General features: G+C 35.7%; 1 protein-coding gene and 1 long non-coding RNA gene across 4 annotated transcripts; both read left to right on the plus strand.

Moving 5' to 3' along the window:
- Window positions 1-10,120: 10,120 nt before the first annotated feature.
- LOC145674411 (uncharacterized) lies at window positions 10,121-78,346 on the plus strand. Of its 2 annotated transcripts, XR_014128923.1 has the most exons (5): window positions 10,121-10,241; window positions 11,896-12,166; window positions 29,972-30,248; window positions 58,098-58,449; window positions 77,674-78,346. It is a non-coding gene; the product is annotated as an uncharacterized LOC145674411 (long non-coding RNA). The 2 variants fall into 2 exon arrangements; XR_014128922.1 differs by lacking the exon at window positions 29,972-30,248 and having other exon boundaries at window positions 77,674-78,342.
- Window positions 78,347-93,603: 15,257 nt separating this feature from the next.
- Window positions 93,604-124,131, plus strand: LOC145674410 (uncharacterized). 2 transcript variants are annotated; one of them, XM_081744439.1, is made up of 2 exons: window positions 93,604-99,578; window positions 123,759-124,131. In XM_081744439.1, the coding sequence occupies exons 1-2, from the start codon at window positions 97,853-97,855 to the stop codon at window positions 123,767-123,769; spliced, it is 1,737 nt and encodes a 578-aa protein (XP_081600565.1). In that variant the 5' UTR covers window positions 93,604-97,852; the 3' UTR covers window positions 123,770-124,131. The 2 variants fall into 2 exon arrangements, with proteins under 2 accessions (XP_081600565.1, XP_081600564.1); XM_081744438.1 differs by lacking the exon at window positions 123,759-124,131 and adding an exon at window positions 117,587-123,733.
- Window positions 124,132-144,179: the final 20,048 nt, after the last annotated feature.

Consider the following 144,179-nt stretch of genomic DNA (forward strand, 5'->3'; position numbering starts at 1 on the left):
TTTTGTCTACGTGCTTGCTTGTGTCAGTGAGTTTTCTCGGGGTTCTTCGTTTCCATCCCACATTTTCATTTTACCGATTACTCTAAAATCATTTACTTGTATGAATCATCTTTCTTCTTTAACCTAAATGCAATGAAGGTGGCTCAGTGGTAGGGCGCTGGCCTCTGGTTCAATTCCCAGCCAAGTAAGTTTGTGGTGGACAACATCTTGTCCGTGGGTTCTCTCGGGGTACTCCCGTTTCCTCCCACATTCCCATTCCACCAATTCTTCTATCATCATTCACTAGCTTTAATCATCCTCTCCTTTAGCCTAATGGGCACAATGCGAGACATTAAACCGAAATAAAGATTTTCCTTTAGCTTAAAGGGTTTAAACGTTTAACATAAAACTACAAATGTCATTCTATTCATGTGTTATGCACTTGTCTCTCTATTTTCATTTTTGTAAGTCATATTATTTCATGAACAGTGGCTACATAAGGTGTCTGGGAGTTTTAATCCCATCTTGTGCAAGCTATTATAGGAAAATAAACATTTACTCTATTAAGATTTGTAAACAAAAATTTCTTTCTGAAGATATATTAAATTGATTACTTGAATGCCCTTTGATGAAATTCTGCGTACGCCGCTGCTTATGCTTATGCACTCTGACCTGTTTAAGCGTTTCCAACACTTGAAAGGTAAACTTTCAGGATCTTAATTAGCATTCGTAAAAAAATGTTCCACTGCATGAGGAGCGTAACTAATTTACTTATAAGCTCTTGTGGAATAACCCTTTTTAGGATTTATGTACTTTGGTTACCATAACGTAGTGTTGTCTTTGATCACATAAACCATAACAGGCATTTAAGGCGTTCTTTTATTGGCCAAGTCAAGCATAGACCAAAGAACACCCCAGATGCATTTTGGGACCGGATGGTTAACTTGGGAGCGCCAAGTGGGGCGGAAGGGTGTGACAATGCTTTTTTTTCTTAAGGCAAATTTCAAAAAATGTTTCACGCCCTTAGTTTTCAAGATATCAGATTGAAATTTTACATACAGATTTTGTAAATTTGGGGGTATTTCTTATTTTTTTGGAGATCCCTACGTGAACTCGGGCCTGGGCCCAAGGGGCGAAAATATTCCAAGGGGGTGATTTTTTCAGAAAAATTCCGGTTCTTCCCGAATTTCCCGGTTCAGGATTTATGATACGGACATACGGACATCTGAGTGGTACTGTTGGAAAGGATGCTTTATACTGAAGAAAATGACTTTGAATCATGACTCTATATATATAATCCAGGAATATATATAATGAGTCACCTTCAGATTTTCAAAAAAAAAAAAAAAAATCCGACCTTTGTTTTCAAGATACAAGACTGAAATTCTACACATGCATTCTGAACACAACTACGTATTTTTGAAGAGAGTTTCAGATCCCTACGTGAACCCAGGTCCGGGCCAGAGGGGCGCAAAAATTTCGAAATTTCTTTTTCGAAAAAAATCCCGTTTCTGGTGTATGATACGGGGAAACGTGTGATACCATTGGAAAAGATGCTCTATTCTGCAGAAAACGAGATATGGACCTTGATTCTCCGATAAATAATAAGGAAGCAGCAGCTGTTAGACTGAAAGTCTAAAATTTACTTCAAAAAGTGGAAATCCTAAAAGGGATAATCAATTATTGTAACTCTGAGTTCAGTTTAGCGTCCCTTTCAGAAGCGAGACTATATGACACGTGGACCAACAGCGTAACGTGGGATCCGAACCATATAAGCACCCGCCGGGAATCGAACCCGAGTCTTCGACGCCAAAGGCCCGTACGCTACGGTTACTGTTTAGCCACGAGGGAGCTCTGAAAATCAATTAATAATCTACACCATTGCATTGAGACAATATTGTTTGAATTCCGGTATTAGCTCATATAGTTCTGATTTCACGTTAAGCGGTAGCTCTATGTTTCGTATCGGCTCGCTGCTATCTACCAACCCAAAATTGTTTTGAAAAGCCGCTAAGGAACAGTAGCTGAAGAAGCGTATAATACAGTCCCGTACTGATCAACCCATTGCTTTTTATATAATTTCTTATTGTTATCCATCAGGTAGGCTTAGTTTATTATTTGTTCTTAATATATTTTTACTTATACTGTATCAGTAGTAGAAAAACCAGAGTTCTGCGCCACTGACCTTCTACCCACTTTCTCAGTCCCGCCTGAAGCAGACAACGAATTTCCCAGTGCCGCCTGACACACTATGCCGGGGGACATATGGGGGATACGAGAAATCGAGCATCGTGAACCGTCAACCCACGGTCTTTTACGACCTCCATTTTAGGGGTGAATTTGTTCCCTTTTATGAGCACCTTTTTAGGGGGTGTACTCGTTCCCTTTTATGAGCATATTTTTCCAACCCCTACGTAACATCAGACTACGTAACACATCGAAGATCAGATAACAAATAAGAATATGAAACATAGAAGGGGTGTATTCATTCTCTTTTATGACCTCCATTTTAGGGGTGAACTCGTTTCCTTTTATGAGCATATTTTTCAACCCCTATTTTAACATAGCAGATAACACATAAGATTACGAACACAGAAGAGCAGATAACACATAAGAATACATAACATAACAAGGGTGAACTCGTTCCCTTTTATGAGCATATTTTCCAACCGCTATTTTAACATAGCAGATAACACATAAGAATACATAACATAGCAAGGGTGTATTCGTTTCCAACCCCTATTGGAACATAGCAGATAACACATAGCAGAGACTTTGTAACATAGTAAGGGTGAACTCGTTCCCTTTTATGAGCATATTTTCCAACCCCTATTTTAACATAGCAGAGCTAATAAAAGTGTATGGCTTATTTTCCAACCCTTATTTTAACATAGCAGAGAATGCATAAGATTCGTTCCAGCCCTATTGGAACATAGCAGAGAATACATACGTCTACGTAACATAGCAGGGTGAACTCGTTCTCTTTTATGACCTCCATTTTAGGGGTGAACTCGTTTCCTTTTATGAACATGTTTTTCAACCCCTATTTTAACACATCAGAAATGACATAAGAATACGTAACAAGACTATGTAACATAGCAGGGGTGTACTCATTCCAACCCTTATTTTAACATAACAGAAATAGCAGAGAATGAGCAAAGATAGTCATTTTAGAGGGTGTATTCATTCATTCTCTTTGATGACCATTTTTTTCCACCCCTAATTGAAATTACATAGCAGAGCAGGTAACACATAAGATTCGTTTCCTTTTATGAGCACTTTTAGGGGTGTATTCATTCCCTTTTATGATTACTTTTTCAACCTCTATTTGAACATTTTAACAAAGCAAAAATTTATGAACACATTCTCCACCCCTATTTTAACGTAGCACTGATTTCGTTCCCAACCCTTAATTTAACATAACAGAAATGACATAAGCATGTCTCCAAACTACTGACCATCGTGAACAAAGGTCAAACTCAAAAAAAAACGAAACAACATATCGAGGTGCTGTTTCCACATTTAGTAATTGGTCATCAACTACTGACCATCGAGGTTAAAGATCAAAACTTGAAAATGGATCCACATACTGAGATGGTGTTTCCACATTTAGTAACTGGTCATCAACTACTACAAGTTCCAAAAATAATGATCATCGAGGTCAAAGGCCAACATACTTAAAACCTAATAACTCATAAACGGAGCCACATATTGAGGTCGTGTTTCCAAATCTAGTAATTGGTCATCAACTACTACAAGTTCCAAAATAATGATCATCGAGGTCAAAGGTCAACATACTTAAAACCTAATAACACGAAAACTGAGCCACATATTGAGGTGCTGTTTCCACATTTAGTAATCGGCAACCAACTACTACAAGTTCCAAAATACTGATCATCGAGGTCAAAGGTCAAAATACTTAAAACCTAATAACACGAAAACTGAGCAAAATATTGAGGTGCTGTTTCCACATTTAGTAATCGGCCACCAACTACTACAAGTTCCAAAATACTGATCATCGAGGTCAAAGGTCAACATACTTAAAACCTAATAACTCGAAAACTGAGCCAAATATTGAGTTGGTGTTTCCACATTTAGTAATAGTTCATCAATCACTGCAAGTTCCAAAATAATGACCATCGAGTTCAAAGGTCAAAATTTAAAACCTAATAAGTCGAAAATGGATCCACATATTGAGGTCCTGTTGCCACATTTAGTAATTGGTCATCAGGCACTACAAGTTTCAAAATAATGACCATCGAGTTCCAAGGTCAAAATTTAAAACCTAATAACTCCATTATGTAACTTTTGAACTACTGAAATGTTCTATTTTTGTATCAATCAGAAAAACCCGAAGAAGGATCATTTTAACAAGTTCATAATTTCGATGTTCTACTTTTATACCAACGAGAAAAAAATGAACTAGCTGAATATACGAAATAATAAATTTAAGTGACCTATTCAATTTTGTACCAATGAGAAATGGCATTTTAACTGGCTCAGAATTTTACTACTCAAATAAACAATGAAGTATTTACTTTTGTACCACCGAGAATTAACAGTATAGGTTTTTCGTTTTCACGTTGAATTTCTTTTTCTCTAGGTGAAACATAAACAATTTCTATGCTAGTCATTTTTCTGCTCTTCAGCAAAAACCAATCAAATAAATAATTATATATATCTACAATAAAAACATTCTATGCATTCTCCGTGTTTAATGATATGTTTTCAAGGCAATATAACATCATGATGTATGTTCTATTATTTTCCAAATATACTCCATAAACTTATATTCCATTATAATAAAATACATAAATGCAAAAATATATATTTGTCTTTTTGAACTTAGACGAGGAAGGAAAGTCTAAAAAATAATTGAATCGTTGAGCAATAGGCAGTACCGTAGGACCCACACTATACTAGCAATACAACTGTTAGGTAACGAAATCGTAACGTTGTTTAAATATCTGCAGCACTCTTTATAGATGGTTAAAATGGCATTTCACGCTGGTACAAAAAGTAGGACACCTAAACAAAACGTATATAAATTCTGAGCTAGTTAAATTGGTCTTTTTTCGTTTTTTCTTTCGTTTATTTGAGTAGTATAAAATGGTTCTTCTTTGTTTGGTATAAAAAGTAGAACACTCAAATTTGCTCTTTCGTTCATTGGGCTAGTACAAAGGTACATAAATTCTGAGTTAGCTAAATTGGACCTTCTTCGATTTTTCTGGTTAGTACAAAAAACAGGCCACTCAAATTTATCTCATCGTTTGTTTAAATAGTACAAAAAGGTATGGAAATTCTCAGTTAGTTAAAATGGGTCTTCTTCGCTTTTTCTGATTAGTACAATTTTGTTCTTTCATGAAAATACTCAGCTAGTTAAAATGATCCTTTGGTTGCTACAAAATTAAATAGCTCACTCATATTTATGCCTTCGTTTATTAGACTAGTTTAAAATGATATAAAATGATCCTTTTTTGCTTATTCCTTTGTTTGTTGAAATAATACAAAATGGTATAAAATACTCAACTTCGGTTTTTCAAATTAAATAGCTCACTCAAATGCATTACTTCGTTTGATTTTAGAGTTGACACAAGTTATAATTCCTTTGTTTATTTGAATACTCCAAAATGGTGCAATTTCTTTTTTTCTCGGTGGTACAAAAGTAAATACTTCATTGTTTATTTGAGTAGTAAAATTCTAAGCCAGTTAAAATGCCATTTCTCATTGGTACACAATTGAATAGGTCACTTAAATTTATTATTTCGTATATTCAGCTAGTTCATTTTTTTTCTCGTTGGTATAAAAGTAGAACATCGAAATTATGAACTTGTTAAAATGATCCTTCTTTGGGTTTTTCTGATTGATACAAAAATAGAACATTTCAGTAGTTCAAAAGTTACATAATGGTCAATTTTCGTTTGTTTAAACAGTACATAATGAGCTAGTTAAAATAGCTCTTCTTCTCTTTTTCAGTTGGTAGAAAAGAAAATAATCCACCTAAATTTTATTCATTCTTCACTTATTTTTTTCGGGTATTCCTTCGTTTATTGGAGTAATACAAAATGGTATAAAATGGCATTTCTCGTTGGTATAAAATTTATCCTTTCGTTTGTTTAAATAGTACAAGATGATTTAAAATTCTCAGCTAGTTAAAATGAAAATCTTTGCTTTCTTTCTCGAAGTAAGCCAGTCATATTTATTTATTCTTCACTTTTCTCTGCTTGATACAAAATTGAATAGGTCACACAGGTTTTGTTTAAAGTTATTAAGGCTTAAATATTTGATCATTGACCTCGATAGTCAGTACTTTTGGAACATGTAATAATTGATGACGTATTACTAGATTTGGAAACGCACCTCAATACGTTGCTCTGTTTAAGAGTTATTCGCGTTTTTAAAATTTTTGACCTCGATGGTCATTATTTTTGGAACTTGCAGTGGTTGATGACCAATTACTAAATGTGGCAACAGGACCTCAATATGTGGATCCATTTTCGACTTATTAGGTTTTAAATTTTGACCTTGGAACTCGATGGTCATTATTTTGAAGCTTGTAGTACCTGATGAGCAATTACTAAATGTGGCAACAGCACCTCAATATGTGGATCCATTTTCGACTTATTAGGTTTTAAATTTTGACCTTTGAACTCGATGGTCATTATTTTGAAACTTGTAGTACCTGATGACCAATTACTAAATGTGGCAACAGGACCTCAATATGTGGATCCATTTTCGACTTATTAGGTTTTAAATTTTGACCTTTGAACTCGATGGTCATTATTTTGAAACTTGTTGTACCTGATGACCAATTACTAAATGTGGCAACAACACCTGAATATGTGGCTCCGTTTACGAGTTATTAGGTTTTAAGTATGTTGACCTTTGACCTCGATGATCAGTATTTTGGAACTTGGTGGTAGTTGGTGGCCGATTACTAAATGTGGAAACAGCACCTCAATATGTGGCTCAGTTTTCGTGTTATTAGGTTTTAAGTATGTTGACCTTTGACCTCGATGATCATTATTTTGGAACTTGTAGTAGTTGATGTCCAGTTACTATATTTGGAAACAACACTTCAATATGTGTCTCAGTTGTCGAATTATTAGGTTTTAAGTATGTTGACCTTTGACCTTGATGATCATTATTTTGGAACTTGCAGTAGTTGATGACCAATTACTAGATTTGGAAACAGCACCTCAATATGAGGATCCGTTTTCGAGCTATTAGGTTTTAAGTATTTTGACCTTTGACCTCGATGGTAATTATTTTTGGAACTTGTAGTAGTTGATGACCAATTGCTAAATGTGGAAACACCACATCAATATGTTGCTTCGTTTACGAGTGATTGGGCTTTAAGTGTCATACAAAGAGTGTATCCCACATAAACTATCAGACCTAGATAAAAAATAGGTATGATATTTGTAATCAGCATGTCCGAAAACCCTCATATACCGAGTTTCATCCAAATCGGTTAAAATTGTCATACAAAGGGCGTATCCCACATAAACTATAAGACCCAGATAAAAATAAATATGATATTTGTAATCAGCATATCCGAAAACCCCTATATACTGAGTTTCACCCAAATCGGTTAAAATTGTCATAGAAAGGGCGTATGCCACAAAAACTATAAGACCCAGGTAAAAATAAGTATGATATTCGTACTCAGCATGGTCGAAAACCCCCATATGCCGAGTTTCATCCAAATCGGTTCAAGGAGCGTATCGAATCGCTATGTTACATAGGTATTCATTGTCTTAAAATAGGGGTTGAAAAAAAAATCTTATGTAATTTCTGCTATGGTAAAATAGGGGTTGGAAAAGTAATTATAAAAGAGAACGAGTACACCCCTTAAAATGCACTCATAAAAGGGAATGAATCTTATGTATTCTCTGGTCTGCTGTGTGTTCGTAGTGTCAGTGTAATTTCTGCTATGTTCAATTAGGGGTTGGAAAATAAGCCGTATTAGATCTGCTATGTAATCTGTGCTAGGTTATAATAGGGGGTTGGAAAATATGCTCATAAAAGGGAATGAATACACCCTTGTTATGTTAGGTACTCTTATGCGTTATCTGCTCTGCTATGTGTTCGTAACTGCTATGTTACATAGTCTTATGCTAAGGGGTTGAAAACGAATACACCTCTGCTATGTGTTCGTAGTCTTATGCTATGTTAAAATAAGAGTTGGAAAATATGCTCATAAAAGAGAACGAGTCCACCCCTAAAATGGAGGTTGTTGTGTGTTGCGTATCTTATGCTCTGCTATGTATTCATAGTCTCAGTGTAATTTCTGCTATGTTAAAATAGGGGTTGGAAAATAAGCCATACTCTTGTATTAGCTCTTCTATGTGTTCGTAGTCTTATGCTATGTTAAAATAAGGGTTGGAAAATATGCTCATAAAAGAGAACGAATACACCCTTGCTATGTTACGTACTCTTATGTGCTCTTCTATGTGTTCGTAATCTTATGTTAAAATAGGGGTTGAAAACGAGTACACCCTTGTTATGTTACGTACTCTTATGTGTTATCTGCTCTGCTGTGTGTTACGTAGTCTTGTGTATTATCTGCTTTGCTATGTGTTCGTAATCTTATGTGTTATCTCCTATGTTAAAATAGGGGTTGAAGAATATGCTCATAAAAGAGAACGAGTACACCCTTGTTATGTTATGTGTTATCTGCTCTGCTGTGTGTTACGTACTCTTATGTGTTATCTGCTTTGCTATGTGTTCGTAATCTTATGTGTTAAAATAGGGGGTGGAAAATATGCTCATAAAAGGGAACGAGTTCACCCCTAAAATGGAGGTCATAAAAGGGAACGAGTACACCCCCTAAAAAGTGCTCATAAAAGGGAACAAATTCACCCCTAAAATGGAGGTCGTAAAAGACCGTGGGTTGACGGTTCACGATGCTCGATTTCTCGTATCCCCCATATGTCCCCCGGCATAGTGTGTCAGGCGGCACTGGGAAATTCGTTGTCTGCTTCAGGCGGGACTGAGAAAGTGGGTAGAGGGTCAGTGGCGCAGAACTCTGGTTTTTCTACTACTACTTGTATCTTAAGCTCAGAATAGCCTAAGCAAATAAACATATAAACTATACTGGGTGGAATATTATATACTTGACCAACTATATACCGTATCTACGCGTATATGCCGCACCCCCGTGTAAGCCGCGCACCCCCAATTTCTGGAACGTTAAAATTGAAAAAAAAAACTCGTGTAAGCAGCGCACACCAATTTTCTAAAAAAAAAAAAAAAAGAAACGGTACAATGTATTTTTGATCCTACTTTTAATTATTAAAATCGTTATACACAGAGACAATCGAACAATACTGTGATTATTAACAGAAATCACTCCCGTGCCTAGCTTTCTTCGTCGTCGTCGTCTCCCGAGGAGCTGGAGCACGTATCACCATCGGACTGAATAAAGTCTTCGCTCCCATCGCTGGCATTGGAAATGTAGCATTTTTTAAAGCTGCGGACGACAAGATCCTCTGGAATTGAAATCCATGCTTTAATAATCCATTCACACAAAAGGCGAAGTGCAGGTTTGTTAATTCTGCTAGTTGGCGTAGTTTCGTGTACTGCAGTCGCCGCAAGTGGTTCTTGAAAGGCCGGTTGGTGCAAAGAGGAAAGATGAGCTGTAACTTGTCATTTTATATTAAAACTTTTCTACTCTTGTAAAATTACCCACAATATTCCAGTATTAGGTTAATAAAAACTCCCCGTGATTTTAAATGGTTGGTGGCTCAGTCAATTCTACATTTCCTCGTGTATGCCGCGCACCCTGTTTTTTGACTTCGTTTTTGTAGAGAAAAGGTGCGCGGCACACACGGATAAATACGGTACTTGATCAGGTAGGGCGTATACTTACTTTTGGGCCACCCTGTATTAAAAATGAAAGCAGAGTGGGGAATCCCCAACAGTGATAATTCAGCATATTAAAAGCGTTTAAACAAGAATTTACTGAGATAATTTAACATCTCACTGTAATCAATCAACATTAAATTCTCATTTTCATAAGTAATAAAAACATAAGCTACAATCTGCTATTATTTGAAATTTCTATTTTAGTTTCTTACATTTTGTAGCTGAGATCCTCTAACACAGCTGGTTTGTAACCTAAATAACGAATTGGCCTGCCATCTAGTGGTAAATCTAGGCAGTGTGAACGCCAAAGAGAAAGCGTGGTTTGTATGAACTTGTGTTAAAAATTATTTCTATTACGAAAGTAAATTCATTGGATTCATCTATCATAAGAGGTACGTATACATTTATGAATTAAACCATTTGTGCTTCCCGTTAGTTTGAGAGTGTTCAAGAAAATACAACATACAGATGTTTTTTTTTTTTCACAAACATTTTTACTTTTCACCCTTTGCACTTTTCGTGGACAATTTTCTGTTTTCACATTAATTCTAAGAAAATGGAATTAACTTCGGTTTTTATTGCATTTGACAGTCGCTGTACAAGTTCTTGCGTCTTAGTGAGAAATAATAATGATAAGAGAAAGAAGAAAATTAAAAATTGCAATGCCAAAAATATTACTTGCACATCGAAAGTGTGAAATGTTGAAAAAAAAATTTAAAGCCGTTTATCGTAACGAGTTTGCAGAATTTTACGCGTTAAGGGAACGAAAATAAATAACTAAGTAAGTATCTTGTTTATGTATTAAACGGTTGAATTTCCGGTAGCTTGTACTATTACCATTTGTTCGATAAGGTGGTGTGGAAGGGGTGTACTTTGGGTAGCTTGAAAAAATTTGTGAAGGATGAACTATTATTGAGTTTATCATTTAACATCATACGTCCTTGAAACTTTTAAGCTAATAGATAAATATTTTTGAAACAAAATATAGAAAAATCATACTTTCCTTCATGAATAAAATTTAAAAAAATGAAATCTTTCTTTTACGTCTCATGGTTTTGCCGGCTACGCAAAAGGAGACATTGATGATGATAAATGAAGGAAGTGGAATGAAAAGTGTGGGAGGAAACTGGAGAACCCCAAGAAAACCCACATACACGGTGTTTGTCCACCACAAATTTCCCTTGGCGCGAAGTGGGATCGAAACACGGACTCCCAAGTACCAGACGTGAACGCTCTACCACTAAGCCACCGCGGCCCAAGAATATGCATTTGTGCTGTATCGCAGGACCACTTTCAAAATCAAAAAAATGTACCAAATTGTTGCATTCCGTTATATTTGGTTGGATTAGTTTAAGTTACGTTAGATTACGTTACATTAGGTGTGCAGTTTTACTATACGTATCCATAGTATAAATAGAAGTAGTAGTAGTAATAATAGTAGGAACGGGTTAGAAGCCCCGCAGGGCTAGTTAGGTTCTGTTCTCGATATGAAATGGGCAAATTAAAGACTTGCTCAAATTTTTGTGTACATTTTAGAATCTATTTCACAGCCTTGACATACACGAGCCATTTCGACACTGCCTTTTCCGCCACTATATCATAACAAGTGTAGCTCTCCGCGAAATAATCCATCGGCATCGACATACAGTGTCGCTCACAGCATCAGAAACAACCAACAAATACAACCACTTTCTTTACTTTTACTGTTCCTCGTACTTGACTTTCACTCGTTCTTCCTGACAAACTTAAACAAATTGTCCAATTTAGCTTGTAAATTTCCTAAAATTGGTCCGGCGATACAGCACTAAACCCCAAGAAAATTACTTTTTTACTTTTAAAAATATTCCTGCATGACTAAGAAGAAAAGCTTCTGAGCTGCTTTCATCTACAATCGATTTAGATTACAACTAATATATGAAAGCCTTCCTCATGTTTTTTTTTTTTTTTCTGAGCTATGCATAAATAGATTTGTAAGAGTAATTCTATTATAAAAAGAATTATTTTTTATATTTTTTGTGCGAATGATTTTTTTTCTTTTTCTTTTAGAAAATTACTGTTATCGAATGGTGCTTGCAACCTTCGGGTACGTAAATGGCGTTCTTCCTGATTTTCTTATTGACGTACTGCAGGAACTAGGACCGCTCAAAAGGAACCCTGTTGCTGAAAGGAAAATACGAGCTCTCTATCAGTACTGGGACGACGAGATGGAAGGGAAAACATGGAGAAGTAAATACTTCTCCTTTGATCTCACAATTGGTTGTGTCACCGATCTCAATGGCATACCGAAGAGACGACCAGAGAACTCTTAATTTAAGAAGTAAGTAAAAATACATATTCTTTCTCTTCTTCCTATATTCTTACCTAATGTTAAGCATTACAATTCGCATGCAAATTACCAGCAAGTGAAAGTAAACAAGAAAAAAACAAACTTCGCGTTTCGTTCAGCTCACAAAAACCACTACGGAATGACCCCAAGCCTTAACGCAAACCTCTACGGAGTAACCCCCAAACCTTCTCTTTTCTCCACAAAAACTGCTAAGCAATCACGCTAGACCTGCTATTACTGCAGACACCTCTCAAACATTTAAAGAGCGTTCGCCGTGAAAAAAAAAAAAAAAAAAAAAAAAAAAAAAAAAAAAGAGTACGAGCAGAAAGTTGAATACACGTATGTTCTTTTTTATATTCGTATCACTATCAAAGTGAATGACACTCGCTTTGTTACCCCATTTTCAAGTTCCTAGATCCTCAATGAATAACCCATAAAAGACTGCACTTCTTGCGTCCTCGGTAAATGATGAACACTGTCGTGTACTATATCCTTATATTTTTACGTTGTTACTGCGCACCTGGAAAACCTGGAAATTCATGGAATTTGAAATCGACTGGAAAAGTCAGGGAATTCTTAAAATTTTGTAAAAAAATATAAGGTTATATGTTTGCTTTTGTATATTGTATTAGCATCCGGCCCAGATCTCGTTTTTATTTGGTTTACGACTTAGCACCTCACGAAGCTGCAACCATAACGAATTCTAGTTCAAATACCAAGTTTCATGTCTCTTATCTTCCTGATTCCCAGATGTGAACATTTTATGACAACAATTGTTCTCTCCACCCGGCTAACATAGGGCCCCGCACCTAATAAACCTGCAAACTTACAGGATTTCAGTTCAAACATCAAGTTTCCTTTCCCGTTCAATTTCCAAAATTCCTTCCTTAGTGATACCCTACCGTACGTTACAAATCCTATGAGCTTTCCAAATCTCAATTTTAACTTGTGGCTTGAGCGTCAGTTATTAATCATTATTGACAGTATTTCAGGGTTTGCCCAAGTGGGCCCAGCCCGAAAAAAAAATCACCGGTTTTTTCCGTGTTGAACCCATCTGAAAATCCACTTTATAACCCACCTGAGTTTTTGAGTTTTTTTTTTTTTTTAAGTATTTTATTGAAACAATTAAGGTGATTTTTATCAGATTTTGGACTTTCCTCGGGCGAATTAGATGCATTCATCTTAAGGTTACAACATTCAACATAAGAGCTTTATAAAGTTCTGAATGCACTGAATGGATTAAAAAAAAAAAAAAAAGCTTGAGATTATTATAGAGCACATTAATGTATGGATTATGCTTATAGCCTTTTTGAAATAAAATATGCATTTTTATATTTTAGAAAATACTTTCCGAAAATAGTGTGCTCGACGACGCCGAGGGACGTTATCCCTCATACATTTGATGGGTTTAAGGCCATGGGTGCCGGTACTACCAGTAAATATGTAGTGCATTAGTAAAACTATTAGTATTATTTTTTATTATCTTTGATGGTAACACAAGTATTCTTCAGTAAAATTTGATTTTCCAACAACAGTAGTTTATTCCAGCCATTTGTTGCTACTCTTGAAATAAGCATTTTGTAGAATCAACAGCAGCAATAGCGTAAAAATTCGTGTCAAATTTAAGAAGCTTAATGCTCAGAGTTACGAAAACCATGTAACGCTTACTATTTCAAGTTCTGAATTCAAACTTAAGTACTAGTAGAAATTTCGATGTATAGTGAAGAAAGCTTGCATTAAAAAAAACAACGTCGCGAAAGAAGTGCTCGGGAAATTCCCGCAATTGAACGCATAAAGCATCGGAACTGAATAGTTCAATAATAAAATTATTTATTTTACGCTGGAAAATATTTAATTTCAATTAAGACATTTTGAAACATTTACGTATTTTATAAAACATGAGTTATATATTTGTTTTAAATTAATATATTTGGTGTTCATATTTGGCGAACGTCACTGTCACTGAGGTTTCTGGGATGATTCGATCTACATTTGTTCGTTCGTCTGTCTGTAACACACATACTACAGTATACCACTTTCAGTCTTTTAAGTTTAAATTTTCAGGGTACAAGCACGAGACACACTAAATTTCCTGTACAGATTTTGGCGGCATACCAACGTAAAATTTCAAAATGGCGGCCTTTTTTTTTTTTTTTTTTTTTTTTGTTTTTCAAAAATAGCAAATATCCACACTACAAAACGCAATTATCTGCCTTTTAAGTTGAAATTTTCAGAGTAGAAGCACGAGACACTCTAAATTAGCTGTATATAATTTGGCGGCGATCGAACGTTAAATTTCAAAATGGCAGCCATTTTTTCAAAACAGTAGTGAATAGAAAATTGTTGCAAGTTGTGGCAATGATAATCTTGAAATATAAATCACATTGTAACACTTTTACCCCAAAGACACTGAAATATTTCGAAAAAACCCAATTATACCCGAAAAACCCCATATGGGCCCCGGTGCGTTGGGCTTTTAAAAAACCGGGTTTTTTCAAACCCTGCGGTATTTATTTATTTTTGAAATTATATTGCGTTATCAGTTAGCAAAAAATTTTTCATATTATTTGAAAAGACAATGGAAATCATAATTAATTATGTTATGGCAAAGCCAGGGCGTCATTTCCTATCGATTGAGTAGACGCAACGGAATGATTGCATTTTAGTCTCAAATAACATTACATCTGGTTACTACATATTCCAAATCTACATGAAAACTAAAACATAATTTCACATTTATTATTCAGCGTTGGGGTTACGGTCGCTCAGCGGTAGAGCATCTTAACCTCTGTTGTGTGGGGTCCCTGGTTCAATCTCCGGCCAAGTAATTTTGTGCTGGACAATATTGTGTTTGTTGGGTTTTCTCGGGGTACTCCCCTTTCCTCCCACTTTCTCATTCCACCAATTCTTCCATTATTATTCACTTGCCTTAATCATCATTAAACTCAAAGATTTCTCTTTTTTTTTTTAATTCAGCGTTGCAAACTAAACACGCTAGTGTATCACAGATATCCAAATTTCGAAGGCCTCTAGAACAGTAATAAACGCAACTGAGACGGTTTGGGTAATGCACATTCAAAGTACACTATGATTATGATATGTCGATACTATGATCATGGTATGTCGTACCGGTACTTAAAATCAGTAGGAAAAATGATATAAAATTGAAAATTTGATTGTCTTTTTAAAAAAGCATTATTCCGGAAAGCAGCCTAGATAAGCATTACATCCAAGAATTACATAGTTTCCAGTAGCCAAAAATAAATAAATAAAAATAAAAATAAAATAATAATTAAAAAAATCATAATGCCGTTTACAGCAACTTGATATCTGAATGTGTCCCGGAAGCATGAAAAAAAAACAAAAACGAAGAAAGCGACGCTGCATAAAATTACGAAATACGAGAACTTGTAATTACAACTACCACAATCTGTGGCTGTAATATTATTGGAACAAAGAGAAGCAACTTTGATTTTAAGCTTTTCCCACAATATAAATATTCTAAGCAGTATAAAAATGTATATCCATTTCCTCATGCCGCTGGAACAATTTCAGATATTAAATTCCTAACGAGATTATGATCTTCACTCCTGTGGAAAACCATGTATGTAATTGGGTGTCATACTTAGCTAATTAATTATCTACAGATGCAAAAAAGCTGGCTTTTTTTTTTTTTTTGGGAAAAAGACGAGAATTTTGGAAATTTTGGCTTTTTCATTTTCATGATTTTTCTATTTAAATAGTTTTCTTATTGTATACTCTAAAGTTAAATAAGATTTCACGACCTAAATGCTATATTTCGCTCTGGAATTCACCATCATGATGGATAGAGCATATGTTTTATGAATTAAAGTAAACACAAAGTACGTAGTATTTGAGGGCAACTGTAGAAGATACTTAACTTTATTTTAACTTCTGAGTTATCGACATTTTTTTCTTTTCTACATCATTTCTTTTTAGACATCCGTGTTTCATTTCCTAGAGATTAGTAGGCCTACTCTAGCTTCTAGCACATAAGTTAAACTTTTGATTTTCAATATATCCGTCAGAGCGTACGTTTGTCAATATATCTGTCAAAGCGTACTTCCACATTCTTGTTATACTGTAGCTGTGCAGTGATTTAGCAATAATCTTCCGGATACAAACTTGAATACCATTTTATACAAATAATCAGTAGCGAATTCAGAAAAGTATTTTGGGAGGTGTTTCTCTGCTTAATGTTTGTTTTTTTCTAAAATTCCCTAATCTTGATTTGGGAGTTTATGAGTACAAGCATAACTAATATTTCGTTCTGTTTGTATATTCAGCAATAACCATCCGGTCCGGATACAACCTTGAAGATACGCTACGCTACTGATAATCAGTGGCGTATTTAGAAAAGTGGTTTGGGAGCGGTTTTTCTTATTAATGTTTAGTTTTTCTAAAAATACCTAATTTTTATTTGAGAAGAGCTTGAAGTTTATGACTAAAGGCATAACAAATATTTCGTTTGTTTTAGAAATTCTGTAATTTCGGGGTACATGCTTCACCCGTAAAACATCCCCACCCTAACTCCCTTCACAAATTCGTCACTGCTGGTAATTAGTAATAACAACGATTTAAAAACGATAAGAAAGGAAGTCGGCCAGAACTCACAATACGCGCATTATCTCTACATTCACAGAGGGGCCACGGTGGCTCAGTGGTAGAGCGCTCACCTCTGGTGCTTGGGGTCCCGGATTCGATCCCAGCCCCCGCCAAGTGGACTTTGTGGTGGACAAACACTGTGTGTGTGGGTTTTCTCGGGGTTCTCCCGTTTCCTCCCACTTTCTTCATTCCACCATTTCATTCATTACTCATCATCACCGTCTCCTTTAGCCTAACCGGCATAACCGTGGGACGTAAAACTCAAAGATTTCATTTCATTTTTTTCTACATTCACAGATACAATTAAGAAATACTTTTGTCAAAATGGTCGAATGCGGGGTTGAATCTCGGACTTCCCGATAGAAGCGCAAAACCTAACCACTCACTCATGGTTGTTGTGCAGTTGTGCTTAACTTAAATATATTCGCTCTCTCTATGGCCTATGGAATCCGAAGGTTCAATGCCGCGTTCACAAAAGCTCACTACTGACTTCAATCCTTAGCCAACTGGATCCAGTTTTTACTTTGTATTCCTATTTCTGCGAGATCCATTTTAATATTGACATCCCATCTGCCCCTGGGTTTTCCTAATGGACGTTTTCCGATTGGATTTCCAGTTAAAACTTTGAAAGCGTTCCTACCTCCTTCCATTCTGGCTGCATGACCTGCCTACCTGAGCCTCCTAGACTTGATGACCGTAATGATGTTTGGTAAACCGTATAAATTATGCAGTTCTTCGTTATGAAGTTTCCCTCATTCCCGTTCCTCTTGGGCCCGAATATTCGTCTCAGGATTTTATTTTCAAATACTCTCAGTCTGCGTTCTTTCCTCAAGCGACCCTGTTTCACAACCATAAAACACAACAGGCATGATTATCGTTTTATATATTTTAAGCTTTAAATTCCTCGACAGACTTCGCGACGACAAAATACTTTGAACTGAATAATAATACGAATTTCCTGATTTCAGTCGATATTTAATTTCTTTGTGGATATGATTTTAGTCTGATGATATTGATCCCAGATATTTGAAAGTATCCACTTTGTGGAAAGTATTATTTGATATTTTAACGCATCCATAATTTGCCATATTACGATCCCGGTGAACTTCCATGTATTTTAGTTTTCTCTGCATTTACTTCTAAACCAGTGTCGCTGCAAGCATTTAATAAGGACTCTGCATTTCTTTCTATTGTTCTTCTATCATTCCCTATTAAATTTACAACATCAGCATACGCCGTAACCTGGTGAATACAATTCATCTCTAGAGCCTGGTTGCTATCTTTAATTTTCCTTATAGCGTACTCCGGAACAACGCTAAACAATAATGGCGATAACGCCTCTCCTTGTTTCTGGCCATTCTCGATGTGTAAGCTCATGGACAAGAATTTTTCTGCTTGGACTTTACTCTGGGATTCATTTAAACACATTTTAATTAATCAAACTAGCTTTTTCAGTATTACGAATTCTGTAAGAATGTTGTACAATGTTTCCCTCCTATCCGAGTCGTAAGCCTTTTTAAAACCAATAAGCAGCTGATGTACTAGGTAATATATTCCCATTTTTTTTTCGAGTATTTATTGAATAACAAATATCTGGTCGATAGTTGATTGATTTCCCTTAAATCCACACTGATAATCTCCAATAATTTCATCTGCGTATGGAATCAATCTTGTTAATAGAATGTTAAGAGAGATGCCTCGATAATTATTACATTCAGTTTTGTCGCCTTTCTTGTGAATTGGAACAGAGATTGATTTTTTCCACTCTTCTTAAATGTATTCCATAGTTTTTCTCTTTTTTTTTTAAAAAAAAAAGTTTCGTAATGATATGTGGAATTCCTATCGCTAAACATTCAGAAACCTTCAGGACTGGGTACACCGTGATGGTGGTTATAAGTCTAGGAAATCGCACGATCAGATGAACAGTCTACTACGCATATGATCTATTAACAGAAAACTTGGTACTTTCCCGATTTTGAACAAGCTTAAGGAACAGTCAGTGCATTATAGAATTCGGAATTTTACCGATTTTACAGATTCCAAGCACCTGATAGGTGGTAACATTATTACGTATGTGATCAATGAATGAAAAATTTGTTCGAAATATTCATACAATGTATATGAAAGTTAAAACTTAAAAAATTCAAAAATGTACAGAACCACCCGAAACCAAGCTCTTGATATGCAGCTTTTAAGATTATCTTATAAATGTATTTCTCTCATGTTTTATTTTTGGTTTCAAAAAGAGGGTGTGTGATATTTTGAAGTAAAAATACTACATACAATTTTGCTAGTTATTTGTGTATCTTTTTTTTAAAAAAAATACTTATTTTTGTGTATAAGAAGTTAAAAAATTATTATATATATATATATATATATATATATATATATATATATTGGTTAATCCTTTGGAATTCATAATGTAAATATGTTAAGAATTTTTAAAAAAATCCTTTCGAAATTCGTTTTAATTTCTTAAAACAAGTAAGATAAGGACGCTATTCACCACGAGGGGGTGGTTGCACTTGGAGTTCCACTACCCAACCAGCCATCCAATGATTAGGGTGTATTATTTGCAATTGTATTTACAAATTTATTTTCACATGATTCGTCTCCTACAAATTTCAATTTTGCCCTTTATTTTTGTCCATTACTAATGACTTTAAACGCTGATTTATGCGAGGGGCAGAGCGTTAACCACTTGTGCATGCTGTTGTTGGTTCGATCCCAGCTCGCACCAAGTGAGTTTTATGATGGACAAACACTGTGTGTGTGGCTTTTCTCGGGATTCTCCCGTTTCCTCCCACTTTCTTCATCCCACCATTTCATTCATCATTCCACCATTTCATTCATTTCTAATCATCGCCTTCTACCTAAGCTCTCGAATGTGGTTTCTGTCATCATTGACCATCACTAAAAGCAAATTTTCGGGATGAGCAACATAAGCATTTCGTTCTATAACGGGGTCTACAACTTATTTCAGCTCTTCTGGCAAAATACCTCGTTTTCTGGATGGTCTCGTAAGCATGATGTGGACTTTCGGTCAAATTGTTGCTCAACTTAATGACAAACCACATAGACATATATAACTTTAAGATAAAGATGACAATTTGACTCATTATCTGAAGGACTTTCCACACTAATGTATAGCCGCAGGACTCGATTAGCTGTTGTGAGCCATCTTGAATGTGACAAAGGGTCACGAACTGAAAAGTCTTCAGAGCAGTGCGCTAACTGGATGACTTTTAATATGTCCAGTAAATACAATTGTTCTTTGCTGAGTATCTGTCTGTCTACTTCAGGAATCAAACAATTGATAGGTTCAAATTCAGTAACTGGTAGAGTGTGTGGACACAGTGCTAAAGACGTGTTCATGAGAGCTACATTGTTTTCAAGATCATCCATGTCTACATTTTCTTATAGAATCAGAAAAAATAAAAAATGAAATCTTTAACTTTTACGTCTCACGATTAAGCCGGCTAGGCTAAAGTAGACGGTGATGATGAGAAATGAATGAAATGATGGAATGAAGAAAGTAGGGGGGAAACGGGAGAATCCCGAGAAAACCTACGCACACGATGTTTGCCCACCACAAAGCTAACTTAGTGCGAGCTGGGATTGACCCAAGGACCTCATGCAACAGAAGTGAACGCTTTATCACTGAGCCCCCACTGGCCCCGCATAAATCAGAGTTTAAAATCATTAGTCATGGACAAAAATAAAGGGGAAAATGGAAATTTGTAGGGGGCGAATTATGTAAAATTATAAACTTCTTAATAAAATAGTGAATAATACACCCTAATCATTGGATGGCTGGTTGGGTAGTGGAACTCCCAAGTGCAACCACCCCTCGTGGTGAATAGCGTCCTTATCTTACTTGTTTTAAGAAATAAAAAAACATGTTAAGCTTACAAATTTTGCTCAATTCGCAAATTTTGCAAATTTTTGACAGCGATTCGCTACCAGAATATATCATATAAATATAGTTTATTTATTTTAAAGTTGTTTTCACATACTTGAAGAAACTTTTAGGCTATATAGGGTCATCATCCTATATTATTCAGTCCGTTTAGGAAAATACTGAAAATTTATTGTTTTTACCGGATTTTTCAAGTTTCAACGGCGATGCGGGACCGGAAGATATATAAATAAAAGTCTTTCTTTTTGATTTTTTTCTTGTCTATACCAATGGCAACTTTTGCACACTATAGCGTTCCGGAAATTGATAAATGATTTTTTTTCGAACCACTCTACTTCAGATGCACCTCCTCGCGGATAAATTCTAATTACGGGGAGGGGAAGAATTTTTTCCTAAAAATTAACACCTTTTTTGTAACTACAGCGTAATTTTGGTTAGGTTACGTTACATTACGTTCTACTTACCTTCATGGTTTATAGATCTGCAATGGCTTTCAAAAAGGTGTGCACTATATTCTCTTGTTTCACTGTTGATCTCAAAATGAATCCAGCAGGGTGGATTGATTTAAATCAGTCTGATTTAAATCACGATTTAAATCAAGATTTAAATCACTTGATTTTTTTAATAAAAATCGTTGATTTAAATCGAATTCCTAAATAAATTAATTTAAAATGAAAATAAGTAAAATCCCGTTTCTGTTCTGTTATTTCGATTATGGAAGTTAATAATCATAATACAATGAGACTCAAATATACAGTATAGTATGAAAACAAGTGTCATGCAGAGGATGATTAGGGAAAATCCCGTTTTGAACAGGTAACGGAGCAATCCTTCCTTCTTCTTTTCGTAAAATTGGGTTTGGGTTTTAAAATCGTTAACTATTCCAACGGGGAAATCACCATTGACATTTAAGACGAAAATTCTTTTTTGTGCGTGTCTGTTTGTTTGTCCTCAGATAATAGGGCGTATTTAGAGGGTCCTATCCCCCCTTCTTTGTGTTAATTTGATAACTTTAGGCGAAATTTATGTGTTTCATGCCGCAAGCTGGTTCTGAGTTTTAAAAATAGGCCCCTGCCAAATATAAGTAACTTTTGTGAAAAAAATAAAGTGTCTTTTTGATAAACGTTGCTGTACTTTTTCCTTAATGCTTGACATTTTAAATTATATCACCTATTTTTAGGTGATATGGTAGAATCTTCATTATTCAATTTAAAAAGTACCAATAAGGCATTTTACTTCGTTTTCTGTAAGGCTGGAGGCATTTTAGAACACGTTACATATGCTTTAACGCAGGGTTGGCTAGTTTAAACCATGCAAAAAACGAAAAATGTTTGTAAAAGTATAAGTTTTCGTATAATCTTCAACACACATATTAGTGGGTTATCGCATGTCACTCCCGCATATTATTCCTATTATATTCAAATTTAAATTCCCCATTCATTACTCAAAGAAATTAGCTCTATGCTACAAAAGCAACTTTTTTGTAAGGTTATGAATGTTTCTTTTGTGATTTTTTTAAATAGTTTGTTGTTATTGTTATGCAATTGCAATCAAAAGAAAATTCTAAATATTGTATCGTTTTAGTAATGTTTACTATTGATAATATACATCAAAATATCGTACTTTGGGGAAGGGGGGTCATACAAACCTCCCGAGAGGCATTTACTGAAATCAGAAATATCGTTGGTATCTATTTATGTATAAATGGGTCAGAGCCAAAGTCGACTCAAATAATTCTTATTTTTATTCACTTTTCCTACTGATATGAAAATTACGTCGTTGTATTTCTTTAACTTGGACTAATCAAAGTCGTAGTGAACTAATTTGGACTTAATCAGTTATTCTGTACTCTGCAGTATTTTGAAACTGTCCATATGTAATTCTGTATAATGGTTTCAATTGTACAACTGTTTATCTTTTTGTCCTTCTGAAATGACTCTTGACAATTAGACAATTATATTAAAAGTATGTAAAGATCAGTACAACGTATCAGGAGTCCTTCGTGAGTGAGTCGGCACACGTATCGCATTTGTGGCCAATTAGTCCAGTTTTCAAGTTCAAATGGAGGACAATTTGTTTCGGATGTAAGAGACGATAAACGGTTTGGACTCCGCTTTAAGCTTATGTGATCCGTTCCAGCATAATAACACCAAAGTGAAACAAACTTATTTCTGTTCATATGTGATATAAATACATAGAGTAAATTATTTAATTAAAAAAAAAACTGGTTTAAACCAAAAAACCAGGTTTAAACAAAAAAACTGATTTTTTGGTTGTTTTTTTTTTTCAATAAAAACCATGGTTTTGCCTACCCTGCCACGCCTTTCTGTGTTGAGGCATAGTGTGTGATGACGTCATAAATTTAAAAATATATTTTTTGTTATGGGTATTATTATTATTATTATTTGGCGGGTTACATTTTGCATTCAGAAGACTGAAATTTTGCATACTCGTTCAGTGCACCCCTTAATAATTTTCAGATGTTTTCAGATCTCTGCGTGGAAACAGCGGGGTCCAGAGAGGCAAAAATGTTTAAAAAAGGATATTTTTAACAAAAAATAGCTTGTTTAGTGGTTTTTCCGTCTCAGATGAAGACATATGAATGGTACCGTTTGAAAGGCTGTTCTGTTCTGAAGAAAATGATGTACGTACTATGCTCCTAGGATAAATTGGGATGTCTCAGGAAACTGTTACCTGATATCCTGTTTTATACGGGAATCTGGGGTATTTGGGGAATATTATTTTTCACGGGCTTACTTTTGCACCTACAAGATTGAAATTTTGCACATTTACTCAGTGCATCCCTCAGCATTTTTCAGATTTGTTTCAGATCTCTGCCTTAAAACAGGGGAAATGGTCCACAGAGGTATTTTTTTTTAAAGACATTTTTAACAGAAAATTCTTTTTTTCGTGATTTACCCGCCCCAGATACATGATGGAGACATTTGAAGGGTACTGTTTGAAAATTTGTTTTATTCTGAAGAGAATAATGTACAAATCATGATCTTAGAATAAATAGGGATGTCTGAGGAATTTTTTATATTAAATCCGGGTCATCTGGGGCATTGTGGGAATGTTCTTAGCTCATTGTTAAATAGTTTCTTCACTCTTACTACTCAAAAGAGAAGCTTGAAATTTTGTACACATATTTAGTACACCCCTTAGCATTTCCCAGTTGATTTTGAGATCCGTGCTGCAGGGTTTGCCCAAGTGGGCCCAGCCCGAAAAAACCCACCGGGTTTTTTCGGGTTGGACCCACCTGAAAAAACCCATCTTAAAACCCACCTGGGTTTTTGACTTTTTTGTTAGTGTATTATTGGTACAACTAAGGTGATCGCATTGAAAGTTATTTTTATCAGATTTTAAACTTTCTTTGGGCGAATTATATGCTTTCATGTTAAGATAGACAATATTCAACATAAGACCTTTATAAAGCTTTAAATGCACTGAATGAATGAATAAATAAATAAAACCCTCACCTTAACTTGAGATAATTGTAGAACAAATTAATGTGTGGATTATGCTTATAGCCTATTTGAAGTAAAGTAAGCGATTGTATATTTTAGAAAATACTTTCCATGAATAGTATGTTTCCTGACTCGGCACCCCGAGGGACGTTATCCCTCATACGTTGACGGGTTTAAGGTCATAGGTGCCGGTACTAACAGTAAATATGTAAATACATTAGTAAAACTATTAGTATTGTTTCTTACCTTTGATGGTAACAAAAGTATTCAGTAAAATTTGGTTTTCCAACAACAACAGTTAAGTTCAGTCATTTGTTGCTAGCCTTCAAATAAGCATTCTGTGGAATCAACACTAGCAATAACGTAAAAATTCTTGTCAAAATTAAGAAGCTTAATGCTCGGAGCTCCGAAGACTACGTAACGCTTACTATTTTAAGTGCTGCAGTCAAACTTCAGTATTAATGGAAGTTTCGATGTACAGTAAAGCAAGCTGCATTTTGAGGGAAAACCCGTCGTGAAAAAAGTGTTCGCGAAATTCCCGCAATTGAACCCACAAAGCATCGAAAGTGAATACTTCAACAATAAAACTATTTATTTTACGCTGGAGGATATTTCATTTCATTTTAGACATTTTGAAACATTTACTTTATAAAATATGAATTATAGGCCTATCTTTGTTAATTGTTTTAAATTAATTTTCGGAAAAGAACGGTCTTGCAACAAGTGCTCGGGTAATTTCCGTAATTGAATGCACAAAGCATCGAAAGTGAACTTCAACAATAAGACCATTTATTTTACGTTGAAAAATATTTAAGACTTTTTGATGAATTATGTCTTTGTTTTAAATTAGTATAGCTATTTGGTATTCATATTTGGCGAACGTCACTGAGGCTCCTAGGATGACTCGATCTACATTTGTTCGTTTGTCTGCCTTTACCACACAGTGTTCAACTTTCGGTCTTTTACATTTTCAGGATACAAACCAGAGACACTCTAAATTTTCTGTTTAGATTTTGGAAGCATACCAACGTAAAATTACAAAATGGCGCGTTTAAAAAAAATAGCTGATATCCACTGGCGAAAATCCCGGGAGGATGATGGGGACATATCTCTTACAATCCTGAAACTGTCCCCCTCAATAATCCGATTGGAAATGTGTCTTTTAGGAAGAAATGTGATGATTTGTGTCCAACTGTCACAAAGGAAAGTGAGATGAAATTAATACCTCCCAGAATAAGCCTCAAATCTGACCGTCTCCCAATGTTGAAGACAACTCTGCTCCCCTACCCATGTTGTCCCTGAGTCCCACACAGGGGACATAAAATATGACGATATTATTATTACTTGACAACTTTAAAATCAGACTGGCAACATTGAAAACTGTTTACAGGGATCTTAGAATAAATAGGGATGTCTGAGGAATTTTTTATATTAAATCCGGGTCATCTGGGGCATTGTGGGAATGTTCTTAGCTCATTGTTAAATAGTTTCTTCACTCTTACTACTCAAAAGAGAAGCTTGAAATTTTGTACACATATTTAGTACACCCCTTAGCATTTCCCAGTTGATTTTGAGATCCGTGCTGCAGGGTTTGCCCAAGTGGGCCCAGCCCGAAAAAACCCACCGGGTTTTTTCGGGTTGGACCCACCTGAAAAAACCCATCTTAAAACCCACCTGGGTTTTTGACTTTTTTGTTAGTGTATTATTGGTACAACTAAGGTGATCGCATTGAAAGTTATTTTTATCAGATTTTAAACTTTCTTTGGGCGAATTATATGCTTTCATGTTAAGATAGACAATATTCAACATAAGACCTTTATAAAGCTTTAAATGCACTGAATGAATGAATAAATAAATAAAACCCTCACCTTAACTTGAGATAATTGTAGAACAAATTAATGTGTGGATTATGCTTATAGCCTATTTGAAGTAAAGTAAGCGATTGTATATTTTAGAAAATACTTTCCATGAATAGTATGTTTCCTGACTCGGCACCCCGAGGGACGTTATCCCTCATACGTTGACGGGTTTAAGGTCATAGGTGCCGGTACTAACAGTAAATATGTAAATACATTAGTAAAACTATTAGTATTGTTTCTTACCTTTGATGGTAACAAAAGTATTCAGTAAAATTTGGTTTTCCAACAACAACAGTTAAGTTCAGTCATTTGTTGCTAGCCTTCAAATAAGCATTCTGTGGAATCAACACTAGCAATAACGTAAAAATTCTTGTCAAAATTAAGAAGCTTAATGCTCGGAGCTCCGAAGACTACGTAACGCTTACTATTTTAAGTGCTGCAGTCAAACTTCAGTATTAATGGAAGTTTCGATGTACAGTAAAGCAAGCTGCATTTTGAGGGAAAACCCGTCGTGAAAAAAGTGTTCGCGAAATTCCCGCAATTGAACCCACAAAGCATCGAAAGTGAATACTTCAACAATAAAACTATTTATTTTACGCTGGAGGATATTTCATTTCATTTTAGACATTTTGAAACATTTACTTTATAAAATATGAATTATAGGCCTATCTTTGTTAATTGTTTTAAATTAATTTTCGGAAAAGAACGGTCTTGCAACAAGTGCTCGGGTAATTTCCGTAATTGAATGCACAAAGCATCGAAAGTGAACTTCAACAATAAGACCATTTATTTTACGTTGAAAAATATTTAAGACTTTTTGATGAATTATGTCTTTGTTTTAAATTAGTATAGCTATTTGGTATTCATATTTGGCGAACGTCACTGAGGCTCCTAGGATGACTCGATCTACATTTGTTCGTTTGTCTGCCTTTACCACACAGTGTTCAACTTTCGGTCTTTTACATTTTCAGGATACAAACCAGAGACACTCTAAATTTTCTGTTTAGATTTTGGAAGCATACCAACGTAAAATTACAAAATGGCGCGTTTAAAAAAAATAGCTGATATCCACTGGCGAAAATCCCGGGAGGATGATGGGGACATATCTCTTACAATCCTGAAACTGTCCCCCTCAATAATCCGATTGGAAATGTGTCTTTTAGGAAGAAATGTGATGATTTGTGTCCAACTGTCACAAAGGAAAGTGAGATGAAATTAATACCTCCCAGAATAAGCCTCAAATCTGACCGTCTCCCAATGTTGAAGACAACTCTGCTCCCCTACCCATGTTGTCCCTGAGTCCCACACAGGGGACATAAAATATGACGATATTATTATTACTTGACAACTTTAAAATCAGACTGGCAACATTGAAAACTGTTTACAGGGAATGATCATATTTGGATCATCCCTTGTAAACAGTTTTCAATGTTGCCAGTCGGATTTTAAAGTTATAAAGCAATAATAATGTCGTCATATTTTATGTCCCCTGTGGAGGACGCCGGGACCGACATAGGTAATCGTCCCCAGCATTGTTTTTCTCCTTCATAAATATTTTGTACATCACATATATATATATATCGCATTTATATACACCGTCTTACCCGTCCCCCCAATGTTGAAGACAAATTTGCGCCGCTGCTGATATCCACGCTACAAAGCGCAATTTTAGGTCTTTCAAATTGAAATTTTCAAAGTAGAAGCACGAGAAACTAAATTAACTGTATATATTTTGGCGGCGTAAAATTTCAAAATGGCGGCCATTTTTCAAAATAGCGGGTATCCATGCTACAAGGTGCAATTTTCGGACTTTTTAAGTTGATATTTTGAGGGTAGAAGCACAAGACCTTCTAGAGTTGCTGTATAGATTTTTTCGGTGATCCAATATACAGCAGTGAATAGAAAGTTGTTGCAAGTTGTGACAATGACACTTTTAAAATGTAAATCTTATTTTAACATTTTTACCCCAAAGAGATTGAAATATTTCGAAAAAAAAAAAACAATTAAACCCGAAAAAAACCAATAAAACCCGAAAATACCCGAAAAAACCCACATGGGCCCAGGTGGGTTGGGTTTTTTCAAAAATACCCGGGTTTTTTCAAACCCTGCCGTGCTGTAACACAGGGGTATCCAGAGGGGACCAAATTAAAAAAAAGTTTAAAAAAATGCCGATTACTCTCAAAATTTCCCGCTTCAGGGACATGATAAGGAAATGTGAATGTTACCGTTTCAAAAGCTGTTCTATTCTAAAGAGAGTGATGCATGTACCATGATCCCAGGATAAATAGGGATGGTGATGTAGCTGCTTGACTGAAAGTCTATAATTTACCTTTAAAAAGAGCCGTAATTTAAAAGGGTTAAGAAACATTGTTTGGGATTGATATAGGTTAACGATTGGGGATAATTCAAAATTCAACCCCAATACTTTCACTTAAATGGCATAATTAGCATTTAATACTAATTCCTAATGCTTTATCTTCAATTCCCGACCAGGAGAAAGATTTGATTTAAATCAAAAAAATCGATTTAAATCAAAAAAATCAACAAAAATGATTTTTATTAAAAAAATCATGTTTTTTTCCACCCTGGAATCCAGCCAAATACTTGTAGCATTCTTCTTAACACAGGCATAGTGTACTTTGCCCAACGCTACTTACTCCCTAGTGTTTGCGTGTGTCCGCTAAATTAAAATAGAGTTGCCGGCAACTCTTCCTTTTTCTCCATTGTACTTACTGTATTTTCATTCCATTTACTTCACATATAACTCACATGTTAATTGACTCACTACCAACAACTCATTTCTCCTATAAACTTTGTTTTTTATATACTTTTGACCCCCTCAGTTATAATTAGCTCTCCTCGCTAATACTCGGGTCCCCCTGCTGCAACCCTGCCCCGCCTCAGTTACGTTATATTCGTGCCTTTTTAGTGGCCACCTCTAAGACAAGTTGGTTCGTGTTTTATGTACAGCAGTATTTTATGTCATATGTGTAGCACAGTTTGGAAGTCTAATACCATAAAATGATAAAATTTAGGACTTATCCCCCCTTTCACAGGTGAAGGCGTTTAATGCGCACACTGTAGATACTACCAGTTCATAATTATTAGACTTTCGAATTATGCTATGCATAAGTATGGGAAGTCTAATTGACCGTCCAACCTATGGTGTTCATAAGTATCGGAAGTCTTATAAGAACGGCTATATTCGTCCGTCTCTTAAAAAAAAAAAAAAAAAAAAAAAAAGTATTATGCAAAAATGGCAAGAGATACCGACAAGCTGTTTTCAGGAGTCGATTCACCGTCTCAAGAATAGGTTCCATCGCCTCCGGCAAGTTCCTATCTAAAACGGAAGTGTTAGATCTCTTCTGGTTTCGACATTCTTAGCCATAAATCAAAAACGGTAATACCTATCGACAAGTGTTTTCCGGGAATCGATTTGGCGTGTTAGGGTAACATATCGTCTCCACCGCTATCTCTCTACTAAAGCTGGTTGTGGTAGAAATTTACTACTACTTCTGGTTTCAATATTGTTTACATGGAGCACAAACGGAAAGAAATATCAGGAAACTACTTTTTGATATCGATTTATTGTCCCAAAGTAAGTTTTATCTCTGTCCTTATCGCTCTATTACAACCGAAAGTTGTAGATCTACTAGTATTTCCGGTTTTAGTTTCGAATTTGTATAATTTGGAAATCTACTGTAGTTTCAGTGTGAAACGAAACTCAGTTGTTCGGTTACTATAGAGACGGCAACGTCCTTCTTGTTCATCCTTCGGTCGTCAGGAATGTTTAAACAACATGCGACACACAAACACATGTTGGCGCGAAGGCTAGATTATTTCTTGTAGAAAGATCTCAACAATATGCACTACAAGTGGCTGCCAATGTAACTGCTATAAATGTTCATTTCTTTCTTAATTTCAGGGGGCATATGGAAGGAAGTTTCAAATAGCTCACAATTTAAAACAGATATTATAACAGAAGAATCAAGCCAAAGATCACTTCTAGTCCTCAAATTTTAGAGGCAGCATTTATCAAGCAAGAAGCGAAGAACCTATGCAAAGCTGTGGTAACGGCCAATATTACTTTAAATAAAGTTAATAATTCTCAGTTTCGAAGATACCTCTCCAAGTATTGCTAGAAAAGAGTCCCCGATGAGTTGACTGTAAGGAAAAATTATCTGGACGAAATTTGTTATGAGGTAAATTCTAATTGTAAGTCTAAAGTTGTACACAAATGTCGCGGCTAATATTAACGCATCTGCATTAAATAAACAAAATTGGGTGCAGGCACCCAATTTCATTCCAATAAATGAACATAATTAATTAATATGAAAGATGTGTTCATGTCAGAGCCTCCCTTATGAGTGGGCTATAGGGACAACTGCTCACGGTAATTCTTTAGAAACCTGGTGTGGCTATTCTGGCATACGTGGAGGTCCCATATCATTGTGTCATATGTATTATTGGTATCTTATTATGAAGAAGTGGTAACATGATATGTTGACCACCAATTATGTACAATGTTACCCTCTACCCTATATAAGAACGAACCAAGAATACATATATACATCTCCACGCATGCAGAAATTGATATTGGAAGTAAATTTTTGTAAACGCCCATGCCCACCGTCACTAACGTGTCTGCTCCCTACGGACGCACTCCCTCGCTGCCGCTCTGGTTCTCTTGCTGCGCTCCTGTCCCGACTCGGTTAGATAGGATTTGTGCTTTTAGTAGCCACCTAGCACAAGTTGGTTTGCAAGTTAAATCGTGTTTTTGCATTGGAGTTCTTACGTCACACTGGTCCAGTCAGATTAGGTCAAAAATTAGCAAAACCCGGACGAAATTAGTAACTTTTTGTAATTCGGGGGATAAGTTCCTCTAATTCTAAGGAGCCATATCCCAAAAGTCCCCGCACCTGGGGCCTGTGCTTCATTCAATATGGCGGACGCCATGTGTACGCCAAACATGTTTCCCATCTTCATCACATTATAACAATTCGATCTGAACTATACTTGGGTATATCATACATGAATGCTTGGCACCATGCATTGATGTAACATGATACCAGTAGGATATATGACAGTGTTGCCATCTCAAATTATTTGTAAAGATTTTTTAAAAAGAATGTCAATCAGTTTTGTTTTCTGAACAAAGGGATACATGTGACATACCCATAGAACCTGGAATTCATAAGCTATGAAACCAGTTATAATTCATTGTCCTCTGATGAACAGAAACTTCACATTGGTCGTGCAAACTAAGGGTTGCAGAAGTCTTATTTTTAGGGGCGTCAAAAGATTAATGGCTCGACTTCTGCCATCAGTGTTGTATTTTGTAATCTGATGACATGTTTTTGTTGTAACTTTTTGATGCACGTGGGATAAGTAGGTGTCTTTGTAATTTGTATGCCAGAAGATTCGTACCTAAGGCATTGTATCATTCAATACGGCCACCGTCAACTGTATGCCAAGTACGTTTCCTATTCTCGTCTTAACGTTAATAATTGAGTCTTAATCCATTTAGTTGAACATTTTCCAAGTGAAATATAACTATATTTAATGTACAGTAGAGCTCCCTCGTGGCTAAGCGGTTAGCGTACGCGCCTTTGGCGTGGGAGACCCGGGTTCGATTCCCGGCGGGAGCTCATGTGGTTCGGATTCCACGTTAATCAGTAGGTCCACGTCTCATATAGCCTCGCTGCTGAACGGGACGTTAAACCCAAAATCAACTCAACTCATTAATGTACAGTAACTTTCCTATGCGCATATAGTACTATACAACAACATTTCTCACCTGAGGATTATACATATCCCGGACACAAAACTTTTTTTCTCTTTTTATATTATAAAACAGATTAGAACGTAATTATAATTAACACTTTTATCACTGAATTGTTACATAAACAAAACGTAAAACATTATTGAAAAGATGCAGGCACATATATATTAATAGCTCAGAGCAACGAATAAATCTAATTTTCCATAACAATACAAGCCATATGTTGCTTTGAATTTGAAGATAAGATGCGAATGTGATATCAAAAAAGAAACAAGATAAAAAAAAAAAGGTAAAATATGCTCAACTTATACTAGTGTTCCACTCTCTCCAGCATCGTCGTTGCCACTATCAATCTCTGTCTTACAGTTTCTACATGATTCTCCTCTGAAGTTGACACACATGTCACTACAGAACAGTCCAGCTCTTCGACAACTGCATCTTTTGGTGCCCATGAGAGTTTTACAGGAGCAGGATATCAGCTTTGTAAGGCTGTTTGGTGATAGCGGATCTAAAGTAGGAATGGAATATAATTGTCCATTTCCGTCCTTCCGTCCCCATTCAGTTGCTGGGAGATAATTTCCGTGCCAGGCTTGGATTTGGTGATAGACTGTAACATATGCTGCTTACTCGAACCTGCTGTCGGAGGTAAAGCTGTAAGATTAAAACCAATAGTCAATGACTGATACCCCAAAATTCTTCTGTACGTATATTATCGACAGAAAGCCAGAGTGCCACCATGACGTGCCCCATATAGCCGTAAGAAAAATTGCTCTCCTGTTTTAACAAACTAGTCAGGATCTGCATCAGGGTCATTGAATATACTGTACTTTCCATCAGTTATAATTCATGGTATTTCTTCAATAATCTGTAACAAGTTTTCTTTCTTTTTGGAATATGGAAGATGTAGTGTCACATCCTGAAACTGCGTGTATAAACAATAACACTTCGCACATACTGCCGATACAATCCTGTATGTTAAATACGTTCAATGGTTGATGGAGTTTTCCATCTTTGTGAAAGAATATGTTGAAGTAGTTGGAAGCAAGAGCAACCAGCAAGATCAGAACATCAGTGTCTTCAGCTAAAATGGCAGTATGGTTGTATGACGTTGTCATATTGATTGCTGTTATGACAATCATACGATCAGCATCAGACTAAGCAATAAGTACTTCAATTCCAGAAGATCTTAAATGTTTACTTATGCTTCAATGAAGCGAGACTTGTTCGACTTGTTTCTTAGAAATAATGACTGTGTCACAGGAGGAACCATACTTTCGTGGAACATAATTTCTGCCGATGAAGTATACATACTTCTCTGCTCTTCATCCTTTGTACTCGAAGCTGCTGTATATCCATCAAAAACTATTACAACTCTGGTACCTAGATGCTTACGAATGTATGATGAGTATACAGAATACAGTTTGCTGTATTAGTATTTAGAGGCCACATAATCTTTATGCAGTAAGTATCCTCCATCAATCACAGTAATACCATACCTTACTCGTTCTCGGAGATTTTCTTCAACAGAGGGACAACACTAGACTTGTTACTCTTTCTCATTAAGCCATTTACAAACAAACATGGTAGGTAAGGTGCGAGTTCATACTCAAGGCTGTTCGCAACATCTTCATCCGAACGCATAACACACAATATTCTGTTAAACAATTGCATGGAATTTAAAGGAATCTTCTCGCCATCTATAGTAATGGTTCGATTCACAAAAGAGGGAAGTTTTTCTTTTTGATTTCGCGTAAGTTTCGCAGTAAATATATTCTTACCTACCATTGCTGATATTGCTTTAAGTCCATACTCATTGGCAGAATTGCAGTTAACCTCATGATCCCCTAACTCTTCCTGTTGATATGGAAGCTAACTTATCACCGATATTGGTGAAAAACGAATGTTGTTGAAACCATCCATCAAATCTTCCAATTACTTTTGCCTAATGACCTCTCCGTGAGTGACGCATCTCAATGTGTTGCTCTGATCGTGCTCTTCGAATCCCAGTATATTCCTCGATGACATTTACAACTTCTGTACTCGATGGCATACAAAGGGCCCATGTTGCTAGAGAACTATTAGTTACACCTCTGCCATGAGTTACACCAGCGGTTGTTTTCATTACCCTCATTAACACCTGCCCTATTACCATATCACTCCAAACACCCGACCACAGCTTCTTTGTTCGATGAATGGCAAAGTTTCCGGATGTGGTAAACAGCTCATATGCATCTCGAGAAATCATATGAAGGGTAAGGGGAAAAAACTAGGAATGTCCATGTATGTGCTTTTTCGGGTGCTTTGTCCTATCTGTTGGTGACCCTTGGTACTATTCGACTGTATATGCCATGCATGCGTAGATGTAGAAATGTCCATGTAAAAACGGGCAAAAGATTTAACTAACCCTATTTTTTTTACGCCGTTTTCAATATTAAAACGCCGGTTTTCTCGGAAATGCAGTTTTGTTACTTTCCTCTTTTTTTTTCCCTTACCCTTCATATTTGGAAGGTCCATCATTTTCTGTAAATATAGATGTTAAGTTCTGGCATAATTCAGATCATCACTTTGCATGGAAACAGGGCAGCAGTCTCTGAATGCAGAATGATGTTCCCAATCTCCTAACTTTTCAGCACGAACATAAAGTCTCATGAAGTTCACTTGTTCGATGTAAAATGAATATAATTTACTGGTTCTACTTCTGTTTTTACTTGCTTATTGCTTACATCATGTACTACAGCCATTGCCTCGTTTAGAGTTGAGGACGAAATGATAGATTCGATTGTTTCTTCGCGAGAGAAGAGACAGCAGGAAAGCTTCTGAAGTTCTATTATTATTTCTTCGGTTAAATTGGGCTATTTTCCTGCAGAAATCAAAATAGACAACTGAATTAAGAAGTGTGCACGAAGAGCTCTTGAGTCGCTACGTCCGATGATCATTTTTGGAATAGAACCGTGGGCATACACAGTTTGCAACAGCTCCACCAAACTACTACCAAACATAATGTATGCAACAACACCCACGAATGGCATGAAGAGGTGAAATCCGCGAAGTCTTAGAACTACATTTGACAAATCCTCATTTTGCTCAACAGTCTGGACTATTTCTGATACCTTGAGGTACAAGGGCTTATCAAGTGTCCTGAAACAAGGAGAGTTTCCATACAGTCCTGAAACAAATGAAGGGCACTGTATATAGCTGTTGGGTCAGATAGGTTCAGGTTTATAAACGGCAACACTCTTACTGTACTTACCAAGTACGTTTTAGTACTTTCAAAGACTGTTTCCATTTATCCACTCTAACCAACTTGATAATAATCTCCACCCATATACTTAACTGCCCATAAGAAATCCAAGATCATTCCAATACTAGTAGACGTAGGATAGTTTTCGTAGCATTTAGATCCAGTGTAATAACTGTGGGCTTAGCTGGCATGGTGTATATGGTTTTATTGGAACATTTCCAAACTTTCCCAATTCCTCAGTTGTTGGTCTATTCTTCAGACAAGGTATCTCTCTAGGAACAGCGCACTATTAGGTGCAATACGTTGTATTCATCCCAAGCTGTGAAACGTGTTGTATCCATCAATGGTTGTAAGGTTGAAGTCTGTATTATCAAAAGAAAATTGCATAACAGCACTCTCCCCGATTCCATATCATTAGAAACAGACAAGACAGATGATTCGTACTGTTGTACTTCTGTGTAATCCTCTCCAAATCCTAAACTGTGAACGAAATCAACAAGTTTCCTTGAACCAAATCATCTAAGAAAACTCCCACAGCAAGTTGAATAGAAGATACAAATGATCGTGATCGTGTGGCTTTCATAATGGAGTGTTCAATTGAATAGCACAACTTCTTCCAGCGTAATTCCTTTTTTTTTTTTTTTTTTTTTTTTTATGATAATACTTTCTAAAAGAATATTCAGCATTTCTGGAATTATGGTGCTATCAGCCAGTGTGTCTTCTGCAATAACACTATATATATATATATTTGCCTGGTAAACTCCGGCTTAAATATCTTTACGAATAATATCTCCCGCTGCTTCCACTATTCGCGGCCTTTCGTCGGCTGGACCTGATTTACGTTCATCATACCACTTTGTATTCAAAATTTGAAATGTTGTATCTCTTAGAATAATTATATTGTAATGTCCCACGTGGTGGTGTATACAAACAACTTCACTCTTATGTTTACAAATACCACCACATAGCTTTTAAGAGGATTCTACACACCAGATGGATCCACTATCACATGCAGACGGCGGACTTCTGGCTTCTCCCACGAAACAGACGAAAACAACGGAGCAGCAGCGTCACCGCGGTCCAAGGACCCCTGTAAATTTGATGGCCGACAGCGGACCTGTACCAGTTCTCTGGTGCCCCTCCGTCTGTTTGCAGGCCTCTAGTCTGCTACGGGACTCTTGTCTTATCCTCTCTCCTGGCTTAGCCTGCTACGGGGCTCAGTGGTCACCTAACCAACCCCCTGCTTGCCATGGAGCATTGTGTTCCCTAACACCATTCTGCTTAGCCTGTTACAGAGCTCTGTGGAGATCCTGTCTGCGATCTTTCAGTCAAAGACTACCTATATCTAACCTTACAAACTTCATCTTTGTAGTATTTTTATAAAATGCTGTTTATAGTGCAATTTTATAATAAAAGCCGGTAGTGGGAGTCGATTCCGGACGCTCTTTTTATTAACGCTCTACCTACAACCTATATGAGACAGAGTTTTACAATATTTTTTCTTCCGGAAATGTCTGCAATGATGAAACTGTCACCTGAACTATAGTTATTGCCCTTGATACTCATCAGGAATTTTACGACTTCTGGAGACCTTATTTTATCGGGCTATTGTGAACCTTCTAATTATAGGAGAACAACGTATAATACATCATTGAAAAGCATATAAAATGTACGTTTTAAAGATATACTTTATATATATTGTAGTGTTATCATGCAATCAGAAAACAAAAATATTTGTGTTTCTTTTAAAATGTATATTTTTTTACAAATAATTTGAGATGGAAACACTGTCGCTTGCTCTACTGCTGCCAAACTACACTAACGCATGCGCCAGGCATTTATGTGCAACATACCCATGAATTGTTGAGGTTGGTGTAAAACAACATATGAACAAAAACACCAGAGGTGCAAAAAGTGCAGCCAAGTTCGTCAGACTCAAAAAGTGTTGAGATGAGGATGGATGAGCCAAGTTCCTTGGCCACTGCATCTGAAACGAACACTGGAACTTGGCGCGAGGTGTCTAACATATCCGAATACATTAAGATGTCTGTTCCTAGTTTCACGGCCGGGACATTTCAGCCCTGAGGCTAGTGGTGGCCCACCAAATCCACCACGCTCACAAACACCATTCCTAAAGCTCGTTAACATCATTTACTTTGACACTTCGTGGAGGAATATAAGTTTTCCTTGTCTGGGTTTCGAACCACCAATCTTACTGCATTATACTGTATATGTGCCTTAGCAAAGTTGATATTCCTAAGGTTGATGGTGATCGCAAACCTACCACGCCCACCACCACTATCCCTTAGGTTCCTTAACATCATTTTCCTTGACACCTCGCGCCAAGTTCCAGTGTTCCTTTCAGATGCAGTGGCCAAGGAACTTGGCTCATCCATCCTCATCTCAACACTTTTTGAGGCTGACGAACTTGGCTGCACTTTTTGCACCTCTGGTGTTTTTGTTCATATTTCACTTCTTTTTGTAGTTCACCATGTCAATATCGTATATTGGGATTCTCAATTGTGACATATTGCTGAATTTAAATTTAAAATTGTACGTTTTGAAAGGAGTCATAATGTGTCACATACAACATTAGTTCCCAAGGGCTCTCCCACCGGGAATCGAACCTAAGACCCTGTACAAGAAAGGCGCACATGCTAGCCAGTAGAACAGCGGGGAGGATTTATTCAATATGTCCAAACGAGATTTCAATTCATTTACCCGAATTACAAAATCACGATCGCTAACATCTCATTTTTCATTAACTAAATACGAAGAGTATCAACAGGGCCCAAAACGCTTGAAGCTGAATCCTCGCTGCTACATCACTAGACATAGCTGGTGTTTAAATATAGTTAGTTGTTCTCTACCTTTTCACATTACGAAATTACGGAGTTCATTACATGACGCGCATGTTGCGCAGTTTCATACTTCCTCGGGTTTTCCTTCCAATGATATACACCTTTCAAATAGCTTGTAAACTTAATAATATTTGCCACCAACATATGCTAACTGTATATAAAACTACATGAACTGACATAAACTAAAGGGGTGCTTCCGGTTGACGTGGAAAGTTGAAATGATGAAGGGGGATGAAGAATTTTCCCATGTTATTTAAATGGTTTTTTTTTTTTTTCTTTTTTTTTTTTTTGACATATAATCTCATGTTTTAGGAACTTGGAATTGGAATAAAAAATTGAAATTCGGTATGCTTGTACGTTTTCATTAGTGTTACCTAAGTAAATCAGTAAAAATAAACAATTCCAACTTTAGAGTGGTTTTATGAGGAACTGAAAAGTCTTTCTCATGGTACGTATTTATATGGGACACCTTTTACACCCCAAATTATACGGCACTTCCTGTAGGGCTGCAATGATTAAATTTGACGTGATTGTAGTTTTTCGGAACTAACCGACAGAAAAATTGCCAAAGTGAATATTTTTAATTTTTAGGGAGTCTAAAGGGGAGATGAAGAAATTCCCCATGCTATTTAAATAGGCCTTTTTTTGACTTATAATCTCATATTTTAGGTACTTGAAATTGGAATACAAACGTGAAATTCGGTATGCTGCAACGTTTTCGTTAGTATTACCTAAGTAAGTCAGTAAAAATGAAAATTTCCAAATTTAGAGTAGTTTTATGGGGAACAGAAAAACCTTTTCCATGTTATTTATATTGGACGTCTTCTACACCCCAAAATGTTTAGGCACTTCCGGCAGGGTTAGAATGATGAAATTTGGCACGATTGTAGCCTCCCGGGACTAACCAACAGGAAAATTGCTAAAAGTGAATATTTTTAATTTTTAAGGAGTTTAAAGGGAGATGAAGAGATCACCGTGTTATTTAAATAGGCGTTTTCCTGGAATACAAAATCATATCTTTTAGATAGTTGAAATACGAAAAGAAACTTGAAATTCGGGAATTGTAAGCTTAAGAGGTGTGAGGAAGTAGGCCGAGCAAAGGCGAGGGTGTGGGGGTAAACCCCCGGAGGGTAAATTCAGGAAATATGAAGAGCAAAGGCACGAAATTCACTGTTGATGAAAAGGCTTATACGTAAGAGATTCTCACACTGTTCACAGATAGAGACACGAAGTATCAAGAACATTTTTACATAACGACTGTGGTAATTATAATATAACTCTGCTACCAATATATTTACGAAATCGGTTACATTTTGTTGCTAGTCTCACATAAATTCAAACAATTGGATTTCTCATTTCTTCGAAAACTTCATTAATTTTAAACATTCTCACCTCTACATTATCTTACGTATCAAATTAATGTCAATATCTATTTAATACCAATGACTGCAATAAAGGAAAAATATTCACCGAAAAAAGACAAAATATTGACTTTCCTTGTGTGGGTTTCCAACCACGAAATTTACGGCAGTATGTACGTGTCTTAGCACACGGTTTTGAAAGTTAACTGATTCACAGAACGTGCCTCTTAACTTGCTTAACTACTTATTACTAGCTTTCACTTATTTTACTCGCACACTGAGAAAAACTGTATGTGGCGTACGCAAAAACGTTTGTTACATGTGTAAATCCTGTAGTTTTTGGACTTAACGTACACTAAACATATAACTGAAAAAGTATATTTGAACGTACTTTCCGTATAAGTGTTCCGAATAAACGTACTTTGCACACGAACGAAAATACTGTATGTAGGCGGTCAGGATCTCACATACAAATGGCCGTATGTAACTTATAGCTGACGTACGTAATGTACGGAAAACTGTTAAATGTCAAACATCCTGCAACGACATTGTGTAACATCTAAGCGGGAAAGAGGGCAGTATGGATGTAGCATATAGATAAGTATTGATTTCTGTAGTAAACATAAGGATCCCATATATTTGTACACTATACCGCTATCCGGATAACGAATTTTTCTCAGTGACCTCAGCTAATTTTTCTATTAACTTAGAACGACAGGGACACGAACACAGAAACATCGAGGAGAGTTAAGATTCCAAAGGCTCTTCCACCGGTAATCGAATCTAGGACCCCATACACCAAAGGCGCACGTGGTAGCCAATAGACCAGCGAAGAGGGCACCAACACGACCACTCAGATGATTGACAACATTATCACTATGCACATGATGTGTTCAATAACGGAATCGTTCCCGATTTCTGATTGTAAGGGCAGTTTTTTTGCTAATGAAAAAATTTCCATAGCAAATTCCTCAAATTTCATTTTCAAGCCGTTATAGTGTACCTTTATGGAGAGTTTCGCATCTTTATCTCATTAAGAAGTGCCTAATGGCTATGGACAGTTTTTCGCTCATAAAAATTCCCAAAGCACATTCCTTAAATTTGGAACCTTTACTTACACAGGTCATTAAGTAAGGTAGGTACCATTATGCAGAGTTTCAATTCTCTATTTCATTTGGAAGCACCTAATCAATGATGAGTGAGTAAATGAACCGATCTCTGTTTGAGTAAGGACAATTTTTCGCCCATTGAAAATTCCATAGCACATTCCTTAAATTTCGGATATTTTTCATATTCAAGCCATTATAAGCTACCTTCGTGTAGACATTCACATCTTCATCTCATTGGGAAGTACCTAATGGCTACGGACAATTTTTCGTCTATAAAAAAATTTCATTCATCACATTTCGGACTTTTTCCATACTCAGGTCATTATAAGATACCTTTATGCAGAGTTTCACGTCTCTATCTCATTGAAAACTAGCAAATCAATGTGATGAATGAATGAATGAACCTTGCTTTGCTAAGGACAGTTTTTCGCCCATGAAAAATTTCCAGTAGCACATTCCTCACATTTCGGAATTTTTTCATACTGAAGCCATTATAAGGTACCTTTATGAAGAATCTCACGTTTCTATCTCATTGGGAAGTACCTAATCAGTCGGATGAGTGAGAGGACGAACATATTTATGTTCGGCTAAGGACAGTTTCTCGCCCATAAATATTCCCATAGCACATTAATCACATTTCGAACTTTTTCTGTGCTCTAGTGATTATAGGGTGCTTCTATGCAAAGTTTCACGTCTATACCTCATTGGGAAGTACCTAATCAATTTGATGATCGAGAGAACGAAACGATTTCTAATTGGCTAAGAACAGTTTTTCGCCAATAAAAAATTTCTCATAACACATGCCACACATTTCGGAACTTTTCTATGCTTAAGTCATCATAAGGTACCTTTATGCAGAGTTTCACGTCTCTCTCTCATTGGGAAGTACCTAATCAATTTGATGAGTGAGTGAGTGAAACTATTTTTTTTCCTGGCTAAGGTCAGTTTTTTTGCCCATAAAAATTTCCATAGGACATTCCTCAGATTTCGGACTTTTTCCATACTCAAGTTATTGCAGGGTACCTTTATGCAAAGTTTCACGTTTCTATCTCATTGGGAAGTACCTAATCAATTTGATGAGTGAGTGAGTGAAACGATTTTTTCCTGGCTAAGGACAGTTTTTTGCCCATAAAAAGTTTCCCATAAGACATTCCTGAGATTTCGAACTTTTTCCATACTCAGGTCGTTATAGGACACCTTTATGCAAAGTTTCACGTTTCTATCTCATTGGGAAGTACCTAATCAATCTGTTGAGTGAGTGAGTGAATCGATTTCTTGCTTGGCTAAGGACAGTTTTTTGCTTATAAAAACTTTCCCATAGGACATTCCTCAGATTTCGGACTTTTTCCATACTCAAGTTGTTATAGGGTACCTTTATGCAAAGTTTCACGTTTCTATCTCATTGGGAAGTACCTAATCAATTTGATGAGTGAAACGATTTTTTCCTGGCTAAGGACAGTTTTTTGCCCATAAAAAGTTTCCCATAAGACATTCCTGAGATTTCGAACTTTTTCCATACTCAGGTCGTTATAGGACACCTTTATGCAAAGTTTCACGTTTCTATCTCATTGGGAAGTACCTAATCAATTTGTTGAGTGAGTGAGTGAATCGATTTCTTGCTTGGCTAAGGACAGTTTTTTCCTTATAAAAACTTTCCCATAGGACATTCCTCAAATTTCGGACTTTTTCCATATTCAAGTCATTATAAGGTACCTTTGTGCAGAGTTTCACGTCTCTGTCTCATTGGGAAGTACCTAATCAATTTGATGAGTGAGTGAGTGAAACGATTTTTTTCCTTGCTAAGGACAGTTTTTTGCCCATAAAAAATTTCCCATAGGACATTCCTCAGATTTCGGACCTTTTCCATACTCAAGTTGTTATAGGGTACCTTTATGCAAAGTTTCACGTTTCTATCTCATTGGGAAGTACCTAATCAATTTGATGAGTGAGTCAGTGAGCCTGAAAACTGCATATTTTGGGGGTCTAGTACTCGAATATGATTGAAGTTAGGAATGTGAGATTTGGCATATGAGTACATCTTTGGGATATCTCCTTACATTCTAAATTTCATGTTTCTACTCTTAATATATATATATATATATATATATATATATATATATATATATATATATATATATATATTTACAAAGCCTCGAAATCGGCGATTTTACCCAAAACTCTTGTTCGTGTATAATATGCTTACGGCAGTGCAGGCCAGTCTTCATTTTCTGCGCGGAAGTTGGCTGCCATGCACTGCCGTGCATGTTGATGTAAAAGGTGGGATAACAATTTTGGAATACAAGTGGCAGTAGCCATGTTGAATATGGCGGCCATTTTGAATGACGCACAACTCCTAGGTATGGGGTCTTTTGGGGTGTGATAAAAGGAACTTATCCCCCACGTTTCAAAAAGTTACTAACTTTGGCCTGGTTCCGACCCCTACAGACTGGAATACACACTCTCAATTCTTCTAAGGTTGATGTGCATCCATTAATGCAATTCCTCTTTAGAGAAACACATTCTAAGGCAGTAACAGTGCATTTCTTGCTAAGAGAAGTTTATATTTCATGAATATAAATATTCTCTTGTGTGTCAATCTATTCTAATTTACGCTACTTTATTCTACCTTTAATCTACACTTCTCCATTCTCTGCTCTTTTCTTTATCTTAAAAATAAATAAAGTAATTAATTAAGATTTTAAAAAAAGAGAGTGTACTACTGTTGCTCGTATTACATGGTTCACATTGACCTTGGAAGTTAGAGAAATTGAAATGAATCAGAAAAATTCTTTAAAATATGCCGAGTCAAGGAAACCCGCTGTATTTCATAGAAGAGTCATGGAGTATTTTTTTTTTTTAGCTGCCCACAGAAGGTACGATGATACTCAAAAAATTAAGGCAGTTTGAAAAAAAAAAAGTTACGGGCCACCGCACAAAACTTTTTCGCTCCAATTCCTTAAACTAAATCATGTACTGCAGTTATTATTGAGATTTATACCACAGTGTGTGGTTGTTATTGAGAAATTGATTTATGAAATATAAACAAAATCGTCAGAGTCGTCTTTGAGAAAACTGCAAAATTTCATTTGCACCCGTAAGTAAACTACTCTTATTTTTGGGGGGATAGGGAAAAAAGTCGAAAAATCCCTCTGGAGAATCACATAAAAACCTTAAGTGTAAAATTTGGTTGAGATACATACAACGCTGTGGCCTCTAGTCGAGTGTGAGTTAGGACGAACAGATAGCTAGATGTTGAAAAATAACTTTTTCAGTATCTATGTCCCATGAAGCGTCTAAATTCGGTGAAATATTGAATTTGATTTTTTTTTCACGATCACCATACTTTTTCCCCTCCTATTGTTTCTCCAATGTTTAAATGACAAGGAAAAGACTGAAGAAAGAAAATGATCTTTAGAAATGAAGATTCTTGAGGAGAGACGAAAGATGTTAAAACTTCAGACTTTAAAAGTAGCAAGACTTCCACAGTAGCAAGAATTTGTGGAACAGGCCATCTTTGAAAGATGGTAGCAAATAATCCTGTAGCAGTTACGAAGTAGTAAAAGACTGTCTTGAATACCCAATGTTAGGCCCCAAACTAGCTTTCTTTAAAACCATAGCTAGTGATATTGAACAATTTCTCACATATTTTCAGAGTGACAGACCTTTAGCTCCCTTTCTATAAACAGCTGCACAGGAGTATGCGTGCAGTTATGCAAAGATATGTGAAACCAGAATACATTGAAAAATTTAAGCTTAATGTACAGAAAGAAGAAAACTTGTTGAATTCAGCAAATGTTGATATAGGATTTGCTACAAAAAAGGAAATAAAGAGATATCGGAAAAAGGTTCAGGATGTATGACTAGCCAGGTTCTACAGCGATTGTCGAAGAATATTGCAGAAAATGGTCATAAAAATGCAGGAACAATTACCACTGATATTTTAAGTTGACAAAATCCATAATTGCCGCATGTGATGAAGGGATGGTCCGCTTCAAGGAACATTTAATCATATTGGTTGAAACCAATTGACTTGACGGCCACACAGCTGATTCGCTGCTCGACAGTATTGTTCTGTAATCAGGGATCCAAATACCAGAACGCATCTTGAATCTTTTGATAAAAAGTGTCAAAGAAGTTGTTAATCAAAGAGCTAGAAAGTAAAAAGGCTAAGATAGAAGAAGACGCAAGGAAAGCTAAAAGTAATATATTGGCGGTGAACTTGAAAAGGCCTATTCAAAACTCATGTAATATGATTTTTTCGTGTGTGGATCAAAGAAGCTTCAGTGGCATTTATAATTTTCTAGAGTTCTTCCTTTTATTAGGAGATATATATATATATATATATATATATATATATATATATGTGTGTGTGAGAGAGAGAGAGAGAGTGAGTGAGTGAGTGAGAACAGAAAATTCTAGTAGTTACTTGACTTGTTGAATCTGTGAATATTCATTTGGTAATAAATTTAGGTATACATGGAACACTCAAAGCAATCTATTCACTATTTATTTGTTTCGTTTTGTTTAAATTGTGGAAAATGAAACATTAATTTTCTTTTTTTGGTTTAACTATGAGCATATCATCAAACTATGAATGGACATGATATATCGGATGTCAAGAAAAGCAGCCGTCAAACTTCGGGAGTTAAGTCTTCCCATGAAAAAAAGCAGAAAAGTTTTCATAATACTGCCCTTAAGGTATATAGAAATAAATGGTGCATTTTTATTTATTTATTTTTTATTTATTTATTTATTTATTTATTTATTTATTTACCTGTTGAGACATTATAGTAATGTGGAACTTACGAAATAACTTTCTCTGTGTGTGTGACAGTATTCTAGTAGCTGCTTGATTTGTTGAATTTGTTAATATTTGTTTGATGTAATATATATATAAATGACAAGCCTTCGGCTAACTGGGAGCTCCGCTCCCAGGCACCCGCGTTTGCTCGGCCTACGGCCTCGCATGTCTTATGTATCAACCCATTGCATTTACAGTGAATTTCATGCATTTACTCTTCATATTTCATGAATTTGCCCAGCTGGGGGCTTCGCTCCTACACCCTTGGCCTTTGCTCCGCCTACGACATCGCACCTCTTAAACCCACAATTCTACCGAATTTCAAGTTTCTTTACGTATTTCAGCTACCTAAAAGATAATATTTTCTATCCCAAGAAAATGCCTATTTAAATAACATGGGAATTTCTTCACCCCTTTAGACTCCTTAAAAATTAAAAATATTCACTTTCGGCATTTTTCTTGTCGCTTAGTCCCGGAAGGCTACAATCATGCCAAATTTCATCATTCTAATCTTGCCGGAAGTACCTAAATATTTTGGGGTCTAGAAAATATTCCATATAAATAACATGGGAAAGATTTTTCAGTTCTCCATAAAACCATTCTGAAGATGGAAATTTTTGTTTTTACTGATTTACTTAGGTAGTGCTAACAAAAACGTGCAAGCATTACCGAATTTCAAGTTTTTATTCCAATTCTAAGTACCTAAAACATGATATTATAGGTCCAAAAAAAGGCCCATTTAAGTAACATGGGAAAATTCTTCATCCCCTCTTTAGACTCCCTAAAAATTAAAAATATTCAATCTGTCAGTTTTCCTGTGAGTTAGTTCTGGAATGCTACAATCATGCCAAATTTAATCATTGTAGCCCTACAGAAAGTGCTCAATAATTTATGTCAGCTCTTGTAGTTTTATATATATAGTTAAGATATAAATGATGTATTACCATATATACTCACCTGTTCAGACCCTAGAGTAATGTGGAATTTATGAAATAATTTCCATACAAAAGCGCTTGAAAAATATTATGATGATGCTGGGAAACCTGGAAATATGCGTGAATTTTATTTTGCCGTTTGAGTGGCCACCCTGCTCCTTGAAGGAAATAGTACTTCGGTATCACACTTCAGTGATACCGGTAACCTATAGTGCATCAAATGAAATTTAGAACAGTGTCTAATTAGCAATAGTGAGGGGATCTATTAAAGATAAGTTTGGCACCTTTTTTGAATTCATTTTTTTTTTCAATAAATAGATTGAGCAATTATCTCAGCCAATTTCGTTAATAGATTCAATCCCTTAATATCTCGGATGATTAAGGTGACTTTAACGGTAGTTATCCATATGCTATACATGGAAATATTTCGCGTGATCCTTTATACTGTCTTCACCACAGTTTATTTTAATAATTATTTTGTGCTATTAGTATATTTTTACTAATTGAGGGTAATTATTTCAAAATGTTCAATTTTTTCTGCAATAATACTTTCGAAAATAATAAAATGTTCGATAATTTAACTTTTGAATATTTCTAGCTATTTAAACAGATGGTTGCCACAGACCTAGAAACGCAGGGAAATTGATCGACATTGAGGAGCAAGAGTGAAAAAATTCTTACGTATTCTTATAATGTTGTAAGAGTAATTATAATCTCGATAATTCTGCACAGACTTGCCTTTTAGAGCCTCAGATAACTGCACGGGTAAAAAGGTAGATAGGCTGGAGCGATGATGGCAAATTTAAGTTTTCGAGCAATTCTGCAACAGTATTCGCTAACATATCTCCATACGTATCCATATCTTCTCCATCTTCCTCCAACACCATATTTCGAAGCTCTCGAAATATTTCTTCTCTAACTTCCTTAATATCCAATTCTATGAACCATACAGTCCAATACTCCATATATAGTACCGACCAACGTCTTCCTTAGTCCAATATTAAAGCTGCTACTTAAGAGTGACCTTTTCATGTTGAATGCTTGTTTGGCTATGGAAATTCTTGACCTGATCGCTTTCATGCAGTACGCATCTCTCGTCAAAATACTTCCCAGATACCTGAAGTAATTGATCTCTTCAGGTTGTCTACTTAAGTACCAAGTGAAAAGGATCAATATTTTATTACTTAATATGTAACCTGTTAGTCCATTAACTAACTAACTAACTAACTCTATGGCCTATGGAACCCGGAGGTTCAATGCCGCGTTCACAAAAGCTCTCCACTGACTTCTATCCTTAGCTAACTGCATCCAGTTTGTACTTTGTATTCCAATCTCTGCGAGATCCATCTTAATATTGTCCTCCCATCTGCGCCTAGGTCTTCCTAATGATCGTTTTCCGATTGGTCTTCCAGTCAAGACTTTGAAACCGTTTCTACTTTCTTCCATTCTAGCTACATGACCCGCCCTCCTAAGCCTCCTAGAATTGACGACCCTAACAATGTTGGGTAAACCGTATAAATTATGTAGTTCCTCGTTATGAAGTTTCCGCCATTCCCCATTCCCGTTCCTCTTGGGTCCGAATATTCGTCTCAGGATCTTGTTCTCAAATACTTTCAGTCTATGTTCTTCCCTCAGAGTAAGTGACCATGTTTCGCAACTATACAAAACAACAGGCATGATTATCGTTTTGTATATTTTAAGCTTCAAATTCCGACGACAAGAGATTTTGAACCGAATAGTAACACGAATTGCCTGCTTTTACGGCCGTGTGCACCAACGAAGTTCAACTGTTGAACGAGGATCATAACCAAGATCGGTGTAAATGTCTGTTGCACCAACAACGTTCATGGCTAAGTCTCGGTCAAATGGTGGATAAACTTGGTTTTAGCTTGAACGGCCGAATTTGGGGGTTTAAACTTCTTTGATCCAAGTCAGTCCGTTGACATCCAATAGTGTCCTTGTATTTTTCCACTAATGAAATTACAATACATTTCTCGTGTTCGGAAATTTTTTTTGCTCGTGGTTTCATTATTTTTTCCTAGATACAATGTATTTCGTATCAATAAAATGAAATAAATGTTCTGAAATTCGTTCTTGAAATACAAAAGCAAAAATAAAATAAAATAAAACAAAATAAAATAAAATAAACTGTGTAGATTAGGAATACAGTTCTTTTTTAATTTTCAGGTAAAGTCTGTTAATTCGCAAAAAGAAATAAGGAGGATATGTAGATAGAAAACCTGCGAGGCTGTAGCTTTACAATAGAAAACCCACTAGCAATAAACTACATATAATGGGCGTTTTTTTTTTTTTTTTTTTTTTTTTTGACAAAATCAGCTCATAGCATTTTCGATAATGTATTTTCTAAACAATTTTCCAGTAAAGGTTAACCTTAGGAGGGCATAAAAGCTATGTCTATAAATACAGTGTTTTCTTGTCAAAATTCCATGCAAACAGCGTAAGACTTATTATCCAGTTATTCATTGTAAAACTTAATATCTAGTCACCCCTCGAGTCTTATCAACCAATTGCCTACAATTGTATAAGACACATACAAACTTAGCTGCATATAGTGAAAGCCACATGTCTCAAAACCACGCACCAAACTTTGCAATCTGCTCGTTACGTGCTATTTTTGAACCTATTAAGGTTTACGCCAAGGTGAAGCTGGAGGGGTTATAGTCGAGGTGCGTCCGTAGGGAACAGGCGAATTTGCGATGGTGGATATACGTGTAACCAAATTAAGGGTTCACTCGAGCAGACCGTTTTACCAAATAGAAAATTCATAGGTAAAATACGACGTGCAATATTTTTCATGAAGCAATGAAAGTGTGAATATAAGTAATTACCATCTATCACAGCATATTGAAATGAATTATTACTGATAAAGAAATTATTGTATGAGTAAGTGTGCTCTTCCACTGTCCTCGTTTATGCATATACCCCGTTGTTGACGCCCTATGGACGCAACCGCTCGCTATCGCTCGGGCCTCCCTACTGCACTCATACTCTAACTCTGTTAGATAGCACTCGTGCTTTTTGGTGGCCACGTAGCACAAGTTATGGTTCGTGTTTTATACACAGTAGTTTTTATGCTGTACGTCCACACTTTATTTATACGGTACTGAGCCATCCTGAAGTCAATCCGCAAGTAGTAATGGAGCACTTCATTTAGTGCATACTCTGCTAAAAGAAATTACAAACCTAACCTGAAAATGTAAAAAAGTGTCAACATTTGGTAGAATCGTCTGCTCGATTAATAAACAAATTAGTTCAAAAAATACGTACCAATCTGTAGTAGGTGATCCCTACAAGCTAGTTTTGCATTATAATTGTATAATTATGAACTATACATTTTAATGCTGTTCCTATAATCACATATTACTTACATGTGTGACAAATGTATTTTGAGAAATTGCACCGGAAAAGAGGAGGTTGATATTTTCCACACTTTTCTTTCCTTATGCACACACCACCATGGCTAATGTGCCTGCTTTCTCGAACAAAATCACGAGCGATCTCTTAAATTGTGCCCTGCTTGGAATCGGAATAAATACAAACTCATGTTGTGTTGGCCACTTAGCACACATTCGTGCGTGGTTTTTGCACTTATTGTATTTATAACATAAGTTTGCAAGCATATTATAAATGTGTATGCAGCTGGTGGACAGGTGATAAACTAAGAATACAGAAGACGTTAGATCATAAGTGGAAAGAATAAATGGTAGCGTTCCTCACCTTTACCTATGCTAACTGGAAATTGTAGGCAATCGCCAATAAGGAAATGGATGTAAAACATTAGAATAACATTTTCACGATGAAATATGTATAACTGTTGAATCAATTTTCCCCATCAGTGGATTCCAGAAGTTTTTTTTATTATTATTATTTATTTTCTAATGGTGTCGAATTTCAGTTACTGGGGATGAAATGTATTAGTAACGAAAATACTGGGAATCCACATTGAACATAGGATATATGGTTCCGAGGGAATTTCATGGTTCTCGGGGAGAAGTTCCCCCCGGCCGATTCCTGAAATCAACACTGGTCCACATAGATCCACATTATATTTGTTCTTTGTTGTAATTTTAGTGTAATCTTAATGCTGCAGTTCTACTCTACGTAGCCATAGTATTAGTATTAGTAGTAGTAGTAGGAACGGGTTAAAAGCCCCGCAGGAGTCAGTTGGGTTCTGTTCTGGACATAAAATGAGGAAATTAAAGACTTGCCCATATTTTTTTATACATTTTACAATCTGTGTATCCGTATAGTAAAACTGCACCGAGAACAAAACCCAACAAACCTCTGCGGGACTTCTAACCCTTTCCTACTACTACTACGGTACTTATACTATGGATCCGTATAGTAAAACTACAGGCTACAATCTAATCTAAAATCTACTATCAATATTGCAACACCAAGTATCACTCATTTATTTTATTACGGGTAGAATTTATTAGACTATTCTTAGTTGTTGTATTCAGTCGAGATGCACACAATCGCGAAAGTCGAAAACCCTGGCACGCGGTATGCTTTCTTCATTTGTTACTTCGTTAAACGAAGGTTAGAGACAAAAGACGACAACCAATCAGAGTCTATTTTACAAATTGACCGAAGTGCAACAAAAGTCCGGGAACCAAGTTTAAACTTGGAAGTTTAATGTTGAACGCGTTTAAGTGAACGCTCGTTTAAACTTCGTTGGTGCACACGGCTGTTAGTCGACATTTAGTAGTGTAAAATTAGTTTAGTAGTTAGTCCATTAAGTAGTGTAAAATGATATTCAAGTCTATTCGAAAATTGGTTTAAAAAATGAAGCATTTCTTAGTTTGGTCAAATTAGTATCACAAGACCCAAAAATGGCCATGTACAAGACGTTAACAAGATCAATTACTATAGTGGAGAAGGTACGCCGGTTAGCGATAGGGCGACGCGGCGCGCTGTCCACGTATTCGTCGCTAGGCTGGACGTTGTTTAACCCTTTTAAGTTTTTTCGGTCGTATTCGACCGATATTGTAGTGTCTTAAAGATTCGATTAAAAGAGAACCAAGAATGCTATTTAGTTCCGGTTTTTTTTTTTTAATTTTCCAAGAGAGGAGACATTCAAGAAAGCCTTGAAAGGGTCTATACGCTTCCAAGCGTCAGAACATAGGGGGGTATGACGTCATCATTTTACAAATTCCCTTTTTTTACTGAGGTCTAACTTCAACATTTTTTGGTGAGCTTCTCTTGAATCCTAGAATCCTAACATTTTCCCTAAACAATCAGTGGACCAATTGGTTTTTATGAGAATTTTTTCGGATCTCTTCGTCAACATAGAAGGGGGGTTCAGAGGGACAAAAGGTAAAAAAGGGATTTTTTGACCAAAAATCCCATTTTCGTGATTCTTGCTCCGCTCGGCTACATGATAGGGACATTTCAGTAGTACTTTATGAAAGCCTACTCGATTCTGAAGAGAACGACGTATGAATCACCATCCTACGATAATTAGGGACGTGTCAGGAAATTTTTGAAGTTTGTATAGTATCCTTGGGAAATTTCGGAAATATTCGCAGAAGAGGAAAATATTTTTCCCGCCCTTAGTATTGAAGATAGGAGATTGGTATGTAGCACAAGTAATTAGTACCATAACTAATATTTTTGAAAGTGATTTCCAGATCTCTATGTTAACCCTGGGCCGCGCCAGAGGGCCCCAAAACGGGGAAAAGGGATTTTTTCTGCAAAAGTCCCTATTTTCTTCACTCGTAACCTCCTTAGGAACGTCCTAGGGACATGCGGGTGATACCATCTATAAGCTTACTCTATTCTAAAGAGAACGACGTATGTATCATCATCCTACGATAATTAGGGACGTGTCAGGAAATTTTTGAAGTTTGTATAGTATCCTTGGGAAATTTCGGAAATATTCGCAGAAGAGGAAAATATTTTTCCCGCCCTTAGTATTGAAGATAGGAGATTGGTATTTGGCACAAGTAATCTATTATATAAAAGAGAACGCACAAATCCTTTGTTAGCTCATCACGCTAATACGGCTGAACCAATTTCTTTCATTTTTGGGGGGTTATTAGGATTTGGACCCTAGATGGTTTTTATCATATCACTTTAATTTTTAATTACCAGTGTCTTGAGATAATTGACCATTCAAGTGTCCATAACGTACAAATCCTTTGTTAGTTCATCATAGGTATAAAAATAAACGTATTTATATGCAACCCGCATGACCGTGTCACTCGGCGGGTTAACATAAATGACAGGCGCTATAATGTTAACATTTACTGCAATTTGAAAGCGAAAAAGTAAAAATTATCTAAGTAACAAAGTTTGTTGCGTTCCGGGGTGACCGCAGCGAAGCGGGGTGAACGCTGCTAGTTAGTACATAAGTAATATTTTCAAAAGTGATTTTTAGATCTCTAGGTTTACCCAGGGCTGTACCAGAGGGCCCCAAAACGGGAAAAAAGGGGTTTTTCAGCAAAAATCCCTATTTACTCAATTTTTCTCTCCTTAGGGACGTCCGAGGGACATGAGGGTAATACAATCTGGAACCCAGCTCTATTCTGAAGAGAATGGTGTATGAATCGTGATCCTACGATAATTAGGGACGTGTCAAGAAATTTTTGAAATTTATATAGGGTATTCTGGGACATTCTGGGAATATTCCCAGAAGAGGAAAATATTTTTCCCTTCCTTAGTGTTGAAGATACGAGATTGGTATTTGGCACAAGCAATTAGTACACTACGTAGTATTTTTGAAAGTGATTTCTGGATCTCTATGTTTACCCAGGGCCGCGTCAGAGGGCTCCAAACCGAAAAAAAGGGATTTTTTCAGCAAAAATCCCTATTTTCATCAATTTTTTTCTCCTTAGGGATATTCGAGGGACATGCGGGTGATACCATCTGAAAGGCTACTCCATTCTGAACAAAACGACGTATGAACCATAATTTTACGATTATTAGGGGCGTGTCAGAAATTTTTTAAATTTGTAGGGTGCATGTTAGGGAAATTTTGGGCGTTTTTTTTATGCTCTCTCAACATGGGTAAAAAAATTTCCCGCCCTTACTATTCAAGACAGGAAATTCGAATTTGTCACAAGTAATTAGTACACTACGTAGTATTTTTCCAAATTTTTGGAGGTTTGTGCGCAGACCCGGTAGAGCCTCAGGGGACCCCAAACTTTGAAGATTTTTTTTTTTTGGTAAAAAAAATCCCGATTTTCCCTCAAATAATTCTCTTCTGGCATATTATAGGGACATGTAAGTAATACTGTTTGAAAGGCTGTTCTATTCTGAGAAAAACGAGGTATAAACCATGATCCTAGGATAAATAGGGATGACGCTGTTGCTGATTATCTGAGACTCAAGAAAAACGCCTAAAAAGGCGAGAATTTAAGAGGGTTAACCAACTGCTAATAGATGGCGTGGAGCGGCTCAGGCCCACAAGTCGGGCCGTTACGCCAAGTATTTGGTGGTACTATAGTTGAGAAATCTGGACGTTAACAGACAGCGAAGGGAATGCACTTAGAATATTCGAAAGGAACATCTTAAGAAAAATATACAGACCAGTAGTACAAGATAGGGTGACCATACGTACCAAATAATTGGGATCTTCGCGTTATGAGAACAAAAATATTGTCCCATTTGATTTTTTTTTAATACAATAAAGACCAATGAGCAGTCGTGCTCAATTGATGAACAATTCAGAGAATAACTTAATATAGTACAGTACCTCTTGTCACTGCCAACACCCAATATAGAAAAAAAAGAAAACAGTTGAGAATGCTCCAAGAGCATTGCCAGAACGAACTTAAAAAGAATGGAGAGATGGAGCGGGAAGGATAACTGTCATTGTTCCTAAATGTAAAAGTAAATCTTTTTATCCGCACCTTCTTCTCTTTCTCTCAAAAATTAGCAAAATATCATCTCTCTATGACTCAGATTCTCGAGATATGAAATCAACTCTTAAATATCTAGAAATTCGAACTTGTTTTGCCAATATCTGGGGAACGGTGGCCAATTGGCCAGTAGACAGTTTATCAGTGCCCACTGGTTACTATTTGGTACCAAGATGTTCACCATCCTCTTAGGTATTGGTCTCACACCAATATGATCTCTGTGTGACTTACGGTTGTCGATTTGGCTCCCTAAATCGGAATGATCTTTTGCCAATATCAAGGTAACCGTAAATCATAGAGAGACGATATTGGTGTTAATATATCCCTAATAGAGTGTTAAACATTTTCGTACTGATATTAATCGGTGGCTACTATCCAAATAGCAACTGGTCAAGCCAGTGGCCAGTTGGAAAGTGGCCACCGGTTACTATTTAGTACCAAAATATTTACCATCCTCTTAGGTATTGAACAACATCAATATTATCTCTCTACAACTTATGTTTCCCGAGCTATGGCTCCTTAAATATTTAGAAATTGGCCTTTTTGGCCAATATCACGGGAACGAAAGTCACTGAGTGATGATATTGGTGTTAATCAATCCCTAAGAGAATGCTAAACATTTTCTTAACGACATTAATTGATGGCCACTATCCAACTGGCAACTGGATTGGCCGTGGCCATCGGTTACTATTTGATCAACATCAATATCCTCTTTCTACAACTAATGTTTCCCGAGCTATGGCTCCTCAAATATCTAGAAATTGGACATTTTTAGCCAATATCACGGGAATGGTAAGTCATAGAGAGATGATATTGGTGTTAGTCAATACCTAAGAGGAAGGTAAACATTTTGGTACTGATATTAATTGGTGGCAACTGGCTATTGGCCAAACCAGTGGCCAGTTGGACAGTGGCCATCGGTTATTATTTGATACCAAAATATTTACCATGCTGTTAGATATTGATCAACATCAATATAATCTCTCTGCCTTATTGTCCCCGAGCTATCTATCTATTAAAATGCTACAACAGGAGTTAAAAGCGCCTGAGCTCCAACCTATAACTTTAGCTTTCAAATATTTCAGTTACGGTTATGTGTGATTTCACGTTTAACAGAGACAAACATTTTAAGTATTTGTACTTTAAATAGTCTAAATTAATAAACTATATCTTTTTCATAAAGTTTATGATATAAAATTATTGTTCAAAGCCTTTGTATTTTAAAAGCCGTCTCTAAAATCAATGCATGTGAATTGTGCTTCCATCTTCCGAGTTCTTTTAAATTATGTTTATATGTTTGTGGTCAATCATTTCGACAATGAAATCTCGGAAACTACAGGCTCTAGAAAGATGACGTTTTCACTGATCGTTTGGAAATTTTGCGTAGATTGTACAGTTCTAATTGAATATTAAAAAAAAACATGTCCATTATTTCTTTATTACATTTTTAGGGTACACTGGAAGCGTTGGAATTAAAAAAAAACTAAAGAATCATATCCTACGCGTTATACATTCCAACAGCACAATGTTGTATATTGGGGTTGTATATGTCTCAGGCGTATGTTTCATGGCCAAATAATAATGAAAAAGGAAGGATAACCATTTCTCGAGTCTAAGATAAATCTTTATTTTTCGTTTTGGCGATTGGACACCATATATAACTGACATTATAATTAATTGTATATGTAATGTATTTGCTTATTACATATTGCATGCAAGAAGAAAGAAAACACTGGTCATACATGAATTAGAAATTTCAACCGGAAGTAGGCTCAAATCTTGCAAACGGTGCGATATATTGAGAAAAAATAATCGAAAAAATAATCGAAAAAATCTCCCCTTTATGGTACCCCTTGCCGATTTTTTAAAATCAAGACGTCTTTCACTTGTGTGTGTAAAGGAACATGTACATATGTTGTGGGGTATGAGAAGGAGATTTATGCTCATATGCGAATGATGCGCTGTGTAGAGAGCGCAGGTTCAGCTAGTGGCTCCTTAAATATCTAGAAATGGGCCATTTTTTGGTCACTATCACGGGAACGGTAAATTACAGAGAGATAACATTGGTGTTAATCAATCCCTGATAGAATATTAAACATTCTGGTATCGATATTAATTGATGGCCACTAGATCGGACAGTGGCCACCGGTTATTATTTGGTACCAAAATATTTACCATTCTGTTATTGATCAACATCAATATCATCTCTCTACAACTTATGGTTCCCAAGCTCTCATATAACCTCGCTGCTGAAAAGGGACGTTAAACTCAAAATCAACTCAACTGAGTTGTGGCTTCTTAAATATCCAGAAATTAGCCATTTTTGGCCAATATCGCGGGAACGGTAAGCCATAGAGAGATGGTATTTGTGTTAATCAATACCTAAGAGGATGGTAACAATTTTGGTACCGATATTAATTGGTGGCCACTGGCCAACTGGGCATTGGCCAAACCAGTGGCAACCGGCTACTGTTTGGTACGAAAATATCTACCATCCTTTCAGATATTGATCAACACCAATATGATCTCTCTATGACTTACGGTTCTGGAGATATGGCTCCTTAAATCTCTAGAAATCGGCCATTTTTTGGCCAATATCTCGGGAACGGTAAGAGTGACGTGAAAAATTTAATCACTTTCTCAGATAGTTTTAGATGCTCTATCGAATGAAGGGCTCAAAATTTAAAAAATCCCAAATAACAGATAGACAAACAGACAAACACAGACATAAAGAATTCAGTAACGAACTTTTTAAGTTCGTTGAAAATCAGTGTTAAGTCTTCACAGTGAAGAGATGATAGGAACAACTTCATTACTGGAAGAATTAAGTGTCTTGTACTCATCTTCTTCAAATTAGGAAGTACAAGGTGTGATCAAAAAATGCGGTGAATAATTTTATTAGACACAAAGTAATAAGCTTACATGGAATTTGATTTAATCTCCTTCAAAGTACTGTCCTTGGCTAGCAATGCAGTGATCCGAACGTTGAAATCATTACTGGAAGGCTTCTTTTGGAATGGCGTTCAGCTGTTCCCTCGTAGCCATTTCAATGTGATGAATGGTGTAAAAGAGTTTTCCTTTAAGCACGGTTAACGTTTGGGAACAGCCAGAAGTCGCATGGTGCTATGTGTGGAGAGCACAGCAACCATAGACAGACAGGAATAGTTTTTGGGCGAAAAGTTCGGGGATCGAAAGCAAGGTGTGGCACGGCGCCGTTTCATGGTGAAGAAGGAAGCCGTTTGCCCATTTAATCAGAGATTAAAATGCTTTTCACGGACTTATACGAGATGTTTAGTTCTTCGGAAAGCTCTCGAATAGTCATTCGCATGTTTAAACAAATGGTTTGTTCCACTTTTTGCACGTTCTCACTTGTTTTTGATGTCAAAGGACGCCTCGATCGTTGCTCGTTTTCAACCGACTCCTTGCCGCTTTTAAATCGTCCATACCACTTATAAACAGTCGTTAATGCCACTGCTTCATCGCCATACACTGATTTAGACGTTTTGTGAGTTTCTTTGGCATTTTTTGTAGCTTAGAACAAAACTTAATGTTGGCGCGTGACACACACTCTTAACACGTCCTCACTGTTCTGCCTCTGGAAGCCAACTAACATGTCACAACTCGTTCAAACTCGACACTGACTGTACCAAAGATTTAGGCTACCGGGCTTACAAGTTGAAATGGATTCAACCTCGATAGATGGCACTGTGCAACTACATTCGCCGTAATTTTTGATCATACCTTGTACAGTTATAGCGACTTTAATAGTTAGTAAACCTGAGTTATTGAATAACCTAGGGACTTTAAGCTAGTATGATTAGAGTAATCAATGCAAGTAAATCGCTTTCAGTAATCAGTGAGCTAATGACATAATTTTAGCAAATATTTTCTTGTCACTACAGAATACCTTAATTTAGTTTTATTGTAATGTATGCCCATATGTAACACTACTTTGTTATGTTTTCCACGTACACAATAAGTGAACAATATACACTGTTTTGTTTCACATTTTTATTTCGTAACAATATTTTATCCTAAAATTTTTAATTTACCATTTTTTCTCTTTTTTTTTTAGCTGTTGAAATTATGGACACACTAGCAGAAGAGGACATGGTGAAAGTCGATATAACTGTAACTTCGGTTAAATGATTTTGAGAGCAAAATTTTATAACATTTGTAAAAGTACCACCACATGTGGTAGGACATGTGGAAAGGTGGAAAGAATGCAGGATGAAGGCGAGCCGAGAAAGATAGAGGAAACCTTAGTAAGAAGTAAAGAAAGACCCAGAAAGAAATGTTTGGAAGATGTGAACGCAGATTTGGAAAATATAAAGATAATTGACAGTTGAAGCATAATGATAGGTGGAGAGAAATGGAGGCTGGTAACAGAAGAGGCTAAGATTTATTCCGGGCTGCAGTATCGAGTGGTATGTAGATAGATATTTGTGAGTTTGGTGGATTTTGTAAGTGCATGTGTATATATTCAGTATTCAAGAGGGTAGAATGGTTAGGTGTATACGATTTTCACATGATATGGTGCTTGTTGCGGAATCAAAAAAAAAAATCAATATTATTATTCAACTTTGCCCTGAAATACGCTATAAGGAAAATCAAAAATAGCAACCAGGGCCGAGAGTTGAATGGTATTAATCAGCTTATGGCGTATGCTCATGATGTACATTTAACAGGGGATGATAGGATAATAATAGAAAGAAATGCAGAGGTCTTATTAAATACTTGCAGGGACATGGGTTTAAAAGTAAACGCAGAGAAAACCAAATACATGAAAGTTTGTCGGGATCGTAATATGGCAAATTGTGGATGCGTTAAAATATCAAATAATACTTTTGATAAAGTGGATACTTTCAAATATCTAGGATCAATATTAACGGGCAAAAGCCATATTTACGAAGAAATTAAATGTCGACTAAAAATAGAGAATTCGTGTTATTACTTAGTTCAAAATCTCTTGTTGTGGCGAATCAAATCTAGCAGGCTCAGGTGGGCAGGTCATGTAGCCAGGGTGGAAGAAAGTAGGAACGCTTTCAAAGTCTTAACTGGAAGACCAATCAGGGAACGACCATTAAGAAGACCTAGTCGAAGATGGGAGGACAATATTAAGATGGGTCTCACAGAAATAGGAATACAAAGTAGAAACTGGATCCAGTTGGCCGGGTCCGTATCTCGAATCTGGGTCCGGGCCTTGGATCTGGATCCGAAATCCTGATCTCAGATCTTGATTCGTATGCAAAGCTACATCTCAAATTGTGATAAACTTGAATATCTAAAACTCATCAAAAGTAATTTCACGAAGTCCTGACTGAAGAAGAAAACAGAAAATTAAGACGAATATTGACTATTCTATTTGTTTCCCTCAGTCTACTCAAAAGATCAAATGCATGCCTTAGTATATATATATATATATATATATATATATATATATACAGGGTGGGCCATTTTAATTAATCCACGGAAATATCTGAAAAATGATAAAACATAGAAGAAATGTTTCAAGTACACGTTATATATTGCTAAGGGGGAAAACCAATTCCGCCAAAAGTACCCCTCCTCGCCCCCCCTAAATGGGGGTAACGGGGGGTAACTTTGAAATGTCAAATAGGAACATGGGTCGAGTAATACTTCGTTCGAAAGGTCTTGAAAAACTAAGTAACGCTGTACCAAAAGATGTTCCATATTGTGCACCGGTTTCAAAATGGCCGCCATAATATGGTTCGGAAACTCCAGTACCCGTAGTGTGAAAACCATGGAAGGTAAATGAATGGAACAAAATTGAAATACGTAAATATCATAGGGCATATCGAATGATGTAATCCCTGTGATTCCAGTGGCCTCTCTGAAGGGGTCTTGTGGGCTAACTTCAAAATTTCAATGTCCGACCGGACAGCGGTTCGGGCGTACGCTTGACCTACCCAATGCTGTTTGGAAGGCAGACTTCATGCATAGAGAATTGGTGCACTAAGTTAACGCAGATGGCCACAGTTACATTTTGATTAACTATTAGCATTCATGTCATATTGTGAGCTTGAGGGACGAAACGGTGTGTACGTGTATCCCCGAAATGCTTTCTGAATAACCAGCATGCATTGCGTAAAAATTTCTATTTTTTTAGTCACTACAGCGTCATCCTTTCAAACAAATGTTTCAACCACACCATACCTATTTGTAAGGTTAGAGTTAATTTACGAATTAAAGTAGAGTCCTCGTTTGAACTTTCACTTTACTTTCCACCCCCTCACATACAGAGCGCAGCGAGAGATTATTTTGCAGGACTTGGATTTCTCTCTATACATTATGGCAACTTTACTCTAATATTTTTATCTCTGTTGTATTATTCTCGAGCCTTGGAACGCCTCCGTGGTTTTCCTATTTAATTTTCGTTATTTTCATTTATGTCTAACCGTATTCATACTATGGGCACTAGACGTTTTCTTAGACACAGTCACCATGTCTTTGCGATCATTTTGAAAACGGTGTCTCAGGTCGAAAACTTTCTTACAGAAGCTGTTTGATATTAATTTGTCTACGTAACGTGATGTTACTCGCTTCAAGCTGCTATTTGAAATTTTCAAGTTGGCCCCGGATACCTTTCAGTTGGACCTTAGAGTCACTCCGACAACACCTCTCGATGTGCCTTACGTCAGTTAGCTACTCCAGTTTTTCTTTTGTTGATTTATCTCCAATCGCTTTCATACTACGGGTACTAAACCTTTTCTCTGACACGGATATTATGTTTCGGCGGCCTTTTCAGAACACTGCCATTTCACATCAATCGTTTTCTCCTGCAATATGTTAGATTTTGCAAGATTTATCGAATGAGGTACCACTCGACTCATGTTACTATTTGAAATTTTGAAGTTAGCCCCCAAGACCCCTTTAGGGAGGCCACTGGGATCACAGGGACCACACCGTTCGATATGCCCTATGATATTTACGTATTTCAATTTTGTTCCATTCATTTACCTTCCATGGTTTTCACACTGGGTACTGGAGTTTCCGAACCATATTATGGCGGCCATTTTGAAACCGGTGCACAATATGGAACATCTTTTGGTACAGCGTTACTTAGTTTTTCAAGACCTTTCGAACGAGGTATTACTCGATCCATGTTCCCATTTGACATTTCAAAGTTACCCCCCGTTACCCCCATTTAGGGGGGGCGAGGAGGGGTACTTTTGGCGGAATTGGTTTCCCCCCTTAGCAATATATAACGTGTACTTGAAACATTTCTTCTATGTTTTATCATTTTTCAGATATTTCCGTGGATTAATTAAAATGGCCCACCCTGTATATATATATATATATAAAATAAATAAAAAAAAAAACTGATTTGATGTAGATGAGTTCGAATGTCGAATCTAGATCTGTACCTGGTTCCAGGTCCGAGCTACATACCTAGAATTTGAAACATCTGCAAGCAGAATACATTTGAAACCGGAATACAAAACTCGAATATTTAAATTCTCCGAGAGAGCTATTTCATTGACAGTAAGAAAACATACAGTTAACACAACTATTGACTAGTTTTCACGTCTATATATCTTACTCAGTCTGCTCAAAATATCAAATGTATACCTTACAAAAAGATTTAATAATTATTGACTAAGTCTCAATATGAGCACCGAGAATAAAGCATGAATTTTGGTACCTGTTATCTAGATTTGAAATTTCGGATTTGTACATAGAATCGGTATGAATACAAGATAAATATTTGAGATCTGGAAACCGAAAGATGTGCTAGTACCAAGATCATAGCCGATATAATGCGAACGGAAGGCTCTTGCACTAATTTCGCACGTACTTCGGGAAGTTTTAGAAACTAAAACAGATATATATATATTTTAGGGGTAAGTCGCGCTTTAGCATGACTTTTCATGAGTGCTGTGTTCACATACGAAAACTGTAGTTGCTATTTGTTTGAAATAAAAGCTTTTTCATTTTTAACAATGAATTTAAAGTTAGGTACTTTCACATTGGAAAAAAAAAAAAAAATAGCAAGGCGCATTCCACTGATTGGGGTGCTAGTTCTTATGGGAGCTTTCTCATTGAACCGGAAGATTTTCTCATGTGGTTATCTTATTATGGTTATCAGATTACCACAGATCACCTTGCGGAAAGGCGTGGTTTATTAGGAGGTCAGCCAAGACTCTTTTCGACTTCGCGTGTAGACTGCTTCTGGTCTCAATTATTCCCAAATAAACATGACTAACCATATATATAGTTAGTTCGAAATGAGTTAAAATATCACTAATTGACCTTAAGGGGATAATCGTGATTTAAATATTCGTAAATCAGAAGAGATGTGAAAGTTAAGCATTAAAATAAATCCGATAATTCTGGAATGAAGAGATTTATGTGCAACCTAAAGATAACAATAAAATTTCTTATGTAACATTTTCAAAGCTAAGATTATCAGTTATTCTTCTTGAGGAGGTTTCCGACAGCGCAGAAAATTATAAATTTAATTTTTATAAGTAATACCTCTGACAGCCGTGCATTTCACATCATCAGCGCCCTTCATCCTGACAAGTGAGCAATTCACTTACCCACGATGACCTGTCAGCCGTTCCAGTAACATCAATATCTCAGTTTGAGTCTGGGAGACCATGGTTCGGTGAACCTTGACTATCACTATCAGCAACTATTAGAGAATCAGAACTTATCTCTGTACTAGATAATGTGGGTAACTATAGGTTTTCGTCTGTAGAAGAGAGCTCTCTCGTGGCTAAGCGGTTAGCGTACGCGCCTTAGGCGGGGGAGACCCGGGTTCGATTCCCGGCGGGAGCTCATGTGGTTCGGATTCCAGGTTAATCAGTAGGTCCACGTCTCATATAGCCTCGCTGCTGAACTGGACGCTAAACTAAAATCAAATCAAAATCAAAAATCGTCTGTAGAAGATTGAGAGTGTATGGTATTACCACAGGAAATACTTGATACATGAGACTTAGATTGTCAGTATTTAGGAGCAACATTTAAGATAGTCAGTTACCTTAAATGTGCTCCCGCTTAGTCGAGAAAACCCGGCAGGCATAGTAGAATGGTCTGCGGCAGTAGACGGTTGATTGTTTGCTGTGAGTGTCGTATTCGAATCCCGCTTCGGTCATGGGTGTTTCAAACTGTCCTCGTTTACTTCTATGTCTGAGTGGTGTCGTAATGGTTACGGTATAAAATTTCGGTGTTTACCTAGTATCGTGAGAATAATTGGGGAGTTATTTGAAGTAAGAGGTAACGGGCTCCAGTCTAGAAAACCGACATTAGGGACTTTGGGTGTCGCTGCGCTGATCACACATCCCCACTTTGAACGTAAGTCCGCTGGCAGGTCCAGATTCCCAGAGACTGTCGCGCCAGGAGTTTAGTTTGTTTTAATTATCTTAACTGCTTTTTTTATTATTAAATTTTATCCAATATTTTCTTTTCAGCTGGCTTGCGAAACTCAACGCTACTTGTTTTCTTTTTAATTCATGTTCATAGTTAGCACATCAGCAATAAAGGAAGTAGGGTTTAATTTCCACTAATTTTTAGAACATTACGTTAATTATTAGCTAAATACGAATAATAATACCGAACGAGCTTAGGCTAGTTGGTAGGAATCTTGCTTCGCAATTGGGTGATACCGGGCTCGAATTTGAAGACTGAGGATTTTCCAGGGTTGTTCCTCAGTTACCCTAGGCAAATGCTAGGTTAGTACCTTAATCTAAGGCTCTAGAGACCTTCCTTCTGCTTCCTTTTCCATTGTTGTTTTCATCTGTTGATTACTACAGTGTAAAGTGGCCTCTAAGGATGTATCTGGTAGCTTATAGTAAATAAAGAATAATGACGTAATATATCTTAATGAAACGTGTGGCTTGATTTAACTGTAGCCTTAGAGTCCGAACAGATAGCTTAAGTTTTAATATCATTTTTCTGACTTTTAAATACTATTTTCATATTGTTTTAGCTTCCAGTTGTCTCATATATGTTCCAACTGGGAATTAAACCTGAGATCACATGAATAAATGCGAATATGTTAAAGATTTTTGAACACTAGTATACAAAATACAAAACACTTCAATGATACGATGCATGAATAAGTTTTGGTTACGTCCTACAATGTATTATTTAAAGAAATCTGGAGGGTGAAGGAAAATAACAGAAATCTCTTTTTTATTTACTCTTTCAACAAACCCCCGACCTCAGAAGGGCAAACCATAAGTTAGGTGATAAAGTCATAATACAACGAACACTTTTATTAATACTAATAATACTACATAACCATATCGCTCTCCTGAAATTCTCGTGTGTACGTAAGTCTTATGTTTTTTGTTGTACCTTCGAAGTGAAAGACATTCATTATTACATTTGTTGATGGTTGGACTCCAGTGAGTCAGAAACTACAATTAATAAAGAGTTTGTTTTGTCTAGTATTCCTGCGATTGGATGACCCTTATCTAAAAAAATCTTTCATTTGTATATGAGAAAATAGTAAAGTTTTATTTTCTAAGAATAAAATATTTTTTTTTTTTTTTTAATGTGAAGCTAATATTAAGTTTTGAAGAGGAACTGAATAGAAGAATTCGTTAACATTTACATCAGTTCTTTCAGATGGTTAAGTTCGATAGACTCTGAAATAGGAAGAAGCATTTTACTGAAGAGATTTCCACAGAAAGTGCAACATGTAAATATTGCAAGGTTAAAATAAAATAAAGAACGAAGGTAGCACAAATGTATTATGGAAACATTTAAAATCATCATCCTACTATAGAACGAAATGAATCGCATATATTAGTGAATCCGAAAAAAGTTTTGAGGAATTTTAGATATTCAAATTTGTTATCACCACAATTTCAGATGAGGCTTGGATACGAATCAAGATCCGAGATTCGAATTTCGGATCTACATCGTAGATCCGGACCCAGATCCGAAATCCGGATCTAAATCCGAGGTCCCAATTTTGGATCCAGAACCGAGATCCGGATCCGAAAATCTTTGGCCATCCCTTTTGTAAACCTGAATCGAAAATAATTATTTCCATCTTAGGTACAAATCTAGATCTTTTGAGGATAATACTAAGTGACTCATGTAAATTCTACCCTTGTAAATTATTCATTGTAGCTTTGGAAAATTCAAGATTACTAATACAATTCCAACTAACCAAAGCAGTATATATATATATTTTAAGATTATATATTTGTGTTACATAGCCGAAACTGTAACACAAATATATAATCTTAAAATATATATACTGCTTTGGTTACTTGGAGTTTCATTAGTAAAATTCTACCCGTTTTTATATTCGATTCCTTGATATTGGTTTGTACATCGAAAATCGTCCAGAAAATTGAAATTTCCCACTCGAAAAAAGGGGAAAGCCCTCCCAGAAGAATTTTAGCTTTTTCTAATTTCGAAACCTTTCTCGTTTCGGTTCGAAAGAAGTGTCGGAAAGGAGCTTTTGTCATTTTCGGTTTTTTCATTGTTTTAAATTATTCCGGTTCAAACTTTCATAAACAAATTCCGAAGGACCCAAAATTCAAATCAACTTTTAGATGAGGTAGAGACTTGTGATCTTTTTTATTCACTTCCTCAAGGTCGGTTTATATGGAACCCCTGAGTTCTGCGGAATACACTTTGAAAAATACTGCTCTAAAGGAAAATGAAACAAATCGTTTTAAATATGTTAGAGTTTTGAAAAGAACAAGTTTGAAAAAGCAATGGAAATGCGCATGAGTGTGTCACCCGGATGCGAATCTATAACTTAAAGAAAACAGCAGGTCATGGTGTTTTAGATGAATGGTTATTGTAAGGGACTTCTACGTGGATGGTCGTAGGTTCGAATCCCGGCCGTTCTTATCTATTTCTTTTAGGTACGCTTATACTGTGCATTCCAGAAGTTCAATTTTGAATTGAATGTAGTCGCAGCTAATATAAGTCGAAATTGTTTTCAAATATATTTGTTATTACATGTTTTTTTTTTTTTTTTTTTTTTTTTTTTTTTTTTTTTTTTTTTTTAACTTGCGATGCTTCAACTTTGATATTAAATCTGAATACCTTAATTTAAGTCATTTCCCTACGTCGTATCATGATAAAGTTTTACACAACGACGACAGTCGGGCGGTAATACAATATTCCAGTGTTACTGTAATATGTTTATAAATCTTTAGGAATTTTTGATTCAGAAAAAAGGTACAGTGAACCGTACTATGCAACATGGACTCCTGGAAGAATTTCAAACGAATTTAGCATACGTATAAATTACCATCTGAAAAATATACTGAGTGGGGCTAGGAAACTGAAACCATTCCTAGGAGGGGAAGGTGTGACATGTAAAAGTAATAGAACACGGAAAGATATTAGTGTCGAATTCATATTTTTCAGGTTCGAAGAGATTAATAGTGACATTGCCTATCTATCTCCGATCTATTTTTGGTGGTTCTTATCACTACCACTAGAAGTGCAAGGCACATGTTTCCAGCGCTGTTATGCTTTCAGGTTCCGTAGTAGGTTTCTACGTTCCTATACCTAGGTAGTACACAATGGAGGCTCGTAGAGTTTAAAATGGGTAGGGAACGTCCAAAGGATCTGCATTTTGGGTTAATGGTAGAGGTCATTTAAGGGAATGTCTACCCATCATCAGAGCCTTCAGAACCTCCATAAGATAACGTGTAAAATTTAATTCATAAATATCTTACAAAATACTGAACTTACAAACTTGCAAGTTTGTACACGAATGCCAATAATCAATACAAGTTAGATGGTTATCTCAATTTTAATGAGTTGGAGTAATTGTAATGCTTACTTCCGTAATGAGGTAATTACTACGGGTGATATTCTTTGAGGAACACATGCTGGGGAGGGATTCATTGTGGAGAGATGCAGAGAAACAAAACTCGTGTCCGCCACCTCCATTTTCATAATCACTTACGCCTTGAGCAACTTCCCTTCCCTCTCCCACCATCCACTTCCCTACTGAGTTTCCACAACTTTACGACGCGTCTACAGATAGCGACGGCAACTAGGCTGTCTGAATTTGGTTTTTCGGCGGAAGCTAATGTGACTCACGTGTCAACAAAATACTCCGTAGAACAAAGATAATGATTTTTGAAACCTCGGTATCGAACGTATGTTTCCGATTGCTTTTTATCTTTTGTTTCTTGGGCGCTAAAAGCACTGTGAACGAAGCAGAGGAGCAGTTTGACCCCTACATTTTCAGACCAATCTTGGAACATTGTATAGTTGGGATTCCGTGCTATATGCTTATCTGTGTTGTGAACAATTCAGGAGATTGGGAGTCTCAAAGAGGGAGAAGATATGGTACTCTCGTCTTAAAAAAAAAAAAAAAAAAAGTATGATGTTTCTATCGTTAGAATGGAAGGTGTGGAGTGCAGGGGAAGAAGAGAGAAATCTCCGTATTGAACTCATATGTAAATCTCTCTCTTACTACCTCTTTACTTACAGGAATGTTGTATCATCCAAATTTAAAGAAAATCTAATGAGATGCCAAATAAAATAATAGAAATTACTGAAATTTAGATAAAAGTCGGTAGAGCTAAGATAAAAAAAAAAATATTTTATATAATTTCTATAATGCCATTCCTGTAAGTGTGAGTTCCTTATTTAAAGTCCTATAGCCCCTTTCGGACTTTCTTTGATATGTGGACTTATGCATGAATTATCTGCCACCTTGGTTTATCAAAGAATAGGTGTGTGATTACCTTACTAGTTTCGAACATCTGAAATTAAAGAGCATGGAACCCAGCAAGCCTGCAAGAAACAAACAAATTATTCTGATACTTACCATACCAGCCGAAATTCTGTTAGGGAAAGTGATAACTCCATGTAGTTTAATAAACAATTTTATTTTTAACACAACACTTAATCACTTAAACCACAGCACTTAATTTATATCGATATACTATATGCTCACAGTTGAAATAAAATAAATAAAAAAAAAACTATCTTATGATTTTTTTATCACTAGTTCATAGTTAATAACATGTATTTGATTGTATCCACTGCACAGTTCATCTTCTGTAATTCCCAGGTAGGTATGTCCGTTACTTCACAGCGTTAATCCCAATTTTAGTGTCTATTCTTTCTTGTTGATAATTTTCTTTTAGGACGGTTTCCATAGCATCCTAACGTAGATTAAGTCCTTGGTGCCTGATTATAACTTTAAGGCCACTACTTTTTAACCACTTCAAACTTGGTTTTAGTTGCACTTCTATACATACATACATACATACATACATATATATATATATTAGTGGTTTGTTGCTGCATACGCAAGATGCGTGAATTTGTTTCCAGTATTGTCAGATTGGATCTCAAAATGCATATAGTCTAGAACATTGAAACAGTTCATTTAACTTATTTTGACCACCAATGATGCAACTTATCGCCCTTAATTAAACTCAACTTGAGTATAGATATATTCACCTATCTTCCATTGCAACTAACTCTGTTGAATATCGTCACACCAGCAGCCACTGCACAGCCCCGATCTAACCGTCAACTCCCCTGTTCTTCCTCAGATTTTCGGTTTTGTAAAAGGGGTTTGACGCACAAGAGTCGTGTCTCGCATCAAAGCTACTGGCTTTTCAATAGAGATAACCTTTTCTATTATCTATCTACCTGCTAACGGAACTTTGCAAGGAAGTATGCCGATTTTTATTTACATTGACTTTATACTCAAATAATTCACTTCTTATAGATTGTCACCTCGTTTCAAATCAAGCACTAAAATCTGCATGCTTTGGCCTTTCGTTAGATACCAAATATGTTATAGTCCCCTTCTGATATAACCTTAAAATTTTGCATTTAAAATAGGCCGGTTAATATGTTTTTCACCACCTGACATTTTCTTTTCTTATGTTTGTCTAGTCACTGGTGCCCTCTAGCGGAAAGAATTCAAAATGTCGCTGACAACCATAAGACTTCGGAGTTTTCTGCTTCCGGGTGACAATTTTACAAATTGTTAACTATAGAATGAAATTAAACATACATCTACTTTACTTACAAGTATATACATATCTTTGCTACTATATATATATATGTGGTATGGAGTTGTCATCCTCTATTAACTTTGAGTCAATTTCTTAGGGTAAGGTTTCCCAGTCTCCGTCTGTCCCCAGCAGAAAGCCAAAACTCCACCCTCCAATACCAGATAGTACTTGTTTTTTTTTTTTGTTTTTTTTTTCTCACGGCTGAAAGAAAGTTTTATGATACGATATACGGAAGGACGGAAAAGGTAAACAAACAATAAGGGTACGCGTAGCTTTCCAAGACATAATTGCCTCTTAAACACAATAATTCGTACATATTTTAATTATTATTATTATTATTTGATATTACAAACTGCTTCATCTGGTAACCCTGGAACGAATTCACAGCCTGTTTTGCTAGATTCGCTACGCCAGCTAGAATTCTTGTGAAATCGGTGGTTATCCCATGATTTTCACACATCTTTGTCCTTCTGTTTTTATATCTATGTGTTAACTTTTGACAATAGACAAATATCCGTCTTTCTGTCGCCTTTTCGGTAGTATTACAACTCAGGGTGTCTTATGGTTTTTTAGTTCTATATAGTATTCTTATAGCTGCTTAACAAAAATAAAACAGTAATTTTTAGTTTCAACTCACAATATAGTTGGGCGCAAGGCTGACCAAGCATAGGTGACTGACCTTGTGGAGCTTAGTTGTCTTCTACAAGTTTGCCTTAAAAATATATCTAACTCACTAGAGTCTATCTTTTTATATACGAAATCCAATATGTATCGTTACATTCTCGATATAAACTTGAATATTACCAATACTTAGGAAATAAAAGTAGATACGATTCTAAGTTAATTAATAATATAAATAATATATGAATATAAAGAAAACCATTTCCATTTTGATATGCAAATTAATAAAAAAGGGCTAAATATACTACTATATAAAATTTATTAATAAAAATAATAAAGACTGCATCTTACATTCCTCCCTTTGAGTTATATATTAATGGAGAGGACAATTAATATATTACTCACAGATACAATACTTAAGAAAGATAATAACTATGTAATGACTAATTGACAAATTAATATTCCTAACTTACTTTCAATAATGGAATTGACAATACATATATATAGCCTACTGACGATACGGAATTCTTGATACATACGATAGTTTTAAGATATGTACATTGATATGGTTATTTCTCTCTCTCTCTCTCTCTCTCTTTTTTTTTTTTTTTTTTTTTTTGTTTTTTTGTTTTTTTAACGGGACAAGAATATCTTATGTCTGTTGCTCGGATGTGTTATCTTCCTTTTTTTGTCTTCTCTCAGATGGTATTTCTTTAAGAGAAATGTATTTCCGGATGTAGCACCCTTTGAATGTGTGAGACGCAAACATCTTTATAACCCTGTATCTCTTAATTGTTTGTCTCAACTTGGTTACGTTGTGCTCCCATTTTTTTAAAAAAATTCTGATTCTTTTTACACTCTTGTATCATTCACGAAAAACTCAATTATATCAAATTTAGAAATGAAAGGTTTATCACTTAGAGACTGTAAGACTTCCAGTGTGGTAGAGGCTTGTTTCTTTGATTTTTCTTTAATTTATTCCACCTATGCTCAACTGAATCTCCCCATTTGGTTACTCAACAACCACCAACGGATGATTATACTCACTAGGCGCTTTCTTGATAATATTAAAAGCTAACCAACGATGAATTTCATTTTGTATCTGATTTTTGTACGTAAGAGGAAATGGATACATGTTTGATTTTATTGGTGTAGAATCTGTAAGTTCTATCTTATGTTCATAATTTTTAATTGTTCCTGGCTTTTCGTCAAAAATGTCTATGTGTTTTATTAACACGGACGCTAATTTACCCCTTTGTTCATCAGTGAGATCTTTATAGCTGTTTACATGTTCATAAATGTCTTTCTTAGTGGCCTTTGTGTTGATTTTCTCCCATTCTTCGGGAGGCAACACTCTTTCTTTCAGTTCTGTGGGATTTGGGAATACTCTTTTACCCAACTGCAGTGTGGGGTCATTATCAAATAGCCTCGCCTTTGAATTCCCCAATCCTACCTTAGGAAACTGTATACTTTCTACATTCTCTCCTATCTTACATTTCTCACTTAACTCACTAATAATGCCACTTTGTAATGATTCCTCTAATTGTCTAAGAACTAAATCATCACTCGATATTTCTTGATCTCTAAAGTTAACTTCAATATAGTGGGGTTTTTGTAATATCAACAGCGCTCTTGAATAATCTAGAATAGCAGCGGATTCTACGAAAAATTGGGATCCTAATATCACATCTTTATTTAATCCTTCTACAATGATGCCAACTATATAATAAGTTTTCCCCTGTAAAATAACCTCAAGAAGAGTTTGACCTTTGACCGTGGCTATTTTCTTACCGAAGGCTGAAGTAACTTTTATGTTATTTGCTTTTAAAAATGGTGGTTGTGTTTGGCTACCTAGTATCGTTTCAAATAAATTGTGATTTATTGCGGATATACTTGCTCCAGAATCTAACAATGCATTTACAGATTGAGCATAAATATTTACATTTATCCCTGGTAAAACTACTACATTGCTTCTCACAACTGGGTCGTCTTTTGTATCTAACAGATTATCAAAAATTCCATTTGCCTCATTAAATGTTTCCCTTTCTAATTCTACCTTTCTACCGTCTTTCAATAACAATGAAATAGTGTCTTTAGTATTACTTTCAAAATTTTGAGTACTATTTATTTCTTCACATTTTACACATTTATTTTCATTATCCTGAATACTTCTAACATATGTTTTATTATCATCTGCCAAGGCAGAACTATTGTTTGCGAGCACACACGGGGTTTTATTCGTCTGTTGGATATCAGATGTTTTATTCACAAGTACTACATCCAACTTTCCCGCTGTATGTGCTGGAAAGCATCAGTTGTTATAGTGAGGACCACCTGTCACATTGGGTGCATTTTGGTTAGTTTGGTAACCTTGTCCTTCACTATTATGATAGGTTTCTAGCAGTTGTATTTTTGCTCCGGAATGTAATTGTTTTGATTTGTACTTCCATTCCGTGTACTGTTATTTCCCCTTCTCGAACCTCGCTGTCCCCTGTGGTTTTGTCTATTTTCAGGTGAAGGGTAGCGCTCATTACGGGGTGATTAACCTCCTTCCCTTCTCCCGTTATGACCTGAATTTGGGCTCTCATTACTATTGCCTCTATTGTCTCTCTGTTGCTGTCCTCGTGTGTGAGGGACATTCCTTCTATTATTCCTACGAGGATGTGTGTCTACCCTTTCAGAGGATATTTGCAACATATTCATATTTCTACGAGGAAATCTATCTCGGTCGTAATGTGTTGCCTGTACTTCGCTCACAATCGCGAGTAAATCTGTAAGAGATTGTGGTTTCGAAGCCACTAAGGTCCTAAATATATATACCGGAAGTTTTCTCGGTAAGAGTTTCAATAAGCAAGATTCGTCTACAGGAGGATCCAATATTGAATTTTGATGTAGAATGTTCAACAGAAAATCAGAAGGATTTTTATGAACCTTCTTGTCGAATTCCTAATGTCAATGAAAATACTAAGTCAACTTGTCGGTAGTAGTAACAAATAATATTTACTACTTTATAAAAATTGCTAAAGCACTAGAATTTAATTTTAACTTTTCGTATTCCGCCGACGTTTTTCTAGGTAAATAGGACTCTACCTTAAACAAATATTTCACTACTTTGCAAGCGAACAAACGAGACTTCTACCTATTTCCTTTCAGGTGCCTTTTCTTTCTTGTCGCCGAAGACTTGTGTGATTGAAATAATAATAATAAAAAAAAAAATATTCTCAACGAAGTATGGTTTTACACCAGTTGAATTTCCTGAGAATGTGACTTCCTGTCTACCTAGGGAACTTATCTTAGGAAAGGTTTATCTAAACTTTATTTGTTCAATTTGCCGATATTTCTAAATTTTAACTTAATCTGAGGATTAGCTTTTATTACTACTTCATTGCATTCCGGAATAGTATGATCTTAAATCACCTAACATATCTATCTTCCAGTTCTTAATTATATCTTATTCAAATATTAAGTTAATAATAAGTCTCATATTTAGTCTTCTTCTTTCTGATATGTCTTAGTTCTATTAAAAAAATTTATTTCGTCCTTCTATCATGCCTTAAAGACATGTTTCGTCGTTATTATTATTAATCCACATCTTCAGATATTTTTTTTTCAATACATCTTTGTTCGTCACTTCATCTAACTCGCATGTACATTTTACTTCCTATATAACTAACAACGATAAAATATAATAATACCCTGAACCTAACCATTAAAAATACTCCCTTAACCTAAAACTATTCTTACCAATAAACAATAACCTATTTACAGCTCTCTTAATCTTATATACTAAACTAGAAAATACTAATAACTAGAAAAAATACCAATAATCACACCTACATACTAATAACTAACTACTACATGCTGAAAACTTTAACTGAATAACCATGCGTTGCGCTTCATAAACAACTCTGCAAAAGCAGCTAAATCTAAGTGCGTCTCTTCGCTAGATACTACTATACGTGCTTGTTTTTCAAATCTAGCGAACGTTTGAACTAGACTTGCAATTTGAATGGCTGGACTACATTTGAAATTATTTCGAAATTTTTCTAACCATGTGTCCATCTTTAGTTGATTGACACTGGCTTTAAAGATGGCACAAATCGTGTAATTAGATTCCGATGACTTCAATGCGGAAAATGTTGCATTCCGTAGTGTCAAAGAAGTTTCAACCACTCCTGATACTGTTGATAGAAAATGTCTTCGGAATCCTAACTCGATTAATTCATTCAAATCAAAAATTTTCTTTGAAAATTGCACTAGGAACCATTTCTTGTATCTTAATGATAAGATATTATCCCTAAAAATTGTTTCCTCTCTTTCACTATAGGTAGGACTGTACTACTTAAAATTTCGCAGTACCCCTAAATCTAAATAATAATACTTAGACGACGAAAACATTGTCGCCGGTTTCCCATCGTCTTGCACCACAGGGTAATGAACCTTGTGTTTGTTACTTAGGAATAACATTTTTTTTCTTTAACAAACTCACTTCTTACTACAAAAATACTTCTAAAATGGGTGATGGACGGGGTTAATTTGGAATGTTTCGATGGGTCAGTTAACTTAAATTAACAACTAAGTACAACTAACTGTCCTGGGAATCAAACCAACGGTCGCCTCCACCATGTGAATGGTGGGTTGATTAATAATATAACACAGCAGAATATTACTTCACAATCGCCCGGGAATCGAACCTAAGGCTGCGGGCCTATTTAACTTAAATTTTACAACTAACCGTCCCGGGAATCGAACCAAAGAACGCCTCCACCATGTCAATGGTGGTTAATTCAAAGTTTAAATGACCAGGATCGAAAACCTCCGGCACTCCACCATGTCAACCCCCCTATTGTGCCTTTATAGCAATAGCGTAGCTCTGAAATTCGGGAGATTGTCCTCTGAACATTCTCTAAAATGTCCAGGAAATATTTAGTAAACTTGTTTCAAGGAAAACAAATGCAATGCCAAATTTCATTATTAAAAATCTGTAGTTTCATTAAAATGATTGTCATTGATGTGTAATTGTATGATGTGTACGGGATAGGAAAAACCTTACCAGATCACAACTCACAAAGCCTGATTATTTCCTCTATTTGATAACGATGATCAGATAGCAAACACATACCTCTTACATTGAAGATGTTGGTCGTCTTCTTCAAACAAGGTGCAGCTTAGTAATACTCCTATGACTTGTATCGATGAAACTACTTGGAGTGAGAACTTTAAACGATTGTAAAACTTGATAACTGATAATAGTCCACCATGACTCGTAAATTACTCGCTGTCTAGCTTCTTCTCTGATCCTCTCTCTGATCTGAACTGATCTCCTCTCTGATCCCAATTCCATCCTTGGTAGAGTATTTATTTGGACAATGTTGATTTCTAAACTGCTACCTCGACTCACGTCACTACACGTGTTTGCTTATCCCATTGCCGAAATTCACATTTCTGCAATGATAATCAAATAGACAAAATCTCCAGACGTCTATCTCTGTAATCTGACAGTTTTGTCATATCTCAAAAATTCAGTTGATGTTAATAAACAAATCTTACAACAAATCTTACAATAGCTCTTACACTGCAATTTGATTGTTTGTTGTCCTTCGTCATCACAACATTACAAGTCCACATGTCTGTGTTTACTATCTTACATAAAACAAAAACAATGACTTGGACAACATTACGATCTCATCACAATCTTGAAATAACTTATTAATGTCTTTCTTTTACCTAATATTAATGTTGTAATTTCTTGTCTTTAATTCTGTAATATCTTCTTGTCTGTATTTTAATCAATTTTAATCAATTTTTGAATTATAATTTTATTTTAACCTAACTCCTCATCAATAAATAGTAACTATTGACTGGAAAAGAAATGTATTATAATAGACGCACTCTTTAATTTTGGTAAACACAAAACTCTATTGTGTAAATCAGATTGAATACAATTGCGTGTAATATAGTGCTGTTACTTTGAAGTTTGAGTATTTTATTGAAATTATTTGGAAGTTTTTGTAGTTACTTGTGTTAATTTGATGTAGAAGCGTAACGAGCTGATTTACGAAGGGAACATTTAAATTATATTTATTGTTGGAGTATATGATATAATGACTTGTATGGGGGTAACACTAGTGTAATACCCTAACAGTAATTGCATGTTTTAAACTCATTATGGATTTAGTAGTTAATAAAAATATCATCTGTTCATTTAAAACCTACGTAGGCAATTTGTAGGACAAAGGTAATATTTAATTAATAATTATTATTATCCCTTGCTAACCTCTTGTATATACATTAACAGTTTAATGCTTTTCTTTTAAAAAGGAGATTTGGAAATAACAGAAAAAGGGAAATATACCTTACCTACTTTGTTTTGATTAACCATAAGTAAGCCCCATAGTAAGTTTGATAACACCCGGACACGAGAATATTGCTGCGTTGTGGTAGGAAGTGGAATGTATTTTGCTTGTTTTTAGAAGTTAATATGGAGGGTAGGCTAAAGCAAATGGTTATGTAGCTTTGCTTTTGAACAAAGTGCAGAGAAAACCACGCACATACTGTTTGTTTACCTACTAAGAATTGAACTAGGGACTCATACATTAGAGCAAAATAAATAGTAATTTTATGTAGAAGTAATGTATTATTGTGAAGTAACCTCCCTGTCTACTAGTTAATTAGTATGGAATTTAGAACCTAGGATTTATATTTGGTCGCGCTTTATATAGGACAACCTTGGCATTTACCTGATGTGAACGAAGAAAAGTTTACGTAGGTTTTTTGGAAAATGAACTTAAAATTGCTTACACCAATTTTAGGAAAATCCCTTGTATGAGAAATAGAAGTAGTAACTTTGAAGTGTTGTGTTTTGAATGGAGATGTGTTTAAATAAGTAAATATGTGGAAGTTGAGAGAGAGAAGACTATATACTATTTTAAAAATAATAATAATAAAAGTGGAAAAACTTAAAAGAAAACTGCTAAAATGGAAAATATGATTTAGTTTAGTAATGCTAGATGGTAAATTGAATAATAGTAGGCAAAGGGAATTGGAAAAGTCATATAAATTAGTATGTAGAGTTTTTTAATTATGGTCACTAAGGTTAAAATGAACGAAAAGCGGGACTTAGAATATTTCGGCGTTTACCTAGTGTTGATGAGGAAAACCTCATTTAGGATGAGTGGTTTGCAAAAAGCTTTTAAATGTTTTTAAGCGCACTGGGAGTTGAATTAAAGCCCGATTTTACTAAAAGGCAATAGCGGTACACGGGAGCATAAAATAAAGGAAGGAAGGTGTTGCCGGCTAAAATACTTTAATTGTAATAATAATAATAATAATAATATCCTTGAAATTTCACATACTTTTCTATAACTTGAAGAAAATCCACAGGTTTGTTCACGGCATAAAATTTGTCAGTATTTAAGTGGGTTGGCATCCATGTGTTAGTTCATTTATCATTTAGAAATATCACTAAATTCAGAGAGAAGGTAGCAACATATTAAAATAAACGAACAAGATTAGAAAACTACTATTGTTACGTAATGCGCTTACGGTGCTTTTTATCGATTACTTTACCTCGAGGAGTCGCGCATGGTTAAAAAGAGCAGTTAGTGAACAAAAAGTTTTATTGCGTGGACTTAAAGGAAAACAGTAAGATTATATATGTAAGGGACAAGTTGATAGAAAGGTATAGAAGGTAGATGATCCCAGTAATTAGTAATGTATGCAACATAATTCTTTAGCACGGTCTTTAGGACCGAGAAACGAACTATGAAGGGGGAGTAGACGTAAAGCTTGATACGTGAAAATTGAAATGACCACCGGGAATCAAACCCTGGTGTTAGAAAGTATTACATACACTTGCAATATTTAGTGGAACGTTTTTTTGCTTAAAACTATTGCTTATTTATTAGTTAGGCATGAGGATATATAAGTTACATTGAGTACTTAATTTATTACTTTCTACAGATTTGAAATTATTTGTTGAAACGTTTTTTAAATTTTTGTTAATTATAATATTTGTATGTTTTGTCTTTATAGAATGGCAGAGGGAAAGTCATTGACCATTTTTTATGTGCTGGTAGAATACGGGACAAAAGAATATTGTCAAGAAAAAATAAGAAGAAGGGGAAAAAACGGCATATTTTCTTTCTTACGCGTGCCCGAAGAATAAAAGGATAGAAAAATGGCACGCGTGTGAATTGTGTATAAACTTTACAATGTTAGAAAAATATTTAGAAAAAATAAAGAAACAAAAGATGAAAGTCACATTATTTTGGGGTTATCATGGGACTTAGAGGGCAAGTATATAAGTCAAGTGATAGAAGAAAAAGAAGAGGAAGAAACCAAGAAAACAAGGGAAACAGAAGTAAAAGAAATGGTGGAGGGAGAGTTAATTTTGGGTCTCCCATAAAAAACTTGTAAAAAGAAAGAAATGTATATAGATCAAAAATAATAAAAAGAAAAAAAGAAAAGAAAGAAAGAAATTAGAATAGGACTTTAGTTATAATTTAGTGTTTTATTTCATAATCATAAGGAAACAGAAAAACAAGGAAAACAGAAGAAAAAGAAATGTTGGAGGGAGAGGTAATTTTGGACCTCCCATAAAAACTTGTAAAAATAAAGAAATGTATATAGATCAAAAATAATAAAAAGAAAAAAGAAAAGAAAGAAAGAAATTAGAATAGGACTTTAGTTATAATTTAGTGTTTTATTTCATAATCATTCCTTGTCCTTGCGATTAGTATTGGATATTTGTTGCTGACAGTAAAGAAAAAGATTTCTTGTTGTGTTAGACAAAGGTTTCGTTTTTTTTTTTTTTTTTTTTTTTTTTTTTGTAAAATAACCGTCTTTTAACGGTTGAATCTATTCATTTAAAGAAATTTTGGTGTAAAGAAGAATGAGGATTTCTGAAACAAACTAGAATCTTTTAATGACAAAATTTAAATATATCTGATCCGTGTAGAACAATAAGTTGAGATACTTTCACAGGTTGTGAGGGTTGCGCAAATGTACGCGTATATTACAGATAAACATAGTTTGGATGAGGTGAGTACTAGTTAGGATGTAGGATTTAGATTATGCCTATTTAGCCTATTACGTTTGAGGGATGACGTTTTTTGACGATTCCGGGGAAATGGAAGGAAGCGGTTTGGGACCTACATATTATGTATCGTCTTGACATTTGCCTGTTAAAAAAGCACGGAAAACTGCATTCAAGGTGAATGGGGTGAAAAAGCTGTTATAATTTTTATGACCGAGTCCCCCACCGGGAATTAAAACCGCTTGGAGCATAGCGAGAGCGTTAGCGAGTACACTACGCGGGACCACTGTATTACTAGTTAAACAATTATACGAGGTAGGTGAGCAATTCCTCAAAACATATATATAGAAAACAAGAGGAACGAAAATGGAAAATGGCGGAATCATGTAGTTGTATTATTAGGGTAGGATGGAAATGATTTCAAAATTTTAACCAGTAAAAGAGAAAACATAGCTGGAAATGGGAGAACAATATTAAGATGGATCTCGTAATACAAAGTAGATGCACTTGGCTAAGGATAGATGTCAATAGAGAGTTTTTGTGAACCTTAGGTTCCATAAGAAATAAGGTTACTTAGTTAGTGTAATTAGGTTAGCAATTCACTATTTAAGACAAATTATTGGTAATGAAAAATAAGTAAAGAGAAAAATCAACGGACATATTAATTATTGCTGAAATTATCTATGAAATTGAAATCACACTGGAGGGAATCACTACCACTAAGTAATTGCGGTGGAAATTAAATGAGGGACCCTCAAAAAGCAGAAGTAACCACTCTACCTCTCATTCAGTGCACCCTTGCATTAAAATATAAGCATTCATGAAATAATAATTTAAAGATATGTGATTGGCAGTATACGCAAATTAAAGTCTCAATAGTAACGAACAGAATAAGTAATATAAGTATTTGGAGGGAAATTATAAAGTGCACGTTTCAAATCAAGGATCTATATATTAACAGAGCAAAAACAAATCCGGGAAGAACTTAAATGTTAACTAAGAAAGCTGAGAATTTCGGTTATTATCCGATTGAAAATCTCTTGTCAAGAAATTTCAGGCTTAAAATTATGCGTTTTTTTTTTCTAAAATATGTTTGCTTACTTTGAGGTAATATATACGCAAAGAAACAGGGAACTATATAATATATATATATATATATGGTTTAGTAATCATTCTTAGGATCATGTAGGTAAAATGAAACGGTTTTAAGTAAAACAACCATTAGGAAGACCTAGGCGCAAACGGGTGAACAATCTTAAGATGGATTTCGTGGAAATGCTTGAGTCTCGAAGAAATTGGAATGAGTGATCAAGTAACAGTTCCTCAATATTCGTAAAATTGATTGAAATCATGTATAAAAATGGTAAAAAGTGAAAGATCGTGTAAAGGGTCTGAAAATTGTTATGGCTCACAATTTTCAGTACTATGTAGGAACAAGTGAAACAGTGTTTCATAAATCGAAATATTTTGTGTCTTGAATGGAAATATACAGAAACTTTTTATGAGTCGGAAATTTTTCATCATTTTGAAGCAAAAAGTGAAACAACTTTTTGTGAATCGGAAAGTGTTATTGCTCTGTAGAAACAAATGTAAGGAATTTTCATGAATCGGAAAATTTTCATTATGATGTAGAAACAAGTGAAAACACTTTTCATAATCCGGACAGTTCTGGATATTATGTATAGTGATGTTAGGCGGAAAATTTTCCACTATATTTAACTGCATGTTGAGATATACAATTCCTCTAGAGGAAAATTAGACAGCAACAAATTATAATATTCCAATTAGATTTCGGGAACGAGAAAATTTTCTATTATTTCAAGTTCGGAAGTAAAAATTTACATAGTGTTTCTCTCTCTCTCTCTCTCTCTATTATATCTACTTATTTATAAATGTTGCAGAATGTAATGTATAAAAGTAGTGAAGCTATGAGAAAACCTTCTTATACGTATTAAATGACGAAATCGAATATTGTAAGATCAAAGGTGGATTATGAGGGAAGAACGCATTGAAGTTTTTGAAACATTCTTGAAATGAAGAATCGTTAGATTTTCACTTCATGAAACTTTTTAAGACAATATTTATTTTCAATAAATTTTACGGCTAAACAACGATGTAGGAATAAGTGAAGTATGTTTTTATGAATCGGAAACATTCATGACTTTTAATAAATTGAAATTTTAAATAATAGAAGGGGATATTTGTACTCTACGAACTCATGTTCTCTGCATTTTGAATACACACACAGAGGAGTTGAATTGAGTTGATTTTGAGTTTAACGTCCCTTTCAGCAGCGAGACTATATAAGACGGGACCAACTAATTAACGTGAAATCCGAACTACATGAGCTCCCGCTGGGAATCGAAGCCAGAGAAACTTGTTAAAATCATAAGCAATACATTGTGCTTTTTCCACTATTCGTATTAGAGTTTACCGCAATTTGCACTTGAAAGATTTAAAATAAATATTTTTACAACTAACTAACAGGAGTCACAAATGCATGATGCCATGTTTTGAACACTTAAGAAACGACAATCCAAAATGATGGTCCCACTTGGTAAACAACGCTATATCATTATTTCCTTTTCACAGAAAATAACAATGAAACAAAATGATACTTACGTGACGAAAAGAGCAAACAAAAACAGGAAAAGTAACGATTTAACATTTATTTCGACTGCGAACAGTATCCTGTCATAGTCTTATGGTCCATTGGATCCCACTGGGAGTTCTAAGGTTACATCTTAACTATTTTACAGATTCATCTATCATTTGACTCATATGAAGGAAGTAAGTTAAACTATAATATAAAGACCATATTTCTATAGTAAATATTCGGACATACAGTCATCATAAGGTCTACGTATATGAAACGGGCAAAAGCAAATTGGATAAAGATTTCAAACTAGAAATTTTTCTTTTCAGTATAAAACAAACAGAAGTGAAGGTTCCTCACATAATACTTATTTTATAAGAATGTAACTGGTAATTATAAACATATCTAAATGTATGTGTTCATTTGCACATTTAAAAATAATATCGCCGTAAAATAAGACATGTCGTTAGAATTATAACATCAAAATTATAAATAACGCGTATAAGTAGAATTAAAAAAGGTCATATCAATGGTATAGGTCAATAATATAAACGTTTTCACTTATATGATATTTAACACATTACATACATACATATACTAATGTTTGAAAGTAAGGCGGGAAACATTTCAGTGTCAGTATACTTTTGGCATATGTAAAATATATACTTTTTGTATATACAAAAAATAAATATTCCCGTTTTGCGTGCAATTTTCCCCGTAAACCCGTTTATGGTTCCGGCGCGTAAAAAGCGCGAAATAATGGTAGGCGCGAAGCGGGCCCGGTCTTGGAAGCCATCCGGTTTTAACAGCACGGGGAAATTTCACATGACGTGCCACAACACACTAGTGCTGACGCATGGGTATTTTCTCCATTATCAACAGCAATTTGCAATATCTTGCTTACAATATGCAATATTGGGTATTAAACATATAACATACATTACCGATTTGTATATTCACACTACGTGTTCTTATGAGTTTGTATAAGAAACGATCCAATGAATAAGATGAGACTCCAACGGGAATCGATTTATTTACAAGTTCGGAACATAGTTCCTCGGAGCTTCTACAAGAAGCGATCCGTTAAATAATCACAGCGTATAATATTATTGGATCACAAAAATAGATTGTTCGAATAATCATTACGAGAGGTTAAATAAATAAGGAGTTTGTGTAACAAACGATCCAATTAAAACTCTTATGGAAGCGATTCAATTAAAAATGCTATGCAAACGATCCTATAAATAATCACAATCAAAGATTGTTCAGAGTTTGCTATGCAAACAAACCAACTAAAATTCCTATGGGAGCGATCCGTAAAAATTACGAAAGATTAAATAAATAGTTTTCGTAGAGAACGATTCTGTAAATAATACGAAAAATAAAAGATATAAACTAACTAAAGTTAAAAAAATAAAACATGGTTCACTTCCACATCATGTGTATTACAGTGCTTAGCTTGCGTACAATGATTAGCTTACGTCATGGCTTGTAGTTAGTATATGGCTTGGCATTATATTTTAGTCAGTTTATAAGAAATATGTGCGGTGAACAGTATACTTAGGGCACAAAAGTTAGTAAATGTAAAAATTTTCCATCTTACATATTAGCCCAGTCAATGAAGGTCAAAAACATCAAAGTTCGGAAAAAATTTGGGTAAAGCTGATTTTCTCCCAAGTGATAGACCACTATGAGGGGAACATTTTCCCAAAAGTCCCCGCCCCTCCCCCTGCAGCTTTCCCCACCACACCCCTCAAAGTTCAAAAATGGGCGTTTTAGAAAAAAACATATCTTCAAAACTATTGGACATATTGACATGCTTCTTTTTTTCTTGTAATCTGTAAAATGTGCTCTACAATTTCGTATTCTTTAAAGTTTTTCATAAACCTAATGGTTTCTTGGCAATTTTAACCTAAAGAGTAAAAAAATGAAAAAATCGCCCGCACCATTTTGTTTTTCCTCTTATACTTCCTTAATGAGTTGTGATATGGAAAAATGTCTCAAATAAATCTTAAAGAGCATAAAATTATCTTTCCAACGGTGTATATATTGTGGGGGTTACTCTTAAAATTAGCCATGTAGTGAGGTAAGTTTGAAGACGAGCGGGCTCAAATTTTCGTCTCAAATATCATGGAGGGATAAAATTCATAACACTAAGTAAATGTGTTAAAACAGAAGTGGAGGTGAAGCGAACTCCGTTGGGAACATTTAATCCTGAAACTATTCGTATTCTTTCGTATGCCAATAAAAGTCACCGTAGTGGGCTCTCCAATATTTTTGTGGAAGATTTTAATGACTTGAAAGTTACCAGAGGAATTGAATGTCGAACGGTACACCCCATATTTCCAATGAATGTTTTGGGGATTGCAGGCGCAGATATGCAGCCTGGGTGGAATGGATTCATGACCTCCGTAATGCGTAGAAGAGAAGATTGTGAGGATACATATATATTAGGAATTCCCTTTATAAACATGGATCCTAGCAATCCATCAACAATTTTCTCTGCTCTCAGTTATGCTGCAGAACAATGTCAGAAGCAACGCCGTGCCTGTATTGTTACGTTCGATCAACCATTTTTTTTAAAGGCGGCTGAAATTGTAGCGTCAGCAAATCCCAACAGTGAAGTGTCAAAAATTATTCTGAGGCTAGGAGGATTCCATCTAATGGGTGCTATTGGAAAGATAATGGAGGGGAGTGGTTTGGAAGACCTATGGGGTACAGTTTACGGTAAACTGACTGTGAATCACATTTGAATGGTCACGCATACGCAAGAGCTGTCCGAGCATATAGCCTTACTGCTTGTGCGATTGTTAAAGTGATGAAGAGTAGTTTTCCTGAAATAAATGGCTCTCTTGCATATTTGGAAAATATTTCTAAAGATCTTCTTGAAAAGAGTTTTAATGAACAAGATGTTCTAGAAGAACCAGCTGTTAAAGAAGCTTTGAGCAAATTTAACGATTTCTTGCAGGAAATTAGAACTTTAAGCAGAACAATTAAGCTGTGGGTTAATCTCCTTAGGTGCATTGACCTTATAATGCTGTTTATCTTTGCAGAAAGATCAGGAAACTGGGATTTACATATCAATACAACAATTCAAATTCTCCCATATTTTCATGCTGCCGGACATCTCCCCTATGCTAAATCCGCTCACTTGTATGCACAAGAGGTGTGCAAACTTGAATCAAAACTCACAAATCAAGAACTAGTTCTTTTTAAGGAGAAAACATTCTTCACTATTAGGCGGAAAGGCAAGTACTGGTCAGGAACGTGGTGTGATATGTGCATAGAACAAGACTTGATGCGACCCATGAAATCTGTTGGAGGACTGACACATGACCGTGGCATTACTGACAATACTCTTTCAAAATGGGTACTTGGAACACCATTCTTTCTCAAAGTTCATGAGGCTGTAGAAGATTTTTTTGGAGCAGCAATGCAGTTTAGCGAACAGCACGTGTAACTACGAGAATCCAGAAAGAAGAAAGACTTGTCAGACTTACAGAAGTTTACAGCTTGGTTACAAGAACACAATCCTTTTACAAAGTTGTCTGGTGAACTGGTCTCTTTGGCCACTGGGTTTGTTTGTGATGTTTCAATAAACTGTGATCAAGCATACGATGTTGGTTTGTCTACCATGAACAAAATTAAAGGTAAAAATTTCCAAGAACTCAAACTGCACAGAAAAGGTGAAGACACAGGCAGCACAGAAGTCAGCAAGAGTAAGATCAAAAGAGGTCAATATCAATTCTCAACAGCTTTTTAATCGGATATTGTGTGTCTGTGATAGCGCCAGCATATTAAAGACATATTTCGAATATGAATTGGCAGTACGCCCACCAGCTCTGTTCGACGAAGTTTCTCTTCAAAAAGGTACAAAATCATCCTTGATGAAAGTTTTTGAAGAAGGAATCATCGAAGAACTAGATGTAAAGGATGCAACATATATTGTAGACGGAGGGTTTCTTCTTCACCATCTGCAATGGCCAAAAAATTGTACCTTTGGAGCTGTCTTAGAGAACTATTGTACACATGTTCTTAATAAATATGGTCAAAAATCTACCGTTGTTTTTGATGGTTACCCTAGTGAGCCTACCACGAAAAATGAAGAACAAAACAGGAGAGCGGCGAAAAAATCTTCACAAGATATAATTTTTTGTCAAAACACAATCTGTGCCACGGGAAAAGACGAGTTCTTAGGTAATAGAAACAATAAGAAGAGATTATCGTTGGCTCTGGGGTCTGAACTCGTGAAACGGGGATTAACTGTAATTACAGCAGAGGAAGACGCAGATGTTGACATTGTAATAACGGCCATTCAACAGTTAAAAACTGCTTCAAAAGTTATTGTTGTAGGATCTGATACTGACCTGGTAGTCTTACTTACTGCTTTGTCTCCTGAGAAAGAAAGTGCTTCTGTTTACTTCTGTAAAGAGAAAGGTGGTGCGACTCCGAACACACGGTACTTCAGGATCGAAACATTGATTGAAAAGTTTGGAGATTGCCGGCAACTACTTTTGTTCTGTCATGCGTTTACAGGATATGACACGACACCGTGTTTTTATGGTATGGGCAAATTAAAAGTAATAAATATGCTCAAATCACCGGAATTTCAAAACTGGGCCAGAGTGTTTTTGGATATTTCAAAATCTAAAGGAGAAATATTATCTATAGGTGAAAAATTAGTTTTGGCTTTGTATGATTTGGGAAAATACTCAAATTTGAATGAAGCCCGATACCACAGATTTTTGTCGTTGTCAAAGAAAAGTTCACTAAGATCTAACTTTGACCTGGCCAAACTACCTCCAACTTCTGAAGCGTGTAATGAACATTCGCACAGAGTATTTTTGCAAGTACAGAAATGGTTAGGAAATAAACCTCCTGACACAGAATGGGTTGGAGGATAGAATTAATTAAAGAAAACGGACGCTCCAAAAAGACATTGAAACCTATTCCCACATCCAAGCCATTTGCACCAGACGAGCTTCTGTATATAATATCATGTTCGTGTAAGCAAGGATGTAGGCAATACTGTAAATGTAAAATAACTAAAATAGATTGCTCTGCAATGTGTGAGCACTGTATGGGCTGTCTTGCCTAAATTCACATTTCTATTCCGAGGAAGAACTTGTAGAATCATCATCCGAAAATTAAATAGTATAGTGTATAGCTACGGAAGATTAAGTTGAAAATACTGCAGTAAGCATAGCGGACATGTTCAAAATTAAGATGTAAACATAATAAAAATGTTATAGATATAATTTCATACGCTAATTGACTGAGGAGATCCAAGGCAAAAAATAGGGAAAGGAAGAGCAAATAAAATATTTCAAATTTTTATAGTTTATTTGTTTATCCAGAAATTATTAGATTTATAAAAAAATAGAAAATAAAATAATTTTATCACTTTTTAAGAATAAAACAATGTGAAAATTATCAGTGTGTTGAACAGTTTTGGAGATAATACCTTTTGTCAGAAACGCTTATTTTTAAATTTGGAATGGCAATGGGGATAGAGTAAGGGTTAAAGCTTCACGGGGGAGGCAGGACTAAACAAAAATGCTTTTCTAACAATGCAGTGGTTTATTATTTGAAAAAAGCTTTGTTATTATTTTTTTCTTTCGAAATGAAACATAGTGACTGATATTTGAGGCGAAAATTTGAGCCCGCTCGTCTTCGAACTTACCTCGCTACATGGCGAATTTTAAGAGTAACTCCCACAATATATACACCGTTGGAAAGATAATTTTATGCTCTTTAAGATTTATTTGAGACATTTTTCCATATCACAACTCACTAAGAAAATATAAGAGGAAAAACAAAATGGCGCGGGCGATTTTTTCATTTTTTACTCTTTAGGTTAAAATTGCCAAGAAACCATTAGGTTTATGAAAAACTTTAAAGAATACGAAATTGTAGAGCACATTTCACAGATTACAAGAAAAAAAGAAGCATGTCAATATGTCCATTAGTTTTGAAGATATATTTTTTCTAAAACGCCCATTTTTGAACTTTGAGGGGGCGTGGTGGGGAAAGCTGCAGGGGGAGGGGCGGGGACTTTTGGGAAAATGTTCCCCTCATAGTGGTCTATCACTTGGGAGAAAATCAGCTTTATCCAAATTTTTTCCTTGCAAAAACCTTTATTGACTGGACTAATATGCAGTACATGTATTGCCAATAATTTATTTACCTTATGATTCACATTTAATATTCCCTGTAAATGTTTTAAGGCAACTCAAAATAAAATGTTGACGGAAAGTCTCAATGTCTTTATCCCATAAACTAAAATGTTAATTTCCCCCGCTAGTATTAAAATGTTATCGTTTAATTAAAATTAGAACATTTTGTTTTCTAATTTTCTAGAGCCTCTGTGATGCTTTTCACCTTGCTATGTTAATATTCTTATTATTGATATCCATATGAATGAATGTGTTCCCTTATAATTTTATTGCAGCTGGCATAACTTTAAATTTCTCTCCTGATTGTTTTAGTTTTTATTTTCTTTGTAATTCTTTTGATTCCTACGTAAACTCTGCTTATTTACTCTCTCGTTTCCTTTGGAAACTCGTTATAAAGTTGTGAACTCATTAATAATTTCCTTTCTTTCCTACCGGTAGAATTTTTTTCATTCTCATCAACATAAATGTAATTTGCCTCCGGAATTTTTCCTGTCTTAAAAATTCTTTACAATTCTTTTCAAAAGCTATCTTTAAAATTTGTGTCGACAATATGCTGATTATAGAGAAAAAATCTCTTAATAAGTGCATTCCATTACTACAATATAAAAATGTGTTATACTTATCGTAAACAAATGTACAAGGTCTGTTTAACTAAGCAAAAACTTGTGTGATAATTCTTAAAAGTTGATGAGTAGTTAAAAATCTTTCAACTTGTTAGTAAAAGAATGATTTGTACATTCACACTGTATGTGTTCTTATGAGGTTCTATAATAATTTTAATATTCTCGCATTTTAGTATTTTCGAAACAAGTTTCTCTTTATGAACTTCTTTAGAAGCGAACCCTAAAGAATTGCATAGCAAACGATCCAATAAAATAATCACACTCACAGAGTGTTCTTACGAGTATGCTTAGCATACGACTTATCTATAAGTTCGGAACATAGTTCCTCGGAGCTTCCTATGGAATTTTACTATGATCACAGCATAGCTGTTCTGATGAGATTCCAACAGGAATCGATTTATTTACAAGTTCGGAACATAGTTCCTCGGAGTGTTCTTTAAAAACATGTTCAGAGTTCGCTATGCAAACGATCCAACTAAAATTCCAAGAGGAATTGATTTATTTATGAGTTCGTAACATAGTTCCTCGGAGCTTCCTATGGAGTCGAATTATTTGTAGGTTCACACTGCATGTGTTCTGATGAGATTCCAACGGGAAACGATTTATTTACGAGTTCAGAACACAGTTCCTCGGAGCTTACATAGCAAGCGATACGTAGAAAATCACAGCATATAATTTTATTGGATCCCAACAAAGTTGGTCATAGCTTCCTATGGAAGCGGTTCAATTAAAATGTTATGCAAACGATCCGTTAAATAATCACAATCATAGATTCTTCGAGTAATCAAAACGAGACAATAAAAGAAATAACCTGAGCTTCTATAAGAAGCGATCCAATAAAATAATCACACTCTACAAGTGATCTGTTACTTTAAAATATTTTCAAAACATCTATGTTACAAACTAAGTGCATCAGCGTACAAAATTATATGTTAAAGGTAAATAATAATAAAAAATACTTTTAACCAAATAATATTTTATTAACAAAACAAAATTTTTCAGATAATATACAAAAGTGAAAAAGTGATTATATATCATGAATAAAATTATAATAATAAAGTATATCATATGAAGAAATATAAAATGTTATATTCTACTATAATTTTACATTTTTAAATTCATACAAAGGTACATAATTTTATTATAATAAAAAATTATGACCGATAAACATTATACAATATAAATGTATTTACAATATATAACTTTTCCTTGAGTTTACTCATTGAATACTGTTTTCACTTAAAGAAAAAAAATTAAACATTATAAATAAAATCTTTCTGTAGTAAAAGCTTGGTAATCAAATCAAAGTTGTCATTTTTAATAAGATATTATATAAAGCATAATTAAATGTCCACTCGTCTATTTCAATTTCACGATATGTTGAAAGCAATTCATACAGTTCATCAAATGATTCAGTTCGTACCATAATTCGCCATGCATTATAACACAACATTTCATACTCTAAAGTAATACACTCATGTTCATCTAAATTAGTGCAAATTTTCTAAACAACCGTAACTCAAAAGTTTATGCTGTGGTGTCCATCTTGAAATACAACGCAACAAACACTGTTCATCTATAGAAAAAGAAGAATAATCATACACACATTGATTATTTTGCGTATACATTTTTATTTTTTTTTTTGTTTAAAAACAGTTCCACTAACTGAGAAATATAAGTATCAGAAAATGTAAGTGATTCGTATGATAACTTAAATCTATTTAAAAGAGTTCTGTTCTTTTCATAGCTTTCATTCAGTAAATGTTTCGCTAAATAAAGTTCAAACACTACGTCACGAGTTGTCTTCTTAATTAAAAATTCCCAAACAGTGCGTTTTAATCTATTCTCATATGTTAATATGCATAAATCAACTTCATCTGAAATCCTTAATGAACAAGTAATACAAAGTAGTAGTTCTTTTACTTTATAATCTCAAAAAGTTCTTTTATGCACAGTTCACTTTCTTTAAAACGATTGCATTTACAGTTCACTTTGTCTAATTCAGGAATTTCAATATGTGAATTAGGGTACACTTTTACAAAACAAATTTCATCATCATATCTATAACATCTAAACTGTTGAATTACTTCATCATTACAATTTAATATTTTCAGTTTCTTTAAATCAGATGATTGTATTAAAATACGTTTCTTTTCATTTTCTCTCAAGGAAATACACTCACAAGCAAATACTCGTCTACTACACATTTTCAAAATACTGTTCTACTTAAGTAATGTACCTACAAATATAAAAACGGTTGCGCATGCGTACAACTTTAATAAATGCGCATGCGTCCAACAAAAACACCCATGTACTGTTCTACAAAGCAAAACAAAAACTAATTATTTGTAATCCTATACGCTCCGTGTAAAAAATCTTTATGTAATAATATTTCTCTTGGAAAATCACAATCGTACATTAACGTATAAGATATAATACTTTCATAAAGTGTATGAAAATTATACTGGAAAAGAATATAATCCTCTCTATTCTATCATACTATAAATATTATGTGATTCCTTATATATTTTCATGATTTCCTTGCACGTATCATCTTTTGATAAAATACTAAAAGCTTCCAAGTCCAACACATGTTTACTTTTCAAAATACACGTATGAATAGTGTCATTTCTTAAATTATCAAAGCATTCTTTGCATAGCAATACTTTGTTTGGTATCCAGCTAATTAAAGCTTTTTTAATACAATTAATGTCAATACTTAATTTCTCATACGCACAATTAATGTCAACACTTAATTTCTCACACGCACAATTCATACTTTTACTAATGCACATCTTCAACCAACAAAATATTCTCAACAAATAACACGCAGTATCTTTCTTTTCCTTATAACTGCTGCCCTCTAGTAGACAAACATGTATTTTGCGTTCTCACTCTACAGGATATTTCAAGTTCAAATCTGTTTTCTTCTCTTCAAAAATATTTCACACGTAAGTCTTTTTCCTAATGTTTAAATAATTTCTTAAAATGTAAAATAATGCATACATATGAAACAATACTAGACAACAAGTAACATATGTAAATGCATAAAAATAATTATAAATCATGTATTACTTGCCATCATTTTACCTATTAATATTTTTTCTATATATATAAATGAAAAATAACAACATAATTATCTAAAATAAAAGGTTTATTTCTTTATACACATAATCATTTAATAACAAAAGTATTTACAAACATTAATCTGCAAAGTATTACAAGGTTTTAAAAGCAATGTTAATGCTGTCCACCAAAACAATCGTTCTGCATTACAAAATGCACATCCTGATTTTTTTCTCAAGTTTGATATTTTGTTCATAAAAGAACACAAATCATTAAAATACGTTCGCATTCAATGTGTTTAATGCAAATTGATTTTTCTGCACCTTTGCAATAAAAGGTTGCATCTTGTTTACATAGTTGATATACAAGGTTACGTATGTGTGATACAGTATAATAATAATATTAGACGAATTTAACATAGTTAAATGAAAGTATTAAAATAATTCCAACTTTGTCGGTGTAAGTGTAATGTTCGATTTGGTTTTTAACAACCTAACGGAAGTAAATTATATTCTACTGGTAATTTACTCTGTCATCACATGCAGTTAAACAAAATTCCCAAATAATAATTTGAAATCTTAAAACCTTGTATGTCAATAATGTGTTTATTAACAAATGTTTACGTTGCAATAAAAATGGAATAATTTGTCCAATAAATTCAGTATTCACACGTTTTTTCTTATAAAGTTTATACTTGAGATTTCACTATGTCTTTCTTCAAACAAGTCAATAACAGTTATTTCATTCGATAAATATTGCACTACATAATCGCCAGTGTTCTCAGAATTCATTACAATTCAATTAAAGAGTAAAACAACAACTGCAATATTATATCACAAATAACCACTAATATAAAAAAGCATTTTGTAGCTATTCACACAGTCACGTCACATATGTTTTTATCATGTCTTTCAAATTGTTATCCACTCACTAAAGTGTACATGCACACTTAACATTTACACAATCACATCACATGTGCTTTCTTTTTTTATTTTCAAAAATGTCAATCAGTTCACTTATAAATTTTTCGTCTCTTTCTTCAAGTAAGTCAAAATAAGTCTCATAAAAAATTTCTTGTGTGCAAATGCCAATTACGTGTAATTTCGCATACGTATAAAAAAATTCATGAATATCAGCATCCATTAAAATCCTCACTACTCTTTCTTCTAATTCTTCTCTCGACATGAACAAACAGTCATATGTCATTTGGTTCTCAACCCCTTCAGTACAGGAACTGCAAATTAAAATTTTCTCTGTCTCCCACTCTTTAATCGATTTCACAATACACTTCACATGCACCTTATAATTACTACAACAGCAATTCAAACTCCAAAACCGTGATGTTCTCGAGAATAACGATGGAGATAAAGGTGGTGTCCATGAAAATAATTCTTCGATATCTGTTTCATTTGATGATGCATCTTCTTCTTCATCCGAAGATGACAGGTATACAACTTCTACACACTTTTCCATTAATTATCCGCTCTCGTCGTCAGATGATAAATATACAACTTCTACAGAGTCCAAACTGTTAGACTTTGTCGGGAATTCAGTCTTCGATTTCTTCCGCGGCAATGGCAAAGAAAGCAAAGTTTCTTCATCTTCGTCAAACACTAGCTTTCGTACAGGAGCCATAGCGAAATACATACAACATGGTCCTAACACCGAGAATTTATGCGTTTACGTCAAACAAAATGGCGTCCATTGATAAACAAGCTTCCTATGGAATTTTAATATTCTCGCAACTATGTTGCACGCGATAATCAGTCACTTCTTATCAACAATAAAAATTCCTAGAATTGTAATCATGTGTACGTGCCATCAAGCAAAATCAGCATTCGCATAAATACATACGTACGCCCCCGCGTCGCGTTACGTTTCCCGGCATCTATCTTGTGTATAATTTATTATTATCATTTATATGATACTCCTCTTCCACTACATCCTGTTTCTATTTATCATTTTCTACTTATCTAACAACAAACCACTCATCCCCTTCCACTACATCCAATTAACGTTTATCATTATCAACATCCGGAAAACATTGATATCAAAAACATGGGATCTCTATAACATAGTGTATACCAACAGCGGAAATACATTGATAATTCATTGTTATCTCACCGGATATCCTGTGGACATCCTTGCATCTAACTACTGTCTGGTGTAAGTTAAGTTCAAAAACTACAGGAATTACGCATGTAACCTACCTTTTTAAGTATGCTACCTACATTTTTTCTTAGTATTGCTCACAAGAAATTTATCGAGTTGGAAATTTACACCTGATTGTAGAAGAACTTAGTTTTGTAATAGTCTTCCTCATATCCGAACCAAGAATTTTTTAAAACTAGGGCCCAGATACAAGATCCATTGATCCAGATATACAGTCACTTCAATAAAAGAGACATCTGACTTCTAGTGAGCAAACACACTAGATCCATTTGATCATGTTGAATCTTCTGTGCCGACTCTAATGGTGCGATTGGTTTAAATGTTTCAGCTCACGACTCGTTCACCTCAGAGCCGTTCTCAGAAAAATCGTTTGAATGTCATATCTACTGAGCCGATGGCTCACCTCATGCGAACCGGCTCGAGCTGATGGCTCACCAGAGGCTAACCAAACCGAGCTGATGGCTCATCCCAACCGAGCCGGCTCGAGCCATCGGCTCACTTGAACCAAGTTGGTGGCTCACCTCAACCAAGTCGGCTCGAACCTTCGCTCAATTGAGCCGAGTCGATGGCTCATCCCAACCAAATCGGCTTAAGCTATCGGTTCAATTGAGCCGTGTCGATGGATCATCCCAACCGAGCCGGATCAAGCTGTTCTCTCAGTTGAACCGAGCTGAGCCTGTTGACATCACTGCCTAGGTTGGGCTTCTGCTTGGGCTCAAAAATTCGACCGTACAAGTCTCAGCCTTGATAGTAAGATCTACACAGTATACATACTTTATTGGTGCTCACAACATTTGACTATCTCGTTATAAAAATTATTGTCTCGTTATCGAGACGAGACGATACGCGAAAAATGTCCCCTCTCGTGAGCAACATTAAAAGTAATCCACTTTACTACTTATATTTCCCATGGCTTTCGCTTTCCAGTCTAGTCAGGTCATGATTTCAAAACGAGCTAAAACGAACTGAACGAGCGAGCCATGTATCAAACTCGACTCGACTCGAAACTCGACCTCAAAACAGTGACTCGACTTGGAACTTGACTCGATGAAATTACCTTTGACTCGACTCGTAACTCGATTCGAATTCGAGTCGAAGAGTTGAGTTTTAGCTCGACTCTTGCCCATCCCTAAAATACACAAATAAGCCATTAGTAATACAAGTATACATTTTCCATAACTCGTAATTTGCCACCTTAAAATAAATCTGAAATCGGGTTTATTTCCTGTTGGCCTCCAGGACCTTTTCGTGGTAAATCATCCGCAGCGGAATGGTGTCCATCCTTCAGCCAGGAAATAACTAGCTCGTCTACTTTGAACTTGTCTAGCGGTGGGCCATTAACATTGATGAACAACATATTAGACAATGTTTGAGCACTTAGTCTATTTCTAATGTCAGTCATCTATAAATTCATAAGGGGAAATCCCCGTTCGCACTCAGTCGTGGAAATTTGCAATACTCGACAATCTACTTGTTAGACTTAAATCTGATAACGATTTTTCTCGGTCAGTTTTGAAATACTCCGCAAGAAGTATCACCTCTCTATCACCATACAATATCTTTTCCATATTGACCATGTCAGTTGGCAATGTCGACTCATCGAGAAGAGAACTTCATCTACCACATCTTCGATAGGAAATCTTGTGCATAAATTATCAATTAAAACCTGATAAACTGATTTCTTATTCGTTTATAAATTTAGTTTTTGTAATTACACATGAAAGTTTGATGTCATTACCAAGTTCCCTCCCCCCTAGAAGGCAAAAGGAAACGAGGTTTCAGAGAAGTGTTCAGAGGTGTCTGAGAATTTCCCCCTTCTTCCCCTTGAATTACCACACTGCTGTTTGTTATGGGCCAAATTACGATGAATTTCAATTAAATTATCATAGTATAATTATTTTTTGTTGAATTATAGATAATTTTCAGTGGAAAAAGAGATGAAATTTGAAAGTCCCAAATCAAGGTAAGTAGACTAACGTAAAGGAAAAAAAAGTGTAAAATTTTCCATACTATTATGCATACAATCCTAACTAAAATTTCCGTGTACTTCAGCTTACAGTACAAATTTTATGTCTATTTTTCTCAGGACTTTATGGATTGATTGTCCTGTGCTGTAAGCGCTCCATACAATAAACATAAGCTTCAGCAATTATCATAGTAGAAAGCAATCGATATATGAAGCGAAACACTGTATTTTTTGTTTCTCAATTTTTTTCTTAACTAATATCGATCGTTTTTGATTATTTTTACAAATCAACTCACTTCCAACTTTCCAAATATTGAAAGTCCCCCCCCCATAAAGGAGAATTTTAAAAAATGCTAATACAGATTCTGTTTATTTTTAATAAAGAGTTAATACACTGAACTTCAGCTTCATAAGTTTAACGGTTTGCGAGATACTCATTTTTTCCGCAAAAATTTGGATCCTCACTACCTCTTTGGGATATGTATTATAATGAAAGCAATATAACATCCCAATTTGGATTAAGGCCTAACTATATACTAAAAGTCATTTCATTTGACTTTGTAATTTGGCCGTTATGATCAGGCACACATAGTTACATACATTTTTTTAAAATAATAATTTATACATTACTGTGATTCAAAAATGTATTTTTCCAGTAGTTAGTTTCTCCAAAAACTGACAGGTCTCGAAAGCCAAGTAGTAGTATAAGTCCTATTGCTATTATTACAATTACAAATATCAAATCCAAAAGTGCCTGAAGTTCTTTTTTCACTTAGATATAGCCTACTCATCTCAGGTAAGTAGACGGAAACAAATGGAAAAGGAAGGGAAATGAAGGTCTTGAAAGTAAAACGCAGACAAATATACCAGTCTTCAGAAGATACTGTCTACAATGCAGTAAGCAGAGTGAGTCGGTAGGTCAGACTGAGTCAGTGGGTCGCAGTGGGTCATGGTGGGTGGTGGGTCACAGTGGGTCACGGTGGGTGGTGGGTCGCAGTGGGTCATAGTGGGTGGTGGGTCACAGTGGGTCACATGCTGTTGACCCACGACCCACTGACCCACCGAGAAAACTTGACCCACTGCATCTCTGCTGCATACATGCATAATATCAGTTTTCTTATCACTGCAAAACTCACGTCATTAAATTCTTTTCTGGCAAAATGCACATATGTTTCCCCGCTAAAATGTTTTAGGAACTTTAAGTCTATTTTATTTCACGTGTCGTCTGCATCTAATGAAATGCACGAAAAGCAAACAAGTGCATTTGCTACAGACTATGGATCATCCAGAGTTTGGTCTGTACTGTGGCTGCTTATGGGTTTTTACTTCTGCGTACTCACCCCCTTAAACAGAACAAATTTCACTACTTGTAGATTATCTTTTAAAATGTTAAATATTTAACGACGATACAAAAATAATTTTCATAACTTCTCTTTTCCTTATAAAGTATTTGATTAGCTTTCACAGGCTAGTTTTTGTTTTTGAAACTCGAAGGGGGAAGACATGATAAGCGTAACGGATGCTAGAACGGATAGTCTTAGGATAGTTTTTTTTTTACCGGATACTTTCTATTCTTACTTTTCACGCTGAAGCATAATGAAAAAAAAATGAAAAAAAGTCAGTGATTGTGATTTCGATTAAGAGATGAAACATTGGTGAACATTGCGAATAGTTAATGTGCTGCCACCTATTAAGTTTCGTGGTAGAAATTAACCTATCGAACCATGTAGTAAGCAAAGGTAATGCACCAAGTTAACATGTAATTACACGAAGTCAACATGTAAAATTTTGTGGTAGTGGAATTGTTTCGAAATAGTGTCGTGAATATGAGAAGTTAAACGAAGTGTATTAGTGGTTTGTATAAGGAAACGGGAGCATTGTGAGTGAGTGATTAATATTCACAAAATCTAAATTTAAATCTCTTTTTTTATTCTTTCATATTTTTGGTCAACATTAAGGTGAGTATTGGTCACCCACTTGGGAATGGCCCCGACTCCTATTAGATCTATAGTGTATGTAATTAATAACATTAGATTTGGTAAACTATTTGGAATTATATTGAACATAAGAACCTCTAAATTGAATCGAAATTAATGGACTTTGAATGAATTGGTCAAAGAAAGTTAAATTACTTCGAACGACATTAAACCGTGATTGCGGAGCAATTTCACCAGGAATCGGTTTTCTCATTGTTATATTTATATGTTATTTTTTGAAGTAATTTGTTATAATAAATTGTATGACAGTTGAAACTGATTCCTTCTATTTTAAACTATTTAAATAACCTTTCTCCAAGTCTGTTTTCCGTGACCACTCGGAAAATGCAGTGTACTTGTCGATTTTTTTGACATGATTGCTGCATATTATATTTAGCTACCTTTGCTTACTACTGGGAAATATTAAGACTTGGTTAAAAAGAAAGGTATATGTATATTATTTTGGAATTGAACCTGAGTATTAGAATTACGAATGAAAGACCAGTCATTAATTGAAAGTGTAATAATTAAGGAAAATAGCGAGAAGGTATTTAGGCTTAGTATTAGAAATTATAGCTTTAGGATTTAAACCTGAAAAAAAATGTCTCAAAACCTTCTTGAGTGTTTTTCAACGGGTGAGAATGGCCAAGGGAATTCTCTCCTAGTTGACCTTGGCGAAGGGGAAAGAGCGAATGCTTGCGGGAGCGCGCGAGTAAACGATGATGATTCCTCGCTTGATTTCGCAGGTGTTGTTCTTCCTCCACATCGCGTGTTAAAGCCGGCTGTTAGACCAGCTATAAAATGTAATTTCGATAAGCTTCTGGGTGATAACATGTATAAAGCTATAGAAAAGCAGGTTAGTAAGTTACCTGAAATAGATGGAAGGAATGGCTTTGAAGTATGTAAATTTCTATTAAAATTTGACTTGTTACAAGTCCAACTCGATACTTGTATAGAAGCTTTGTTAGTAGCCTCTCTGAGTAAATGTACAGGCCCAGCATTCGAGGAAATGCAAAGGTTATTGAATATCACCACTGACTGGGAAAGAATTATAACTGCATTTTTAGAAAGATTTGTTACTCCGCTAGTAAAAATGGAATTCTTGAAAATCACGTTGTATAGAATAATGCAAATAGAGGAATCTCTGGTAGATTTTATTAAGGAAAAATTAAGTGTATTATTCATTTTTGATATGAAAATGTCGGAGGATGAATTAACTAAAACTATAGCTAACCTTGTACCACCTGAAATAAGAGATTTAATGATAATTACTCAAGTTCCCCATACTGAGAAGGAATTAATTGCATTTGCAGAAAGTTACGAAATGAATCGGCGTTACCGGTTGGATTATAAATTTATTACACAAAAGCAAAATCAGAATGTAAGGCCCCTTGGTTATGTTAACGAGAAAAATAGGCAGAGGAATAATTTTAGTAAATGTAACTTATGTGGTCTTAATAATCATTTTTGGAAAATATGTCCTTATAATAAAAGAAATATTCGTGGAGAAAAAACATATTATGTTAGTGAGGAACAACCTCCCTCCTTATTACAAATGCCTGTTTCGATTTGTCGAGAACTGTATCCCTGTATTATTGACTCTGGAAGTAGTCTGTCCTTAGTTGAAGAACAAGTGTTGGCCAGGATTGAACGTAGGTGCCGTCCAAAAACTAGAGTAGTGAACTTTACCCTCTTAGTCATGAATTCTGAACCTATTAAAATCTCTAAACAAGTGGAACTAATATGCTTTATAAATGGTGTTAAGTTTGTAAACTGGTTTTCGGTGGTTCAACATCCATCTTTAAAACTGCTAGTGGGACTTGATTTCCTACAAAAATATAATGTTAATATAAACATTCAAAATCGTGAGTTGAACTTTATGAAACTTAATTTAACCGTAAAATTGACTGAATGGAAACAAAATAGTTGTGAATCCAGTGATCTGTGCCCACAAATTTCTCGTTTTAGGTCTGGTCCTGAGAACTCTGTGTCGCCGCACGACCTTGACGCAGGGGGAGCGGGGAAACCCAGACCTAGTCAGCGAACGATTCAGCCGTCAACCACTTGTCAACGTCGATCAGCTGATTCCTTGAACAGCGGCCAGTCAGCCCAGCAGTGTTTCCATACACAACGCAGAAAAGCCAAGCGGAATTTTTGTCGGGAGGAGTCCAAAGTTTGGCAACCGAAACCAGGGACCAGGCAGCGATCTTCCACTGTACTACAGAATCATGATGCTAGGGGAGGTGAAAACTATCAAGACATTCCAGCTGGAGTACCAATTTCCAATCCTACCACCCATGATATTTATCCGGAGGAAGAAAATACAGGTACAGTAAATCTTCATGAAAATATTTTTTCTGACGGTTTAATCCCATATGTTGAGAACGTGTTAGATAAATATAAGGACGTTATAAATGAAGAACTAGGAACTGTTAAAGATTTTGTTTATGAAATTAAAATGAATGACTTAAGTCCGAGTATAGCTCAACCATATCCCATGCCACGTCACAAGTTGCGTGAATTAGATGAATACTTGGATGAATTAATTAAGAAAAAGGTAATTGAGGAAGTTTCCAGTTCTGCCTATATTTCACCGTGTTTCCTCGTGAATAATCGCGATGGAACCAAGCGGCTAGTGGTAAATTATTTTAATATTAATTCAAAAGTGCTTGTAACTGGATTTCCAGCTCCTAATGCTGAAGCTACTATTGCCAATATAGGTAAACATAAGATTTACAGCGTCCTTGATGCCAAGGGGGCATTTCACCAATTACTGTTAGATGAAAATTCTAGGCAATATACTTCTTTTGCTACTCCAACTAGGTTGTTAAGATATTTGATAATGCCGATGGGTTTCATAACCTCACCATTTATTCTTTCTAGTATCATGAATAAAATCTTTAGGGATCTCTTAGATATATTTTGTGACGATATTATTATTCATACTGATACTATTGAAGAGCATAAAGAAATATTAGAGCTAGTTTTACAGAGATTACGAAAATGGGGTATCACTATTTCTAAAAGAAAAACTAAATTATGTAAAAATTAAAACTGTAAAAAGGGGAGAGTCGTCGTTGCCATAGAAACCACCGTTTCTTAATTTTGAACATACTAGATTCGATTGAAGCGAGAAAACTTTTTATCGGACTTCTAAAGAGAATGAAATAAAATAACTATATACATGACCGTGTTTATTACATCTAGGATTCCCAGTCACGACCCCCTTTTCAGTTTTATTAAAAAAATAGAAGAAGAAGATGAAGAAAGGAAAAGGAAAATAGAAGAGGAAAGAGGTAAAGTAAGAAGGTAATGAAGAGGAAACTGTTACTGAATATTTTGAAAAATATGGTAAAGAAAGTGAATAATTATCGAATTCCAATAGCTATTGGGTTAATATCTGGTATTCAGGTGATTAAGGGTAGACGCATGTCAACCCATACATCCCCGATCTAGATCCATTTAACCCCAACTACCAAATTATCCCGATCTAGATCTGAGATAGACGAGAAAGTTTAAGTTTACAGTTTATTCAATATTTCCAGAAGTTCTAGACTAATATCCAATATTTGAAAAATAAAAGACGAAGTTGATGGCATGTTAGAATCGACCACAAAGAAAAAAAAAATCAGAGTATTACATATTCGTAGAAGATTTTGACTCTCACAGTTCTCCCATGCTGATCATTCGTTCAGGCTACTTCAGTCCTTTTTACTTCCTTCATAGAGCCAACTTAAGTTAGTATTAACATTCAATGAGTTTAATTGATAACTACCATTAATTATAATAAATCACACATATATGTCAAAATAATGGATGCACTTAATACTAAACCTACATTTCACTCACACACACATTCATACAGGACAATGTATACTTCGGGTTGTATTTAGTTAAATTAAACTAACCTAACTACATTACTATATACATTTATTACATTTCAATAAAAGAAAAATTAGTTGGACATAACAGGGAAAAAATTTAATACATGGAAAGAATGTTTCATTAACATGCATAGAAATTCGCTAATTTTATCAAGACCAAATAACACATTTCTCTTCCTATATATATATTAAAAGTTGAATTACATAAAAGAGAATTTGACAAAAAAAAAATGAAAGACAAAAATAAAAAAAATTCAAAGATCAATACATTTAGGATTCAATGTAATGAATATATATATATCGTTGCGGAAAAAGAAAGAAAAAATAAATAAAAAAAATATATATATATATAATTGGTTAATCATTCTAAAAAAAAAATACTTTAATAGCATTTTATTAGGTCTCTGTCCCAAGAGGAGACATTTCGACGATTTTATGAGTCTTTGTTCTCACATCGATAATAGCTCCTTTTTCCAACTCTCTTTTGCACTGTGGTTTGTGTCCATGAGAGTGTTTAATTGTTTTTGTTTTAGCTATAGACAAATAGTCGCTTCATATCACATATATATATATTTTTCTCATTTCGTCACTCGACGCACTCAATATAAAATTTCAAAGTTTATCAAGGTTAAAAAAATTTATTAAATCCAGTCACAGACATTGAGAACATATTTCCATATTCCGGTATTCACATTAAGTTATCAACTAAATTTCTCTTCATTAAATTTAAGACCAGTAATTTTCTTTATAGTATAGATCTTGTAGTCAGAAGATTCTAGTCACTGAATAGTTAAATTTCCGATCGTAGGGGAAGGATTTGTTTCAGAGTTTACTGATAGAAGATTCGTTGGTGGGGCACACTGTTTCGTAGGTTATTAATTTCACTATGATCTCGCGAATAAATTTGGATGAGGATTAGGGTTATTTTACTTATCTTACGACCTGCTACTTGTTTTACTTACATGCGGTATTTAACATTATATTCAACTTTAATAGTTACAGACATCAATAACCACTCAACAAAATGTAATTTATTACAATATACGCGGTAACGCTATATGTCACAAATAGTTGGTAAAGGTCGGGTGTCAAAAACCTATGGCAACCTAACAAGACCAGGGTAAATATCGAGCCCATTACATACATACTCGCATATATATATATATGTATTCATATTAATCAATACAATAAATTTCACTTTAATATCTATCTTAATATTTCGTCGACGTTTAAATTCTACATAACCGTTCATATTCGACAAGTATTCATATTTTATAAATATTTATATTTATTTGGCTCAAAGACAAAACAAAAACCCTGACTATCAAAATTCACCTTTTTCCTTCATAAGGTTGCAACATTGTATTTTATATGTATAAACCCGATAATCAATAATCATTTTCAATTTACTAAAGATCCGCGTATATAAAAAAAAAGTTGGTGTTATTTAATAAGTTGACATAAGAAGTGGAAAATGCAACAAATAGAGCAGGCACGTAACTTTTAAAACTATGTAAGTACATATATAGATGTATATACAGGGAAAAAAAAATCAATGTTATTCGAAACTAGTGGGCCCAAACTATTAATACATACACACTATATGACCAATCAATAGAAATAAAAACCAGAAATCAGTTGTCAATGGATATAATTTGTATGATCCATGAATAACGAATGTTTCTAGGAATCCGAAAGCATAGTGTACCTTCCCATCAATTTCTCCAGTGGTGGATTGAATATCGCGAAAATGGTCCCGAGATGTGCTGCAATACCTCCACGAATTGCATCCCTCGATGTCTCAGTTAGTACATACGATCGAAATAAGTGATATGGAATATTGTACATTTTCATGAGTTTCAGAAATCGGGGGGGGGGGGGAGGAGGTTGAAATTTAAAAAAAAAAATCTCGAAGTAATGAAGACAGAGAGAGATAGAGAAGAAGGAAGACGAAGAAATAGTGGCGCCAAAGACTTAAGTGGGAAATAACTAACGCTACAAAGACAGAAATCGAATTTCGCTCTCAACAAAATCCATAGCCAAAATATTCTTAACATGCCAAGAGGGTGGTCTACTCAAATACGTAGACTCAAGGAACGCCCTGCTGCCAAGGATGCAAGTTCTGTGTCCATCAGATCCCAATCCCACAAGAATTTGGTTGTAAGATTGAAATCCGATCCCCGTATCCGGCCCAAACCAGCAGGTTCCCGGAAATCGTCCGGAAGGTTAGAGAAGGCGCTAATTTAGAATTTCAAGAAAAAAAAAATCATCCGACCTCTTGGAAACTAGAAGATTCCAGAATAGGGATGAAATTAGAGTAATAGCTAAGGTATCCCTAATTAGTGATTTGCCAAAATAAAAAAAAATTAAATAAATAAACTGAATTTTGGATCGGTGATTTCAATTACCGAAACATCACCGATGGCTACCCAGCGCAGACATGCCACCGTCTGGGACGTCGTTAATTTCCCTCATCTAATTAAACTAAGAAAAGACATGAAAAATACTTAAGGGGACTAGGGGTCGACGTCCGGGTACGCTAATGACATGAATATTAATTTAGTAGCAGTTGATTTAATCGGATAGTCCGAACTGAGTTATATGAACACTGCACAATAACTAAATAAGGTAAGCGACAAAAAAAAAAAATCTCTGAGAGGCAATGAATGTTAAAGGTACCAATGACCGAAACCTGTACTTTTCGATGATCACAGGATATAGCAGTTGGTTTTCTTAATTATCATTTCTGTCAACCTTTAGAAGTAATTCCCACATGATGCTACCCTATCTATTGAAAGTTTTAAGATTCCGGGGCTATTATCATGAGGTACATAAATGCAAAGTAAGACAATTTCCCAACTACAATTTACTATTCAAGTAGCAAACTCGGTTGGATGAATGTACTGGTGTAGCAGTCAGAACGCGAGAGATCTTTTCTTTTTAGTAAACGTATTCATATTTTCACTATATAACATACACTAGGCCTATCCATTTAACTATAGGGGTCATCATCTCATTCATATTTTATATCATATTATTAATATACCATTATATTCATTCATTATCTACTAATTTTCGCGCGAAGTAATATTTTATAGACACCCTATTTCATACATTTTACACGCAGGCCATACACATATTTACATTACACAGTAATAAATATATATATAATTATCACAATCTATCACGCTCAAACCACCACACGATCACATTCATCGAACCACGTACTCTTTGTCTCGAAACACCCAAATTGTATTTACTTCGCAGGTTTAAAACAAAAATCATACATGTATTTACTGAAAGTTAAGTTGTCAACGATTAATCTATTTGCTGATAAAACTAAAGCAACAATGGAATTTTCTACAGCCACGGGAAAAGAGAATTTAATACTACATTCTGAAACAAACAGTAACAGCATATGGACTTTACTTCTACTAAGAAAATAGGTATTCTTTATTTCAGCAGATATTTCAATTACTACTGACCCTAGCAAGCTGAAATTTTTCGCACAGTAAGATCTCATGCTATTTTATACGAAGGTATACTCATCTGAACCGAAAACCATGTCCAATGAAAGTAATTTTTGAATAAATGACTAAAATCCAACAACCTAGATCACTAAGTTATGCGATGTCGTATTGTCAACAAACAATTGAGTACCGAAACCGGACGCTGTGGCGCTGTAGTGGAGGCATAATTTACCGTGTACTGAAATCTATACTTGTACTCATTAATCAGAAATTTAATATTTACTCTGGTTTATTTCTGTTAGGAAAATGGTACTAAATTAACACATATTTATACACTGTCCTAACCAAAAATTCACACACTCACACAAGACTACTAACTACATACACCACTGCTAATACTATACATAAAACAACTAACTAAACCAAACATGCACCATTTAGTTACATGCATGTTGACAAAATAAATACTCCCTTCTGATATATACCGTCGGCTCTATTTAATTTAGAGGGGGCAAAATGAGAAAGATAACCACTAGGTCCAATTGACCTGACCAATTGTTTACATAATGACTACCAAAAGTTGATGCCCGGGGGGCACCTTAACGAAGTTTATGTAGGGACCCTTCCCCTGAAAGGGGAAAAGGCCCTAAAACGAACAATAACTAACCCATTCCCCCGCTAGAACCGGTTCAATTTAGAAAAGGGGATAGGAGCCCTTTTAAGCTAACTTAAGCTGCCATTATGATTATTTACAATACTATCAAACCTACTACATACATGCAATTACGAAATAAATAATAATAAATCACATTTACTTAATACACGACCAACATGCACTAATCAGGTCGTAATTTCCCTAATCCCTAATTGAATTTGAAAAGATAAAAAAAAAATCACTTTCCTATATTGTCTATCCTATCTGGGCAGCAAACATGGCTTCCTGCAAACCGAAATCCTGAATCAGATATTTTCCCCTGGTTTTGCAGTTCTTTCAACAAAAATATGGGTTTCCTGGCTCCTGATTGATCACACGACGTTTACGATGACATTTAGTCTAAATTTTACCTGTTTTACACTCGAAATCCACGTCTTTACCAGCCAGTATAGCGTAGTTGATTTCCACGGCTGTGCTCGTAGAGTCGTTCTTGATTATTCTGATAACATTGCGCCGGAAAAGCCAGAGGTAGGAGAATTCCTCCAATCAGAACGAAAACTTTAGCCGCGGAAATTACAAAGCGAATGGAAATTTGGTAAATCCAGATATAACCGGATCTGAAAGTGACTATGGACTACTGAGAGGGGGTGAGGGAAAAGGTTAGGTACCTGACTAAATTCTACATTGGTCTGAAATTAAGAAAATTTATATCCAATGACAGAACTATGTTTCCGTATGACGTCAGAATGGTAAACCTTGAAACTTTTCAACTTATATATCAGAAAATGGGATTTACACTTAATCAAAATATAAATAAATATATTATACAGTGGGAAATATGGTTATTAATGAAACCTTTCGATTCATTATATTTAATTCGAAGTAAAGGGAGTAAATAAATTGTGTAGCTAAACCGAAATTGGAAAAAAAAAATTACTAGGTACAGGGTGCGTAAAAAAAAATTGCCATTACTTTCAACTGTAATGGTACATTACAGTTTTCCCCGGCCCATTAACAAAATTTTGTTAGAATAACAAAATTTTGCTAATTGGGAATACTAACTACTGATGCTTGTTAAATTCACACACTCATTCATCTCATTCAAACATTACCAGTCACACTAGGACAGTATATTATATCTACTTGGGGTATTGCGCGAGTAATTCATTACGTTTATCTTCTGTACAATTGAAAATCTTTAAATTTCGAAAATTGTGAGTTCCGATACTTTTTTTTTTCAGCAGTGTTCATGTAGCAATAGAACGGACAGAAGTTCCAACTGAGAAATCGACAGAGACAATTCGTAAGGCTTCAGCCGTCGACTAGCATATCCGATGACATTAGGATGCAGTTTCCCGACGATCACTCCCATTTAATATTGTTCTAGGCTCACCGTTACCACGCACTTGCGAAGGGACCGAATTGTGGGGTCGATTTACATTATTGTTACTATTATTGTTATTATTATTGCCCTGACTATTACCGTTCTCCCTTCTTCCGTACGTCCTGTTAAAATTCCTCCTGGTGTTATCGCCCCTATCCGGGTTTGATTCCATGTTGGTACGGTCATAGGGACGATAACTCCGGCGATTGTTGAACATGGGCCGATTCCTAAATAGTCGCCGGCCATTATTGTTGTTTTCTGAGCCATACCCACTAGGATAACGAGATCCAGCTTGGGTATAACTCAGGAAATCCGTCTGGCAACTGGCCGTTACCTTCGTCTTCGTCGGTTTTAGAATCTTTGCCTGTCGGGCGAAGTATCGTTTTGGTGGACCACCAACTTCCTTACCGCACAAGGCAGCTAAACGTGAGGTGACTTCTCGCACCGTTTGGCACAAGTGGGACGCTATGGCCCGGGACTCATCAGGTGGAAGAGCGTTAACAATAATATCTACCAGTTCGGCCTGAGAGGGATGTTCAGCTATCTGATAATATAGTTCGATAATTTTCCAAGCATAGTCCAAGAGGGATCCATACTTGGAGCGATCATACCGGAGTGATTGTAAGTTTCTTTTTTGGAGTCGTTCGATGTGCTCATTACAATATTCTTCTTTGAAAAGAATCAAAAAATCACCGAACGTCCGGATTTGGTATTTAACCGAGGCGAACCATGCGCCCGAAGCGGCGATCAAACATTTTTCAACTATTTGTAGGCGTTCTCCATCAGTAAGTTTGTACATGTCTAGATATTGCTGCAATCTTCGCAGGAAAACTCGAGGTAACCCGTTAGTAATGTTCCCATCGAAAGTGGGAAAACGTTCAATATCCCGGAGGGAAACTTTAGAGCTCATACTATACGGGGCAGGAAAAGAATCTAGTGGAATCAACGCATTATCCTGAGCGGTTGGGGTTGTCACCGGATTTGTCACCGACGGAGTGGTCACTGAACTGAACGCTCCCATATGACCAAGAGAGGTTTTATAGTTAGTATTGACCATGTAAGGTTCGAATTTAGGACCCACCACTGCAGTAACTGACGGTCCGGCACATCTCCTTTCCCCTCCTGGCAGCACGCTGTAAGATTGTACCATTCCAAAAGTAGAGTGAGCATTTACGCTAGTGACTGTTGTAGTCACAACACTCGACTGCATCGGTACATCGAAATTACTCAACCATGATTTCGAGGTTGGCTGATGCGGGGGACAATACATGGTTGTGTCCCGTGCATCAGGCAACACTTGACTCTTTCCCGGGAGGACGTTACTCGTTTCTGGGAAATTTTTCCCTATAGAATCGCTATCAGGAAAAGGATAGGAGATGTCAGACTTGACGATTTCCAGTTTAGTAATCTTCCCCTTAATACTGTCTACCTCAGTTTGAATTCGACTAATTCTTTGATCAACCGACTCTAGTTTAGTTTCTACTGATAGGTCGGATATTACAACATTCAATTTACTTATTTCAGCCTGCTGCTGTTCAACCTTTCGTTCGATGTCACCAAATCTTTTGTTTGTACCCTCAAACCTTACATCTATTTCGTTTAGTTTCTCATTTGTTTCGTCTCTGAGCTGCTCGGTAGACTGTTGGGCCTGGTATCTAACCTGCTCCAATTCAGTAGACGTTTGCTCTTTCAATTTACTAATCGAAGAGGCAAAGTCTAAACAAATCTGGTCAAATTTATTGTTTAATACCTCGAATCGAGCGTCGGTCTCTCGTTTCGAGGTATCAAACTTCTCATTTATCTCACGCCTTAAGTTTTCACTATTCTGATCTATTTTCTGATTTATCTCACGCCTCATTTCTGTATTATTTTGTTCCATGTTAGAAAATTTTTCATGCATCATTTCCATCATCTGGCGAATTAATGCAGACGTGTCAGACCCTCCAGATGACATTCCTTCCTTCGGGTTTGCCGTCTGATCCCGAGAATCACTGTGATTTTCATTTTTTTCCTCATCGTCGAGGTCAGATATCTCCGCTGGAGATATTTGGCCTCGGTCCTTTTCACAGTCCTCACAATATTTTTCTATTTCGCCGGTTTGCACCTTTTCTGCATTTTCAGCAGTGTCATCTAAATTGGAACAAGCAAAGTGGATCCATTTTTGTCCACAACCGGTGCATCTAATTAATCTTCGCGGGGCGCGAGATCTTTTCTCTCTTTCATCTAATGTGCATTGAGTGCACGTGACTTCACACTCGCCCTGTGACACCACAACCTTTTTTGTTGCCATAGTTTTGAGACACTTTACACTTTACAAAAGACAAGATATATATAGCAAAAATACACATATACTATCAAATACTTATTTGCTATCCAGACAAGTATTATTCATGACTTAAAGGACTCCCATTCTCTTTCCTTCCTTGAAACCCTTCTAGCGTTTAATTCTAATTTTAGAAAAATTTGGACACTCCTTCTCTTTCTCCCCCTTAGAAAAGGAAACAAAAATGACAAAGTAGCCAACGACTCTACTTATTTCATTTGACTATAAAATTTCTCTTATTAATTTCAATGTTGTAATCAATTCAACATGCCTTCAACCTCACTCTTTGACATTCTTAAAAAAATTTCAAATCTATCGGTTGCCATTCAAACTGAGATCCGTTGCCATGGAAACAAACGTTGCCATAACAACCATTCTTATCGCGGTTCACCAACTCAAACTGATTGGCATGATAACTGGTATTATTCAATAAGCATTTTCAGATCCGTTACCACAGTAAACATGGTTACCATGGCAACAGTCTTGTCACGTGTCGCCACTATAAAACTGTAAAAAGGGGAGAGTCGTCGTTGCCATAGAAACCACCGTTTCTTAATTTTGAACATACTAGATTCGATTGAAGCGAGAAAACTTTTTATCGGACTTCTAAAGAGAATGAAATAAAATAACTATATACATGACCGTGTTTATTACATCTAGGATTCCCAGTCACGACCCCCTTTTCAGTTTTATTAAAAAAAAAATAGAAGAAGAAGATGAAGAAAGGAAAAGGAAAATAGAAGAGGAAAGAGGTAAAGTAAGAAGGTAATGAAGAGGAAACTGTTACTGAATATTTTGAAAAATATGGTAAAGAAAGTGAATAATTATCGAATTCCAATAGCTATTGGGTTAATATCTGGTATTCAGGTGATTAAGGGTAGACGCATGTCAACCCATACATCCCCGATCTAGATCCATTTAACCCCAACTACCAAATTATCCCGATCTAGATCTGAGATAGACGAGAAAGTTTAAGTTTACAGTTTATTCAATATTTCCAGAAGTTCTAGACTAATATCCAATATTTGAAAAATAAAAGACGAAGTTGATGGCATGTTAGAATCGACCACAAAGAAAAAAAAATCAGAGTATTACATATTCGTAGAAGATTTTGACTCTCACAGTTCTCCCATGCTGATCATTCGTTCAGGCTACTTCAGTCCTTTTTACTTCCTTCATAGAGCCAACTTAAGTTAGTATTAACATTCAATGAGTTTAATTGATAACTACCATTAATTATAATAAATCACACATATATGTCAAAATAATGGATGCACTTAATACTAAACCTACATTTCACTCACACACACATTCATACAGGACAATGTATACTTCGGGTTGTATTTAGTTAAATTAAACTAACCTAACTACATTACTATATACATTTATTACATTTCAATAAAAGAAAAATTAGTTGGACATAACAGGGAAAAAATTTAATACATGGAAAGAATGTTTCATTAACATGCATAGAAATTCGCTAATTTTATCAAGACCAAATAACACATTTCTCTTCCTATATATATATATTAAAAGTTGAATTACATAAAAGAGAATTTGACAAAAAAAAAAATGAAAGACAAAAATAAAAAAAATTCAAAGATCAATACATTTAGGATTCAATGTAATGAATATATATATATCGTTGCGGAAAAAGAAAGAAAAAATAAATAAAAAAAATATATATATATATATAATTGGTTAATCATTCTAAAAAAAAATACTTTAATAGCATTTTATTAGGTCTCTGTCCCAAGAGGAGACATTTCGACGATTTTATGAGTCTTTGTTCTCACATCGATAATAGCTCCTTTTTCCAACTCTCTTTTGCACTGTGGTTTGTGTCCATGAGAGTGTTTAATTGTTTTTGTTTTAGCTATAGACAAATAGTCGCTTCATATCACATATATATATATTTTTCTCATTTCGTCACTCGACGCACTCAATATAAAATTTCAAAGTTTATCAAGGTTAAAAAAATTTATTAAATCCAGTCACAGACATTGAGAACATATTTCCATATTCCGGTATTCACATTAAGTTATCAACTAAATTTCTCTTCATTAAATTTAAGACCAGTAATTTTCTTTATAGTATAGATCTTGTAGTCAGAAGATTCTAGTCACTGAATAGTTAAATTTCCGATCGTAGGGGAAGGATTTGTTTCAGAGTTTACTGATAGAAGATTCGTTGGTGGGGCACACTGTTTCGTAGGTTATTAATTTCACTATGATCTCGCGAATAAATTTGGATGAGGATTAGGGTTATTTTACTTATCTTACGACCTGCTACTTGTTTTACTTACATGCGGTATTTAACATTATATTCAACTTTAATAGTTACAGACATCAATAACCACTCAACAAAATGTAATTTATTACAATATACGCGGTAACGCTATATGTCACAAATAGTTGGTAAAGGTCGGGTGTCAAAAACCTATGGCAACCTAACAAGACCAGGGTAAATATCGAGCCCATTACATACATACTCGCATATATATATATATGTATTCATATTAATCAATACAATAAATTTCACTTTAATATCTATCTTAATATTTCGTCGACGTTTAAATTCTACATAACCGTTCATATTCGACAAGTATTCATATTTTATAAATATTTATATTTATTTGGCTCAAAGACAAAACAAAAACCCTGACTATCAAAATTCACCTTTTTCCTTCATAAGGTTGCAACATTGTATTTTATATGTATAAACCCGATAATCAATAATCATTTTCAATTTACTAAAGATCCGCGTATATATAAAAAAAAGTTGGTGTTATTTAATAAGTTGACATAAGAAGTGGAAAATGCAACAAATAGAGCAGGCACGTAACTTTTAAAACTATGTAAGTACATATATAGATGTATATACAGGGAAAAAAAAATCAATGTTATTCGAAACTAGTGGGCCCAAACTATTAATACATACACACTATATGACCAATCAATAGAAATAAAAACCAGAAATCAGTTGTCAATGGATATAATTTGTATGATCCATGAATAACGAATGTTTCTAGGAATCCGAAAGCATAGTGTACCTTCCCATCAATTTCTCCAGTGGTGGATTGAATATCGCGAAAATGGTCCCGAGATGTGCTGCAATACCTCCACGAATTGCATCCCTCGATGTCTCAGTTAGTACATACGATCGAAATAAGTGATATGGAATATTGTACATTTTCATGAGTTTCAGAAATCGGGGGGGGGGGGAGGAGGTTGAAATTTAAAAAAAAAAATCTCGAAGTAATGAAGACAGAGAGAGATAGAGAAGAAGGAAGACGAAGAAATAGTGGCGCCAAAGACTTAAGTGGGAAATAACTAACGCTACAAAGACAGAAATCGAATTTCGCTCTCAACAAAATCCATAGCCAAAATATTCTTAACATGCCAAGAGGGTGGTCTACTCAAATACGTAGACTCAAGGAACGCCCTGCTGCCAAGGATGCAAGTTCTGTGTCCATCAGATCCCAATCCCACAAGAATTTGGTTGTAAGATTGAAATCCGATCCCCGTATCCGGCCCAAACCAGCAGGTTCCCGGAAATCGTCCGGAAGGTTAGAGAAGGCGCTAATTTAGAATTTCAAGAAAAAAAAAATCATCCGACCTCTTGGAAACTAGAAGATTCCAGAATAGGGATGAAATTAGAGTAATAGCTAAGGTATCCCTAATTAGTGATTTGCCAAAATAAAAAAAAATTAAATAAATAAACTGAATTTTGGATCGGTGATTTCAATTACCGAAACATCACCGATGGCTACCCAGCGCAGACATGCCACCGTCTGGGACGTCGTTAATTTCCCTCATCTAATTAAACTAAGAAAAGACATGAAAAATACTTAAGGGGACTAGGGGTCGACGTCCGGGTACGCTAATGACATGAATATTAATTTAGTAGCAGTTGATTTAATCGGATAGTCCGAACTGAGTTATATGAACACTGCACAATAACTAAATAAGGTAAGCGACAAAAAAAAAAAATCTCTGAGAGGCAATGAATGTTAAAGGTACCAATGACCGAAACCTGTACTTTTCGATGATCACAGGATATAGCAGTTGGTTTTCTTAATTATCATTTCTGTCAACCTTTAGAAGTAATTCCCACATGATGCTACCCTATCTATTGAAAGTTTTAAGATTCCGGGGCTATTATCATGAGGTACATAAATGCAAAGTAAGACAATTTCCCAACTACAATTTACTATTCAAGTAGCAAACTCGGTTGGATGAATGTACTGGTGTAGCAGTCAGAACGCGAGAGATCTTTTCTTTTTAGTAAACGTATTCATATTTTCACTATATAACATACACTAGGCCTATCCATTTAACTATAGGGGTCATCATCTCATTCATATTTTATATCATATTATTAATATACCATTATATTCATTCATTATCTACTAATTTTCGCGCGAAGTAATATTTTATAGACACCCTATTTCATACATTTTACACGCAGGCCATACACATATTTACATTACACAGTAATAAATATATATATAATTATCACAATCTATCACGCTCAAACCACCACACGATCACATTCATCGAACCACGTACTCTTTGTCTCGAAACACCCAAATTGTATTTACTTCGCAGGTTTAAAACAAAAATCATACATGTATTTACTGAAAGTTAAGTTGTCAACGATTAATCTATTTGCTGATAAAACTAAAGCAACAATGGAATTTTCTACAGCCACGGGAAAAGAGAATTTAATACTACATTCTGAAACAAACAGTAACAGCATATGGACTTTACTTCTACTAAGAAAATAGGTATTCTTTATTTCAGCAGATATTTCAATTACTACTGACCCTAGCAAGCTGAAATTTTTCGCACAGTAAGATCTCATGCTATTTTATACGAAGGTATACTCATCTGAACCGAAAACCATGTCCAATGAAAGTAATTTTTGAATAAATGACTAAAATCCAACAACCTAGATCACTAAGTTATGCGATGTCGTATTGTCAACAAACAATTGAGTACCGAAACCGGACGCTGTGGCGCTGTAGTGGAGGCATAATTTACCGTGTACTGAAATCTATACTTGTACTCATTAATCAGAAATTTAATATTTACTCTGGTTTATTTCTGTTAGGAAAATGGTACTAAATTAACACATATTTATACACTGTCCTAACCAAAAATTCACACACTCACACAAGACTACTAACTACATACACCACTGCTAATACTATACATAAAACAACTAACTAAACCAAACATGCACCATTTAGTTACATGCATGTTGACAAAATAAATACTCTCTTCTGATATATACCGTCGGCTCTATTTAATTTAGAGGGGGCAAAATGAGAAAGATAACCACTAGGTCCAATTGACCTGACCAATTGTTTACATAATGACTACCAAAAGTTGATGCCCGGGGGGCACCTTAACGAAGTTTATGTAGGGACCCTTCCCCTGAAAGGGGAAAAGGCCCTAAAACGAACAATAACTAACCCATTCCCCCGCTAGAACCGGTTCAATTTAGAAAAGGGGATAGGAGCCCTTTTAAGCTAACTTAAGCTGCCATTATGATTATTTACAATACTATCAAACCTACTACATACATGCAATTACGAAATAAATAATAATAAATCACATTTACTTAATACACGACCAACATGCACTAATCAGGTCGTAATTTCCCTAATCCCTAATTGAATTTGAAAAGATTAAAAAAAAAAAATCACTTTCCTATGTTGTCTATCCTATCTGGGCAGCAAACATGGCTTCCTGCAAACCGAAATCCTGAATCAGATATTTTCCCCTGGTTTTGCAGTTCTTTCAACAAAAATATGGGTTTCCTGGCTCCTGATTGATCACACGACGTTTACGATGACATTTAGTCTAAATTTTACCTGTTTTACACTCGAAATCCACGTCTTTACCAGCCAGTATAGCGTAGTTGATTTCCACGGCTGTGCTCGTAGAGTCGTTCTTGATTATTCTGATAACATTGCGCCGGAAAAGCCAGAGGTAGGAGAATTCCTCCAATCAGAACGAAAACTTTAGCCGCGGAAATTACAAAGCGAATGGAAATTTGGTAAATCCAGATATAACCGGATCTGAAAGTGACTATGGACTACTGAGAGGGGGTGAGGGAAAAGGTTAGGTACCTGACTAAATTCTACATTGGTCTGAAATTAAGAAAATTTATATCCAATGACAGAACTATGTTTCGGTATGACGTCAGAAGGGTAAACCTTGAAACTTTTCAACTTATATATCAGAAAATGGGATTTACACTTAATCAAAATATAAATAAATATATTATACAGTGGGAAATATGGTTATTAATGAAACCTTTCGATTCATTATATTTAATTCGAAGTAAAGGGAGTAAATAAATTGTGTAGCTAAACCGAAATTGGAAAAAAAAAATTACTAGGTACAGGGTGCGTAAAAAAAATTGCCATTACTTTCAACTGTAATGGTACATTACAAAATAAAATAAAATTTTTAGGTTATATATTTTCAGGTGGATATATGATGATCGATGATGACCGAGTTCAGGTAATTAAAAATCTACCACGTCCTAAGAATCGTAGAGCGTTGAGTAAAATGATTGGTTTCTTGTCATATTATTTAAAATTTGTGAAAGATTATGGTGAACTGATGGGTCCTTTACATGCCTTAAAATCAAATAAAACACCATTTCATTGGGGAAAAGAAGAAGATGAGATACTAGATCAAATAAAAGAGGCCATTATAAATCATATTGTATTGAAAGTCCCGGACTTCTCTAGTCCTTTTGTAATCCACAGTAGTAGTAGGGCCTATATCGCGATCTTAAGTCAATATGATGATGAAGGACGTCTTCGTCCTGTATATTTCTTTTCGAAGATGATTTCATCTAGTGATTGGTCTAAAAGTATTTTCGATCTTGAAATGAAGAGTTAGTCTATGCTTTAGATAAGTTTGATATTTACTTGCAAAAGAAATTCACTATTTATACTGACAATGCTAGTTTATCTTGGATATTAAGAAATCATAAAAGACAAAAGAAGTATGGTTCTTTAATAGAGAAAATAAGCAAGTACTCTTTTGATATAATTCACCTGCGCTCTTTCAAAAACCATCTCGCAGATTACATCAGTCGTATGTATAATTATGTAGACTTTACTCCACCCAACACTGATATTGAAGAGATTAATACTATTAATGAACAGAAGGTCCATCTTTCTTTTGTAAATTTCTGGAGTCACTCCATCTTTAATAAACCTCTGGCTGAACATCGAAGAGAAGATCCTCAGTTGAAAGAGATAATTTTAGCTTTAGAGAGAAAGGAAAATAAGGATCCTTACATATTGAAAGAAGGTGTACTATTAAAAAGAACTAATGGTAGGAAATATGGTGGTTTACGTGCTGTAATTCCCCATTCTTTGCGCTATTCTGTTATAAAGTATTGGCACGAAGAATTAGTGGAGGGATGTCATAGTGGGATCCAGAAAACTATCTCTAAGGTAGCATCTAGGTTTACATGGGATAAAATGTATGCTGAAATTAGTGATTTCGTGAGACGATGTAAAATTTGTCAAGAGAGCCAAGAACTTAATAGGAAACCGTATGGTACCTATTATTCTAAGGAGCCTCGATACCCAAATAATGTCCTACACTTAGATTGTATGGGAGCTTTGCCAACTAGTAATGGATTTAAATATATTATGGTTTTGACAGATAGTTATAGTCGATTTGTAATAATAGAACCTTTAAGATCTTTGAATTCTAAATTAATCTGTTCTAAATTAACTAAGATCTTTCTAACTTACGGGTATCCATTTTCGATCCTGCATGATAATGAGTCATACTTCTGTAGTGAGTACTTTAAACAATATTTGTTTAGTTTAGGTATTAAGAACATCTGTACTTCACCTTATTCTATGTCCTCGAACAGAACAGAGCGTATGTATAAGACGATTAAAGGGATACTCAGATCTTATATTAATAAGAATCATACGAAATGGGCTAACTATCTTTATCAAATCCAATATACTTTGAATATAACTGAAAATTGTGAAACTCAGAAAAGTCCAAGTGAGCTATATCTTGGGCGTAAAATGTTTAATCCATTAGATGTTAACTGGATTTTAGATTTGGGTATAATAGAGAAATCACAAAATAAAGAAGAGATTAATGATATTATAGTTGATAACATCGAGAAAGCTTGGAAAAGGAGACAACAAGCTTATAATAAAAAACATGTACCTAGTAATTTGCCTGTTGGAGAATTAGTGCTTGTAAAGAAAATGTTAAAATCATCTTCGGATAAGAAATATTATGCCAAGTTTTATACTAAATATTCCGGTCCATTCAAAATTTTGAATTATGTAACACCCAATACTGTGTGGGTTGAGTTAATTAGTAATCCTGATGTAAAGTTAAAACGTCATGTTCAATTTATAAAGAAGTACTTGCCTCCAAGAAATGTAAACAGTGTTGCACATCTTAGTAATAATAATGACTAAACTAAAAGAAGAAAGAAAAAAGGAATTGTTCATTTCCAAGATAATGTCAATTATATATATATATATTTGTGTGTAGTTTTTGTAATGTTTGTGTAAGAAATGTACTGTTGTGTATTTTTACAATTCTGCAGGTACAGAATTATGTGGATCCACTATGTTTGTGTTTGCGTCTGAGACATCTGATTACCTTGAATCTACTGTTTGGTCGAGAAAAGGCGATTTTGTCAACCTGAAGGCGAGATATGTTTTCCACTCTTTTCATCTCATGGGTGCTTCCAGTCAATGTGTGGTGGATAAGGAAAAAGACCTCATCTTGTTGTGAACATCTACTTCTGGGACTTAAAATAGGACGTCCGGACATTGGTAATCGTTTAATATCTGGAAGTTGTTGGACTACTCTTGGTGAGTCGAACTATCCTTATTCTTGCATGCAGTGATTCGACTTCAACAGTGAATTATTTTTTTTTCTTTTTCATTTCTCTAACCATTGTAAAGAAGTAAAACTTCCCAGAGGGGAGGAACTTAATATGAAGCATAATGAAAAAAAATGGAAAAAAAAGTCAGTGATTGTGATTTCGATTAAGAGATGAAACATTGGTGAACATTGCGAATAGTTAATGTGCTGCCACCTATTAAGTTTCGTGGTAGAAATTGACCTATCGAACCATGTAGTAAGCAAAGGTAATGCACCAAGTTAACATGTAATTACACGAAGTCAACATGTAAAATTTTGTGGTAGTGGAATTGTTTCGAAATAGTGTCGTGAATATGAGAAGTTAAACGAAGTGTATTAGTGGTTTGTATAAGGAAACGGGAGCATTGTGAGTGAGTGATTAATATTCACAAAATCTAAATTTAAATCTCTTTTTTTATTCTTTCATATTTTTGGTCAACATTAAGGTGAGTATTGGTCACCCACTTGGGAATGGCCCCGACTCCTATTAGATCTATAGTGTATGTAATTAATAACATTAGATTTGGTAAACTATTTGGAATTATATTGAACATAAGAACCTCTAAATTGAATCGAAATTAATGGACTTTGAATGAATTGGTCAAAGAAAGTTAAATTACTTCGAACGACATTAAACCGTGATTGCGGAGCAATTTCACCAGGAATCGGTTTTCTCATTGTTATATTTATATGTTATTTTTTGAAGTTATTTGTTATAATAAATTGTATGTCTCAGTTGAAACTGATTCCTTCTATTTTAAACTATTTAAATAACCTTTCTCCAAGTCTGTTTTCCGTGACCACTCGGAAAATGCAGTGTACTTGTCGATTTTTTTTTGACATGATTGCTGCAACGCACACTTTTATTATCTATTGTGTCACATGGATAGTATTCTCGTTGAATACATAGCGCATGTGACATTAATGCCATCTGCCGGGCAGAGTCAATATTGTGAGAGAGCACAGAGCACTATATGGAAACTACTTCTGTCCCTACTACTTCGCTGTACAATGTTTTACACTGTTCCGTCAGACAACACACAGCGCCAAATGCGTCAGGTCTCAACATTATTGTGCCCATTCTCAATAGAATTACTCGTAACACTTTCTCACCTCCCGCAACTCTGAAGTTAGAGATAATGTAAGGCTGTGTTTACTTTGGAGGCACGCTTGGCCAAGTAAAATGGAAGCGCACGCTTGCGCAAGCTTGCTCCGATGGGGTTGCGTTTATACTACAGGCAAGTAACAGCAACTGATCGCGCTCCCATTTCATCAGTCAATATGGAGTCATCGGACAGTGAAGACGAAATATTGCTTGAAAGTCACAGTCACTTGAAAGAGCCCAACTTTGAAGGAGCACGCTTGCCTGTAAAAACAAATTGTTTTGTTTCCCGAAGGCGGCGGGGCAAGCTTGTGCAAGCGCACCCTTGCAAGTGGTGAGCAGTGTAACCGGTTCCGTCAAATCACCACCTGTTTCAAACGCCCTTATAAAAATTTTGTTTGTATAGGCAAGCTTGCGCAAGCGTGCGCTTCCATTTTACTTGGCCAAGCGTGCCAAGGTATATAAAATAACAGGTAGCCCCAGTTCGCGATTAGCGTTCTGATTGGCTCCCTGCCCGTGACGTCATGTGGAGGTATCGGTGAAGATTTTTTTCGTTTGCCTGCTTGTTACACTTCGTGCTTTATACGTAAAACTGGATTCAAAACATAACCATGATATTCCTTTTCCTTCCAAATACAAATAATGAGATATTTCTACTCACAGATGAGACAATATATAAATACCGTCAATAATGATTAATTATCTATACAAATAAAAATGAATATAATGTTTACTCGCTAATTCATTCTAGAGCTTTGGATCGATTTTTATAATTTTTAGTACCGTACATGAGTTGACCTGGCCCTTATTACTTTGATTAAAGGGCGAATTCTAAGGGGTAGAAGGGGTTCAAATTTTGTACCTAAAATACAGTATCTCACGAACTTATCAAGTTAGAAAGATGAAACTCGGTATATAAACTCCTCATTAAGCTTAAAGAAAAACATATCCCATTGTTTTTGAAAATTTCCGTTTTAGGGGAAGAGGGGGCATTTTCTATTCATTGTAACAATGTTTGCTAACTTCTCCTCGACCAACTTTAACGATTTTTGGTACTTTAATGCAGCCAGGATTAACTTAGGATCTTATCATTTTTTCGCTCGGGATGAGAGGAGATAGGAAGGATGTGACAAATAATCAAAAACAGCCAGTCCAGTTGATAATTTTCAGGGTCACTGAAATGGATAGTGACTACCCAGGAGCGTCATTTCAGACTTTGCTTGGGGGAAGCAAGACCCCTTGATATAAGTAAAATTTCGCATTTTTCACTGATTTACTACTATTCTATTGATAAAATCTATATACATCTCAAACTCGGGAGGGGGGCAAATGCCCCTCCCTGCCCCCCTAAATGACGCCCCTGTGACTACCCGATACCGTTTAAACCAAATTCATCCTCTTTGGGTGTGAGGAAGGGGTGGCATTATGGATTTTTGTCATTGCATTTTCATTGAAACGTAAATTCTAAGGGTGGAAGGAGTTCTAATACTTTCCATAAACCAATCCTCTCAATAAGAACATTTCAGGTAGTAAAATACATAAAGCAAACATTATTCAAAATTTCAGAGATTCCGGGTATGTAATAACAAATTAGGTTAGGTTGTGTTAGGATATGTTAGGTTATGTTAGAAATCTAATCTACCCTAACCTAATATAACCGAATCTAACCTAACCTAATTTGATTAGGTTAGGTTAAGTTAGATCAGGTTAGAAATCTAACTTAACCCGTTGTATTTAGTGTGTATTAACCAAATTGCCAGAAATCGTGACTGCAAAATATTTCCTTTACATTACTAATATTTGTTTATTACTCAATATAACACATTTTCAGTATGTATTACAGGTTATAAGTTGCACAGATATCTATAGAGAGGTATACATACATAAAAAAAGCACCTTCACAGGGGAAAATTTGCAGTTATTTTTCCTACACTTTGCCCTTCGATTTATCGGAATTTAGTTTCTGTGGCTTAGCTCCCTCTCTCGGCCAGCCCTTCAATTATGAGAATATGGTAAGAGTGCATTTTGATCAGAACAAATGATTTTGTCACACGATGTGGCATTCGAGAAGGAATAAAATCAATGTGATTTGTACGTAACAGGTACGGTTCGGTTAAACAAGATTAGATTAGGTTAGATTAGGTAAAGTTAGGTTAGGTTCGGTTCGTAACAGGTTTCTATGAATGCTCTGCTCAAAGTGCACTTTGAACACTTTGCTAGAATAATGTTTCAGATACTTAACAAAACTTACGAATATCATTTAAACTAAAGAATATATGAGAGTATACATTTATATTCACGTTGGTACCCGCTTCCACTTCGCTTTACGTACATAAACCCCTTAAGCTTCAGGCCCTCAGAAACAAATGTCATAAAAGTAAAATTAATTATTGTTGTTACACACCTATTCTTCAACTTGACTAGTGTCTAGTTTATTTTTCCCCATGCCAGTTTGGTATCAATAATGAAGGAACAGTGTCAGATCTTAAACACTACTTTTGCAGGAAACTTAGAAGCTCGTTTTTTCAAACTCTTTGATAATCCTTTGGTGAAAAGTGAGCAGAACATATTCGTGCGTTATCCACATTAAAAGTGTTCTTTCGCTTACAGCGGGAAATCAATCTTCTTCGAAGTTCATCATTTTTAGGGAATCGATGGAAAATTATTTCATTTGTATTGCTTCCTATGTTATTAGAATGAGCTACTGCACAAATAAGATAACTTTTCCCCATCTTGAAACAGTAGTGTTATTGTTTATGCAGAATTTCACTTATTTTGAAAAATACCACGATACCTCCACATGACGTCACCGACCGCGAAGTATCCTGGGAAAAATAAGAGCAGAAAAGCTATCCCGAGAGTCCCCTGAAGCGTGCCTCCAAAGTAAACGCAGTCTTAAAGTAATGAGACTGGAAGTCTACTGTCAAAATCCAGCCATCGCTATGTTGCCAAGTTTCGTGTAACCCATGAACGTGCATAACAACAGTTCCTTTCAGTCCCAACTCTGAAATACGGTTCAGCTTGGCTGTGGCGTTATAAAAGCAAACATTTAAAAATGATTTCAGTTAATGTATTTGTATATTATTGTTGTAATTCCACTTCTTTTTGATAAACAGGTGAGCACGTGACCGTGTGACTTACATTAAAATCCGCGCCTGGTAGTACATGAAAGTAAACGTTATGTTTTCCTTGCTTTGAGTGATGCAATTAACAATTTTAACAGTGTATTTTTTTTTTAAATCTGGGCACTGCTCCCACCAGAAAACATGGGACGGTACTGTGCCCACTTCTCGGCTTCTAACGCCTCTGCAAGGAAGTAGATGAAAACAACGATTTTTGTAAAATATCAGATTAAATTAGCATGTACGCACATATTCTAGCAGAAAATACATAGTAGTCAAACCAAGTTATTTGCAAAGAAGCGTTTACAAGATAAATGCTCTAAATGAAGTAAAGGTTAAAACGTTGTCCAAACACTTTAAATAAAAAACTAATTTCTCAAGTCATAACATTTGCTTACACTATAAAATATCAGGGCCGGATTAAGGGAGGCGCTATAGCCTCGAGCCTTCAGGTGGACAAGGGCCTCCACTCTGATCAAAATCTCAATTTGCTATCTGAAAAGAATCATGAAGATACAATCATCATCATAAAATAAAATATGACAAAAATATGAAACATATCCCCTTAACTTTCCTACTTAGAAAAGTATTTGGTAAAGTCAGCAGGGGTCAGATATTTTTTCTAGCCCCGGGACTCCATATGGGTTAATCCAGCCCTGTAAAATATTCTTCTAATTATATGCATTCTTTTCTTTAACTTCAACAGAAATCCATTAGATATAACGCCCCAAAAGTAGGCAAGAGGCGGTTACACAGCATCATGTGTGTTTCTCTGACACCCTGTACTCTTGTACTACTTCTTATTTTAAATATAAAATAATGACAAGTCTTCCATCTAAATAATTTTGTTGATTAATGAGAGTTCAAATTTTCATTCCAGTAGCAAAGTTGTATGATACAGGACGTATAGCTTGAGATAATGTCCGAGACTGAGCTCCCATCGACTATCACTCGCGTTATTATCCAAGACTTCGTTTTCCCATCGAGAATTATCACTCGCATTATTATTCGAGACTTTGTGCTCCCATATCCAAGACTTTGTGTTTCCATCGACTATCACTCGCATTATTATCCGAGACTTTGTATTCACATCGATGACTATCGCTCGCATTTTTATCCGAGACTTTGTGCTCCCATCGAGGACTATCACTCACATTATTATCGGAGACTTTGTGCTCCCATCGACCATCACTCACATTATTATCGGAGACTTTGTGCTCCCATCGACCATCACTCGCATTATTATCCGACACTTTGTGCTCCCATCGAGGACTGTCATTCGCATTATTATCCGAAACTTTGTGCTTCCATCGACTATCACTCGCATTATTATCTGACACTTTGTGCTCCCATCGAGAACTATCATTCGCATTATTATCCGAGACTTTGTGCTCTCATCGACTATCACTCGCATTATTATCCGACACTTTGTCCTCCCATCGAGGACTATCATTTGCATTATTATCCGAGACTTTGTGCTTCCATCGAGGATTCACTACAGAATCACGGACGCAGAAAGCACGCGCATCAGTCATTGAGCCAGAAATTGACACTTGCTTTTAAATAAAGAAGAGAGTTATTAAGATTTTACAGAACTAATTTTGTGTTACTCTTGTCTTCTGCAGATTATCCATGACCGAGGTTTGCTCTCTGAAGGAAGTGATTTCTGCAAAGAAATGTCCAACTCAACCTTCTGGAGAGACTACAGTGGAAATAGTGGAATCACGTAACTGCACTCGCAATGCCTATTGTAAGAAGATTATTTCTCTTGGCATTATTTTACTTGTGATAGCATTGTACCGTACGTTGGATATGTGACATACGTTGCATATCTGTTTGAGCGTTCGAAGAAAGACAAATGGAATTACATACTTGAAGTTGGCATTATGAACTAAGTTTACATGCTTTCTTTTGTATATATATGTTCCTAAGTATGTATACTCTAAAAAAGGAACTTTCAGTATATGTGTATTTTTTTGTAAAAGCGCACTGACCTCTGAAGAATATTCACATGAATAAATTGGAAATTTGAAACTGCATTGAATTTAAATTGCAATATTTCCGTGTAGTGGTATAGCTGCAAAACTTCTACCCTAGATTCGAGAGCAGGTTGGAAGGCGGACTGAATTTTAACCTTTTCAGGACGAACGTCTCAACCCTTGAGCCAGTAATTCAAACCTCTCTAGCTCAGCTCCTAATTAACCTAGAGATATGATTTTGGTATGTATCTCTTCATAAAGAACGGAACTTTATAATCCTGTGTATATCATTCATGTAATGGGTCCGCAAAGTTGGGTGTGGTGGCCAAGCCTGCCGATATTAGCGTATACCACAATCTATCGAAAAAAAAATACAGAATGATCCACGCAGATTCGGTGCTCTGAATTTTTCCCTCCATTTCTATTGCACCTACACCATTCATTTTTTATATCATTGTCTCCAATGTCTGGCGTAAATGTGAGATTTTTTTTCTTGCGTACGAGAAATAACAGCGTTGCCATAGTACGACAATTTTTTTAAAAAATGGATTTTCCAACCAAAATTTTGATGTTCTTCTTCTTCTTCTTTTACTAATTTAGCCCAAGAGACACGAAACTTGCCTTGTTGGAATGTGTGTGTTATACGAATTCCAACGAGGTATAGCTGATATGTTTGTGACAATTAGGAGCGTGGCCAAGCCTGCCAATGTTAGCGTATACCACAATCTCTCGAACAAAATACAGGATGATTTACGTAGGTTTGGGGTTCCGAATTTTTTCCTCCATTCCTATTGTACCTAAACCCTTCATTTTTTAATATCATTGTTCCCAATGTCTGGCGTAAATGCAAGATTTTTTTCCTTGCGTACGACAAATACCAGTGTTGCCATAGTCGGACAAATTTGGAAAAAATAGATTTTTTCGCAAAAATTTTGATTTTCGTCTTCTTCTTCTTTTACTAGTTTGATCCGAGAGACACAAAAGTTACCCTGTTGAAATGGGTGTCTCATAAGGTTTCCAACGAGGTATAACTGATATGCTTGTGACGATTAGGGGCATCACCAGACTTGCCAATGTTAGCGTATACCACAATCTATTGAAAAAATACAGGATGATTCACGTAGGCTCGGTGTTCAGAATTTTTCCCTCCATTCCTATTGAATCTAAACCCTTCATTTTTTGATATCATTGTTTCCAGTGTCTGGCGTAAATCTGAGATTTTTTTGCTTGCGTACGGTATATATCAGCGTTGTCAGAGTCTGACAAAATCTGAAGAATTGTATTTTTGAAAAAAAAATATATATTTTCGTCTTCTTCTTCTTTTACTAATTTGGTCCGAGAGACATGAGAGTTACTTTGCTGAAATGTATGTTTTATAAGGTTTCCAACGGGATATGGTTTGTTTATGTGTGACATTTAGGGGCGTCGCCAAGCCTGCCAACGTAAGAGTAGACGAAAATTTCTCGGGAAAATAGGAACAGGATGATTCACCTAGATTCTATCTTCCGATTTTTTTTACCTAGCTATTGTACCTTTGCCCTTCATTTTTTGGTATAATTATTATCAATGTCTGGCCTACAGGTCAGAATATTTTTTCTAGCGTACGACTAGAAACAGTGTTGCCAGACTCTCACAAATTTCGAAAAAATATTTTTTCACTTTTTCTCTTTCTTTCTTCTTCTTCTTCTTCTACGGGTTGGGTACGGTAGCCTCAAAGGTTATCTTACTAGAATCTTTGTTTTATAAGCTTTCCAACAAGGTATAATTCATACCCATGGAAGAATTAGGAGGGGTGCTAGGGCCGCCAAAGTAAAGGTCTACGATTTTCTTGAAATCCTTGCCCGTCCTGAAAAGGGCACAGTAGCAAGCCGCACTCTCTCGTTTCTCCCTGAAACTTACTACAGTCATTCTTGAATATGTGATAATAGTGTGCATAGTTCAAACGTTGTGATTATTTTAACTTCTTCTTGCAATTACATGTTGGATATTAGGATTCTTAGGCGGTACGGTATTAGTAAACGCCCATTGCCCACCAACAGCCTTGCAAGAGTGCCCTTAGAGTGTGTAATTATTTTAAAATCGAGGCCACCAAAAACTTCCATCTCCGGATGATGATAGCGGCACAGCCACGCATTAGGACAGAAGCGTAGCTGGCTGTGGAATAAGTTTACGAACGGTGTAGAAAATTGTGAGCTAGGGCAAAATTTGGCGTGGGGTCCCCGTCAATCCCCTGGTTCCGGCTCTGTTCATGTGTATCTTTAAAAATACAGTACGAATACAACAGATTACGAACACAGAAAATATAAATTTGAAAGAGATATTCTCATTATTTGTTGTTTTGTATGGCTGCGAAACATGGTCACTTATTCTGAGGGAAGAACATAGACTGAAAGTATTTGAGAACAAGATCCTGAGACAAATATTCGGACCCAAGAGAAACGGGAACGGGGAATGGCGGAAACTTCATAACGAGGAACTACATAATTTATACGGTTTACCCAACATTGTTAGGGTCGTCAAGTCTAGGAGGCTTAGGTGGGCAGGTCATGTAGCTAGAATGGAAGAAAGTAGAAACGCTTTCAAAGTCTTGACTGGAAGACCAATCGGAAAACGACCACTAGGAAGACAGGCGCAGATGGAAGGACAATATTAAGATGGATCTCGCAGAGATTGGAATACAAAGTAGAAACTGGATGCAGTTAGCTAAGGATAAAGTCAGTGGAGAGCTTTTGTGAACGCGGCATTGAACCTCCTGGTTCCATAGGCCATAGAGTTAGTTAGTTAGTTAGTTATTCTCATTGTTTAATTTCCAAATCACCATAATAATTTAAAATAACATTAAAACTATACAAAAGTTGTATCTTGACTTGACACGGGAACTTTAAGCCCTTGCCCTTATGAATGTTCACTGCATATGAAATTTCAAAGCATTTGTGTCAACTAAATGTAACAACAATCATTTAAGTTTATACAAAAAAATCTCTGTTGGAAGTGCATAGGAGCCAACATGCAACAATAAAATGTGTTTCAAATATTCATTATAGAAAACATTCTTGTCATTTTTGTTTTGTTTCTGATTGAACAGTTGAAGGCTAGTAAATAATAATTACATGTCTCGACATAGCTTTGATAAAGACGAATCTTGAAATAGAAATACAATATTGATACGTAGAACGGAGATAAAATTGTAAGCGATTTTTCTTTGTTGGTTAGGTATTTCTATTTGTAAATTGACGAATTTCAACTTTCCCATTCCGCAGCTACACTGGTGTGGACAGGTTGAGTCAAGTTCTCTGTGGTACTTCGCACAGTGCTAGCAAACGATCCGCCACCCATGATGCTCCCAATTCTATCAGCAGATATCGTAGTTCCCACGATTGTCGGAATAGTTGGAAAATGGTAATCGCAAAAATAATGTTTTAATATAACGTTAGCTAAATATTGTCAAAACGTAGTTTAAAAGTTTATGTTGGTGAAACAAAAATTAAAGTCATTTATTCAACTGTTCCGAACTCGTACTGACAATCGCAGTTTCACTTATTTCGTAGCGGCCAGTTACAACGTAGGACTAACGAAACATCTGCAATTTAGTTGATTAGGAAACGATCGTTTAAAGGGTCAATTACAAAGTAGAACCAATGTTGGCAGTCGAGTGGTTAGCAAACGATCGGCAAAGCAGCCAATTACAACGTAGGACCATCGTTGGCAATTTAGTTGGTTAGCAAACGATCGACAAGGCAGTCAGTTTCAACGTAGGACCAACGTTGGCAATTGAGTTGGTTAGCAAACGGTCGACAAATAAATTAAATATTTAATTAATTCTAATTCTGGTAAATCCAGTGGCGGCTAATGTTAGTGTTGCAGCGTTGCGCAACGACCAAAGTATTTCAAGAAAAAAATATTATTAGCAATAGTAGTAAAGAACAGAAAAAATACTTTCTAATAATCCCATATACACTTTAAATAACATAATTTTTTACTTCTCTAACTGTCCTTTCGTTAATCCGTTTTAAAAAGCGAAAAATAATCCGTCACAGAGTCTCTAATTTATATTGTGTTGCAGCGAGCATGCAAAGACCAGATTCCTTCAGCGCGAGAATTGGAGCAAATGTTAAGTCTCCTTTCCCCTATCTCAGAAGTTAAAGGGTCTGGTCGTTGCAGTGCTTCTGCAACACAGCACGGTTTCCAGTGAACGAGAAGCATTGGCGGATTAAACCAAACGTCTTGGAGGGGGCTCTTTGTTCTGGAGTGGGATATGTTCCCCGAAATTACCCCCCCCCCCAAAAAAAAAGAAAGGTAAAACGGATTCAGGAAAAGAGGGTAAAAGATATATAATTGATAGGGAATTTTCACCACAATGCCCCCTACCCCAAAACGATATTCTGTGTACAGGCCTGGTCGTGGCTATGCTTTACTAAATATCTCGCTAGAAAAAATATCAGGTTAAACATTTTTTTTTTTTTAGAACGCTCATAATGTTTCTGTATTTTAGTAAAATGAATTAAACAAAAGGACAAAATAGCTTGGAAGTTACACTCAAAACACGCTTTTCGGTGAATACTACCCAAGACGTATCTGTCAATATAATATTGTCGCGATCTACGACAATGTCCCTATCACATTTAAAAGGGGTAGTCCCTTCAGCCGCTTTTTGCCAGAACGAGATCGCAACCAATTTTCAGTCGGTGCAATGTGGATTAAGATCGTCCTGCACTGACTACGCTCGAATGCAGGGTTACAAGTTGAGTTGATGTTGAGTTAAACGTATCTTTCAGCGGCGAGGCTATATGAGACCTACTGATTAACGTGAAATCCGTACCACAGGATTACAAGTATGCGCAGCAGTTTTCGAATAGTTACCTGAAGATCTTCGTCGCTGGTGGTCAAGGCTTCCAACACAGTCCGTGATAGAGTTCCTCCTTCTTCTTTAATTCTCTTCCATTTAGAAGTGCAGATTGCAAATTCAGAACTAAAGAGGGAAAACAGCATTTTTTCTTGAGTTCCGGTAGTTTTGTAAAATCTTTCTGCTAGAATGCGGAAGTTGTTGCTCAGAGTTTAGTCAGTTGCGCGTGTTGGCAATAAAATGTTGAGTCGGTTGAAAACTTCCTGCGCAAGACGAGTTTTGAGGTCCTCTACAACCGACTCTATAAACGGAATGTAGACAGTTCTTCAGTAGTAAGATGTGTCATCTGCCTGAAATTCGTACGATGTGTTTGTCTTTGAGTGAGATGAGGAGTTTGAATCTGCACGTCGACACTAGCAGCCATTCTGGATATTGCTTCGAAAGTTGCGTTGAATTCTTCGCTGTTTGAACGCTTCTTGGTTAATGGTGCGATAGTGTCCTGAATGGCATCTGACGTTGCGTTCATGTCTAAATTTGTCTTCTGCAAAAGTCGATTGAAGGGAGGGTTATCGTGAGAACATTTTGAAGACACGTAATAGTTACGATAAACTCGCTGTCGTGCATAGCAGAAGAAAGTGCCCATGCTTTGGCTCCTGTATCTAACTCGGACCACTTGGAACACACTGTAGAGCCTCACTTATTTATTGAAATTTCACGTAAAATTGTAATACCGCGTCGTTCCGTTCAATCCATCCCGTTTCACACAATGTCTCCAACTGTCCACTAACCGTAAGCTTAAGGACAGTATTACGTTTTGAGATGTGGTGAAAAACGCAATGATCCCTTTCGTTGTTCCCAGACAGTTCCTCACGCACTGTACTGACGACGACCTGTAGATGGACAAGTTGAGGCTGTGACTACAATATGAACAGTGCAGCGCGTTTGAAGCCTCCTTCTGGATCTCCTGCACTGCCCGGCGACTTTGAGAAGTCGTGACGGGGCAACCATCTGTACCAATACCAACGTAGTTTTTCGGGTCGAGTGAGAAATCTCGTAGCAAAGATAGAACAATTTCTCCAATTTTCCCTCCAGTCAGTGAGAGTTCGGGCGGTTCTGCGTCTTCGGATTCCGAGCTCAAACCAATGTCCTCACCTTTCAGCTCTGCTGGTGGAGGATCAATGAAACCGAAGCAATCTTCTCTTATTTCACCCATGTGTTCGTACCTTAGAATCAAAAACAGCTGAGATGTGTGCGAAACGACCGTAGTCTCATCAAACACAATAGAATACAACTGACCCTCTCGCACTCGATTGACAATTTTACAGACGTGATTTCTCATCCACAACCCTCAATGAGGGCATTTTGTGTGGTTTTATTGGCAAAAATAGTCCTTTTCGATGCTTTCTTCCAGTGATTCTTTAAGAGATCGTCATTACAAGCCATTCTAAATTTGAGCAATTCTCGAAAATTGCCCTCGTTGAACTTAGTTTCTGCACCGTCACCATCTGAGGTCCAATTATCCGCATAAGCATCGTCCCTGTGGCCTTGAAAAGCAATGCCTTGCCTTCCAAGGAATATCACATTCCGCAACATTAATTTCAGTTTGTCGCGATTTTGGATGACTTGTCTTCTTGACGAGTTGATTTGATTCTCAACTGATTTCACTGGTTCCCAGTAGTTTTTCAGAAACGCTTTTCCGACTTCAAGAGCGTTAATGTGAGATTGTGCCTTCTTGTGAGTTTCTAAAATACCGTAGAAAGTAGCGAAGGTTTAGTCCCAAGAGTTTGGAGGGGCACGTTTCTTCGATAGCCCCCCAAAAAACCCGTTGCAAAAAGTGAACAATATTTACAAAAAAGATCCCTCTCCTTATGGGAAACAGCCAGCCATGAATAGATTTCCAGATGCTCTAGCCTCAAATAACACCGTCCTTCTTCCTGAGATTTATCTGATATTATGACTCGAGTTATCGTTAGCGTAAACGCGTCATGCCGGATAGAGACTATTTTTAAATAGAATTTAAAGAATTAATCCTCCTTTGAAATAACGCAAGAACGATCCCAAACTTTCGTTCTTGTGGCGGTAAGCTACAATCGGCAATGTGTGTAATTTTAATATTTTAGAGGGCTCTTGGGGGGGGGGGCGATCGCCCCCCTCGCCCCCTCCTTTAATCCGCCCCTGACGAGAAGGTTTTTCGCGCTAAATAAGATTTCTAAATTTTATTTCACTAGCAGTTAACAAATGGAATTTGTTTTTATGCATTCATATTTTTATATTACGGTACTTATACTGAAGCAAATTAATATAATGACAATTAAAAAAATGATAGCAGAATTACAAAATAAAAAAGAAAATATATAGTAGAGCAGAAATCAAATGAAAGAAGATCCGCATTTACAAGTTAATTCTTAGCTTATATAGATAATGAAAATTTCTTCTACAGTAATTTGTGAACCAAATATTAATAAGTCAATATGCAGAATCCCCCCCCTTCTGTGGATAGTATTTTAGTATATACATATTTCTTTTATAAAATAAGTATATTTTATACTCTTGATAGAACTGTATGGTGAGGAACGCCACATTGAATTTGGGACTAGTTAGCAATGCTCAGAGGCGTAGCCACGAGGGGGGTCCACCGGGTCCGGACCTCCCCAAAATTTCCAAACTCGACTAGCATTTGTAGACTTTCTTAACGAACTATACTTGTTTAACAGAGAAATGATTGATGTAAGCTAAATATTTTATTTTACGCCTCATCATGTACTCTTTCTTTTCTTATAGAAATAATCGTTCTATCATTTTTTCTAAAAATATAGGTGACAGTAATTAAGAATTACTTGTCTTTTCGGGTACAGTATAAGACAGGTTCGTTATTACGTAGACGTATTGGACCTTCCTCAAATACTTTGGACCCCTCCCAGCTAACATGCTGTTCCTATATCTGGCGGGTTTCAAGGTTGCTTTCCAGAACGTTGATAAACATTGTTTCGCCTCATGTGGAAGTATATTGTGTTCATCGTGCATTGCGTAACAACCAAGACGGATGATTTGGAATGTAGTTCTTTTTTTCTTTTACGCACAAGTGTGTGTGTGTGTGTGTATGTGTGTTGATATATGAACAGGGTTGCCAACTCTGTAAAATAAAAAAAACCCGACACTTCCTCAAAATTCTCTGTGATATAGGTTTTAGCGTGAAGTATCTCTGTTCGGACCTATCCATGGAAAGGAAATGTACTATCGTGAACGAAAGTGCATTAACACATATATTCTGTATGTCCTTAGAAAATTCACTAATAAGCTTAATAGATACATTGTGCTATAAATGAGAAACTGATCAATCGGCATTGATCAATTTATTGTATTTACCAGTAACTACCATTCCTTTAAAATTATCTCGAAACAGATGAACAATAGTATAATAGTCTTTACGTGACAATTTTGGATTTGGAAAATGAAATTTTCTCTTTAAACATATACTCTCTACTTCAACTATAGGAAATTGCTTTAAGAAGTCCTTTTCCACTCTTAATAAATGTATAAAATTCCTTGAAAGTAAATTTCAAATTTCCCTGATACAGTCCCTGTCATCTCTCTAAAATTTTCTAAACAGGTGAACAAAATATGTTAATCGTTGATACATGCTGAAAGGTAACAGTTTTGAGTTTATAGAATGACAGCTACTTTTCAATATTTATACTTCGAACTAGATACAAATTTGAAAAAAAAACGGTTATAAAGGGGCTGGTGAGAAGTTTGTACCCGTCACCGGCTTTAATCAAAATAACATCAATTTTTCCGGCCAGGCCAATGAAAAGCCGGCCAGTTTACAGCCCTATGTATGAATATGTGACATTCGCAATTCATATACTAGTATCTCTTTTGTATCAGCTGTTTTGGTTATTAGTTATTAGATTTACTTTTATTGTGTGTGCTTTAATTCTGTACATAACCTACAAATTCTGAATGAATTGGATATCATGACTTCTGTAAATAACTTACAAAAAAAAAAAAAAAAAAAGCGCAGCTTTCAACTGAGGAAAATCTTACAATTAAGGCTTAGACAAAACAAGCAAAGAGCAATTCAGGAGAGTGTTTTAAAAAAAAGGTTTAAGTTTACAAGACACCTTATGGCAGTAATGTTGTATGCACTAGGTACATTTTCACAATTTATTTGAAATTTTCCTAGATAAATTGTGAATAAAGCGTGTTCAATGTACATTTTTTTTATAACATTAATCTCTGCTACGAACTCTTTTCAGTCTACATCTGGTGCTTGGGGTCCCGGGTTCGATCCCAGCCCCCACCAAGTGAACTTTGTGGTGGACAAACACCATGTGTGTGGGTTTTCTCGGGATTCTCTCGTTTCCTCCCACTTTCTTCATTCCATCATTTCATTCATTACTCATCATCACCGTCTCCTTTAGCCTAACCGGCATAACCGTGGGACGTAAAACTCAAAGATTTCATTTTCATTTTTCATTTTCTTTTCAGTCTACACTGAAGAGGAATTCGGGTCACTGTCAGGGACTGAGTTTGCTAGAATGAATTGTTCACAAAAATCTAGAAAAAAATATTTATTGAATCCACAAAGCTTCTGCAATTAATATTAACTGTACCTATGGCGTCAGTAAAAGAAGAAAAGTTCTTTTTCACATCAAAAAGAATTGACACTTTAAAGAAATTGAATGTCCGAAGAAAGGTTATCACCATTGGTTATGCTTTCCATCGAAAAAGACCTGACAATAAGAATACTAGAGTTCAACCAGCATGTATTAGGCAGATTTGTTCCAATCAAAGAGAGAAGAATGAACTTACTAATTAAATAAGGTGATTAATCGGATTAAATGTTCTGCATTTTTTTAAAAAAAACAGATTTTTATTTAATTTAACATGTCACATAGCATTTGCATCTAAAGTTATGCTGATTAGTCAATGAGTCCACTTTATATCTTCTGTCTCTGATCGTTCGTACTGCAACAACCGAAACCACAAACCACCGGCCGCCACTGGGTAAATCCCAAAGAAAACTCATCTCCAAGAGTAAACTACCTCCTGTAGATTTATGGCAGTGAGTTAGGTTCTTAATGAAATAATTTGTTTATAAGATTAAATAAAATCTTCCTCTTTTATGCCCTATGTTTATGCTGTGTATGCTAAAGGAGACAGTGATGGTGAGGAATGATTAAGGTGGAATGAAGAAAGTAGGGAAGAAGCGAAAAAACCCCGAGAAATATCACGTACACAGTGTTGGTCCACCACAAGGCTTACTTGGCGCGAGATGGGATCGAATCAGGGACCTCACGCACTAGAGGTGAACACACTATCACTGAGTCACTGCCGCCTCCAATTTATTTCTAAAGTAACAACAAAATAGCATGAGTCGTATTTTAGAAAACTAAAAAAAAAATAAATAAATAAAAACCTCTCACTCCTAAGACTAAACTACTGCTTGTAGATGTCCTGATGGAGATGATTTACGTAGCATTGAAGGGTTATTAATGAAATATAAACACCTGAGCCGCTTTTTAGAAAATTGTCCGGAAAAAATACCTTTAGAAGGAATTACCATTCGTACATTTTTCAGGACAAACGAGTTTGCTCCTGAAAAAAAATGTCTGCTCTGTTTTTGAGAAAACGATGCGAAAAACTCACGTCCAGGTGTGAACTATCACTGGTAGATTTTTCAGGACAAATTTGTTATGCGAAGATATTATTATTATTATCAGGTTATTAATGAAACATTTATTTATGAATTATGAACAAAGTCCAGTTAGCCGTTTTTGAGAAAATCATACGAAAACACTTAACCCTAAGAATAAACTACTCCTCGTATTTTTTCAGGACAGGTGAGTTATCCCATATGGTTAGGTTATTAATGAAATATTTATTCGTGAAATATAATCAAAATCGATTGAGTTGTTTTTGAGAAAATTGTCCGAAAACACACTGCTCCAAGTGAAAACTATCACATCTCGATTTTTCTTTCGAGAAATTAATGTTACCATAACACGAGGTTGTTACTGAAAAGTTGATTTATGAAATATGAAGTAAGTCATTAGAGACGTTTTGCGAAAATCGCATTTTTTCAGCCTTAAGTAAACTATTCTTATTTTTAGGTGTTGGAAGAAAATTCATCCCCTGGAGAATTATATAAAAATCTTAATTTTAAAATTTGGTTGACATCTGTTGAACTGTATGGTATATAGGCGATTGCACATAAGGACAAACGGACGAACGGATGTCAATAAATCACTTTTTACGTTTTTATGGGCCATGAAACGTATACATACATTGAAATCTCGAATTCAACTTTTTTCACGTTCACCATTCTATGCTGTCTTCTTTCCTTTCGTCGCTCGAAAGTAAAACTGTGGTTTAAGAGTGACAACTAAGGGTGCTCTTCTTGCGTTGTGCAGCCACGCAACTAGGTTATATGTAACCTGAAGCAAACACGAAATTCGTCGCCCCAATTTATGTATACATTGACCTTTTAGTCCTCCCTCTAGCCTAGAGGTCTGCACGGGTTCGGGCTAGCCCGCGGGCCGGACTCGGACCTACAAAGCATACATCAGTTCGGGCTCAGGACGTACACTCATGTCCAAGAAAATGATTGTTGCATATCTATAACTGTCTTTTTGTAAGAATATAATTTGATAATGATTTTGCAAGGCACTTTTAATACTGATACTATGTGTATAATCGGGAACTGTATATTTGTGGTAAATTTCATAGGAAAAGAGTCACAAATACGAAAATTAAAATGAGTAAAACAAAATGTTGCTAAATGGACAAGAAAGTTATATTTTCGTTTTATTGTTCTTATTTACTGTTCTTTTGACATGAAATTTGCCACATACATGTTTTTGCCGATTATACATATACTAATATTATAAGAAATACCGGGCGAATTCGTTATCAAATTATTTTCCTGCAACAACATATTTATAGACATGTGACAATAATTTTGGACATGAGTGTACATTTTTAAATATACAACCATATTTCTCGGGTATTCTCGGGCCTAACTTTGTAAATATACTGTACAACGATATTTAGTGGACTATTCTTTTTGAAGAACTCTTAAAGCCCAACTGGAAAATTAAACCTCTTATTGCTGTAAATAAAAATAAAATTTTGCTTTAATTATTAAGTTTCTGTAATTCGGGGTTATTTTGGGCTCATTTGATTATCATACGTGCTCGGACCTAAATGCTAAAAGCATATTTCGGACTCGGGTCGGGCCTCACATTATAAACTCACGAGCCGAGCCGGGCCCGGGCAAAAAATTCTGGCCCGTGCAGACTTCTACTCTAACCACACACCCGGGGCAAGTGTTCCACTTGCTCCCCTCTAGTCGCGGTTCTGATGTTGAGTAGATAGAAGTTTCAGCTGAGGAAATAGGCCTATATGATTATTACATTGATGTATTAACTAGAATTAGTTCCTTAACTTCTACAATAACTCCTCTTCCTGTTCTTCATCCCTAATATTCATAAAAATTCAATTATAACTGGTAAACTTATTATTGGAAAATAAAACGCAGATTTAACGTTGCGTCGACGCAAACCGTTACGGAATGTTGCCAGGATCAACCAACACAGGGCTTGTGATTGATGAAACGTGGACGTTCGAGTCGTGGTGGTATCGTGTTTAACCCAGTGATGTGCCGTAAACTATAATTTTACATCTACGCGATTGTCTACTGTAATCTATACGTAATCTACATTACACCTTTTCCCGCGTAGACTATGTAGACAACCACTATCAAATGTAAGGAACAATTTCGTTACTCGTTTGTTCATATTTCCTCATTCAGTTGTTTTGCTTCGGTGCAGCGAAAGATTAGGAAACGACTAACATATAAAAAGTAGAGGGAATTATCTAATCTGTATGTTTACTCTGCTCTGCACATACCACTTCCTTAGAGTTTCCACTTCAAGCACTGCTTTTATAATGAAATTTACATAACTAATTCTCACCTGCGAGCTTTCAGTCTTGAATCTGCTGTATTTTCTTGCATATTTTACAAAATGCGTAATATTTTTCATTTTCCTTCTTCAAGATGAAACTAAGTATCCGAAAGTTACTATTCGATGGTCTAGGCATTTTATTTTGTACGCAATTTCGCAAGGTAAAGCTCCTTTATTGTCCACGATGGCATATTAAATTACGTGTTGTTGACATATTCTACATAGTCTACGTTGTTTACATTGTCTACGCATAGTTGACACGTAAACGTAAACTATCGTTTTTTACGCGTAGACGCACATCTCTGGCTTTAACCATTTGACATTTCTCTGAATGTGTTGATGAAAACGCTAACAGATGTTGTCTCGAGATGTCTTATGGTCAGTTGTCGAAGTGAGACGATATGCGGTGGTATGCCATACCGCCTCTGGTTTTTCAATCATTAAAACATACCGTCACTGAAAAGTAGATGCTAAATACCTTTATTAAATCCATTTTTATATGCAGTAATTGAGGAATAGCTTTGTACGTAAAAACGTTTTATTTCTTATGTAGGAGTTGACAACACAGAGTTTTTCTTACCTTTCTCCTACCTTTTGTTTTTAAAATTAGGTGTCTTCAAAGAAGTTTACCTAGTTTATATTTCGATAGGCCATATTGAATTGTTTCTTTGTTATGTATGTCTGTGTGTGTGTGTCTTCTTGCTTTAATGCTTATAAATGCCGTGTTTTGAGCATGGGCGGATTTAGGGGTTGACTGCTGTGGGAGCGGACCTACCGCGTGTTTGGAATAATCAACAGTTTACCCCCAGGAAATTGTTAATATCCTCATTCGGATTTTTGAATATTTTCGTGTATCTCTCTATAATACAACATAAGACGATATTTTTTCCATGCCCCTCTCCCCCGCGTTACTACAGATAAGCTCTGCAATGCTTTTTTCTGTCATTATGTAAATAGAATACAATCTTTTAGGCAACATACCCTCACTGCATTTCAACATTTAGATAACCGGTATGTTGAGTCAAAATCGCAATAAAATATACCGCCTCTCCTTTTTTCCCCACTTCGAACACTGCTTATGGTGATACGCTCATGATCATCCAACGACTTTTGGTATTGCTCATCACAGATGGCTTGTTGTGAGAACATGATTTCTGAGTGGAGTTAGCGAAGCACCCAGAATGCTTTTCGCTTTCTGTTTCACAAACCGATGTTGCCACATCCTCTCCTTACATGGCTCGCTCGTTTTTCCTCAAGCAAAACTTGATAAGACCCTACGTTATCAATTATTTGTCTTCCCTCTGAGTGAATAATAGGCTTCTTTCTATTTACCATTATGTATAGGAGGCACACACACACACATCTACAGGGGCGGATCCAGGACAGACTTCTGAGGGAGGCGGTGGGTTGTAATACTGCTACTTAGAGCTAATCTTAAGAGATCCAAACTCTAGGATGAGTTTTATTTATATATAAAATAAGAAAGGTTCCTCTTCTGGGATGGCTATCTCATTGATCGCCCCCCCCCGGATCCGCCCCTACCCATTACTATACACTACTGGAAACAAGCCACATGAACAGAAATTGCTCAATTGTGTGATTTCTTAACACTAGATGTAGCAACTCAATGTTGATAGTCAGTGTGGGTAGGATGTTCATGAGACGAATCGAGTCAAAATTTAAGGCTGTCGCGAATCATCCTAGAAAATACTATCTCGACTCGAAAATATATTCCTGTCTATTCGACGAGTTCGTCTCTACTCATCTCGAAATTGGAGTCGAGATGTTTCGAATTTCGAATCGAGACAACATATACGAGGTGAAATATAATAAAAGAAAATAAAATGTAGGAAATTTGGAACATTCTGATTAACTTGCAGTAAATCTCACGAGATATGACAAGAAGCAACTGACACTTGGAAAATACAACAGATGGTTGATGAGGCAACATTTTTCAGGGCTTTTGAGGTCAACAAATATTTTATGTTTTGTAAAAGTTTGATTTTGTTGTATCATTAGTCGCGCCTCCATTTCTCTACAGTTTTAAAAACATTGCAAAATTTAAATTATTACTAAAATTTCTTAACCCATTTTCGATTAATTTATTATATATATGTCTTCTGAAAGTGCACATCTGGTTTGTTCAAGCCAGACATGAAAACAAGAGTTTCCGAATAACAAAATTATAACTTAACCCCTTACCGCATGCCGTGCCATATATGACACATATCCTTTTTTCACTTTAGCTTTTTTGTGATTTATCAAAGGCACCAAATGACTGTTTTGTCTGGTGTGTGAGATATTGACGTGTATGAATAAGAGATTTTGGTGTCATCTGGCATGTTCTTTGTGAGTTGTAAGTGTGTCCTTTATGACACTTACTTATTTCTCGTCGGAATTAAGTGAAAAATCTAAAATTCAAGTTTTAATAAATTTTTCAAGTTCCCATATGAGGATTTCCAATACTGATTCTTTTTCGCTAAAAGAAAAATAAAATCATGCATAAAGGGGTTAATGTTCTTAGATTTCTTGCTCAATGCAAGGATTGAGGAGGTTGGAAGTACAAGCTTTCTCACCTCGTTTTGAATACTCATGATTTGATAGAATTAAATACGTTGGTTTCTGTGATTTGTAGGTAAAAGGAGAAAAATAAAATCATGTTTCCAGTTCATAATAATAATAATTAAATGATACATTGCGCCGTTCGGATACATGTTCACCTTTTTATTCCATTCAACTCAATCCGCTTCAGATACCGTGTAGATATATTTATTTACGAAGAATAAATTGCTCAGTATGCAGGGTTTGATTACAACCTATATTGTTATGACGCGAAGGCAAGTTCCATCAGATATCTAAACAATTTTTTTGGAAAATTCTAGCACACGCTGATTTAGGTCTTCCTAGTATTTCTGCTCTTTAAAACATTACGAAATCTAGTAGGAAAAATATAGAAAAAGAAAGAAGCAAAGACGGCCATTTTTTACTCGGGCTCAGACTTTCTATCCTCAATGGGGCTCGTGCTCGCTAATCTCAATGAGAATCACACTAGGACTCGCAGTATTTCGAGCTTGGGCTCGCTATTCACATTGAGATCCTTGTTACCTTGTTCTCACGCTTATTTACTTCACTAGGCTAGACTTACTATTGTTGCAAATCGAATAAAAGCATGAGCATTACAAGGCCACGTCTGTTCTGAATGCGCAGAGAAACGTGCATCGCCACTCGCCTAGTAGTCTGGTTTACAGTGGCACAGAAAAGAGCAAAAATACTAGCAAAGTGGCAATATGGAACAAAGAAAGTTCGTGTCGTCAAGTTTCTGGTGAATAAGGGGCTAAAGTTGTGACAGCCATCAAAACTGAATTAGGACAGAATTGGGTGACTCGCCAACATTATTTGTCATTGTTAGCTATAGTGGTGCCAAAATGTCTTGAGCCGTGGTAAAAATGCGAACTAAAGCTCACACCCTTTACACACCCACGCGTTGAGCCAATAAGGGTTTAGCTGTTGCTAAGCGAGAGAGCTTTGGTGAAAGGGAGTGGAATTCCTTCAGCCGATAGCAGAGCCTGGAGCGGAAGACTAAGTGTCAAGTCAATGTGGTATATCTTTAGTGGACGATGCTGTTCAAGCTTTGGATGGGAAAATGTTGAAAATGAATCCGCAGTGGACGTCTGCCCACCGCCATCACACCAGAAACAATCGGAAAAGTTCGTGATATGGTGCTGGCTGACTGACGATTGAAAGTGTGTGAGATAGCTCATCCAGTGGGGATCTCAGGCGACTGAACACACCACATCTTCAGTCAAGAGGATCTTTTGGTGTGACGGGTGCCGCGCCTGTTCACATCGGAAAGTTCTGTGTTGGTCACAGGCTTTGCTTCCAAGCGGAAACTCGACAAACTTGGCTTCAAAGTGGTACTCCGCCCACGTAGTCGTTTCACCTTGTACTTAAGTGACTTCCATTTGTTCCCAAACTTTAAGAATTCTTATGAAATTCAGTCTAATAAAGAGATCATATCCACAGTGACAGACTATTTGCAATCCTGAGTAGTCGACGTATTCTGCTAGTGCAATCCATTAAAGGCCGTTGGCAAAAGTGTATTAATCTTCGAAGAGATGAGTTGGAAAATAAAACGTCAATCCCTGTAGTGTTGTTTCTTTCTATCCGATTCTTACGAACTTTCCAAACAACCCACGTACCTGAGGAGCAGGGTAACTTTTCTTTGATTCTATGGTAATTCCAAATTTAAAAAAAAAATAATAATAAAAATCACGCCACGTTAGTCATGGCAAAGAACGATATGATATCCTTTACTAATCAACCGTATGTCCAAAAGCATAAAACAGTTTTAAATATTCTCTTATTTAAAATTTCCGCAATTATGCCTGACTGTTTTCGGAAATTCGGACGCTTAATTTCACACAATTGAAAGAACTATAGGCTATCTATATCAATAATCAAAATGTCATTAGTAGAAAGGAAGAGAGAAAGAGAGAGAGAGAAAAAGAAATAGTTTCAAAACCAAAAAATTTCATAGTTGATTTTAGTATTTGATAGTAAACCTCAGGGCATATTACGAGCCAGAACTAGTAATAAGTTAAACAATAAAGCGGTTTGGAAATAATGGATACCATCTAGAAGTAGACAAAAAGATAACAGAACATCGTTCGATTTCGTTTAGTGTATCTTACTGTACAAAATTCGAGCAAGGCTATACATATACGTCCGGTCATCCGTACGAGAAGAGCAAATTACCGTTATATGTACCGGTACAGTCGATACGGTATGTCTGGCAACACTGCATATACATACACTTAAGGAAAGTGGTCGCTTGGTTAAACACAGGAAGCCATCTCTTAACGTCGATCGAAAACAGCACTTGTTTTATCTATTAATTGAGTAAGAGGCTACTAGATGGCATATAATTCAACTTCTAGCAACTATAGTAAGTGGAAAAGTGTATGAATGAAACCCATTGACACTGTGGTAAGTATTTATACGGTCACATATTTAAAAATGTATCGTTTCATTAAAAAAATGATATCTTGGAAAACACAGCAGCCTACTGTATTGGAAGATTTTCTCTCGAATACATTGTACTGAAAAAACTGTGAAGGCTGAATGTTTACGAATCACCAGCACGTACCGTATACAGGAGGAAAATTACAAAGCTTGGTGGCTGGGAGTTGTGGCGTACTCCTGTAATCCAGCAGCCGTGGAAGCCAGAAATCGTTGATTGTTACCGTTGTATGATATATCAGAGGTATCATACTGATGTAAGCACACCCGCTGGGAGGTTCCAGAGTTGCTGCTGGGGGAGGTGCCTAATATAAATAACTCTCCTTCGGGTGTGCTGTGTTCGTGAGGTAGCAAGAGCGATTTCCATTTTATTTCTTCTTAGGGAAAACTGCATTTTAATAGCTAAATACTGCAAAGATACTGCATACTGTCGCAGATGTCTGCTAGGGTAACCGAGATATACTGTCGTAGGAATGGGTTTGCGGATCGCATAACTGCATTAGGGAAAGGGAGGTTACCAGCCACAGAATAACTCAGACACGTAGCCAGGGCGGGACTAGAGGGGTTACTGTTCCCCTAAATTATTTTTGCCCCCTCTAAAAATAAAGCTAAACAGAATTTTCAAACACTCAAAACCAATGTGATTCTTGCAATTATATTTACCAAATTAAATTCAGCTTTGCGAATTCTACTCATTTCTGTATGTTTCTTGCTAGATGCACCAAACATCTTTAATTGCCTTTACTCATTTCAAGAATTTCAAACCATATCCTATTACTGCAACTATGACAAGCATCCAAGAATACCAGTGCACTTCCAAAAAACAGTATCATAGTCCACAACTTTAGTTGTGAATCGCAAATTTATCGCAATTTTTTAAAATAAAAATTCATCTTATCAATTATATGCAAATTCTCATTGCTTATCATTAATTAACCTAAAACACACCTGTTGCAGTAATTTAAAACAACAGTGTTTCCATGGGCCGCGTTTCTGTCCAAAGACACCCATTTTACGAACTTGCATTAAATAGCCTTTTTATATGGCAACACTGCATCAACCTTTTCACATTTTCGCACCAATGGTTAAATGTTGATGCGTGCTGTACATATACACAGAAATTCACTCGCAGGAAATCAGTTTTCTACAACTGAATAATGATTTCCTTCATTTTGCACATTTTTTATTTTACACTTAAGGTAATTTCTTTCGTTACTACACAAAAACGTTACAAGTTCCAGCTTTGGTCATGATCTTGGAAATATCTACATAGAACATGTTTACATTTGTTTCAAGTCTCAGGTCTTTATTATTCTTAGATCAAAAGATATACGCAATCAAACTTGGGGTGCGCGACTTTACGGACACACTATAGATGAGGATTATCGTGGATGTCTAGTAGAAACATACCAATTATAAATATGCATGTATTCAGATTTCAGAATGTGTTTACGGACTGATTTGTAATACTGATATATATACCACTACTTCATCCACGTCGCCATATAATATACAACAGCTTCACCTCAGAAATCAGATTCATCTATCGTAATATGAGTCTCATTCCCCCCTTCCCTGCCTCCTGAATAAGCCCCAAATCTGCCGCCTTCCAATGTTGAAGACAACTCTGCTCCTTTGATCCTCCACACCAATATTTTCCAACTTCATAAATATTTTGAACATCGCTTAAAAAAAATAGATTATGGGAATGATCTTGCCCGTCTCCCCCCCCCCCCAAAGTTGAAAATAGATTTGCGCCGCTGGTGTATATAATATGTTGATTTAAACATATTGCACATAAGAGATATCAATACCTTAAAGATTATAATGTCATTGTTCCATGTTGGATGCTGATGCTACCTCATCTTCATTGTTTGATATATTCGATTTTAGATTTCGAAGCCAATTTTTAATTTTTAATTAAAGGAAATAGAAGAATATGTAGTTTTGAAGACTGGGATGCTCATAACCTCAAGGTCAAGGTGAGGACTGGGTTGCGTCAATGCAACACTTTGCAGTTTGCGATATTTGATATCACGTATTAATTTGCAATATGACGTAATTGACTCAATTTTTGTGTTTTGGAATCAGGAGTGATGATGGTAAAGAGAGCGGTCACCTTAGGGGTTGAAAACATCTGCCCCACACTTATATTGTAGTATAGGTTAAGTAAAAGCGAAAAAATTCGCAGTCAGACACAGGCCCGTATCCAGGGAGGTCTAGTATAATATCTAG

This window comes from Thermobia domestica, chromosome 17, assembly GCF_964235325.1.
Source record: "Thermobia domestica chromosome 17, izTheDome1.hap1.1, whole genome shotgun sequence".
NCBI classification, from domain to species: domain Eukaryota; kingdom Metazoa; phylum Arthropoda; class Insecta; order Zygentoma; family Lepismatidae; genus Thermobia; species Thermobia domestica.

What these genes read in the sequence shown, in the direction of transcription:
- LOC145674410 (XM_081744438.1), top strand. Translation starts at nt 97,853, where the DNA reads ATGTCTCAAAACCTTCTTGAGTGTTTTTCAACGGGTGAGAATGGCCAA. An exon ending in TCCGGAGGAAGAAAATACAG is followed by an intron (nt 99,579 to 117,586) that starts GTACAGTAAATC and finishes ACAATTCTGCAG; the next exon opens with GTACAGAATTATGTGGATCC.